Source organism: Balaenoptera musculus, chromosome 3 (genome assembly GCF_009873245.2).
Source record: "Balaenoptera musculus isolate JJ_BM4_2016_0621 chromosome 3, mBalMus1.pri.v3, whole genome shotgun sequence".
In the NCBI taxonomy this organism is placed as follows: Eukaryota; Metazoa; Chordata; class Mammalia; order Artiodactyla; family Balaenopteridae; genus Balaenoptera; species Balaenoptera musculus.
In genome coordinates this window covers 62,344,273-62,488,451 of record NC_045787.1, presented here as the reverse complement: position 1 = coordinate 62,488,451, position 144,179 = coordinate 62,344,273, and the positions used below count along the sequence as shown (strand labels likewise).

The window sequence follows — 144,179 nt, the reverse complement described above, 5'->3', positions numbered from 1 at the left end:
AAAGACTGATCTTGGATTAGTGACTCTCTCTTTGAAAGTTTCTATCATTACGGTATTCCTGGGGTTGGCTGGACATTCACTGACTTTTGAAAAATTATTGTCCTTTGATGCACACATATTAATATCGGTCTTGGGCTAGCAGCTTGCCTCTTCTCGCTAGAGCTCATTCTGCAGTATGTGCAATCAGCCAGCTGTCATGACCTTTCTTATCATGAAGGGAAATCTGGGTTTTGTAAGATCTTTGTTTTCTGTACTTCATCCTCCACTTCTTGAATTTTCTGCTTATGGAATCTTACTTACTCTCTAGCTGGTATTTCTGCTCTCTCTCTTCCTTTTCTTATTCTTCCTGAAACAGCTTCTTTGGAAGAATGCTGCCTTTCTGCCCAAGAGTTTATTAAGAATATCAGCTTTCTGATGCAAAGTTTTGTAGTCATCTTCCAGTAGAACTTTGGCTTAAATAAGTCAGCAAGATTCGTGTTCCAACATCTCTGTTTTCCAGCCCTTGCCGAGTTAGCATCTCAGCATTTAGTTTAGATTGGAAATGGCCTTTATCTTTTTCAACTATTGTTAACAAAGGCTCCTTTCGTGAGCCATCTATCATCTGTTTTTAACTTCTCAGTCTGGTCACCTGCCAGCTATTTCAGCTGCACAATACCATTACTCAAAACCTGCATTTCATTTTCTTTGTAAGCAAGAGCACTTGCTGTGTCTTTCTGGAAATTTCTGACGATGTTTGATTGTATCACTCAGCTCCTTTCAGTTTTCTGCTCCCAGTTGTAAGTGTCCAAGTCTCTTAAGTATATTCTTTTTTAACCCTTGGGAATCCAGGTTTTGTCCCTTTACTAAAATTAACTTCATTAAAGGCTCTTTTCAACTCTGAAAGTTTGCAAAAGTCCTTGTAAAAATGAGTAATATGTCCACTGAGTCCTTGCATTCTAATATTTTATCCCGGTTTTTATATTCCTGTTCTTGGGGCCTAAAATAACAAGTGGATTTACCACTGGCCTTTGATTTGTTCCTTCAAGCCCTTTGATTGCATCTTTAAGGCCATTTCCTCAAAGAGATTCTTATTTGTATCTTGGGTTCCCCCAAAAACATCTTTGTAGCTTTGATCAGTTGATAATCTGACAACTCTAAGAGTTTCTTTTTTCCCCCAAGAGGCTTTTAAATGTCTGCACAGTGTGCTGCCAGTCATTTCATATCTTTTTCTCTTCATGGACAGAAGCATTCCCCCTGGAAAATGCCAAAGTAATTACTTCTTAGTAAGACAGTTACGCTTATAGATTTCCAAGGCACTTATTGAAAATCAGGCTATGGAGACTGCAGTGGGGTACCGTGATGAGGCAGAGAAGAGAGAATGCTGAGGCCAGCAGGAGCCAAAGATAGGAGCCTTGGCCCAGAACGGGCAGTGAGTATACCAGATGAAGCAGATTCCTGGCAGAGCCAGTTGAGAAGAAAAGTCCAGGAAGAGCTGGAGCTCAGGATTGATTGGTCCCCCAGGACCTCCTGCTGTACAGCGTCTGGCTCTGACACCCAGATCTTAATTCCAGAATCAGGCAGGGCTGGCCCATCTCCAGATCTTATCCCAGCCCTGCTATAGTCAGACTCTCTCCTCAGCAGTACAGGTAGCCCAGTGGCACCTGTGTAGGAATTAGAAACAGACACTCCTTCCAGGATACTGTCCTGCTATCTGCCTCAAGATGGTTGTAATAAATGCCCAAATCCACAACGAGTATGATGTGACTGGTACCCACGAAGTCACGCCATCGCCAACCCGCACAATCAGACAGAGTGGTCTGCCCCTCCTGCACCCTGCGGTGGGACCTCCTTCTCCAGAGGCCCCTCGGGCTTCTCTAACTCCCTACGCTAGAATGATCCTAAAAATAGGTATCGCTTTCCTTCTGGGAAGGTCTCCAGTTCATTTAACCCCTCTGCTGACCTCCTTTCCTCCAGCCTCTGCCGCTATTGCTACTTGAGATAAAAGGTAAATCCCCGAGGTTATGAGTGTCCATAGAAGCCCAAAATATTTAAAGGAGATAGTTAAGCTGCCATAAGAAATTGATGGTTTAATATTAGAAAATCTATCAGTGTAATTCAACCATCCTTGAATTATTTTGGAATCATGTTCTTTTTAAATACACTATTGGACTGGATTTGCATATGGTTGTTTTTTGTTTTTTGTTTTGGCTGCACTGGGTCTTTGTTGCTGCACGCGGGCTTTCTCTAGTTGCAGGCAAGCGGGGGTTACTCTTCGTTGCGGTGCGCAGGCTTCTCATTGCGGTGGCTTCTCTTGTTGCGGAGCACGGGCTCTAGGCGTGCGGGCTTCAGTAGTTGTGGCTCACGGGCTTAGCTGCTCTGCTCAAGTGGGATTTTCCAGGACCAGGGATCGAACCCATGTCCCCTGCATTGGCAGGCGGATTCTTAACCACTGTGCCACCAGGGAAGTCCCTTGCTTATGTTTTATTTGGGACATTTCCATCTATGTTTTTAAATCACGTTTTAAGCACAAAAGAGAACTTATTAGCCTATTTAACTGAAAATTCCAGTGTTTATAAGTGAGAATGATTTTTAAATTTCTCTTTTTGTGCTGACCTTGTCAGCACCTGGTTTTGGTGTCACAATTAAACAACTGTTTTAAAATGAGTTGTGTAACTTTCCTTCTTTTCTGTTCTCTGAAATAATTTGTATAAGATGAAGATTAGCTGTCCTTTGAAGTTTTATTAAACAAACCTCTAAAAATACCAGAGTGAACTTCCACTTGGGCAGGAGTAAATGTTTTTAAAATTATATAACTGTCTTGCTGAGGTGGCCAAAAAAAAAAAAAAAAAAAATCAAAAGAGAAAGGAAAGTAGGAATTTAGAAAAAACAAGAAACCATATTCTTCCTTCAGGGCATATTCAAATCCTCATAAACTTAAATTTCAGTTTTGACAGTTGAGTCTAATGCAGGAGGATAGGTGACAAAACCCATCTCAGAGTCTAATAGAAGACTTCTCTATAAATCTGGGTCTGCAAAATGCTAAGCTCTTTGTGTAAGGGTAAAGTAGAAATAAATGCACATCACGCAGGGGGCCAGTAAGGAAGCTTGCTTATCTTGATCTTGTTGCTGAGTGGAGAGAGACAGAAATGACTTCTTCGAGAATTTAAAACCAATTTTGGTGGGGCACAAGGCTGCCTGGAGGAGAGTATATTTTCCAGTCTTCTTAGCAACATGATGTGGTCATGTGACTGTATGTTCTGGCCAATGGAATGAAGTGAAAGTGATGCTTGTGTTTCATTTAGGACTTTTCCATGTATGTTCATAAATGAGATTGATTTTTAATGTTCTTAACTTGGGCTGCCCTTGTCTGGTTTGAGAGTTCTCAGAAAGGGAGAAAGGTATTGACATAGCCAACTAGCAGTCTCTGCTGTCCTGGTACAAGAGGTGAATGAGACATGGAACGGGGTGTCACAAAAACAGAATTTTCACACGAGCAGGAAGAATGCTTCTTCTTTAAGGAAGATCCCAGCCCTGGGATTGTCGAAGTTTCAGCTACGATAGCTGCCTTGAAAAAGAATAGCTGCTGAATTAGTGATGGAATGTGAAGGGAGATGAAGTGAATTATTTTTGTCTTCATTGCAAAGTCATCTGGAGCATTTTGTGGGCTAGAAGTGGGGGGGAGTTTGGGATTGAGTTACTCAGAAAGGAGAAAAAAAAATGTGAGTGTGTTTGTCCGTGTAAGACAGAGATCCAAAACAATTTAAATATTTCTTGAATGATCTCTTTTCCTGGATGTGCTTGTCACAGCTCTTATTTCAAATAGGCCTGAATTCAACCTAAATCCTGTCTTCTGCCTTCCTCAGTTCCTCCTCTCATTTGTCTTAACCTGCGTCTGTGCCCCTCAAAGGCATTTCATATTAACTGCTAATCAGTGCCTTGCTCTTGAGCAAACCAGGCCTCCCCCGTTCACACTGGCAGAGCCCTGGGCTCAAGGCCACAGTGCTGGTCTGAGCTGGAGTGGAGCAGTTTAATGAGTTCCTTTATCTGGGAGGAACTGCTGACATAAGGACTCCATTCAAATACCAGCAAAAAGTAGAAGATAAAATATGCATAACCCCACCTTCCAACCCCACTGAATTCCACTGGTCCAGATACATGCCTTATTTTCCTATCACTAGGTTGGATCCTGTGAACACCTACATGTTTGTCAATGTTCTACGTTATTAGTCCTCAAATCTCTTTGCTAGTATTGATCTCAGAGAAGCAGCAGCAGTGAGCGGTGGCTTGAAGCAGGATCTTAGTTCCCTGCCCAGGAATTGGACCTGGGTAGCCTGGATGAAAACCAGGAATCCTAGCCACTAGGCCAGCAAGGGCTAGAGGCTAGAAGCAAATTTTTCCTGGCTCTTACCCCATTGAAAAATGCATTTCTCAAGAAGGCAAAAACGGTAAAAACAGGTACAAAGTTTATTACTAGAGACACAGCACAACAAGTGGGAGAGCACACAGAGAAACAGTTTGTTTAGTTAAGACAGAAGCAAGGCAGAGATGCACACCCAGAGAGAAAGGGTGTGGGCGTCCTCCCTAATGAGGAGTGCAGTAAAGTGGCCCTTAGGTCATTTATATAGGGCAGTTCCTCCAGGTCTTTGTTTACCTTTGGCCAATCATCTGGTTTCTTTTCCCACACCTGACCTGCCCTAGGGCCCTCCCCAACATGCGTGTGCAACTTTTTTCCAAGGTGGATTCCAGCCCAAAGGGCTTTGGGGGGCCTTGGCATCGTCTATTCTGGGGTGGTGCCTCCTCCTTTTTGACCCCCAAGGAGCCTTGCTGTGCATGTGCAGTGTCTCCCTTGCCCCAAGGATGGGAAATATGTGACCCCTTGATGCTTTACTCAAACAAGGTTTAGCCCCTCTCTGCTCCTGCCATGACTGTTACCTTCAAGTGTCCTCAGGAGACAAAGCCTGGAGGCTGGTTGTAAATATCGAACCTGGAGCCTACTTATCTCCTGTCTCAGGAAATGCAAACAGTAGGCTAGTTGTAAGTGTCAGGCCTAAGGCCCATCTTTTTCTCGACAAGAAATGTAAACAGGAGGCCAGTTATAAATGCCTAGCCTGAAGCCCATCTATCTCCAGCCTCAGAACACTGCACATAAAAGTTTTTTAAAGTATGTATTCCCTCACACATTTCTAGTTTGACAGCTAAAATTTCTCATCAAATTTCATTTAAGTACATAGGATATTATTCCTGCATGTTAAAGTTTTGACATAGATTTAACTGTTACATCATTCTTTTAAATGTATCCAATAGGCTCTAAACACTATAGTGATTTTGATATGTACCACCATTCACTTAAAAAATATACAAACAAGCTTCTCTTTAACAATGGGAAATTTTGTATCACTCCTTACCCTTGTATTTGTATTTCCAATCCACCCCCTCCCCAGAATTTTATCCTAATGTAACATGTATTTATGCTTGAAAGTTTTTTTAATCAATTCTCATAATTCTTTGCAACAAAAATGTATGTATAAGTTGAAATATTCATTTTAATTTCCTGTGACCATAAAGATCTAAGTCTTATAAGTTACAATTATTAGTGGTATAAAATTGAAATGTTATACTTATTGAAAGAGCATTAAAAAAATACTGATATAGTTTTTTTAACCTTGTAAAATAAATAACTGTGTCAGCGTGGCTCATACGAATCATGACTTCTACTTGGAGTCAATGCCCTTTTTGTCCCATACAACAGGGGTCAGGGGCATCGAGAGCATTGGTGAAGCAGCATTTCCTAAAAAAAACTGCTCCTCTGTGGTCTCAGGGGTTTTCCTCTAAGTTATTTGTTCTTTAGAGTTTGAGGCTGGCACTTTTTGTTTTGACCAGAAGGTGTCAGGCAAAGACAACTCTGGCAAGACTGTCACTTGTGAAGGGGGAGGTAGGAAAGGAGAGCTATATGAAGCTAGGCACAGTACATTTGGACATTAGGGATCTGGAAACAGACTCTTTAAATTATCTGTACCTTGTATACATCTTGAATAGTGCAACCGGGTTGAAGACCATGCCTTAGAAGAACAGTTCTCAAACTCAGGATCCTTGTGCACTCTTAAAGATTGTGGAGAACAACAAATAGCATTTGTTTATTTGGGTCATAGCTATTTACTGTATCAGTAATTAATACAGATTTTAAATATTTATGTAATTCATTTTTAAAAATAATAAATCCATTGCATGTTAGCAAAAATAACAAAACTTTTGTAAAATAACTATCTTCTACAAAACAATTACTATTTTACATTTTTAAAGACCTTTTTAATGTTTGCTTAATAGAAGACAGTTAGATCCTCATATCCGCTTCTGCTTTCAATATGTTGTGGTATACTGTCTTGGCTGAAGGATATAAAGAATATTTGAACTCAGAAAGATATATATTTGGAAAAGGGAGGACCTCCTAGTAGCCATGAAGGGGTCTCAGGGACTCCTAGGTGTCCTCAGACCACATTTTAACAACCACTGACCTAGAAAAATATATGAACTTCTGACCCAGAAGATACATATAAATCTTATGAGCATGAATTTTTATAACAGCATTGTTTTTAATAACCAAAAACTGGAAATAAGACATACCCAGTAAGAGTAGAATAGGTAAACAAATTGTAGTATATTCAAACAATTAAATATATATTAGTGAAAATGAATGAAAACAGCTAGATGTATTAAAATGGATCACAAAATCGCAATGACCAAGAGAAGTCTATAATAATACATACAGTATGATGCCATTTTTGCAAGGTTCAAAAACAGGCAAAACTAAACTAGTTGGAGATGCATACAATGGTAGTAAAACTATAAAGAGAGGCAAGGAATGTGAATATTTCCAGGGTGGAGAAAGGAAGATATTACTGAAGACAGGCACAGGGAACTTTTATAGTACAAAGTTTCATTTTTTCATTTGGATGGAGGTTACATGAGTGATGGCTTTATAATTACTCTTTAAACTGTACATATATGTTTATATACTCACTATAGCTATTTTTAATTTTACAATAAAAAATATATCGTTTGCAATAACAATACAAAACAAAAGGACTCAAGATTATGTTTAACAAAAAACTATGTGGAGAGAATGATATAATTTTAATGAAAGTTAATAAAAAGACTCAAACAAATGGAGAAATATATACTGTATCCTTGAATAGGAAGTCATTCTTGTAAAAATGTCAATTCTTTGCAATCTACAAAGTCAATGAAATTACAATAAAAATTCCAACAGGCTTTTCATGAAACTTTATAAGGTGATTCTCAAATTTACATGGAAGAGCAAAAGGCCAAGAACAGTTAAGACATTCCTGAAGAAGGGGTGGGACTTAATCTACCATACATCAATACTTATTTGGAGGGCAAAGAATTTTAGAAAGCATATACGGTGCAAGGATAGACAATTAGATGAATGGATTGTAGTGAAGAGCCCAGGAAACAGATCCATACATATATAAAAAACTTGATTCGTGACTTAGAGAATATTGCAGATGAATGGGAAAAGAACAGACTATTCAATAACAACAAATATCTGAAAAAGAAATAAAGAAAACAATTCCATTTACAATAGCATCAAAAACAAACAAAAAACAGTAATAAACTTAACCAAGGAGGTGAAAGATTTGTACACTGAGAACTATGAGTTTGATGAACGAAAATGAAGAAGACATAAATAAATGGAAAGATATCCTATGTTTATCAGAACAATTAATATTGTTAAAATGTCCATAATACCCCAAACTGTCTATAGATTCAATGCAGTCTCTTTCAAAATTCCAATGACATTTTTACAGAAATAGAACAAACAATCTTAAACTTTGTATGGAACTATATAAGACCTTGAATAACCAAAGCAATTTTGAGAAAGAACAAAGCTGGAGGCATCACACTTCCTGGTTTCAAACTGTGTGGCAAAGCTTTAGTATTCAGAACAGTATGATAGGGCTTTCCTGGTGGCGCAGTGGTTGAGAATCTGCCTGCCAATGCAGGGGACACGGGTTCGAGCCCTGGTCTGGGAAGATCCTACATGCCGTGGAGCAACTGGGCCTGTGAGCCACAATTACTGAGCCTGCACGTCTGGAGCCTGTGCTCCGCAGCAAGAGAGGCCGCGATAGTGAGAGGCCCGCGCACCGCGATGAAGAGTGGCCCCCGCTTGCCACAGCTAGAGAAAGCCCTCGCACAGAAACGAGGACCCAACACAGCCATAAATAAATAAATTTAAAAAGTAAAAAAAAAAAACAGTATGATATTGGGACTTCCCTGGTGGTGCAGAGGCTAAGAATCCATCTGCCAGTGCAGGAGACACGGGTTTGAGCACCCGTGTGCCACAACTACTGAGCCTGCACTCTAGAGCCCACAAGCCACAACTACTGAGCCCACATGCCACAACTACTGAAGCCCATGTGCCTAGAGCCCGTGCTCCACAACAAGAGAAGCCACCGCAATGAGAAGCCCACGCACTGCAAGGAAGAATAGCTCCTGCTCGCCACAACTAGGGAAAGCCCGCATGCAGCAACAAAGACCCAACACAGCCAAAAATAAATAAATTAATTAATTAATTAATTAAAAAAAAAACAGTATGGTATTGGCATAAAAACATACACAGAGACCAATAGAACAGAGTAGAGAGTCCAGAAATAACCCCATGCATTTATGGTCAACTAATACTTGACAAGGAAGCCAAGAATACTCAATAGGGAGAGAATTGTCTCTTTAATAAATGGTGCTCAGAAAACTGGATAATCACATGCAGAAGAATGAGACTGGGACCCTGTCTTACACTCAAAAATAACTTGAAATGGATTAAAGACTTAAACATCAGATCTGAAACCATAAAACTCCTAGAAGAAAAAGTAGGGGAAAATCTTGACATTTGTCCTGGCAATGATTTTTTACAAATGACACAAAAAGCACAAGCAACAAAAGCAAAAATAAATAAGTGGGACTGGGACTAAATAAAACTAAAAAGCTTCTGCACAGCAGAAGAAACAATTAACAAAATGAAAAAGCAATCTGCACAATGGGAGAAAATATTTGCAAACCATCCATCTGATAAGAGGTTAATATCCAAAATTTATAAGGGACTTATACAACTCAATAGCCAAAAAACGAAAACCAAAAACCAAAGATTTGATTTAATAATGTGCAGAGGATTTGAAATGACATTTTTCCAAAGAAGATATACAAATGGCCAGCAGGCACATAAAAATTGTTCAGCATCACTAATTATCAGAGAAATGCAAATCAAAACCACAATGAGTTATCACCTCAATCACTTCACACCTTTTAGAATGACTGTTATCAAAAAGAGAGAGACAGCAAGCATTAGTGAGAATGTAGAGAAAAGGGAACGCTTGTACATTCTTGGTGGGAATGTAAGTTGGTGCAGCCACTATGGAAAACAGTATGGAGGTTCCTCAAAAAAATTAAAAATAGAACTATCATATGATTCAACAGTCCCACTTCTGAGTGTATGCCCAAAGGAAATGAAATCAGGATGTGGAAGAGATATCTGCACTCCCACGTTCATTGCATTCATCACAATAGCCAAGATATGGGAACAATCTAAAATTGTCTATCTACAGATAAATAGATAAAGATGATACAGAATATATATACAATGGAATATTATTCAGCCATGAAAAAGAAGGAAATTCTGCCATTTGCAACAACATGGATAGACCTTGGGGGCATTATGGTAAGTGAAATGTCAGAGAAAGACAGACACCATATGATCTGGATTATATGTGGAATCTAAAAAAGCTGAATTCATAGAAACAGAGAGTAGAATGGTGGTTGCCAGGGGCTGGAGGGGTGGGAGAAATGAGGAGATATTGGTCAAAGGGTACCAACTTCCAGTTATAAAATGAATAAGTTCTGGGGACCTAATGTACAGCATGGTGACTATAGTTAACAATACTGTATTATATACTTGAAAGTTGCTTAAGAGTATGTTCCCACCCCACATACTCAAAAGGTTAATTATGTGAGGTGATGGAGGTGTAAACCAACCCTATTATGGTAATCATTTCACAATATATACATGTATCAAATCATCACATTATATACCTTAAACTTACCCAATATTATGTGTCAATTATATCTCAATAAACTTGAAAAAAAAGAAAAAAAGAAAGCATAAAGTATATAATAAAGAGCATAGGGACAATTCATTGGCCATATTGGAAGAAAATTAGATCCCTACCTGGAACCATATGAGAAAATAAGTTACAGAAGAGAGATTAAAGACTGAAAGCAATATTATAAAACTTTAAAAATATATACAAGGAGATCTTTATTCTCATACAGGAGAATATCTATAACCTCACGTAGGGAAGGATTTCTTAAAAGGACTGACAAATTCAACTATAGTAAAATAAATAATTTCTGTTAATCAAAAACATCATAAAGACTGTAGCCATACACTAGGAGAAAACACATATAACTGACAAAAGGTTAATAAAGGTAGTGGTAGTAGTATTAATATAATGATGATGACTATGATGATGATAACAATAATAGCAAATATTTATATAAAACTTATATGTCAGACGCTCTTTTAAACACTTTCCAACTTTTTCAATACTTGTCATTGTATTTTTAATTTTTACAACGTGGTGGGTGTGAAATGGCATCTCACTGTGATTTCAATTTGCGTCTTCTGATTATTAAATAATTTAAACATTTTATCTTGTGTTTATGACCATTCCTGTTTCCTCCTCAGTAAAATGCCTTTTTGGCCCAATTTTTTTTGTATTTTATATTTTAGTTATTTTTTTTAAATTTTATTTATTTTTGGCTGAGATGGGTCTTCGTTGCTGTGCGTGGGCTTTCTCTAGTTGGAGCGAGTGGAGGCTACTGTTTGTTGTGGTGCATGGGCTTCTCATTGTGGTGGCTTCTCTTGTTGCCAAGCACGGGCTCTAGGCAGGTGGACTTCAGTAGTTGTGGTGTGCAGGCTCAGTAGCTGTGGCTCGCAGGCTCTAGAGCGCAGGTTCAGTAGTTGTGGTGCACAGGCTTGGTTGCTCCACAGCATGTGGTATCTTCCTGGACCAGGGCTCGAACCTGTGTCCCCTGCATTGGGAGGCGGATTCTTAACCACTGCGCCACCAGGGAAGTCCCTTGCCCCAATTTTTAAAACGTACATTTTCCTGTCTCATTAACTTCTTAAAAGTTCTTTAAACACTCCAAACTCTATATGTCTTTAATCACTCAGCATATTACTTAGGGCAGCATAGTACAGTTGTTACACACACACACTCAAGCTAGACTGCCTGGGTTCAAATCCCAGTTTCTTCCACTTACTGCTTGCATGCCAAAGTTGGGCAAGTTGCTTAACTTCTCTCAGCTTCAATTTCTTCATCTACAAAAAAAAAAAAAAGGATATAATAATAGCATCTAACCCTACTAATTCATAAATTCTAGAGAGAACAGACTCTTCATCTGCACTGGTGGGGATAAAAGTTGGTATCACCAGGGACTTCCCTGGCAGTCCAGTAGTTAAGACTCCATGCTTCCACTGCAGGGGGGTCACGGGTTCCATCCCTGGTCGGGGAACTAAGATCCTGCAGGCTGCATGGTGTGACCAAAAAGAAAAAAAGTTGGTACAGCCACTATGGGAAGAGTTTGCCATTAGCTAATAAAATGCAAACTCCACCACCCAGCAATTCTACACTCCCTTGGACATGTTCACTAAGAGAAAGGGACAAGAATGTGCTGTCAGGGTCTGTGACTTTATCCTACAAGGATTTTGACATTCCTTGGGCTTTTGTGATGTCCCCTCTCAAATCAGTGGTTGTGACTCCTCCACCCCTGTTTTTTTTTGTTTTTTGTTTTTGTTTTTTTAATAAAGTCACACCTGAATATGACTAAAAATTCAACCATGAAATGAGAATTTGATATTGAAACTGCTTCCTCTACCCCACTCCTCCTCATCACTGGTCTTGCTCCTTGGGGACAACTAATTGAATCTCAGTCTGTTTCTGTTTTCAGATCTTTGGGTGGTTAAGTTAATTTGTTTTATGGATACTGGCAGAAAATGAGATTCTTGGGTCAGAGACAAAGGACTTTATTATTCAGAGCACAGCAAGCTGCCTGAGTATCATGTTCATACAAGTTCTCCTTGTCCCCAAGTCCCAAGGAAGGGACACTGGAGGGGTTCAGATGGGTGTGACACATAATGGGTTTACATTACAGCTGAGGAATGCTGAGCTAGAGGAATCAACCTCTTTTACAGTGAGCCTGTTCTTTGTCCTGGAAGGAAAGAGTATTTCACACCCCTAAGGTTTCTGGCTGTAAGCACAACCCTGAGAAATGGCCTAAGCAAAAAGCAATCAGGACCTTGTATTTCTGCTTGCATGGAATGTACAGGGATGCTCTGGGCTCAAGGTAGATTACCTCTCCCATCATGTACACAGCAGCATTCTTCAGAATGGCAGAAACTTGGAAATGACCTAAGTGTCCATCAACAGTAGAATGGATAAATCATTTGCAATTTATTCTTTCAAGGGAATGTTATACAGTAGTAAAAATTAATGAACTATAACTACATGCATAATGCAATTTAATTTCAAAAACAATTTTCAGGCAAAGAAACTATTCATAGAATATATACAATGAGATTTCATTTATAGAACATTCAAAACTGCATACATAGTTGGTAAAACAATACAGAAAAGGAAGTGAATAATTAAGATAAAACTGAGGATACACATTAACCTTGGAGGGGATAGGAAGGGCATACACAGGTGTTCCCTTTATTCTTTAAACTGCTACTGATTTACTTTAAGTAAATGACTGTTATATTTCACAGTTAAGCACATGTAGACAGGTGTTCCCAAAGCATAAGCTCCTGAGGACTGTTTTAGGGTGGGTGAGTTTTTAACCCCAGCTCATTATTTAGGGTAAGTCTTCTGGCACAGTAGCTCTCTGGCTTTGATCCTTGAGACCCATGAGGAATGGCATTGACTCTTGGGACACCTCACATGGCATACCAGGGCATTTGTTTTGTGTCCTAGTATGTGGTCAATCCTAGAGAATGTTCCATGTGGGGAGTACAAAATTCAGGCTCCATCCCTTTCTTGTCCACCCAACAAAACACTTGGGAATGCAACTGAGGAACAGATAATCTAGAATGACTCTAATTAATTGTTTAAAGTAAAACATTATCAAATACTGGTTTGTTAACTCTTAAATGATGAAACATTTGCCATAGACATCAGAACTGATTGTTTATGTGGTCCCCAGGTGTAAGATCAACCTCCTCTTAAAGAAGTGCCCATTCAACCTTGGGATTTGGAAAATCTGACATTCCTTGGGCCTTTGTGATGTCCCTTCTGAAACCAGTATTTGTCCCTCCTGCCTTTGTTTTATAAAGTCACGTCTGCATACGTCTAAAAATTCAACCTTAAAAGAAGAGTTTGATACTAAAAAGCAGCTTCCTCTACCCCACTCCTTCTCACTACTGGTCTTGCTCCTCAGGGACAGCTTCTTTCAAGCTATTTTTTTTTTTTTTTTTGAAATTGACAAATAGAAACTATACATATTTAAGGTGCACAGTTTGCTATTTTGATACATGTATACATTGTGAAATGATCACTACAATCCAACTCATTAACATATCCATCATCTCACATAGTTACCATCTTCTTTTTATTTTCTTTCTTTTTTTGTGGTGAGAACACTTAAGATCGACCCTCTTAGTAAATTTCTGTATACAGTACAGTGTTGCAGAACTTATCCTTCTTGCATAACTGAAACTTTGTACCCTTTGACTAACATCTCCCCAAATTCCTCTATCCCCAACCCCACCCTCCAGCCCCTGGCAATCCCCATCTACTCTCTACTCCTGTAAGTTTAACTATTTAAATTCCATATTTAAGTGAGATCATGCAGTATTTGTCTTTCTGTGCCTGGTTTATTTCACTTAGCATAATGTCCTACAGGTCCATCCATGTTGTCTCAGATGGCAGAATTTCCTTCATTTTAAGGCTGAATACTATTCTGTTGTGCATATATACACATTTTTTTAATCAATTCGTTCATCAGTGGACATTTAGGTTGTTTCCATATCTTAGCTATTGTAAATAATGCTGCAGTAAACATGAGAGTGCAGATCTCTCTTCCATATCTAGATTTCATTTCCTTTGGCTATATACCCAAAAGTAAGATTGCCAGATCATAAGGTAGTTCTATTTTTAATTTTTTGAAGAAACTCCACACTGTTTCCCATAATGGCTGTACCAGTCTACATTCTCACCACCAGTGCACAAAGTTTCCTCAGGAACAACTTCCTGAATCTCAGTGTTTCTGTTTTAGCTCTTTGGACAGTCACCTCCTTATCCAAAACTAACACCCCCATATCGGTATTTTCATGCTGCCATCTCTCTGGCTCTCTCTCTTCTGCATTCCTCTTCCATTTATAAGGAGCCTATGATTACATTGGGCCTGCCCAAATAATCCAGGATAATCTCCTCATCTCTGGGGCAGCTGATTAGCAACTTTAACTCCATCTGCAAACTTAATTCCCCTTTGCCATGTAACCTCACATATTCACAGGATCCTGGGATTGGGATGTGGACATCTTTGAGGACCCATTAGTCTGCCTACCACAACTCCCGACTCAGTAAGACAAGGATATTAATGGCTCTACCCTCCCTTTAACCCTCTCGCCTCAAACCTCCCATCCTCTGACTTCTCTCATCTACACTTAGACATCACCAAACTTTCTGTCATTTACATACTGTTCTGTACCCATAATTAAACCATTTATACAACGTTCATGAATGCATTCTAAAATCTGAAAAATCAGTACCTTACTTTCTTGTACTGTATAATTCTAGGCTCAAAGTAATTTCCCCTCAGAATTTTGAAGGTGTTGCTCCGCTGTGTTACTAACATCCAGTGTTGCAAATGAGATGTCTGGCGCTAATCTGATTTTATCTGGGGGAGTAGGGGTAGGGAGAACGCTGTTCCCAAGTATTTTATCCACAGGAGGTTGGGTGGGGGTGATGATGGGAGTAATTTACTGCTATTTAGGAATTTCTATTAATTTTCTTGCTTTTTCATGGAGTATCATCCTGGCCCTCTCTTGTCTCTAAAGGGCCTCTCCAGGATTCTTTTTGTCAAACTAGTGCCCTCCCTGGGAGCATCTCCCTGGCTTGTGGCTTGTACTGTAGGTAGCTGCTTCCCCACCCAGCCTCATGCACCACCATTTTCCTCTTCCAGCTTTCTATCTTTCAGAAACTGTCCATATCTCTCATCCACTCTTATTTGCTTTAATGTGGGGAACTCGTTCCTTTTATTCCTTTACTATCATTTTAAAGGAATAAATGTAAGATACCTATCTTACACCACTAAGATAACTCCAAATTGATTAAAGACATAAATATAAGACTTGGGACTTCCCTGGTGGTCCAGTGGGTAAGACTCTGTGCTCCCAACGCAGGGGGTCTGAGTTCGATCCCTGGTCGGGGAACTAGATCACGCATACATGCCGTAAGTAAGAGTCCACACACCACAAATAAGAAGCCCACGTGCCACAACTAAGAAGTCCACATGCCGCAACTAAAGATCCTGCATACTTCAATGAAGATCCCACGTGCCGCAACTAAGACCCAGTGCAGCCAAAATAAATAAATAAATATTAAAAAAAAAATAGTTGAATTCTTAATTAGAAATAAATAAATAAATAAATAAATAAGAGACCTGAAATCATAAAACTCCTAGAAGAAAACATAGGGAAAAAGCTCCTTGACTTTGGTCTTGGCAATGATTTCTTGGATATGACACTTAAAGCACAAACAACAAAGGCAAACAAACAAACGAACAGACAAAAAACAAATGGACCTATATTAAACTAAAAAGCTCTGCACAGCAAAATAAACTACCAACAAAATCAAAAGGCAACCTATGGACTGGAAGAAAATGTTTGCAAAACATACATCTGATAAGAGATTAGTATCCGAAATATATAAGGAACTCAAACTCAATAGTAAAAAACTAAATAATTTGATGAAAAATGGGCAATGGACCAGAATATATATGTTTCCAAAGAAGATATTTGAACGGCTAACAGGTACATGAAAAGCTCAACATCACTAATTATTAGGAAGAAATGCAAATCAAAACCACAGTGAGATATCTTGTCACACTTGTTAGAATGGCTGTTATGAAAAGGACAAGAGAACAAGTGCTGGCAAGGATGTGGAGAAAAGGGAACCCTCCTACACTGTTAGTGAGAATGTAAATTGGTACAGTCACTGTGGAAAGCGTTATGGAGGTTCCTAAAAAAAATTAAAAATAGATCTACCATATGATTCAGCAATTTTACTTCTGAGTATATATCTGAAGGAAGTGAAATCACTATCTGGAAGAGATACCAGCACCCTCATATTCATCGCAGCATTATTTATAATAGTCAAGACATGGAAAAAACCTGAGTGTCTATCAATGGATGAATGGATAAAGAAGCTGTGAGATATATAATAGAATATTATTCAGCCATAAAAAGGGAAATCCTGCCATTTGTGACAACATGGATGGAACTTGAGGGTGTTATGCTATGTGAAATAAATCTGACAGAAGACAAATTCTGTATGATCTCACTTATATATGGAATCTAATAAAACTGAATTTACAGAAAAAACAAATGTAGATATTGTGAAAGAGGGGAGATAAATTCTATTACTAAATCTGCCACTTTGAACCCCAAACCTCTTCCCTTTTTTTTTTTTTTTTTTAATATTTATTTATTTATGGCTGTGTTGGGTCTTCGTTTCTGTGCGAGGGCTTTCTCTAGTTGCGGCAAGCGGGGGCCACTCTTCATCGCGGTGCACGGGCCTCTCACTATTGTGGCCTCTCTTGTTGCGGGGCACAGGCTCCAGACACGCAGGCTCAGTAATTGTGGCTCACGGGCCCAGCTGCTCCGCGGCATGTGGGATCTTCCCAGACCAGGGCTCGAACCCATGTCCCCTGCATTGGCAGGCAGATTCTCAACCACTGCACCACCAGGGAAGCCCCTTCCCTTTTGTTTTAAAATTATTTCACCAGAACAAAAATATAAGACAAGCCTCACTGTATGAGCTGTCCTCATCCTGAGGTGCCCTGTGACTCCTTGTCCTGATTTGGACATAAGAGCGGAAATAAGGCACTAGGTTTAAGTTTGGAAATCAATGGGACATGATGAGTTTCCCTTACCCCTGCCTCCCATCACATAAGAGCTGGTAGTTCTTGGCTCAGGCACTTCCCTGAAACCCAGGGGCCCCAGTATCAACTATGGTAAAACAGAAGCCCAGGAGTTTATACCTTAACATTTTGATTCCATCTGAACTAACAGCTGTTCAAAGGCCTGTTTGCCCCCAGCACTCCCTGCGTAACTGACCCCCAAAGTTAGAGAACTCTGATTAGGTTATCAATGAAAAAATGTTGCCTGCCATCTCAGTAAACAAAGGATGTGGCAGCCATCAAAGCCATGACTTTACAGCCTCCCCAAGAGTGAGCCCTGAGGGAGCTCAGGATGGAAACAGGATGCCCGCCATCTAGCAGTCAACTGCTGCAGTCCCTCCGGACGGTGCACCCCGAGGAGACTCAGGACGAGAAAGCACAGGATACTGGCCCCAGATAGCTGAGGCGTATACCAAAGGAATGATTTCAGTGAGCCCAGACTCTTGCATCTTCCCGTACATAGAAAAGCGCTAAATGCCTTAACTTGAGATGGCTGGTTTTCTTTAACTAACAGTAATCTTCTGATGTTGTGACTACCTGGTCTTTCCTGCAAAAACGCCTATATATCCTGGCTCCTCCCTTACCTCTTCTGAGTAGTCCCTTAAAGCTATCTGAGAGGCTGTGTCCCGGGCTTAAGTCCTCAGTTTTGTCCGCCAAATAAGACATAATTTTCAACTTTTAGGCTGTGCATTTTTTTCGGGTGACAGGGTTAAGGTATTGTCTCCTCTTGGAGATTCCCATGGGGCAGGGCTTGAGGAAAGATGGTGACAACATCACCTATGGACCAGGGTCCGGGCTGATCGCCACCCTGCATCTGGTTGCCGTGGACATATAGGTAGGGTCAGCATCTGGCATTCTTAAAGACATAAAAGCCAAAAGGCTTTACATCTACTGGCATTTTTTTCCTCCCAATCACTGAACCTCACACCTATTCTTAGGGTAGAAGCTAAAACATTCTACTCTGTCTCCTACTTTTCCAAAAGTCTCTGTGTTCCAGAGGGATTTAAAAATAACAGCAGCAGGAAACCTAGTACTTCTAAAAGGGAAAATCTCCCCAAGTTATCTCAGGATAAAGGTATGAATGAAGTCATCACTATTAACCTTTCCGGGGCTAGAAGGTAAATCAGGAGACTGACTATGTACAGCACAGGCCTTTCACAAATTGGTATCTAAGGTTTTCCTTGGGTTAGATTTTAGTCGAGACTTTTCTCTGCTAAATGGACAGTCTTCTGCTTTCCTCCTTCCCTTGTCTCTACCTCTCCACCTTCAAGTCTACAATGTGGCCTTAACTCTGCATTTCTACTAATTGCCCGTATGTCCCAGCAAAATAAATAAATAAATAAAAATTGGTGCTTGTTCCCTGCCTCAGTTTATTGTGACTCAAGCCACACACCCCCATTTTGGATTTCCTACTTTGAGGGGTGGGTCAGAAATGAATGTGCCTAAGGCTCCGTTTGCTTCTTAAAAAAATGTAGTCCAATTATGGAATAGAAGCCCACTGCTTTTATATAAAGCAAAGGTATAGGAGCGTTTAATCTTGCTTTCAACCTGTTAGAATCAGCATGGGAGAAAACACAGAAAAATATTGAAAATTGTTGATTGATGATGTCAGTTCAATAAATGCATTCTTTTTTTCCCCCCTTAAAGCAGCTGTTTTTTAGAACTTTTCATTTGGGCTTCAGAGTTATTAACTTTCTTCACTTGGTGTATTTCCCTTCCTTTCGCATTAAAGAGGGAAACAAAAATGAAATGTTCTTTGAAGTTTTTCTTATAATTTTTCTCAGCCATTTAAAATTCCCCTACTGTTGAATCTAAAATGCTCTTCTGCAACTGAAATCCTATTATGAATAAAGAAGCCGGATTGTCTTTCTGTGGAACCTCAGGAAGCTTCTTTTGCTTTTCCAGTCTTCACAGAACAGCGTACACACCTTTCAAGTGAAACCCTCAATGAAAGCCTTTTATTGATTTTCATGAAACTATATGGTTTCACAGGCATTTAACTGGCCATGATTCTTTTAAAACCAATCACCTCCAAGGATCGCTTACTTCAAAGGATGCATCTTATGAAGCAAATTTAAAACAAATCAGCAGGAGTAGTCCCTTTAAATACACATTAAAAAGATAAGACAACACAAAGTGCTCTTATTTGAAGAAATGGGCTCACCTCTTGTTCTTCTGCTCAGGAAATTAATTAGAATGGATTAACCAGGAAAACTGAAAAGGATACCTGCTCTCTTTTTTGTCCCCCTCCCAGCTCCCCAAATCCCAACCTCCAACCTCAAGCTTTTCTGAATGTGCTTACTTGAAATCAGGAAATGGAAAGTTTTCTGGATTGAGTTTTAAAACCAAAGAAGTGAAAATAATTTTCCTTGGTATGCAGAAGAACAGAAATGAGTTGTTTTCAGAAATGTTCATTAAAGTTCATAATACTATTGAATAGTGATTGTAATAATTATTTGCCTGATTTACCCAAATATTTATCTCTAAGAGAAGAAATTGGAAACTTTCGAAAATCTGCTCAAAGACAACTATATAGTTTAATTAAGTTAGAGACGCAAAGCCTCTCTAAACACTCCTACTGAGTTTTCTTAGAAAGAGGTAACAAAATCTGAGTGTAAATGATACATCTCAGAGATGGGGGTGTGTGGGAAATACATACATATTATATATGAAGAACATACATATATATTCTTTCCATTGATATGAAGACTAGGCCCTTAGTCCAAGAGGACTTTAAAAAATATTAATTTGTTCCCAGAAGGGTTGAGCAATGCTGAAAAACCTGTTGAACAATGCTCTACTCTCTTCATTAACTTGGAATTTGGGTTCCCTGGGGTGTTATATAGGAGTATATTCCTTTGTATTATTTACACTCAAAGGACTTTCCAAGCAAATTAATAATGTGAAATGGATTAAAGGGAGAATCTTTAAAATACTGAGACAAAACTTTTAAAGCACCCATTTGAGTGCTGAAGAATCATTAGTTTTCCATAAGTACAAAAGAACTGAGGATGATTACAAAAGATTTCTCCGGTTTCCCAAAGCATTTACCCTGAAAATCTTGACCAGGCAACACATTGTTAGCTTATTTGTTGTCATTAGTTGAATTTGGAAAAATAAAAGCACACTTCTTTAAAAATTCCTCTAAACGGGAATTAGTGGAGTAATATTCAATTTTCTTTCTGTGTTTGGATAAAGAGATAAAAAGAAAATGATTTTGAGCAGGAGTTAAAGCAAATAGGAGGCTTAGGAACAGGAGCTGGGGGCCCCAGTGACCTCAGAAGCTTGCACCTTCGGTGGCCTAGAGGGACAGAAGCCAGGCCAGAGAGAGTTCAGGAGAGTGGAGCACCAAACTTTGTTTTCTAGAAGTTATAAGATGAAGAAAAGAGGAAAAGGTGGTCGCTGAGTTGAAATGAGGTTTTCGTTTGTTGTTTAATTTAGGAGAAATCTGACCATGTTTGGAGCTTGAGAATGATTCATTAGAAAGCAAAAGCTTAAAATGCTTGGAAGAGGGACTTCCCTGGTGGTGCAGTGGTTAAGAATCCACCGGCTAATGCAGGGAACATGGGTTCGAGCCTTGGTCCGGGAAAATCCCACATGCTGCGGAGCAACTAAGTCCGTGCGCCCCAACTACTGAGCCTGCGCTCTAGAGCCCACGAGCCACAGCTACTGAAGCCCATGCGCCTAGAGCCTATGCTCTGCAACAAGAGAAAGCCCGTGCACAACAATGAAGACCCAATGCAGCCAAAAATAAATAAATAAATTTATTTTAAAAAAAAATGCTTGGAAGAGAGAAAGTCGAGGAGACAGGAGGTAATGGAATTAAAGGTAGGATGAGGGTACAACAGAATGATTAGAGTTAAAAAGAAAGATGAATAACTTTTATTTTAAGTTAAGCAGGTCAAGGAAGGTCAATATTGGGTTAAAAGAAGGGGTTTGGAGTCCCAAGGTGCTGATGTATTCACCAAAGCAAGGGAGAAAATCAAGAAAGAGGACTCCAGAAAGCCAGATATCCAAGAAGAGAGTAGCAAGGGGAATGCCAGGATGGCAGCCGTCAGTAGCAGCCTGGAGGGATCCAGATTGCAGTAGCTTGGAGATGTCTGCCAGAAAGAAAGGACTCTTGGGGAAAATGGAATTGATAGATTATCTGACATGGTTGCTTATCTGGGAGAAAAGAATTATGACAGATCAGATGGACAAATGGAGAAAAATCAAGATTAGGTAGAAAGAAAACCATGTGAGTCAAACACAACTCCAGACACTTAATACATGCTGGGTGCTATTTAAGTGCTTTAATCTGTATACTTCTATTAATCCTCTGCATTTAAAGAGGAAGAAACTGAAGTACAGAGAGAAGTCACTTGCTTAAAATCACAGACCTAATAAGCGACAAAAGCAAAGGTCTGATCGCAGGGTCTGGCTCCAGAGTCTCTAACCCTAACCACTAGAATATACTGCCTCTCCAGGAAAGGGGGATGGGAATGAAAAATAAAAAGAGGCAAGAAAGAAATGCTATTATTATACACTATGTGGCTATGCAATGAATAATTTTTACTAGCCAGTTACATATTAATTTATGAAATTAATTACACATTATTTTATGAAAAGTGATATAATTAGATTGGCAAGATAACAGATAGACGTGCTCAGTGGGTTAAGCTTTCAGCCCACATGGAACATAAAAGATAATACACAATAAATATAGTCAACAGATCAGGAAATAACAGCATAAAAATATTATTTAAAAATATGGAGTTGGGACTTCCCTGGCAGTCCAGTGGTTAAGACTCCGTGTTTCCACTGCAGGGGGCTTGGGTTTGATCCCTGGTCAGGGAACTAAGATCCCTCATGCCGCGTGGCATGAAAAATAATAATAATAATAAAAAAATAAATAAATGTTAAAAAAATACGGAGGTAATAAGGAAAAACTGCTAAAGTAATTGAAAGTGGTTGCCTCTGGGGAAGGGACTGAAAGGAACAATGTGGAGAAGGGAGATGCTACTTCTTATTTTATGTTTTGTAATATTTGTGACATTTAAAATACATTGTACATATATTAATTTAATAGAAATAAAGGAGAATGCAATTACCATAAGGAGGGGGGCGGGGGCACTATAGCAGCCTATGGTTTTTTGCCTGGGTCCCAAATTTATAGCTATTTGTTTCTAAATGAATACTTCATTGTTTACTTGTAACTGAAATTAATTAAACTTTCACTACTACATTGAGATCCCTAGAGCTTTATAAGTGAAGATTGGAGAAATTTCTTCTTTTATATTTAAATACCAATAACAAATCACTAGGTTTTTTTTTCAAAGTTGAGAAAATTTTAGGGAATTAGAATAATTAATTTTATTGGCTTTTAAGCCATTTCTTGAACTGGAAATTAAATTTGTAAAGAAGTTTTCTAAATTCAAAGTTAAAAAAAAAGCAAATGTATGACTATGTTTTTTTCTTTAATAACATATGTATATAACTATTGTTTTCAGTTCAGTGAGTGGTGTCTTTAAGCTCAACAGTGGCTTCTTCCTAAAAAGGAAAAACCAAAAAAAAAATCTTTAAATTCAGGAGGGGAAAAAAGCAGATTATAAGCTGGTTATTTATAATATGTCATAAATATACATGTATAATTAAATCGTATAAAAGGAGCTAATTTAGTTAATTTAAGAACATTTTTGTGGGGGGAATATTTCACATGGTCTGCCAAGAGCTACAGTCTATTGAAACAGGTCTATTACTGCTTGTTCCTGAAAAATCCACATTAAAAGGGATGGACTGTAAAATTACCTTCCTGTTAGGAACAGCGTACAACTGTCTTTCTTGAAAAGGCCTGCAGAGTACTTAAAATAAAATTAAGGTGCCACTGTTTTATGTTATGTCTACTGACATTACCTCTATTCTTTTTAACTGACCACAGATGCAAAGGATACTATGGACCAGACCTTAAACAGTAAGTGCGAAGCCCTCAGAGCCAGGGGACCAGACCTTAAATAGTAAGTGCGAAGCCCTCAGAGCCAGGAAAGGAGTAAACCTTCAGACCTAGCGTAAAGAAAAAAATGTTGCCAGCCATTCCATTTCTACAGGGATCAAGCCATTAGCCACTGTCACCCACCAACAATGCGCCCTGAGGGGACTTCAGGATGGAGAAAGACAGGAAGCATTCTGCATTTTGCCTCTAGATAGTTAAGATGCGTATCTAAGGAAAAACATCCTGGCCCCTATATAGTTAAGAAGCACATCTACGGAAAAAATTTCAAGAACCCCAGATTCTTGTATCTTCCCATTCATAGAAAAGTATTAAAATAATTAACTTGAGATGTCTGTTCTTTGTGATTAGCAGTAATATTTTTATGTTTGACTACATGTTTTTTTTTTTTCCAGCAAAAAATTCACATATATCCTGGCTCTTCCTTTATCTCTTTGGAGCAATTCCCCAATTTGGAGTTATCTGAGAGGCTGTCTCCTGGGCTATGGTCCACAGTAAGTTCTCTGAATACAACTCAACTCACTTTACATTGTATGTTTTTCTTTTGGTCAACGATAGTCATATTCCTTTGAGATTTTCCAGCAGGGAGGAGGAATCAGCCTGCATAGATTATTTGTTATTGTCTTTTTAACTCGTTTGTTAATACCAGTCAGGGCTACTATTTAGTCAGTGCTTATGAGGGCCAGGCCCTGTACCACATGGTCTGTAGGGGTGAGTTTAATGCACTATCAGTCCCCGTTTTGCAGATGATCAAACTGAGGCTCAGAGGTCACCCAGCGAGTTCTTGGTGGAGTTAAAATTTACAACTTTATGGCTCCAGAAGCTCAGGCTTCTACTATGCTTTTTGGGTACCTTGGGCACAGTCTACATATCCTCCAGTTATTAAGTCATATTCTCTCTTTGCCAGGCTGATGTTAATATTGTCACAGAATCCTCCCATGTTGGCACCCATTTGGAAAAAAAGAGTTCAGGATTCAGGAGGCCTGGATCCTACTACCAGCTCTGCCTGTAACCCAGTGGTGCCTGATGAGGGATCTCGTCTTCCTGAGCTCCTCCTAAAAGGTGAGGAGACCTTGTAGTTCCAGCAGGCTCAAACTTAGGTAGATTTCACATCTTCCCCCTCCCAGAAGCTGCCTGGCTCTTCCCAGGGGAGCGGAATCTTCTGGCACACAAGTAATCTCCCAGGGCAAGAAATGGGGTCAGAGTGACCACCCCAGCCGACAGTGAACCTAACTAGACAGTCTTGGTGAGATCCTTGGCTTCTGATGAATCATAGGCTGCCACCAAGCAGGTGGCTGCACTGGTCTGATACTGCTTATGCTTTTTTTTTTCTTTTTAATACTATTATTTAAAAAATTTTGGGCATCCCTGGTGGCGCAGTGGTTGAGAGTCTGCCTGCCGATGCAGGGGACACGGGTTCGAGCCCTGGTCTGGGAAGATCCCACATGCCGCGGAGCAACTGGGCCCGTGAGCCACAGCTACTGAGCCTGCGCGTCTGGAGCCTGTGCTCCGCAACGAGAGGCCGCGACAGTGAGAGGCCCGCGCACCGCAATGAAGAGTGGCCCCCGCTTGCCGCAACTGGAAAAAGCCCTCGCACAGAAACGAAGACCCAACACAGCCATAAATAAATAAATAAATTTATTAAAAAAAAATTTTATAGTTAGAGCCAACTGTCATTACTTTCCATGGTTCTGAATAGGGCCTGCTCCATTATTTCTCTTCCTCTAAACGCTGGCAGCTGAGATTCTAGGAGCTTCTGTTACTCACCCGGGCCCTTGGACTCTTTAATCAATAGAAATTGGTAAGAGGTCAGAGGAGAATTTCAGGCAAGGCTTTATTGGGGCTGGAGCTGCAGCACCAGGGAACAAAAGCAAGGAACATGTACCCTTGCCAGCTCTCGGAGTGAAGCTGCTTGGGTCCTTAAATGGGGTAACAACAGGGATGCATGGGTGGGTTTCGCAGGAGACATACATTACATGGTCTGTCCACCTCTTTGGTGGTGCAGTGGACAGGATCATGCACAGTACCATGCTTCAGCTCCTGGCACCTCAACAACTTGTGGTTTGTTTCTGGTCTTTTTGTATCCTATTGCTCAGCTTTGCCTCAACTGTGCATGTGTGCAGTTATTTTTAGTCACATAATTTTTTTGTATCCTATTGCTCAAGGAGACGTTTGTCCAGGTGCAAGCACTCTTGCAGAGGATCCCAGTTCCCAGCCTGCCTCAATTCTAGGAGATCTTGTGCTGCTCCTAATCCAAGGATTGGTTTCCATGCAACTTTCCTCTTAGTCTCCACCTCCTAAACTGCCCTCAAAGACACTACTTTGCCAAAGGCTTAAAGTCAAGCTTTGTATCTTGCCCGAGGGGATCAGACACGTGGATTCCAGTCCCAGTATTGCTTCTTCAGCATTGCTGTTAAGCTTAGGGCAAGTTATTTAACCTGTGTGTTAAATAATAGACCTGTTGCCTCATTTCTAAAATATATACTGTAATGCTTATTTTAAGGAGTAAAAAGGCCTTGGCACAAAGTTTGTAATAACAGAAATTCCTCTTCTTGGGAAAGTGGCCGCGAGGAGAGAAGATTTGGGTGGGGAGATAAACTAGGAGCACCCTCTCTGCCTTCTGCATGTAACAAACAAATATAGGGAACCCTTTTTTAGTGGAGTCGGGCGAGAGGAAGTAGGGATGCAAACCAAGTCCCTGGGCCGGGATGCGCTCTTAACGCGGGTGGTGGGGGAGAGATTGGAAAATAGATCAATATTCAGGGAAGCACAGAAAGGGTTCTCCCAGGATCCCCCAAGTGCCATGGTAACGTCAGGGCAGGACAGCCAAGCCCAGGGATTCGAAGCTTGGGCCGAGGGAACTTTCCCAAAAGTTGAGAAATTTTCTTGGCAGATGAGGGAGATAAAGGGATTTCTGGAACAGGGATCCCGTGGATATCCCAGTTTGGCGCGAGGCGCAGCACAGACCACCACCCGGCCACCCCTATTGCGCCTGTGCAGTGCAGGACACTCAGAATCGCTAAGGGCTCCAAGGTTTATTGGAGTCAGCAACCAGGTCTTCCACCAGAGCCGGGGACTAGGGGCGCCGCGCTCTCCTGTGTTGGGGACCGAGCGCCCCCAGGCCGGCGTAGGAGCCTGGTAATACCTGGCCGGCGCGTTGGAGGACAGACTTCGCAGTCCAGCGCTGCACCGGGAAGTGATGACCACCACCCACCGCCTGACGCCAGCGGAAGCGTGAGCCCGGAGCTGGCGGGCTCGGAGGCGGCGCGCCCGGGAAGGGGCGGGCACGGGGCGGGGCTGCGGGCGGCCGCCGCGGCTGGAGCGGGCGAGTGGGGCGGGGCCTGTGGTGGCGGGGCGGGGTTTGGCGGCAGTTGTTTTTACCAAGGCCACAGTGCTTCGCGTTCAGCTGGGGCTACGCCGCGTGGAGGCGTGAGCGGGTTTGCAGAGGGACGCTCGAGGCCGGAGGGAGCCAGGAGGGCCAGAGGGAAGCTGGGAGCCGGCAAGCGCGCTGGTGGTGGTCGGCCGCCACGATGTCAGCGCAGTGCTGTGCGGGCCAGGTGAGCCGGGAGAGACAGGTCGGGAGACCGGGCCAGGAGCCGAGGCAGCGCGGGCTTCTCTGGGTGCACGTCCCAGCTCCGCCGCCGCAAGTGGGGTGGGTGACCCTGCGCCGCCTGGGTGAGTGCTCCGGGCCGGAGCGCGGCGCTCGGCCTTCGGGGAAAACCGTGTGCCGCGGCGGGCGGGCCAGAGGGACACGGGGAAGCCCTAGAGGCTACCCCGAGGTCTTCCCGTTCGGCCTTAGGAACTTCGCTTAGGGCGGGGCGGGCAGGGTTCGGGCGAAGGATCCCGACTGTTTCAGGAGGGTGTCGCCTCCTCCCCAGAACACGAGTGTGTGGTGCTGAGTTCCGTAGGCCACCTGGCTCTGCCAACCCGATGAACCCAGGAGAAGACGTGGGTTTGGGCAACCACTCCTTTTCCATGCCCTGAACGAAACTCGGGTCGTATGGCCCAGACGGGTTGCGCTTGACATCTCGCAAGGCTCTAGAGCAGTGGCTCTTTTTCTTCGAGAAAGTCTGGAAGACTGTTTTCCAAACCGCGGTGCTCAGATCTGGGCGCTGGGAAGTCTCAGCCCTGCTTCCTGAGTCTCCCGACCCAACCCTGGCTGGACCCAAACGCGGCTGACTGGGTAGAGCGCGAGCCTTCCCATCCCTCCTTTCAGCTGAACTTGCCCGAGCCTGTTTTGTAACTCTCTCCTGTTAAACTCATGAGATCTTAAAACACCTGTGTCCGCTTGGGACAGGCGTCTTCTACCGGTTAGTAGTGCATCAGGGCATAATTAGTAGTAGTTTTTAACCTTTAATGTTGATTTCACTCCTTCCTGCAGAGTTAGGAAAAAAAGAAGTAGGTAAAGCCTTCCGCACGTCGCGCTCCCTCCTTCCTAGCCGTGTTGATTATCAGCATTTCTGTACAGTTTTAATGGTGCGTTTTCTCAAATGAGTCTAACTCCGGAGGGCATACCGGGCTGTTTTTGCTTCTTAATACATTCAGCCTTGCGACAATCAGAGGCCAGCCCATAACTGATGCAGGGGTTAAGCTGTGGGTTTCTCTAACCCGCCGATTACACTGGTAGATAATCCGTCCTCTTTCCAGTGGCCGTGTGAAGTTATCACTTGGTTTTTGAGGTCTAATACTGTACTTGGCATGCATTCAAGCTGGCCTTTTCAGAGATGAGGAAATTGAGGTTTTTAACTTGAGGTGGAATGCCTTGCCCTGAGTCAGGCAAGGCGACAGGAGGACATTTAACACCTTCTCAGGGCTTTGGAGACCAACGTGGACGGGAAAAGGCTGTTTTCAGAATATTCCAAATGTCAAGAAAGCTTTGCATAATCGTTCATGGTTGTTATTTTGAGATAGTTCTAATTTGATGTGACACTTCATTATATAGTGATTACGTTACAAGTATTTCGGGGCACCTGTTCTCCAGTCCCTTGAAAGCCCCTTGAGGTTTTCTGTGGCTCCCAGCAGGTGATTTAGGGCTCTGAAAATTATTGCCAGTACTCAAGTGGGTCTTGTAAAAGAATGATTGGTATGGTTGATATTTTGGCAGGGTTTCATGACTTGTTTCTTTTTGTTTGTTTTAAAGTGAGAACTTTTTTAATTAATTAATTAATTAATTTTTTGGCTGCGTTGGGTCTTCGTTGCTGCACGCAGGCTTTCTCTAGTGGCGCGAGCGGGGCCTACTCTTCATCGAGGTGCGCGGGCTTCTCATTGAGGTGGCTTCTCTTGTTGTGGAGCGCAGGCTTCAGTAGTTGCAGCGCGCGGGCTCAGTAGTTGTGGCGCACGGGCTTAGTTGCTCCACGGCATGTGGGATCTTCCCGGACCAGGGCTCGAACCCATGTCCCCTGCATTGGCAGGCGGATTCTTAACCACTGCGCCACCAGGGAAGTCCTCATGACTTGTTTCTGAAATCCCCCTCTCAGGACTTTGGAAAGAACCAAATCCTGGGCGTTCATCACAGGAAAATTAACTTCTGCTTTCTAGGGACTGCTTGAGGCTTCACTGTGGTGGCTCTCAACACAGGGAGGGGGTGATGACACTATAATTTCGTATGAATGGGGCTGTTAAGTTTGCATTAAAAAAAAATGCAGCACTGTCAGAAGATATCTAAGTCTGTGAATCCTTTGCAAACATTTTTTGAGCACCTGTGCATTGTTTTTCCCTACATCACTTATGACATCAATGTACGGGTTTTTTGTTTTGTTTTTACCCCCGCACCAGCCAGTTTCCCAGCTCTCCGGATAGTAACTGGCTGTACAACAATTCAATTCTGACACTACCTGGAGTTAGTATCCCACAGGTTAGGGGTCCGCCCTCCTCCCCCTTCCCTCCCCCTTCCCTCCAGCTACCAATCACAAGTCTTCTGGGCCTCCCACACCGGGGTGGAAGACCGAATAAATATTTCTAATCATATCACAATATCACAGCGCCTACTGTGTGCCAACAGCTGGAGATACGGCAGTAAGCCAGGCAAACATCATCTCTGCCCTCAGTGACTGGGGTTGGGTGGCATTTCATAAGCATGTAAGCAGTGAAACAGCAAGTACTGGTACTGTCACAGGTCCTGGTGGCAGAGTGGCTTTGGGTAGGGTTGCTGGGGAAGTCTGTCTGAGAAGATGCCCTTGGAATTGAGACTGATAAAGGAGGAGAGGCACCCACATCAGGGCCTGGGTAGGGAGGCTTCCAGGGTGTTGGAGGAAAAGAAGTGGTCACCTTGGGTGCTGTGAAGACTTGACTGTCAGGGACTGGCATGGAGAGAGAGCAGTCAGAGCTGGCCACCCGGTGAATACTTTTAAGCTGCCTCCTCCTGCGTGTGAGCAGTGGTCTGGGCTTCCGCAGTGAGCCCGAATTCTTCTTGACGGAGCTTGAATCCTGGCAACCTGCTGTTGCCCTAGGCCAAGGAGGGGAGAGTGTGGTACCTTAATTTAGGGCGTCGTGGTGCTTACGGTGGGGCGTCATTGGCTTCTGGGCATATTTTAGAGGTAGAGCTGGACTTTTACATGGGTTAGAAGTGGGGTGTGGGAATGAGAGCATTGGCTCTTCCTTGAAGGGAGGAAGACACTTGGCAAGGAAAACCCATAGTTTTCTTCTCGCTCTGTCACATTTGAGATGCCTATTATAAATTAAATGGAGATGGCAAGTCATCAGTTGGATTTTTAAGTTGGGAGAAGTTTGAGGTTGGAGATAGAAATTTGGGGGACTTTAACTGATACTGTCAGAAACAATGTGTAACCCAGAAAAGAGCCTGGACTTTGGACTCAGGTCTGGATTTGAATTGGGAAATCTGGACGCGGAGGGGTGGTGTGACTGTGCACGTCACTTACCCTCAGTTAACCTCAGTTTTCCTCCGTGGTTGAATGGGTATGATAATACCTCCTAGGGTTATTATGAGTATTACATGCGATAATGTCTCTCGTACAGGGTTTGGCACAGAGTAAGGAACCCCCAAGATCTTAGTGACCATTATCCACCTCTACTTGGCCAGTCTCCGGGTCATTTTATCTTTGCATTGACCCTGATATACTTAGATTTTGCTTAGGCCGTTGGCTGATCGGTGCTAATAGAAGCAGAGGTCACAGGACAGTGGTCACTCGACACCTTCTGGGTACCCAGCACTGTGGTAAGGCCCCTGGGCACTGGGTGATTAACAAAGTGCGTCCTTGCTCTCCTGGAACTTAAGGGCTAGTTGGGGATTGGAAGTGTGGGGGAAGCTCACTGCAGAAAGTGACAGGACACCCTGTCAGAGGTGAAATGAGAAGTGTAATTGGAAGATCTAGACATCTCGTCAAGGCAATTTGAGAGTAAGGCTTGGCAGGGTTTACTCCTGGCAAGTATAAGCATTAATGATAATAGTAACAATAGCTGAAGCTTATTTCATGCCCACAAGTGTGCTGTTTTTACCTACGTTATATCACTCATTCTCCACAGCAACCCTATGGGGTCGGGGAATGTTCTAATTGGCCTCCTTTTGCAGGTGAGGCAACTGAAGTGCAGAGAGATAAATTAACTTGACTGATATTTACATGGTGGTGGAGCCAGGCCTTCAACACTGGTCCACCTGACTCGAGTTGGAGCTCCTAACTGGGAAACTGTTATTCCTTATTATTCTAAATACAGTATGAATAAATCATGAGGAACTGTTGCTCATTGTTGTTGCTTATAATGGCCCTAAGGCAGCTTTGAATGCATAGCTATGAGGCTGTCTTGGTAGATATTGGTGGTTGCCAGGAGTTACCAGTGGGTGGGGTTTAGCTTCTTCCTCATAGTCTGTCCAGGTTATAAAGACAGCAAGTCTCAGACCAAATTCTGTTGCTTGTGCAGGCATTTATTGGCAGGCAGGCACAGCACAGTTACACAGCCTGATCTGCGGCTTCACGAAGTTCCAGCTCTTTGCCCTTCTTGGTGCACTGACACGTGACTTGCATGTTCCCCTGAGGCAGATGTGACAACCTTCTAGAAGGAAGAACTTGACCAAGACTGCTGAAGCACAGGACCGCATGGATGGATCAAGCGCACGGTCCCACTCTCAGGCAGAAGACTCCTTGTCCTTGTAGCCGGTTCATATAAGGGTGGGAATGCCCACGCCAGGGTGTTTCCAGCCAGATTGTATTACTTGATCCCTGAGATTTTCCCCAACGAAAGCAAATTTCTAACATCTGTTATGTTAATTGATTGACAAAGCCACAGAATGCCACCAGGGACTGTCCACTGTCAAAGATAAATAAAGCTGGACGTTAGTTAAAGCAATGAAAACAGATTTTATTCAGTAACCACTCACTGACAGAAAGACCTGAGCTCCATCCTGATTAGCACAGATCACTGGGAGTTTTCAAGGGACGATGAGGGAATAGGGAGGAGTCAGTGGAGGCCCAAGTAGAGTTAGGGAAGTGAGACGTTACAAAGGTTTGTTTGGAGTATGGGTGATGAGGCCAGCTGGGTCTGATAGCTGGCAGGTTAGATTCTGTCCTTCCGCTGAGACTAGGAGATAGACTCTGTCCTTCCTGATGATTACATTTCAAAGGAATGGCATTTAAGTCCTTGAGAAAGACACTCCAGACTTGTAGGAAATGTGTCCTATCTGTCCCTCTTCTCAGGGACAGAGGAAGGATTCACAATTATTAGCCCTATTTAGTAAATGCTCTTAAGAAAGGGAGGATAGGGACTTCCCTAGTGGCGCAGTGGTTAAGAATCTGCCTGCCAATGCAGGGGACATGGGTTCGAGCCCTGGTCCGGGAAAATCCCACATGCCGCGGAGCAACTAAGCCCGTGCACCACAACTACTGAGCCTGTGCTCTAGAGCCCGCGAACCACAACTACTGAAGCTCGCGCACCTAGAGCCCCTGCTCCGCAACAAGAGAAGCCACTGCAATGAGAAGCCCGCACACTGCAACGAAGAGTAGCACCCACTCACCGCAACTAGAGAAGGCCCTTGCGCAGCAATGAAGACCCAACGCAGCCAAACATAAATAAATAAATTAAAAAAAAAAAAAAAAAGAAAGGGAGGTTAGGGCCTATCTTAGGTGCTGGCTAGAACAAACAGTAAATTTCTTTTTACAGCCCTGAACTTTTCCAAGCAAGAACTCAAAAAGGCAAAAGACAGCTAGGTCATCCCAGGGATGCAGCCTCAGGCTACTAGAAGCCTGTTAAAGTTTGGTCAAGTCCTTCGTGCAAGGGTTTGAGCAGAGTTGCTGTGTATCGAGAGTTCTTGCGGTTTTCACCATGTCTCATCGTTAACGCTGGTTAACAAAGCCTGGGGTCATTGGAGTTAGAAGTAACTGAAGCCCACGCAGGAGGCTTTTAGAGGCTGGCTTTTGTTAAGTGTTAGCTGGAATGGGTCTTCCTCATCAGGGCATCTGATCACCTATAGACTGTAGCTTAAAACACACAGAGACACACACACACACACACACAGACACACACACACACACAAAATCCATGAGGACCTCTTTAAAAAGTAAATTACATACCACATAAAAGTACTGACTTCCCTGAGATGTCCTTCCTTCTCTATAAAACCCAAATCTCTGCTTTTAAGGCCAAGCTCAAAAAGCATTTTCCTCAGAAATGACCTTCCCCTTGCTTTAAGAATTCTCAGAACTTGCACACAAAACCTGTCCACACCACCTAGTATGTGGTCATCTGATGCACTGGCGTTGTTTCCTGGCTACTGTGTGGGTGCATTTCCTCTCTCCTAGACAGAGCATGTACTGTGACCTAGCTGAACCCCCTGTTGTGTGCTTTTGGTTACAAAACTTTTTCCCTACAGCTCTTTGTTTATAGTGATTGGAAATGTTAGGTCCTCATTATATCACGTGTTGCTTCCACCCTTGGAAGGGATCTAGGCACAAAAGTTCATTCTTTGCATGACTGATGCTTTTTTGAACAGTTTGGGGCATTTGTGAAATACATATCACCCAGAGAGAACTATATTTTGATATTTTATAACAGTCACTCACATTTAATATATATGATTTTACTTTGTGGAGTTGGGATTATGTTGTAGGTGCTATGTTTGATTCAACTCTGCTGAATTACAGGAGTTTTTCAAGTGCACCAGCCACTCATTTGCAGCCATGTTTTCTGGGCTTATACCCAGAAAGTAGTGCAGTCCTCTACCTTCAAACATGGCAATTTTTCCAGAGGTATTAAGTAAACGTAAATATGTGAAAGTCAGTTAATAGGCTTATGTGTTAATACGAGTGTGTGTGCGCGTGTTTCAATTCCCAAAAGACTAAAAATAATGAAGAAAATCCCAGCTACACCTCCTTTAGATGCCATCGACAATAACCATTTTCAACATCATTTTTAACTTTGGTCTTTTTCTTTACAGTCACTTATGCGGATACCATCTGTCTAGATGGTGTTTGAGTCTCTGTTTTCTTGCTCTATAAAGGTGCCCTTCTCTGTGAGTCCTGTGCTTATCACTAGTATTGGCAGTTTTATTTTTCTATTCGTTTTATAAAATGCGGGCAAGTTGCAGTAAAATGGCCACATCATTGCTCTACCATACTGACAAAGGTGGTGGTGATTCGGCTGATGTTGAACTGTTGCTGATACAGAAAGAGTGGTTTGGAGATGCCTCTGTGTAGTTAGCCAAGTTCACGTTGTTGTAAAGATAAGTTTGTCACTGACCTTGAACAATGAAGAGAGTGAAGGTTGCCGTTGTAGGTGGAGAGTCAGCATGAAGGTTGCTCATTCAGATTTGTTTTCTTGGGTGGCTTTAGAGCTGACCTGGGCAGGCTGGCAAATAGCTTTGGGCTGCAGCAGGTCTTGCGTGGGATTGCTTTGCTGGGAGGCCCCATCTGTAGGGAGTAGAGGGCAGCCTCTGACTCATCTCTCTGCTAATGAGATAAAAGGTAACACCCCCTTGCCCACTGCTTGCTTCCCACCCCCGTTTTCCCTATGAATATCGCCTGTCAATTTCCCAGAGATATTGAATATCTGGGAGTGAGTTAACTGTGAGACTCAGAAGCTTACTTTTCAGTTTCCCAGGTGTTTTAATGTAAATCACCTTTAGAAAGGACAGAGCAATAACGATGGCATTGTCTACTTGTATTCAGAGCAGGACGAGCAGTGTGTGGCCTGTTCACCTATGATAATTTAACATTAAAAAGGAAGTCCTCGTGTAACATGGTATGTCTGCAGAACTAGCCATTGGACACAATTCCATTTTACCCTTTGACTAAAGTGCTTTCTGTATCTTTAATTATAATGGTAATTATAGATGAAGCTCTTGTGTTCTTTCAGTGTCCTGAGTCAAGCAGCATTGTTAGTGAATTGTCATTACATGCTGCTGTTGTTAGTTGAATTTGCGATTGCGATAGAATCTCAGAGCAAGCATCCGATGGATCAAGTTACTCATCTAGACCACCTTGATTGTCCCTAACGATCAGGTTTTTCAAGTAGTCCAAAGTGAACCTTTGCAACCCTTGTTAAAATGAATTTTAAACATTTCCAGTGGGGACATCCTCATATTTTCTAGCTTGTGTATTAATGATATTTTCGAAGATTTTAGAACATAATCTGGGAGTCAGTGTAGTGTGTGTGTAGGAAATTCAAACAATGGATTTGTTTGATTACATTAAAACATCTGTTTGAATTTTGAAGGAAATAGGACTTTACTTTTGGCTTTTCTTCTGTAGTTTGCCTTGTGAGATTAAAGTTGAGCTGATGTTTAAGGAAAGCAGCTGTTAATGGAAAAACTTAGGGTGGGTTCTTATCACAGAATAAATTTTGAAACAATTTCGGTTTGAAGTAAGGTTACAAAATATAGTGATAAGACAGCATTTTCCCCCTCATGAAAACTGTCTAGTCTAAACAAAAGTAGGAAAAACACATACACACAACCGCTTAAATCTTATTTATGCAGAGATAACTAGGAGAGATGGAAAATCAGGCTAATGTTTGTTTAAATATCGTTTTTTATAAACTAGCCAATTGCTCTTTGAAACAAAGCTCATGAGGTCTTTACGGGATTTATTTTCCAGTGTTTTGTTTCTTGCATTGTATCTCAGTAATTTACGCAGGGCTGAGTCGCCTAATGCTCTGATCCTCAGTCCAGGTTGGGCTATTTGTGTGGTGATTGATGAGGCAGATCATGGAATCAGAGAAAGTTTTGGAAGAGGCTTTAAAAGGCATACCTTTTAATTCCCCATCTGAAGCTTAGACGTCTTGTAAAAATGCCCCTCCTAAGTGTACCTCTGGTGTGTTTGAGCCTCTCCAGTGTTGGGGAACTCACTACCCTTCCCAGTTTTTAAGTTTTCTGAGCCTTGGTTTCTTTGTTCATCAAACGGGGGAAATTTGTGTCTTGCCTCCCTTATATGATTGTTGAAAGGGATGAAAACAAGACAATATTAAGACTCTTTGTTATCTGTAAGTTGGTGATGCAGGTGTGTCAGGGTTCAATGCAGAAAACTGAGACCACTCAGTTTTAAGCAGAACGATTTAATGTAGGGAATTAACTGTTGAAGAAATTAAAGAGCTAGAGGAGCAAGAGTCAGGGGCCCGCCTTTGAACTCTTGGATTTAAGGGCACACCACTCCAGCAGTAATCCAGATGTCTGAAAGCCCAGGCTGCTGCCCCCCTGCCTCTTGATACCCACACAGGTGGCGGCTTAACATGGGAACCCCAAGTCTGGCCATTGTCCTAGGACCTTGCTGGGAAGCAGACACTGCAGCAGGAGGATGGTCCCCCACCTTGTTTTCACCTTCCAAATATCGTGAGGGTTGCTAATTGTCAGGTCCCCAACAGCAAAGGAGTCTGAGAAATGTGGTTACATTTTCCAGATTCTTCAGTACTGGAAGACCCATAGAAGAGGGTGGGAATGTAGGCTGAATGAGAGAACTATCCCTGTGGAGCACAAGCTAGGAGGAACTAGTGTAATAACCCTAGTGAGTGCTGTACTTCCTGCCCATCGTGGCTTGACCAAATGACAGCCTCACAAGTAAGGCCAGAGTGTTGAGGGGGTTGACTTAAAGGGAGGAAGATGGAAATACATTATCATGTAAACTGGTTTTCCTCTCCTAGTCTCTTCGCTGCCTGCTCCTTTTTCCATACTACCAGCAGGTTGATCCTTCTACCAAAGTATAGTCCTAACCTCATCATCCCCTGCCTGATTTTTCAACACCATTGGGGTTAATGTAATGGATTTTCTAAATGCAAGTCTTTTGTAGGAATCTGTTAGTGGTCTGTATCGAGATAACTTATATTCTAAAAAACAATGTGCTTAATACGTCTCTTCAGTCATTCCTGATATTAGTAATTTGTGTTATTTTTCTTTTTTTGATGACTCTAGGAGTTTATCAATCTGATTAATCTTGTGAAAGAAACAATTTTTTTTGTTGTTAGTTATTCTCTATTTCATTGATTTCTGCTCTTTTTTAACTTACTTTGATCTTAATCTATTATTATTTATTTTAAATTATTTTATGGGTTTTTTTATAGGTAGAAACATAAACACTTATTTTAAATCTTTTCTTTCCTCTCAAGGGCATATTTAAAATCATTTTACATCCCACACATTTTGATATGCTTTGTTTTCATTATCATTCAATTCAAAATATTTTCTAATTTCCCTTGTGATTTCTTCTTTGACCTGTTGGTTATTTAGAAGTGTGTTGTTATTTTCCAAGTATTTGAGGATTTTCCAGGCATATTTTTGCTATTGATTTCTAGTTTACGCTTGTGATAAGAGAACATATTCTGTATATATTTCTTTTTGATGGCTCAGAATATGATACATTTTGATGAATGTTCCATGTGCTCTTGAAAAGAACATGTTTTCTACAGTTATTGGGTAGTTACTGCCCATCGTGGCTTGACCAAATGACAGCCTTACAAATAAGGCCAGAGTGTTGAGGGGGTTGACTTAAAGGCAGGAAGATGGAAATGCGTATTGTGTAAACTGGTTTTCCTCTCCTAGTCTCTTCACTGCCTGCTCATTTTTCCATGCTACCAGCAGGTTGGGTATAGCGTTCAAGTTGGTTGCTAGTGTTGTGCAAATCTTCTCTATCTTTACTGATAGAGGGGTCTAATTCTGTCAATTACTGGGAGAAGGGTGTTAAATTTTTCAAATATGATTGTGTTTTTGTCTCTTTCTACCAGTAGTTATGTCAGTTTTTGTTTAATATATTTTGAAGCTGTATTATGTATACACACATTTGGAATTGTTATGTCTCCTTAATGAATTGATCCTTTTATAAAATGATCCTTTTTATCTCTGGTAATGGTGTTTGTCTTCAAGTCTTTGTCTGATGGCCATACTACCCTTTTAACTTTCAGTTCATCTGTGTCTTAGATTTAAAAATGCTCTTATAAACAACATGTAGTTGGGACTTTTTGATCCCTTCTGACAGTCTCTGCCTTTTAATTGGATGTTTAGATCATTTACATTTAATGTAATTATTCATGCTTGAACTTCAGGCTATATATTGTTGGTCATTTCCATTTCTTCGTCTGTTCTTTGTTCTTTCTTACCTTTTTTTGGGAGGAGGGGTAGGATGGGCATTAATTAAATGTTTTTCAGTATTCTATCTTCTTTATTGCCTTTTTATTCCTTAAAATTTTGTGAAGATTATAGTATGTATTATAGCATCTTGAAGAAAGGATAAGAGTGGGTCAGTTTACTAGACTTTTTAGCAAATGACAAGTAACAAACAGTACTTTCTGCTTTATAAAAATAATATATAGTTATCATAGAAAATTTGGGAAATACAGAAAAGTATAAAGAAGAAAATGAATATCATTTATAATCCTAGAGAGAACAAACCCTTGTTAGTATTTTGTTTTATTTCGTTCTAGTATTAAAATAAGTTAGACTGGGAATTCTCTGGCAGTCCAGTGGTTAGGACTCCGCACTCTCACTGCTGACGGCCTGGGTTCAGTCCTTGGTCAGGGAACTAAAAATCCCCCAAGCCATGCAGAATGAATGAATGAATGAATAAATAAATAAATGAATGAATATCAGATCATGCTTTATGTACTGTTTTATATCCTAAATTACTTTCACACAACATTATGGACATTTCCACATATTGTAAGAATGAGAACATTTTAATGGCAGTATCACATTTAATTGATCATGTGGACATTTATTTCACTATTTACCCTTTATTAAATGTTTAGTATATTAAAAAAAAAACAAAAAACTTAAGTAACTCTTATGTAATCTTTTTTTAGTCCCATGCCTCTTTAGGTTAGAGCTCTGGAAATAGTCCTTCTGTAACACAACATGAATATGCATTCCTAAAAAATCACACTATGCAAAATGGAACAGCAAAAACCACAGGCCTTGTGGGGAAAATGGGGTTGGAGCACAGCATTGAAAGTTTTGTCAGTGACACACACACACACACACACACACACACACACACATAAAAAGGGAATCTGGTAAAAATGATATTACAGTTTTACAAATGTTAAATGGTTAAGAGATATGTAATACTATGAAAATTTGGCACTTGACCTTGAAAAAGACCTGAAATTTGCTTGTGGAAGCAGGTGTTGGAAAAGTTGCAGCTTGTGAGTTGTTGTGAAGTGGTGGATGGAGGGTTATCTGAAACTGGATGGAAAGTTGTAACACCAGATGTGCTTTCGAGTGACTCATAATGCAGGTGGAGCGGAGGAGTGTGTGTTTCATATGTTCTGTGTAGCTCAGTTCAGCTGGGCACAGTGTTCTGCCTTCAGTATATGTTTCTCACAGACAAAACTGCACGTCCTGTTTTGCTCATATTGTTCCCTAACATGGTAGGGGAGGAAAAAGTTTTCCTTGACCCTTTTAGGGTCTCTGGCTGGATCTGAAAATTAAACTGACAAAGATTAACAGGAGAAAAACATACACATTTATTTAACACAAGTTTTATGTGACCTGGGAGCCCTCATAAGGAAATGAAGACCCAAGAAATAGTGAAACCTACTTTTATATTAGATTGAACAAAGAGAGGCAGTTGTGGAAAAATGACTAAATTATGTGGGGAGGTGAAAGGAAGATAAAAATTATTTTAATAAGGTCTCTTTGTATAGAATTCTCTCCATCTCAACTTCTTGTCCTTGATAAGAATGTCTTCCTTCTGGTACAGGGAGGACACCTCTCATGTGGGAATGTCATCTCCTGCTTTCAGGAAGAAACATGAAGGTCAGAGTGCCCTTCTTGCACCTGCTGTTTCTCAGGTGCCTTAACTCAAAATAATCAATATGCCAAAGTGTCATATCCTGGGGTGAGATGCTCTAAACTCCTTCCATATCAGTCCTGTTGGAACAAATTTGTATTTTCAGAGCAAGTATAGCAGAACCAACTATAAAATGCATAGGTCAGAAGCCCTGGACGTGGCAAACCTCCTTCAGAAAGGCCGACCAATTCGTATGCCTGTTAGCTGCGTGAGGGAGGAGCTGGGCCCGCTGTTTCTCTTTGGACAAACTCCAAGAAAGTTGGTACTGGAAGTGGCTGGAAGGGTCTTCTGATCCTCCTACCCAATTGTGCTCAGATTTCTTGTACTATAGTAAGTGAACAACTTCAGAGATAGGAACTCTTCCTATCTTTGGAAACAGCTCTACTTCACTTTAGGGAGCTCTGGTTGAATTCCTCTTCCTGCCAGCCTCCCCAGGCTGAAATGACTTGCTGGCCCAGAACTTGGAGAGGGTTGCAGTGGTTTTGTAGAGTAGAAGGGGCAGCATCGAAGGTGGGAATGGGCTCTGGCTTCTGGGGAATAGAGGACCACAGTTGGGTTGATGCAGCTCTCCTGGTTATGAAAATCCTCACTGTCTACCCAAACCTTAAACTGAAAATTGGGACATGCTGACAGAGGGGAATTGTACCTCTGGGTATGAGAAGTTTCAGTCGGAAGCCAAATTATTGGAACTTCTAGCACTCCCAAATAGTTTTTAAGGATAATGGTCAGGCAGTTTGAAATTAGAACCATCATGGGAAGTTTTTGGTTGGCAGCAAGCCAGAGAAAGTCTCACTGCTGACCATGAGATTTCTGATGTGAGTGATGCCTGTCACTCCTTTGGTGGGTTACCATTCTCAGGTACCTTATGGACGGTGAGAATCTGGTTAGTTACACAGTCATCTTCTGAAGCTAGATGAATCCTTAAGGGAGTGGCATGTCCACCCTCTCATGTTATTGAAGAAGAGACAGGCCCGCAGGGCTCAGGCCCTCTTCTGGGTTCACACAACTAATCAGCGTGCAGCAGGGACTGCCACCCTGGCCTGCTACCCTGGCCTTTGGTGTGCCCCCGTGGCCTGTACACAGTGGACATTTGGTAAATGACAAGAGAGAGAATGGGTGAGTGTTGGGGTTTTTCTGAAGACATCTGCAGTTCAACAGAGTGCTCATGGTTGCAGATTTTAAACATAATCTTATGGTTGAAATCTCACATTGGTTTTTTTCCACTGTATTTTGCTGCAGTAAAATCAGTTTAAACCTTTTGTCCTCTCTCTTCTATTAAACTCCCAAGCAGTTGTTTGAATTTTTTTTTTCCAGGAAGTTCTGCTTCATCTGTGGATCATGAGCTTTAACAGAAAGCAGTTTTTAAGAATGTGCTTTTTTATTTCTTACCAAGCCATGTAGTTTGTGAAAGTTGCAGGTTGCTGAGTAAGGGGTATTAGGCCATTTAGAATGAGCTGGTTAACCAATGAGGCGCTCTATGCAAATTGTTATACCCAGCAGTGGCTTCTGGCTGCATGCTTTGAAAAGCATGAAGCAGTAAATTATTTCCTTATGATGGGGGGAGGAGAGGGTTGAGGGTTGTCATGGGATTGTATTTTCTTGGAAGCTAGAGGTCCAGCAGAGCTGAGTCTCTGACTTCATTTTCCTGCTGTGACATGGCAGAAAGAAAGCAGGGCACAGAGCGCTGGAAGAGGCTGATGCTTATCCCATTTCCCCTTCATTGTGAGTCTGACCTGACCGTATTCCCAGATTTTAGAGAGATGCCCCTCTTCTCCTCCACTCAGCACTGTCCTTCCATTCCCCCTTCCCGATCTTTCTAAGACTTTGAGAGTAATAAAAATGCTTGAGGTACTAAGAGAAAGTAGGGAGGGAGCTCCTGATCAAAAAAAGTATCTATTCTATAAGGCTTTTATTAGAAGAGTTAAAGAAAAAGCTATAACTAATTAAGTGAGTTGTGGCATTTGGGAGGAATGATCTTTAAGTCGTGGGTCCCCGGGGCAGTGCTGTTGGAATTTTGGGTGAAGCAGTTCTTTCTCTTGAGGGAGTCCTGAGCTGGTATTTAGTATGCTTGATAACATTAAGATTTAGTGCCTAAGCTAAGCCAGTTAGATATCAGTAGCACTTACCAATCTTTGTGAAAACTGTCTCCACCTTTATAAGCAACAACCCACAAGGCCACAGAGGGAGGATGGTGCTGCCCAGACAAGAACCACTTGGTGGTTTGGCCTTGATAATTTTTCCATGGAATTTAGAACTGCAAAATGGACTGAATCCTACTTCCAGTAGTACATACGGAGATAAAAAAGGACACAGATAAGCAAGGTAGATGATTCTACCACAGCACCACCTTGACTTATATAACATGCATTCAAAACTTGACATACAGACAGCAGGTTGTATTTTGGATGTAGTTTACTTTAAATGTTGCTCAGAAGTGTCATATTAAGATTGAGTGCTTAAGCTAAGCTAGTTAGATAAAGTTATGTGTTTGATAGGAGAAGGAAGAGCATGCTTTATGGTGAGAGAGTTCATTTAGATATTTTTCCAGTATGCATTTTGTAAGCTTTTTTGTGGATAGTCCAGAGGCAGTACAGTTGAATAATTAAGAGCCAATTCTGGTGACAAGAAGCCTGAGTCCAGAGAGACAGGAAACTGAGATTATCAGTTTGGTTGTGCAGTTGATAAGGATGTGTGGTATAATTTATTATTATCTGCATTACCCACGAGTTACATATGTAAATGTGGACTTTTCTTGACTAAAGTGTACTGAAGTGAATAGAACTAGAAAAAAAAAAAGTGTGCCACCCATAAAAGTGGTTGCCAAGATTATAGTTAAGCTGTCAAATCAGTCTTTGTCAGGGTGCTGCAGCTGGCCGTGGGTTACTAGGAAGTATTGAAAGGGTTGTTTTTGGTACAAGAAAATTGTTAGAGGAATGGGAGCTCCATTACTAAGAATCAGCCATTTCCAATGTGCAGTCTCTTAAGAAAACTCAATGTTGAAAGATCCATGAAATAATGTAAACTTTACAAAGCATTTTATAGCTGACCAATAATTTAAGAATCACGTGGAACAATTTCAGCTCCAAAGTGCTAGGAATTTGCCCTTGGGGAGACTTTATTCCTGTTTAAATTAACAGGTGTTCAAAAAAACCTCATAGTTTTATTTTTATCCTTAAAGTGAGTTGGAGCAATGCCCAAGCGTTTACTTCTCAGTTGAGCAGAAATGTCCAGCCTTTAAAAATTATTATTTAGGTTTCCTCTTTTTTCTTTTTTTGGATACTTCCTTATTTGTCTTATAAAAATGACTATATTAGGTTTTTTTTAATTAAAGAAATTCTTTATAAAATTTTAAAAGTTAGTTTTGAGATATAGTTCACATACCATATAGCTCATCCATTTATTTATTTTTAAAAATATTTATTTATTTATTTATTTATTTATTTGGCTGTGCTGGGTCTTAGTTGCGGTGTGCAGGATCTTTTAGTTGTGGGGTGCGGACTCTTAGTTGCGGCATGTGGGATCTAGTTCCCTGACAAGGGATCAAACCCGGCCCCCCTTCATTGGGAGCGCAGAGTCTTAACCACTGGACCACCAGGGAAGTCCCTAGCTCATCCATTTAAAGTGTAAAAATTAAGTGGTTTTTTAGTATATTCACAAAGTTGTACAACCATCACTACAATCTAATATTAGGACATTTTTATCACCTCTGTGACCATTAGCAGTTGTTCCCAGTTTCTTCCCAAACTTCCTCAGATCCCTGACAACTATTAATTTACTTTCTTACTCTATGGATTTGCCTATTCTGAACATTGCATGTGAATGGAATTGTACAATATGTGGCTTTTATGACTGACTTCTTTCACCTAGCGTGTTTTCAAGGTTCATCCATTTGTAGTATATGTCAGTACTTCATTCCTTTTTATGCAGAATACCACATTTATCTCATCCATTTTTCAGTTGATGGTTGTTTCGGTTGTTTCCACTTTATGGCTGTTTTAAATAAATCATTTTCCAAAGAGGCTGCTGCATCTTATATTCCTACCAGCAGTGTAAGTGGGTTCTAATTTATCCATATCCTCACCAATGCTTATTATTGTCTGTTTTTTCTTTTTTTAAAATTATATCCACCCTAGTTTGTGAAGTGGTATCTCATTTTGGTTTTGATTTACATTTTCCTAATAACTAATGATGTTGAGCATCTTTTCAGGTGCTTATTGTCCATTCATATCTTCTTTGGAGAAATGTCTGTTCAGATCCTTTGCTCATTTATAAGTTGGGTTGTTTTTTCAAAATTGAATATTAAGAGTTTTTTTTGTTTTAAACTTTGGGTTTATTTATTTATTTATTTATTTATTTATTTATTTTTGGCTGTGTTGGGTCTTCGTTTCTGTGCGAGGGCTTTCTCTAGTTGCGGCAAGCGGGGGCCACTCTTCATCGCGGTGCGCGGGCCTCTCACTGTCGCGGCTTCTCTTGTTGCGGAGCACAGGCTCCAGACGCGCAGGCTCAGTAATTGTGGCTCACGGGCCTAGTTGCTCCGCAGCATGTGGGATCTTCCCAGACCAGGGCTCGAACCCGTGTCCCCTGCATTGGCAGGCAGATTCTCAACCACTGCGCCACCAGGGAAGCCCAAGAGTTCTTTTTATATTCTAGATACCAGCTCTGTAAGATACGTAATTTGCAAATGTTTTCTCATTCTGTGAGTTATCTTTTCACTTTCTCAATGGCATCATTTGCAACATAAAATTTTTAAAATTTTGATGTAGTCCAATGTATCTATTTTTTCTTTCCTGGCTTGTGCTATATCTTGTGTCTAAAAAATGCTTTGTCCAACCCAAGGTCATGAAGATTTAGTCCTGTGTTTTCTTCTAAGAGTTTCATAGTTTTGGCTCATACGTTTAGGTCTTTGGTCCATTTTTTGAGTTAATTTTTGTGTATGGTATAAGGAATGGGTCCAGCTTTATTCTTTTGCATTTGGGTATCTATCAATAGTTCTAGCACTGTTTATTGAAAATACTGGTTTTTTTCCTCCAATGCATTAACTCGGCCCACTTGTCAGAAATTAATTGACCATAAATGTTAGTGTTTATTTCTGGGCTCTCAATTCTGTTAATTTTTAGAAATTGATCCTACGTTGGAGGAATTATCCATCTGGGATTTAGACACAGTGGGACTGTTGGTCAGTGGGCTGGAGGTTGCAGTCTGGAGACTGGTGACTAGTCAGTCTTAGATGGTTGGCTCATTTCTTCGTGTGGTCATGAGATTAAATATTTTCAGATTTCTAACTGTAGGTTTCACAGGGCTGTGGTAGATGTTGGAGGCATGAGAGATGGTTTTGTTTATACACATCACAAAGTATAAATACTGTGTCAGTGGAAACTGGAGTCGTCCCTATGTCACTGGTAAACTGTGCTTCTGAGTCATGGAGTTGTCAGGACTAAAGTACGCTTCCTTGCTGTACACAGCACTAGCCAGCTCTTTATGTAATATTTTCATTTATTAAGCAGTAACTTCATTAGAAAATGAATTTTGATTGGATTTTCCAAAACAGTTATTGTTTTTTGAAGGTGCTAATCCCTCTTTCCTTTTTTCTTTTCCACATTTAGTTCGGTGAGGCAGTTAAGAATGCTGACTTTAAATCACACCTGGGTTTGGGCGCTGTCCTCACCCTTAATGAGCTGTGACCTTGGGCAACTTATTTCCTTGAGCCCAAGTTTCTCATTGCTGCAGTGGGGATAATAACAGAAGTAAGTATCTCACAGGTTGGGAGAAACTGTCCACACGTAAGAGTCCATCCTAGCATTTGGGAGTGAGTGCTGCAGAAATGGGAGCAGTTGCCTTTGTTGTTGTTGTTTGTTTACATAGTTACAAAACACCCCCCTCCCACCCCCCAACAAAATCCTTTTGGAAAAAGTCGGCAAACAGAAATGCAAAGGGGAATAACTTTTTGGTTAGATGTGAGGTTTGGGTGGTGGGGCTGAGGATGCTGAAGCTGCACATTGCTGGAGCAGGTGGAGCTGCCAAGAGGAAGGGAGCCCGTAGGTTCCTTGTCCCCTTGTTCCTCGTGCAGTGGGAAGAGAGCTGGCAGCCGGGTAAGTCTCTCTAAGCGTCAGCTCCAGGTTTGAGTTTGAGGAAATGAGATGCTAGCTACTTTGGAGCTACTGGGTTCAGACCCCAGCCCTGTAAGCCTCTCAGTTTCTTTTTTTGAGGGCGCTAAGAATAATATTGGTAACTAACATTGTTGTTCTAAGTGCTTTACTACATTTTCTGTCCTAACAATCCTATGATGTTGGAACTACTATTATCTCTATTTTGTAGATGAGGTGATTGAGGTGCAGAGCTGATAAGTAACCTTGTATTGATGGAATGAGCATTTAATACAAGCTAATGTTGAACACTTACTACATGCCAGGCACGTGGGCTGAGCACTTTACATGGCTGACCTCATGTCCTCCTTAAAGATGTCATCATTATCGCTTTGATACGGGGGAACAAGTCTGTTTGCATTGCTCCACTGGCCAAGGGATTCCTACCTACATTAGGGAGCAAGTTTCTGTTGTTTGTTTACTTTTACTCTTGCCTAGTGTTGTCTTAAACTGTGAATGTTTAGTGTAGGTGAGTTCAAATTCTTGTTTGTTTATATTGATCACTTTTCAGTTATTTGATAACTTCAAAGGTTGGTTGAAAAACTATTTTGTTTTATGCAGTCTCTGAAGAGATAATCCCAAGAAGTTAAATTAAAAAAAGAAAAGTTTCTATGTGATATTTTGAGGGAAAGGGAGTCTTCTGAACTTACCATGAAATTTACTTTAAGCCTAAATGTAATTTTTCTTTTCTGTCTTTTGCTTATGTATCTTGTTGTTGTATAATTCGTTCGGAAGAGTTCAGAATGATCTTTTTATTTCTATTAGGAAGCGTGGGAGGTGTTCTAATGTTAGCAATGGGAAAAATGTGAATCATGGGACAGTTTAGAAATGGACATTTTGTGCAGTATCATAATGATTGAGAATGTAGGCAACCTGAGTTTTTTTTACTCAATGTAATAGTTGAAAGAAGAAGGCGAATGATAAAAGGAGATTTGGATTGTAGTTCAGATTTTAGGCTTGCTGCAAAGTGCCAAACTCAGTTTCACTCTATTTTATGCTTAGTGTCTGTTTTTAAAGCTAGAGTCCAAAATAATTGCTAGAAACTTTTAAACATCATCCCTCTCTGTAGAATATAATTTTATCCTGAGTGTATGCCGGTAACTCCTGACGGCTGCTCCATCCTAGAGATGGCACCATAAAGGTTTGGGTTTGAGTGTTAGGACCTGGCTGACTGAGTTCACATCTGAGGACCTTAGGAAAGTTGCCTCACTTCTGTCCACATCAGTTTTCTCATTTGTGAAAAAAAATGGAATTGACATTCTTTTTTCCTTTTTCTCTCTTTTCTCCTTCTTTCCTCTACTTCTTCTTTTGTCTTTATATCACTCCTTCGAAGTCAGCATAACTTATAAATTTTTTCTCTGATTCTAAAAGTGGTACGTTTTCATGCCAAAAAGTTAAGTAATACTTTCTCATTTGTGAAAAGATGGCAGAAATACCAGTGAAAAACTGGTAAATCATTATCTGCCTCACAGGATTGTGAGGATGAAATGAATCTATGTTAGGAATTTAGGGCCCTACCTGGCACCTAGAGAATACACAATACAGTTTTCTTTTATTAAAAAAATAATTATTACTACTGCTACCACAACTTATAAGAAGAATAAACACTGCCAAATGTCTTTCAGAATGATACTTGATGCTGAAGGCCTTGGCTGTATTATACTATAGCGAGCCTTTGGAATGGTGCTGAGTGAGGGCCAGTGAGGACAATGCATATCTAATGGGCCCTTCTGACTGCCTCAGGTCTTGTGTGCATTTAGGTGCTTTTGGGTCTCTCTTGATTTTATGTTTCTGTGTGGGGGCGGGTGGAGGAGGCTTCAAAACAGTGTACTCCAGGTCTCCTGGGGATGTGGTGATGTAACAACAGTTTTTGGAATCCTGATGGGCTTTGCAATCAGAGATTGAGGTTTCCTTATCTGTAAAATGGGGATTGCGATACTTAAATCATAGGGCTCTTCTGAAGATTAAATCAGGGAATTCTCTGGCGGTCCAGTGGTTAGGACTCCGTGCTTCCACTGCAGGGGGCACGGGTTCAACCCCTGGTGGGGGAGCTAAGATCCCGCATGCCTTGCGGCCAAAAAAAAAAGATTAAATCAAAGAAGGTCTTGAAAGCACCCTAGTGTAGTGCCTTGATACAGAGGAAGTGTTTAAGAAATGGTAGGTAACTATTATTTATAATGAGTACTGGGTAGAAGGATCTCCCTGGTTGCTTAAGACACTCCCAGGTTTTTTTTTTTTTTTTTTTTTTTTTAAAGACATTCCCAGCTTTAATTTTCGGTGTTTTGATGGCAGAACAGCATATAATTCTTTGGATTCTTTCTTTTTTTTTTTGAATTTTATTTCATTTTTTTTAACACCTTTATCAGAGTATAATTGCTTTACAATGGTGTGTTAGTTTCTGCTTTGTAACAAAGTGAATCAGCTATACATATACATATATCCCCATATCTCCTGCTTCTTGCGTCTCCCTCCCACCTTCCCTATCCCACCCCTCTAGGTGGTCACAAAGCACCGAGCTGATCTCCCTGTGCTATGCGGCTGCTTCCCACTAGCTATCGGTTTTACATTTGGTAGTGTATATAAGTCCATGCCACTCTCTCACTTCGTCCCAGCTTACCCGTCCCCTTCCCCGTGTCCTCAAGTCCATTCTCTACATCTGTGTCTTTATTCCTGTCCTGCCCCTAGGTTCTTGAGAACCTTTTTTTTTTTTTACATTCCATATATATATGTTAGCATACGGTATTTATTTTTCTCTTTCTGACTTCACTCTGTATGACAGTCTCTAGGTCCATCCACCTCACTACAAATAACTCAATTTCGTTTCTTTTTATGGCTGAGTAATATTCCATTGTATATATGTGCCACATGTTTATCCATTCATCTGTCGATGGACACTTAGGTTGCTTCCATGTCCTGGCTATTGTACATAGAGCTGCAATGAACATTGTGGTACATGACTCTTTTTGAATTATGGTTTCCTCAGGGTATATGCCCAGTAGTGGGATTGCTGGGTCGAATAGTAGTTCTATTTTTAGTTTTTTAAGGAACCTCCATACTGTTCTCCATAGTGGCTGTATCAATTTACATTCCCACCAACAGTGCAAGAGGGTTCCCTTTTCTCCACACCCTCTCCAGCATTTATTGTTTGTAGATTTTTTGATGATGGCCATTCTGACTGGTGTGAGGTGATACCTCATTTAGTTTTGATTTGCATTTCTCTAATGATTGGTGATGTTGAGCATCCTTTCATGTGTTTGTTGGCAATCTGTATATCTTCTTTGGAGAAATGTCTGTTTACGTGTTCTGCCCACTTTTGGATTGGGTTATTTGTTTTTTTGATATTGAGCTGCATGAGCTGCTTATGGTATTTCTTCCCTTCTGATATTCTTTGATTTTGCCAAGGTTGTCTTGTTTTTTTAATGTACCCCAAGAGAATGAATTTTTCTTTTCTTTTTTTTGTTTTCTGGCCGTACTGCGCAGCATGCGGGATTTTAGTTCCGTGACCAGGGATTGAACCCGTGCCCCCTGCAGTGGAAGCGCGGAGGCCTAACCACTGGACTGCCAGGGAATTCCTAGAATGAATTTTATAAATAAAATAGACAGTTAGATAGCAAGTCATAGCGTATGTGGAAGGTAGCAAATTAAATGGGCTTTGTACTTTTTTCCGGGTCAGAAGACTTCTACTCTTTTATTCTTCACTGATTAAAATTTTGTATAATTTTCTTTTAATTAAAAGAACTTGTTATGAAATTCATCCTAATGTTGAAAACCTGGAAAAATCAGGACAAGGTAAAGAACACAAAGATGATTTAAAAATCACAGCTCTGGTTAATATTTTAGTGTGTTTACTCTGTCTTTTCCCAGGGATGTGTCCATGAGCATTTTCCCATATTAAATTATTTAACGACATCTTTTTCAGCGACCGCATACTTGTCTGTCGCAATTCCCTTATCTTGTCATATTGAAGCAGTGTTTGATCCCCCTGGAAACGTGCGTTCCCTATTTGCCATCCCTGAAGAGTCCTCCTGAGCGGAGAGCTCGGGAACTTGCTGAGAGGGGTGTGAAATGTCTTCCTTAAACACACACCCGCACCTGCCATTGGCTTGTTCCAGACCCGTGGAAGAGGAGGCCCTGCCGCTGCCGAAGGAAAGCCCTCACCCTAGTTCCCTGAGCTTGGGTACAGCATTGAAGGAGCCACAGATCACCTGGGAGCATATTATTGAATAAGTGCAGGTTCCAGTTCTGAGTAGTAGTTGGGGGCTGGGACCCGACGGGCTCCCAGCGATGCCCACGCTGCTGGCCCGGGAGCCACACTTGGCACCTCGAGCTCGGGCACCTCAGAATTTGCCGAGCGCTCTCCGCTCTTGCTGTGAAGCAGTCTGTGGCTTAGTCTACTCTGGGCCGGTCTGTTTGGGGGCCTTCCCGCACTTCCTCTGTCCATCCCCTCATCCAGGCTCTTGTCCACAGTCCTGTGCTCTCACCACATCCCCACCAGATGCGCTCCTGTCACTCCAGCAGCTCTTGGCTTCCTGGGCCTCCCCCTCCTGCCACCACCAAGTCAGGGGCCAGGAAGGTTTCTTCGTGACTTCGACTTCATTGCTGCCCCCATCCCCCCAGGTTCCTGTGTGGGCGCTCAGGCCTCGTGCTGGCTGATTCCCTCCCTCTCCCTGGAGGGTCCCGCTTCGGAAGCACCCTCCGTCAGTCCTGCCCTGGCCCCAACCTGGCATTTGCCCCACTTGGGCCCCTTGACCCTTGGATTTCCCTGGGGGAAGGAAGGAAGGGCGAGACAGACCAGACTCCTGCAGGGAACCCTCTACTCTGTCTACCCCCTATCCACTCCACCCAGCTGGCTTGAGAAACACCAGGTGTGACTGAACAAATCACAGTAATTCAGGTCCATTTCCTGAACCGCCTACCCCTTGGGCCTATTTACCTTGCAGCCCAATAACAGTTCATTGAGTATGTGCGTCAGCCTAGCTTTTTGATCCGTGGCATTTGATTTTGAAGCCGGGGTACTGTTCTTCCACAGTGTAGGGCCAGTAGAAGGGCTCTATCTTTGTAGTTTTAAGTGGCAGAGGGAACACCACTCCCAACTTGGGAAGTGACTTCTTTCATTAAAAAGAATGCCCCTGGGAGAACCTCCCTTAGACTCCCCTCTGCCCTCCTTGCTGGCACAGCCAGTGCTCTGATGGATTAAAAATATGAAGGTGAAGGTTGGGGCGGGGGGGACTACATAAGAATATTTTCATTTCTGTTGATATTTTGATAGAAAAAAATATGATTCATGGGCTCCTTCATGTGTGGCCTCGGTTCCTTTTGCAGAGGTATTTTAAGAACATTAACAGGAAGCTTCTCAGGATGGGGGCGCGGTCGCAGGGGGGAGTTGCACATGTGTGAGAGTTCTCTGCCAGCCGGTGCCATGAAAGCTGCCTGTCGCTGAATAAAAGCAACCTCACAAACCCTGTCACCTAGGGTTTGGTGCCAGCTGGCCTTGTCATGAGGCCCAGGTTCAGAAGAGGGTAGGCGGGTTGCCGATAAGATCCACTGGGCCCCTGCGCAGCTCTTCAAACAAAAAAGGCAGTTAACTGTGGATATTTGCCTGGGGGAAGGGTACACACCTATTCATTCCTTCCTCTTCAAGCTACAAGTATGAGGAGGAGGTAAACTTCGGGGTTGGAAGGAGAGGGGGGCTGGGAAGAAGGCTTCCTGAATCTTTGTGGGACCGAGGAACGGCAATCTCAACTGTGAGGTGTTTTCTCAGCTGCAGGAAAACAGTGCAGCTGTTACTCCAGCTCTGAGAAAAGGCTGTGAGACCAGGCCCTTTCATGTGGCCAGCAGGCTTTCATGTGGAGAGACGGGTGAGGGCGACCCTGTAGGAGGGTCCCCGTGAGAACCAGGAGCTACTGCGGCCCTTTCTCTCTCCCTTCCCTGCCCCTGAGGGCTGGTGCCCTACAGGTACGGGGTTTTCCAAACCAGAGGCCTTTGTCTGACATTTCTCTTTCCAGTTCTTCTATTCATTTATGTGAAAACAGGTTTAAAACGTCACCTTCTATCGGGCGTTTTGGGAATCCTAAAGAATAGGGTTATATGCAATCCTGACTGCTGGAAAATCTAGGGCAGGAGGCGTGTGAGAGTCTGTCCTTGCACAGAACCACTGCAGCTAGTCTCACCTTCAGAGATAGCCAGCTTGTCACTTGTCAGGGGTCAGAGGTGTCTGGAGCCGTGGCCTCTTCCTACGGCGGGGAGGGAGAGTGACCAGCAGTTGACCCTGCGGTTGTGTGAGGGATGCGGGGAGGGACTCGCCTGCTTCTCAGACGTAGGGAGGGAGGCACCTCAGGGGCTTGGCCACTTAGCAGCCGTAGCCCGTAGCTTCCAGAGAGCTCAGATCTGTGGCTGACTCATCGTGAGCCATAAAATGCCATCACTTTAACTGTGTTGTGATGGAAACCTTTCAAACTGTACTAGACACTTAGACACTTACTGCCTTCTTGCTAGAGTCGACAGAGCGTTGTTTAAACTACTTATGGTGCCATGTTTTAGTGGGTTTGCGTGTCTGTGAGTTGATTGCGCTATGGATGCAGAAGTGTGGGACCCACAGGCTGAGTTTTTAGCTCGTCCTGCCTCCAGACTGCTGAATTGTCTCAAATGGTGTGTTTTTTGCTGGTCCACTGATGCCCATCCCTAGATTTGTCCTTCAGTCAAATAACCTAACCTTTCTGGGCCTCCGATTTCATATCAGGAAAATGAGGGGACTGGACTGGATCAGAGGTTTTCAACCTAGGTGCTGCGACATGTCCCAGTTTGGGTGGAATTTGGGGGATGCCAAGTTTGATATAAATCGACTAGAATGTAAGCTTCATGAGGGCAGCGACTGTACTACTAGCTCCTAGAACAGTGCCTGGTCACTAGTAAGCATTTGATAAATATGTGTTGTATGTATATGTAAGAACATTTGTAGTGTTTTAGTGCATCTATATGTTTTATACATTGGAGTTGCACATGGGATTTCACTTGGTAGGGAAAGGAGTGCACTGCTAACCCCTTGAAACTGCTGGCCCACCTGAGCTCTGAGGTCATGCCACTGGAACTGTCTGTAAAATGAGCCCATTTCTGTTCTCCTTCCCACAGCACACTTGGATCTAGTTGGCTCTGTGGCCTCCATCACCAGGCTTGGCAGCGTTGGGGGACTGGGCTGGCGTAAAGCACCTCTTAGAAAGGGCTTGGCAGATTTCTTCATTGTGGCATAATCTCCACGACACAATCAGTCAAATTTTGGGCTTTGTGTTTCATTAACTGCTTGTTGATAAGCTATTATGAAGTGGAACAAGCAGGATTTTCCCCCCTCTCTCATTTTGATGAGAAGCCTTAAAACTGACTTTTAAACATGGTTTAAACCTAATGAGCACTTTTCTTCCCATCATCCTACACTTTTCCATTTTGAATTTCAAGGTTTTGTTTTCCTACACCATTTTTTTTCTGGAACTTGCTTAACTCATCTTACTCAGAACTGTTCTGCTGCAGGTATTTGTGGCTTCAGTGGGTGCAAATGAATGTTCTGATTGTCTTGCTTGTTCCTCAGTGGAAATAAATTGGGCACGTGGGAAGTGCTTCCACACACATGACGACTTTCCCCCAAGTTGCTAGGATGCTTTCCTGGGTTTAGATCGCAGAAGTTTTATTTCTGAAAGTATTTTCCTTCAAGAGATGCATTTATCTTTCACATTAGGGCAGAAAAATGAAAGCGTTGTTTTAAGTGAGGTAGTAATGATTTGATCCCATCCCCCTCCCATCTTTACCTCTTTCCATATCTACCTGATGTACTAAGGAGGGGGGCCTCTCTGGGGAGGAGGGACATGAGTATTGATGATGTAGATGATGAGTACAGGTGGCTTTCTTGAGAAGGTGGGTGGGTACCCTGTATTAGGCTCTGTGCTGAGAGCTTTTCCTGAACTGACTCATTTAATCCTCACAACAACCCTGTGAAGTAGGTAATTTTATTCCCATTTAACAATGAGATAATTGAAACCTGGAGAGGTAGAGAATTGGCCCAAGCTTCCCTGGAGGCGCAGCGGTTGAGAGTCTGCCTGCCAATGCAGGGGACACGGGTTCGAGCCCTGGTCTGGGAAGATCCCACATGCCGCGGAGCAACTAGGCCCGTGTGCCACAACTACTGAGCCTGCGCGTCTGGAGCCTGTGCTCCCCAGCAAGAGAGGCCGCGACAGTGAGAGGCCCGCGCACCGCGATGAAGAGTGGCCCCCGCTCGCCGCAACTAGAGGAAGCCCTCGCACAGAAACGAAGACCCAACACAGCCAAAAATAAATAAAATAAATAATAAAAAATTAATTAATTAATTAAAAAAAAAAAAAGAATTGGCTCAAGGACGCTTAACCAGGCTGCACTGGAGCTTGGGTGTGAGCCCAGACAGCCTGGTTCCATCGAGAAGGGGGGGGGGGCATTTGTCTGAGACATTTCTGATCGGCTCCACTTGTGAGGGAGAGGAGGGGGGGCTGCTACTGGTGTGTAGTGGGGAGAGGCCAAGGAAGCTGCTAAACATGCCACGGTGCACGGGACAGCATCCCCCCAAGAATTATGGGGCTCCCAAGGGTGCTGAGTTTGACAAACTTTGCTCTAAATGATCTGTCTCCCCCGAGTGTTTGTTTTCTGTTGAACTGCCAGAAAGCGGAGTTAGTTTACCTTTTAACCTTAAACCTTATAGATCCTCTCCACCAACTTACTAAAGTGTATCGAGTGTGGTATTTTTTAGAAGATGCATAAGCGGAGGGTGGTGTGAGGGAATGACTCAAAGAATCCAACTGCTGTCTGAGAACAGAGAACTCGATCAGCATTCTTTTGGTGCTGTAAGTAACCCTAACCTCGTGAGAAAGAGGCTCCCAACAAGGGGAACGGTTGTGTCCAGATTCGTTGTAACCCAAAAGCCAGTGCTGGCTTGGTGGGTGTTGATGACCTGTCCTTTGCCCGTTTCAGATTCGGTCCCAGTGGCTGTGGGTACTCAGTGCTCATGAAGGAAGGACACTGACCCTTGACAATGCTTTTCATGGAAATGCTGCTGAAACCAGCACGTTCTAGAATGTGGAAACATGTGTGAGAAACCTCCTGTCCCAAACTCCCTTCCGACAATCCTCCAGAATCGTGTCGCGACAGTTATGGAAAAGATTGTGAAAACCTTGGAGCTTTAAGGGCTTCTCTGAACTCAAAAGAGAAAAACTTAAGAACCTGAAATGAAGGAAACACAAGAGCCAATTTCTGGGCCAGGCAAACACACAGTTTCTTGTTTAACTTGCACTCTTAGGTAGCCATTTAATTTTTTTCCTATTTCATTTTCATTTGCTTCAAATTCTACCAAGTAGAGGTTTATTTATAGCAATTAAACTCTAAAAAACATAATAAGGGTTAAAGAATTTTTAAATTGAGGTAAAAACAAAATTCACCGTCTTAACCATACTTAAAAATACAGCACAGTGGAATTTCCTAGTTTTATGCCTCAGTCACAGTGATAGTTCCCTCTGGCTGTTTTCTAGCAATCGCATAGCAGAGGTAGATGTCATTTACTCACTGGCTGATTCGTTTAGCAAATACTCGAGTGCTTACCACCTGTAAGGTAGAAGAGAAATGTTTTGTTTTCTCCCAAAAGAGAAACTTGAAGTGTTTTTTTTTTTTCTAATTACAAGATATGTGCTGGTTACAAAGAGTTCAGAAAATACAGAAAAGTGTAGTCACTCATAATCCTACAATTCTGTTATCTACCATTGACACACTGGTATATCCTTTTATTTTTATTTTTATTTATTTATGGCTGTGTTGGGTCTTCGTTTCTGTGCGAGGGCTTTCTCTTGTTGTGGCGAGCGGGGGCCACTCTTCATCGCGGTGCGCGGGCCTCTCACTATCGCGGCCTCTCTTGTTGCGGAGCACAGGCTCCAGACGTGCAGGCTCAGTAATTGCAGCTCACGGGCCCAGTTGCTCTGTGGCATGTGGGATCTTCCCAGACCAGGGCACGAACCCGTGTCCCCTGCATTGGCAGGCAGATTCTCAACCACTGCGCCACCAGGGAAGCCCTGGTATATCCTTTTAGATTGTTTTTTGTTGTTGTTATTGCAGATCTATGTCTTGCTATAATTTTACCCCAAATGCTATCATGCTCTATACTGTTGTGTTATTAACTGTTTTCAGTTAATGCAGTGTGGACATCTTTCCATGGCGGTAACTTTTCCTGTGTAGTCATTTCAGTGGGTGCCTTGGATTCATCAATATGAATGCACCATTATGTCAGTGATCAGTACTCCTTCCAGTACAGAAAGGAGCATCCAGTTTCCTTTCTTCTAAACAACTCGTTATGTCAGCACAAGTTTGTGTGCCTGACACACAGTGAGGACAAACAAACCAAAACATCGGAGTTTGGAGCAGAGAAAGGTTTGTTGCAAGGAGACGGGTGGCTCGTGCCCCCTCCAAAACCCCGAAGTCCCCGAACGGTTTCAGCAAAGCATTTTTTTTTTTTTTTTCAGAGAAACTTTTTTTTTTTTTTTTTTTTATAGCTACTTTATTTATTTATTTATTTATTTTTGGCTGTGTTGGGTCTTCGGTTCGTGCGAGGGCTTTCTCCAGTTACGGCAAGTGGGGGCCACTCTTCATCGCGGTGCGGGGACCGCTCTTCATCGCAGTGCGCGGGCCTTTCACTATCGCGGCCTCTCTTGTTGCGGAGCACAGGCTCCAGACGCGCAGGCTCAGTAGTTGTGGCTCACGGGCCCAGCTGCTCCGTGGCATGTGGGATCCTCCCAGACCAGGGCTCGAACCCGTGTCCCCTGCATTAGCAGGCAGACTCCCAACCACTGCGCCACCAGGGAAGCCCAGCAAAGCATTTTTAAGGCCAGGTGAGGGAGGGGGGCGGTCACAGGGTATGTGGTCAGCTTGTGCACAGTTCTCTGATTGGCTGATGGTGAGGTAACAGGGCAGTGTCACAGGGGTTAACACTACCAGTCCTTAGGCACCAGTAGGTCTGGGGGCTATGTGCTCATGGTCATCAGGTAGTTAACGTCTTTCATTTGGTGGAGATTTTCACATCTGCAAAGCAACTCAGGAATGTGCATTAGATACTGTTATCTAGGTACTTCAGAGAGGAGCTAAAGCAGAGGGTTTGGGGGAATGCCCCATAGAGTCATTTCACGGGTAGAAACAAGGTCTGTTGTTTATTGCTGCATTCCCAGGAATTAACATTGCACAAGTAGGTATGTAGTATAATAACCATTAGTTGAGTGAATGAATGGCCTGGTTATTTCCATAGGATTAGGGGTAGGGCTTTTAAAGTGGGGTAGGACTTGGGGGTGAGGGGGGGGGGGAGCTTGGTAATGGGAGTGGTTGAGCTGCTCTGGCAGGGCTCTAATAGAGGTCATCCAGATCCAGTGAAGCCAGAGGTTGCCAGGAGAGAGGAGGGGGCACACAGAGGGAGATGCCTTCTTCAGATATCTGTTGAATGCTGACTGTACCCCTGAGGGCAGGAGAGAAAAACTGCTTCCTCACTTGCTGTTTCCTTCCCACACAGCCAGTTTCCCTTCTGTAGGAAACCAGGGTTTCAGGCCGGTGTTGTCTGTCCAGTGCACCCTCTGTATATACCAGCAGTGAATAGAGCAGAGTGGCAAAGAGCCTACAGATTCAAATCCTGGCTCTGCCACTCACCAGCTCTGTCAGGTGGGGTTGATATAACAGCTAATGATAAAAAAAGTTGTAGTACCTTGCAAAGAGCAAGGGATTAATAAGTGTTAGCTATGGTTAGCTAATATTATTATGGCTTAAGTAAGCTTTACTAGGTTGCCCTATATTCTTTTGTGTGGGAGAAATCCACTGTAAGCTCCAAACAAACCAACTTACTAACACATGTATAATATGTGTTGAGGTTTCTAAAACACAATCCTTTTGCGAATTAACGACTACCTGCCACCTATATTTCTTGTGCAGTAAAATATGCCTTTATTGAGCAGAGGAACTGCGTGTTCTTATTCTCCTAGCTTTCAAGTCGCATTATTCTCTCGTATAGCTACCGGTAAAGGGCAGCACGTGGCGCCACGGTGGCAAGAGTTGCTATTTACCACTCCCTCTGCCTCCTGACTGTAGCGGAGAAAAAGGTCTGTATAAGCTCAGTGGAAAGCTGTTTCTGAGCATCTAGTGAGGAGAATGAGCTGCAAAATATTGGTTATGTAGTCCAGAATTTAAATAAATACTGCTATCAAAGTAGAGTCAGTTGTTCCTTACCTCTCTGCTGACCGCTGGTGATTCATAGATAATCCTAAAACCTCAAAGGAGAAGGAAGGAAAGTGGGCTGTGACATGGCATGAGTAGTATTGTGTGTTACCGAAAGATGTGGAAATGGATATTAAAAGATAGAGAGCACCGTTCACTTTAATAAAATGTTCTGAACCTGGTTTTATGTCTTGTGTGTTTTTCTTGTTTCCTTGGTATTAAACACCCCCCCCCCCACCCCAGCTCGCACAGGAACACCTGGGTTCTGCTTCCAGCAGCTTCAACAACTTCAGTTTTTTAGGAACTTCCTTACTGCTGCCCCGCCTCCTCACCATTTATTAAGGGACAATATTGTAATTATTGTAGTTAACAGACAATTTCTTAGGTCTTTCCTCAGTTCTGCTAGGGCTCCTGCATTTCCAAGTCAGGAAAAGGGACTGAATGAAGGTCCGTGTCAGATTTGAAGCAATCTTTCCTGTTGCAGTTTGAACTTAGTTTTGACGTGCTAAAGCCAACTAGGCTGTCCAGAGCTCTCGAGGAATAAGTCTGAATGAATGAATGTTTTCCACTTTGCTGAGGGATTTACACTCCCCCAAACTAAAGCATTGGAACTGAAAAAAATGTGATCCGTGTTTGGGGTGATTCTTGTGACAGAAATGTCCTACACAACTTGTTTGCCTTCCTAAGTGGAATGAAGGGAACCCGAGTTAATGGGGTGCCTGAGCCATTATGATGAATGTGAGTTATCTCACTGCCGCGGGAGCTGAACATCACAGAATGTAGCCCAGGAAGCAGTGGAGTGATGCTCATAGAACCCGTGCCTGCTTGAAGAGCTTTTGACTGCTCCACTTTTTAATTCTTCTCTTTCTGATGGATTTTTCTCTCTTTTTTCTTGCTTTGGGTTTAACCCAGTGTGCTTGCCTCTTGCAGGTCATTTTTCAACGTCTAAGAATTTGTGGATGGTAGGGATCAATCAGATCACCTCTTACAGGGATGACCAGACTGTAGCGTGGGTGCCACCATTCACATGGTGCCCACTGGTCCTTGCATTCTCCCCGTGGATTGAGACATTCAGCCTTAGAACCTGCCTCAAGACGGCCACTGCCAATGAGTTGAGCGTCAGATGAAACCTGTTTACCTGCCATCTGTCATCTGCCTAGGCTCCTTCAACGTGCAAGTGAGGAAAACCAAGACCCAGAGCTGCCCAGAGTTAGAATCCAGGCCTTCTGGTTCTCAGACCTGTACTCTTCCCTCCAGTGGGCTTAAGCAAGACTGTTGGAACTGTGGAAAAAAAGACCTGAGGGGGGAAGAGGGGAACTCTCACAAGATACACGGGCATGTGTTTGTGCTGATTCTATTGACATCTCTTTGGCTTTCTTCCCGATTCTTTGCTATTTCCAGTTGGTGGTGTTGTCAGCAGGGAATTCTAGGTAATAAAGGAATTGTGCTTTTAGTTTAACAAAAGAACCCGGAAGTTACTACCAGCCCTAGCTCATGTTTCGCTTCTGTGATCACTTCCTCACGTGCCTGGCATCAGTCCTTAGAAGAACTGTCAGCCCAAGGCCAGTGGGGAGGACAAGGAGAGAGACTGTGTATTTATTTACTGTGGTTGTGGTGGTGGTGTGTGTGTGTGTGTGTGTTTGTGTGCGCGCACGTGCACCTTAGATAGGAGGAGAAAACTAACACTAAGGGGGAGGCCCAGCTCCCGGTAGCAGCAAGAGGCTGGTTAGTCCTTTCATTTGGACTCTGCCCCGGCAAAGACAAAGCACCTTCTATTTAGAAAAGCCTTTGCTATCCACGCTGTTGCTATTTTGAAGGAAGTTAGATAGAGGGTGTGAACGGCTCTTTGAAATTTTTCTTTTTCAGTATATTTGGGGGAGGGGAAGTTTCTTGAGAAAGAAAGAAATCACACAAGTCAATACCACATTGCAAATACTTCTATATGGTTATCTTGAAACTTAGTTACTTTTCTTAAATAGTCTGTTTTCTTTTTCTAATCAGAAAAAGAGAGCAGAACAGTGAGACATGGCTGTCTTAGTTTCCTCCCCACATCTAGGCGCACTCATCTAGGCCCAGGTGATCGATGTTAGCGGTCTTGTGTCCACACACATATTCCCCACGTACAGATATGCATACGTATAAAATATCCAGGCATACTGGCTGTCTTAGTTTGCTGGAGCTGTCATAACCCAAGTACCACAGACCAGGTAGTGTAGACAACAGAAATTTAATTTCTCACAGATCTGGGAGCTAGAAGTCCGAGATTAAGGAGGCTTCTCTCCTTAACTTGTAGATGGCTGTCTTCTCCCTGTGTCTTCACATGGTCTTCTTTCTGTGTGTCTCTGTGTCCTAATCTCTTCTTCGTACAAGGACACCAGTCATATTGGATTAGGGTCCACCCCAGTGACCTTATTGAATCTTAACTACCTCTTTAAAGGGCCCTCTGTCTAAATAAAGTCATGTTTGGAGATACAGGGGGTTAGGACTTCCAACATATGACTGGAGGGGCTGGGGCAGGGACACAGTTCAGCCCATAACACTGACTTATTCTTTTAAACTATGTCCTATTGTATGGATAGTCCATAATTCATTTATTCCGCCCCTGTGTAGCTGGAGAATAAGACCTTCTTTTATGCTTTTTTTTTTTTTTAAATGTTATTTATCTTTGGCTACGTTGAGTCTTCATTGCTGTGAGCAGGCTTTCTCTAGTTGCGGCAAGCAGGGGCTACTCTTCGTTGCGGTGCGCAGGCTTCTCTTTGCGGTGGCTTCTTTTGTGGAGCATGGGCTCTAGGCGTGCAGGCTTCAGTAGTTGTGGCACATGGGCTCAGTAGTTGGGGCTCGTGGGCTCTAGAGCGCAGGCTCAGTAGTTGTGGTGCACAGGCTTAGTTGCTCCGCGGCATGTGAGATCTTCCCAGACCAGGGCTCGAACCCGTGTGCCCTGCATTGGCAGGCGGATTCTTAACCACTGCGCCACCAGGGAAGTCCCCGTTTTTATGCTTTTAATGAACAACCTTATACCTAAATCTCTGTGCCCTTGTGTAAGTATATCTGCAGGATGAACTTCTAGAAGAATTGCAAGCATCGTCCTCCCAAAAGATTGTCTTGGGTCCCTCTTGAATGTATACTAATTTCTTGTGGAAAAAGATTGTGTGCAGTATCTACAAATTAAAGCCCTTAATAATGAACTCTTTGTGATACAATGTGGGTGTGAGAAATTCAGAGTGCAGCACATGACTTGTGTCCTTGGCCCTGTGGAGTGGGATTGCCAGCCCTTTTGTTTGAGGAGTGTTGCTGTTATGACTTTATCATATATTATTCATTCAACATTTATTGAGCCGTTGATGGGCACTGTTTTGTTCATATGTTGTTGTTTGTTTTTTGATAGACTTTATTTTTAAGGGATATTTTAGGTTCACAGCAAAATTGAGAGAAAGGTACAGAGATTTCCCGTATACCCTCTGCCCCTGCACACGCACAGCTTTCCGCATTATTCACGTCCCTCGCCAGAGTGGTACATTTGTTACAACCATCCATGGACACATCATTATTATTTAAAGTCCATAGTTTACATTAGGGTTCACTCTTGGTGTTGTACATGCTACCTTTGTTTTTTATACCTTGACTTGTTCAGTAAAATGTTTAGGTCCTCTGGAGTTGGGGGTAACAAGACAGAGGCGCTTCTCTCCAAGCTTGTGACAGCCCCAGAAGTTAGGTTGGCCAGGAGTTGCTTTCTCCAGTTTTGAGGGTGAAGAGTAGGGGAATGACATGCTCACAGTAATAAAGCTGTAAGTGGCAAGTAATAAAAGGTAAACCCATTTTATTCTAAGTTATGCTCTTCCGGAAAGAAGTAGTAAGTCAGCAGAGCTGTGAGATTTTCCTCACTGCTAACATAACATTGCTTGTGTGGATGCTGTTTTGAATTTCCACTTCCATATCAGCGTTTAGCTTAAGATAATGCACTTGTACTATGGTATTGGTGATTGGCATAGTTTGCTTTCATAAATAACTTTTAGGCTAGTAGAGAAGTGCTCTTTGATTCTAATATTAGGCATGTGTGTATGCATGTACACTTGTCTGTATATATGTATACACACATATAAATATCATGGCACTATATGTAGGGTGAAAGTGAAAAATAAGGAGAGTTTACAAAATTAGATCCATACGATGACACATGGCTTTAACGACAGGGTAGGATTAAACCAATGTGATTTTCTCTTCACGTTTTCCATGATCACATTCCTCTGTCACTATTTGTCTTTAAATGACCAATTAGGCTGACATTATGTCTGTATGTGTTCATTTTTCCCCTCTGTGGAGATAGTAAGTGTAAATGTTGATTCTGCTATGGGTAGGTTCTCTCATGGGATGTATCAACTGCTTCTAAATATTTCTTTTTCCAGATAGGATAAATATTTGATCACATTTGAAATACAGTAAAACTGGTTATCTAAGACCGTAGAGCTTAAAGAGTTAGCAACCGATGAATGAGGCAGTTTGGAAAGAATTTGGCAGGCAGAGGAGGAGGGAGGCGGGTCTGGGCCAGAAGCCAGCTAAGCCAGTGGGAGCGGAGAAGAGGGAGCGGGGGAGGGAGAGAAAAGAAAAACTGGGGCATATGAGTGGAAAGGGATCAATAAAATCAGGGACAGGGAATGTGGATGAGTGAACTGTAAAGGAAGGTGGCCTATAAGAACACCACACAGGCAGCAGTGTTAGGATCCCACTTGTGTGATCTGTTAGCTCAGCCCGATAGAATAGCTTGTCTTGCCAAGCAGTAGCCCAGCCTTCTGAGGCAAGAAGAGTCTTGAGAAAAATGGCTTAGAAAACTGAATGTAAGATGGAGAGAGTACATTAAGAAATTTTAAGTAATGAAATAGTACAGAATGACAAAGGGCTCCAACAATGGTGGTTCCATGAAGTAGATGAAATATCTCGGGAAATGCATATGTTTCCAAGATCCGTCCTAACGTCATTACGATTATAACCTGTTGTGGTCTTACACCTGTGATCTCTTCTTACTGTAAGTGATGTTTATAGTGTAGCCTTCTAATTGATGCTTGTTTTGCAGCCATGCAAAGCTCTGAACTTCCTGCTAAATCATTATCAAGAGATTGCATTGGTATGTTTTATATATAGTGTTAATACACGTAGGTTTGGTTGTTATTCGTGGTTTATGGTAGTCTCTTTTGTATTATTCCCTATTTGCTAAACGGATATCCCTCCCTAACACCAGGTGTGTCTGATTAGGTTGTCAGAGAGACCACCGAGTACACTACGTGCTGTTAGCACCCTCACTTTAAAACATGAGGAGTCTGAATCTTGAAAATGCTCCTAGCTGGTAGGTGGCAGAGCCAGGCCCCAAACCCAGGCTTACTAAAGATCTAGTTTCCTTTTAGGGCAGTGAAAATACTCTGATACATAATGTTGCATATATGTCATTATACATTTATCTAAACCTGTTCAATATACGACACCGAGAGTGAACCCAAAATGTACCGTTCTGGTGACTGATATTGATAATGGGGGAGGCTATACATGTGTAGGAGTAGGGGGCATATGGAAAATCTCTGTGCCTTCCCCTCAGTTTTATTGTAAACCTAAAACTACTCTAAAAAAACAAACTCTTTAAGAAGAAAAAAAAAAAATTAACACCAGACCCAAACCTGAAAACTTAATCCCCTATTTCATTTAATATTCTCAAATAAAATTATGTCCGGTTGCATTGACCAGTAAAGCCCAATCCTGCCCCACTCATTAGCCTAAAGCCTACCCTTAGGGGCGTGAAGCTGTGGTCAACAACACACGTGTAAGAGGCACCTGTGCCTTTTGTACTTCAAGTTCCCCCCCCACCCCCACCCCATGCAGTTCATTCTTTGGCTCATGGATTTTGACAGGTCCCTTTCTTGGGCCCAACTTCTTGGTATTCCATCCTTCCCACTTCACTTAGTCCATTTTCTAGTCCTTGGCTTCTTCTCTTGCTCTTCCCTGATGGCTTTTTGTCTAAGTGCTCACAGTGCTTCAGGTGAAGTGTGCCTTTTCTGTTTAAGTATTGGGCATCTCCCAAGCCATCATGTTCATTAAAGACAATGTCAGACCAATTCTGGCGAAAACTTTGTTCACGCACTCAGCTGTTCACACGTGTCCTATGGGCAGGACGCCTTGGAAGAATGGTAGCTCACCTGCGGAGGTCTGGGGTAAGCAGGTTCGTGAAGGAGAGGCTCCGAGAGGATGTTCTGTGTTCCTTTCCTAGTTGGCCTGCTGCTGTGGGAATGCTGGCTGCTCCTACTGCTGCGGCTGCTGCCCCAAGATCCGCCAGTCCCGGAGCACCCGCTTCATGTACGCGCTCTACTTCATCCTGGTCATCGTCGTCTGCTGCATCATGATGTCCAACACCGTGGCCAACGAGATGAGGGAGCATGTAAGTCACCCCTTCAACTCTTCCTACTCCTGATGAACGGTTGATGAGGGTGTGTGGGAAACATTCCGTTTAGAGGATGGGGCCCACCCACCCCAGGGTGATTTAGGGTTATACCCGCTCTCCCTAAACTTCCCTGAAGCCTCTTCAGCGCTTCCAAGTGGGCGAACCCTTCACCATCTCTATCTGTAGCAGAAGGACCGATGCCATCTGATGCTTTTGGTGGAGAAGATTGTGTGTGTTGTCTTGGCCTCATTTGGGGTTTTTATTTTGTTTGTTTTTTTTCCTTTTTGGCCATGCCGTATGGCATGCGGGATCTTGGTTCCCTGATCTTGGTTCCCTAACCAGGAATCAAACCCACACCCACTGCAGTGGAAGCATGGAGTCTTAGCCACTGGACCGCCAGGGAAGTCCCATCTTAGCCTTGTTGATGGCCGTTCCTGATTAGATGTGTAGTCTTTTCTTGTAGACTTTTGTTCTCTTCCCTTGTCCTAAGGCTGTCTGCCAGTGTCTCTAGTAGCAGCTGTTATATATAAACACTTAATGTGGCCAGTATGGTTAAGCCTACATAATCCCACAGATAATGAGGAGTGGGCTACTGGACAAGTTTTACTTTCCTGGACATGTCACTCGTGGGGTGGGTGTCTCCAGGGGTGAGGGATGGATTTGCTTCCAGCCATTTCCTGGGCAGTGTCTACAAAGGTATCCCTGGTACGTGATGCTGATAGAGACACATATAGGGCCTTTTTCTGGAATTTCCTCATAGTAGGCCTGATTATGGGGGGAGGTGTTGGGGGTTCTGAGGGAGCCCAATAAATAACACCATCCTTCCCCTCTGAGGTTTTGAACAAATTGACAAAAAAGACTACAATGTCAGCGGGTAGATGCCAAACATCACCTTTATCCCCCCGGAAGTTGATGTAAGATATTGTGACTTGTATCTGCAAGGAAGTGGTCTTCCTACTACTGAACCCCAAAATGAGTCAGACTTAACCCATCTGGGGACCCCACCTGAGCCAGGGAGCACTTCCTCTGCAGGGGCACAGTTTGCTGGGAAGAGCTGCAGGCGTGTTCTCTGGGGGCAGCTCTCCTCGGAGGGAAAGCGGGAGAAGAAAGGCTAGCCAGCCAGACCCCATTTGCCCCACAGCCTTAGTGCTGAGCACTGCATCTTCCTGGGGCCAGCAGGGTGAGGAGGGGGCGAGGTCAGGGCAGTGCCCTACTGGAAGCATGGAGATGGCATCACCAGGAGCAACTCCTGAGGAAGTGTTTGCTCTCCCCAACCTTCTGCTGAAACTACAGACTATGTTAAATGCACTCAAGGGCTTCAGAACAACCATGTTTTTAGAAGCACTTGTTATATTCTTATCCGTTAGTTAAAGTAGTCTCTTTGAAGCTTTCTGTTGGGTAATGCTTTTATAACTGTGGTGGTATGATCTGGAATATACTGGAACTAATGTGAAAACTTGTGAAATTTAGATTCTCCTCTGATTGCTTTAAACAGTGGATCTCTGCTCAGCAAGGCCCTGCAGTGGGAGCCATGGGGCATTCAAACTTGAGAGAAAAGGAGCTTCTAACCCAGAGACAGGTATAAAGTCTTCTGAGGCTTAAAACCAGGTAGAAGTTGTGTCTTATGGGAGGATGCATGAAGTGCTGTGGAAGTTTGGAGGCAGGGAGACCAAGGGCTAAGGCTGCCTTGTTCGTCTACACCAGGTCCTACTCCATCTCAGTGGTGTTTTCCACTCTTCTCTTCTTCTTAACTTGGTTTAATCTTAAATGCTTGTGATAAGAAGTTTGAGAGGAGGAATACTTGAAAGGGTAGATTTTAACTCTTATTCTGAAGGTCTGTTTAATCTCCCACTTCTTACATTAGCTCTTCAGGTAACTTAATGTTCTCTTTTTAAATGAACAAGCATTGGCTTAAGGACCCAGTGTGGGGCTTCCCTGGTGGCGCAGTGGCTAAGAATCCGCCTGCCAGTGCAGGGGACACAGGTTTGAGCCCTGGTGTGGGAAGATCCCACATGCCACGGAGCAACTAAGCCCGTGCACCACAACTACTGAGCCTGCGCTCTAGAGCCCGCGAGCCACAACTACTGAGCCCGCATGCCACAACTACTGAAGCCTGCGTGTCTAGAGCCCGTGCTCCGCAACAAGAGAAGCCATGACAATGAGAAGCCCGCACACAGCAACGAAGAGTAGCCCCCGCTCACCGCAACTAGAGAAAGCCTGCTCACAGCAACGAAGACCCAACATAGCCATAAATAAAGAAGGAAGGAAGGAAGGATGGAGGGAGGGAAGGAGGGAGGGAGAGAGGAAGGAAGGAAGGAAGGAAGGAAAAATTAAAAAAAAAAAAAAAAAGGCCCCAGTGTGTCTCTGTGATAGGAACTGCCAGTGTGTCCATGGTGCTCTTAAGAAGCTTTCAGTCTCCGTAGCATTAGCCTTTGGATCCCGGAAACACAATCTGAAACTACAAATGTATAGTACCTCTTAGAGATGAACCCATCAGAAACATTGTTACTGGAGGTAAAGATAATTTGGGAACCACAGGACCTATTCTAGGATATGACTTTCATAATAATAATTTTAACATTTGATTACCATCCAAGTAACCTGCTTCATGGAACAGTCCCTAACAACTCCAGTCAGTATCTGACTGTTCATAGAACATTTAAGAAACAGAAGATTTAAAAAAAAGAAAAGAAAGAAGGGAAACAGAAGGTGTTGACTGGTGTTTCTAGGGAAGGCTTCGTGGAAGAAGTGACTTGTGTGATAATGATGAATATTTCAGTTGCTAATATCTGTTGGGTGATACCATGTACCAGGTTTTATTCTAAGCATTTTACGTTATCATCTCAGTTCATGACCACTGTACTCACCTGTGCAGTATTATCCCTGCTCTACAGATGAGGAAACTGAGGTACTGAGTCATTTAAGTACCTTGCCCAAGGTCTCCAGCTCTAAGTGGTGGAGTTGGGATTTGAATCCAGGCTGACTGAGTTCTTAGTGACTAGGCTCTGTAGGTAGAATAAGGACAAGGCATGTGTAGAAGGAGAGGAAGGAGACATGGGCAGCTAGAATGACTTGCAGGAATTTCAGTGCTGAGGTGAGGCATTTGGCCGTGGTCTCATGGCAAGTGGGAAGCCATTATAGATTCTTGAGTAGGAGGCTGTTGTCATAGAAACAGGCAGAGATACTTAGGGCGGTGAGCCCAGCAGTGGTGTGTGTGCAGTGTGACTTGGGGTCAGAGCAGAGGGAAGGAGGAAGGGAGGGAGAGAGGGAAGGAGCAACCCTGAGGCCTCACAGAGGCTCTTGTAAATGTTTCTATGCCTGTCCCCTGAAGGTACTTATTTGAAGATGGTTTGGCTGGGCTTCCTGCATAGGGAATGAGGCCTCTGTTGGCGAAACCAACACTTTCCCATGTCTAAGGCCTCACAGGGGGCCAGCCAGCTGGTCACCAAGTCAGCTTGTTTCTGGGCCTATAGAATAGAGGCTGGCCTCACCCTCAGGCGGTGCTTGAGGGCGGCGCTGAAAGGTCCCTTGGGGGATGCACACTGGGCTTCTGCTGCAGTCCTCCCTCCTCGTTGGCCTGGGGAGATGGTTGAGGGTGTGACAGGAAGAGGGCAAGCACATATCCTTGCAACAGCCCAGATGGGAGAGCGGAATTGCCTCCTACCGGGCACCCTTGCCTTCCTGCGCGGTGGCCAGGGCTCCGTCCGGAGCCACGTGGCCTTTGGTGTGCGGATTTTGAACACAGGGCAGCGCCTTTTCAGTTGTTTTCAGTTTTTGCCTTGGCTTCCCAATGCGGCCTGTGTTGTAGTTTGAGCGAGAGGGAACTGCAGAGAGCTGCTGGGCCAGACTTCGTCCCGCCTCTTCTCTCTCGGGAAACTCCTCTTTCCCGTGAGAACTTTGGCTCTGCTGTGCTGGTTGAATGGGACGCGATTTCTGTCTTCTCCTGGAGCATTTTTCCCATCTCAAAACATACCAGCCATTTTATTGCAGGTCATTCTTGTCACTGACCATGTAATTCACGCAGGAACAGTCTCGAGATATTTGATGCTTGTGGGGATTAAAAATGCATTTTAGAATTAGAACAGCAACCACAGAATGGGCGAGAGATTTAGGCCTCCTGACCAGCACCGCTAAATCAAGGTGTAACTTCTGTGTGGAGACCAGCGATGACACTTTGAGTTTGGGCGTCCTAGGGAGCTGTGCGGGCATTCGGGGAGGGAGGAGAAAGGAAGGCTCTTCTCGTTTCCTGTGGGATAGGAGCCCCTAAGACTAAGCCTGCATTGGAAAAGGGGGGACAGGGCATCTATGTGGCCCTCAGGGCTTCTTCCCTGCGAGCTGTGTGCCAGCCCGAGGGAAGAAGAGCCCTAAAGGTTCCTGAGCAGAAGAATCCATTTTCTCCATCCCGCGTTCGCCTTGGTGCCCAGGCTGCTCTGAGTCATCGACATGGGTGGTAGGTAGCACCTGGATCTTTGCGTTTTTTTTTTTTTTTTCTTCCAGAACCAAAACATATCTTCCACATCGCGGAAGACGTGTTTGTGTTGTTGTTTTAGTGTGTTTCTTTGCTTGAATTTTAAATCTTGAAGAATCATTCCTTGTATTCAGAGGAGAAGCTACTATGATCTTTGTTTTTGATAGCAATCTTTTTTTGTTCCTTCAGTTGTTTTACAAGGTGTTAACGTTTTGTTTGTACTCTTACTGAATCTCTTTTGGAGACATGGTTTGCTTTATACATTATTTTCTGCTGGTGGGTTTGGGTCAGTTTTCCCCTGAGTGAGTAAGAATGTGGAAATTGAACCATTCCTATGATTGGATGAAAAGAGCTTTTCCATTCTTTTCAGCACAGGATGATAATGTTGCAGGGTAGAGTGGGCTTCAAAGGAGGGTTGGACGAGATCTGACAGGACCCAGAGGTGAGGGGGGCTGAGGGCTGCAGTCTCCTCAGTGTCTTAAAAGCAGCTTCTGAAGTCCATTCTCTCCCTGGACTTAATGAAAACCAGCTCTTGGTGGTAGAACCCCTGATGCCCCAGCGTCCCCCACTAGGCAGTGCCACACCCAGAGACTTCAGGTGCGCCTGGAAATCTCCTAGCTCAGGCATTGTTAAGTTGGCTTACAGGCTCTTGTTTGGCCAGCAGATTTTTCTTTTTTTAATGTGCATTTGGCTGCCTGCGGAAGGGGCTGGCACGCTGTAGCTCGCCACAGGCCCCATCACTGGATGTTTACTTACATCAGGTCCCATACATTTACCCTTACTTCTTGCCCCCCAAGAATAGCATTTGGATTTGAAACTCCTGAAATAGCTTAAACTCTTTGAGTTCACGAGTTTCTGAAAAGGCTGTAAATGTCGGAACGGACACCAGGCGTCTTACCCACCCCTGACGGTGAGCAGTAGGGAGGTTGCTGAGTGTGCTCGGGTGGTCTCTGCAGATGTTCACGCACAGCCCCAGGCTGGGGCTCGAGAAGCCTGTCTCTGCCGTCACTCCTCTACCCTTGGTACGCTGGAATCTGGCATTTTTTTATCCAAGTAACTATTTAGAAATTGTTCTGGTCACTTTGGTCCACTGGACTCAATGGACCACTCAGTTTCAGGACTAAGTGGAGGTGGGACGCTGATTGGATCTAAATCTGCCCCTCCTTCAGTTACATTCCCAAGTTACAGTCATCACCTCCCCCCACCCCTTTAAAAAAATCTTAAGTAGGTATTCTACCTGCGATTTCTACAGTTATCATGAAGTCCAACATTTGCCAGGGAAGGGGAACAGGGATGGATGTTGAGGCTGCCAACTGTGGATTTAGGCCCCTGGAACAGAGGTAGCAGGATGGGCTTAAAGGACTTTTCTCTATTTATTCAGAAAACCCAGTCTCTCTCAACACATTCCCTAGAGGTGATATATAAATTAGCTTTGGTCTGTATTTCTCAGTCATTTTCACTGTTCATTAGAAGGAGAAGGGGGCTTCCCTGGTGGCGCAGTGGTTGAGAATCCGCCTGCCAATGCAGGGGACACGGGTTCGAGCCCTGGTCTGGGAAGATCCCACATGCCGCGGAGCAACTAGGCCCGTGAGCCACAACTACTGAGCCTGCGCGTCTGGAGCCTGTGCTCCGCAACAAGAGAGGCCGCGATAGTGAGAGGCCCGCGCACCGCGATGAAGAGTGGCCCCCGCTTGCCGCAACTAGAGAAAGCCCTCGCACAGAAACGAAGACCCAACATAGCAATCAATCAATCAATAAAAATCTTAAAAAAAAAAAAAAAAGAAGGAGAAGGAGATGTGGTAATGGGAAATTCATGTATATTAGCTGTATTAACATAAGATTATGTGGAAGTAGATGGATGAAAATGAAATAAAGGAGGACTGTTTATAGCCAGGCTCATTCCGAGGCCATATCCACATCTGGTTATCCATCCCCGCCGAGTGTAGTGGTCATTTCCTGGCCTGCGCCCTTCTCCTTTGCCTGCTTTCCCTCGGCCGTGCTTTCATTTCCGGCTTTGGTTATTCCTAATGTTTATCTGCTGGTTGAGGCACACTTTTCTCAGGACAGTGCTGGGGACAGATCCATTCTCCCCCTTTTTTCTAGGTCCAGTGCTGACCACATACTTTCCCCACGCAGGTCATAAAAGGGTTGGGTTTCTGCTCTGCATTCAGGCAGTCCTGATTCGACCCCACCAGGCTCCTTGATGTCCTGTTCCAGTTGTCTTATTTAGACTTGGATTGTCCCCGTGTCCCTAGCTTCACACATTCACTTCCCCTCAGACTTCTTTCTACAGATGACTAATCCCATGGGTGACCCCATGAGGATGCTGTTTGTACTTGTATGTCTCCCAGATGATACTCCATTTTCAAATTCTGGAGTTCCCACAGTGTAGCAACTATAGATGAACACAGAAGCTACTTTCCTTAGAGACGACTTAGATTTCAAAATGCTCTCCTGAGTACACCCTGTGGTCAGTTCACAGTGACGTTTAACCATACTTCGGTGGTTCCTAGAGTTGACAGAGCTTTGATCCAGCACATTAGAGATGCTGAAATTTGGTAATGAGCTACTCTACTTTTTTTAACCTACAGTATTAGGAATATGAAAACATTAGAATAAGTATTGGTTTTGGGAAAGCCCTCCCATTCCCATTCCCGTGCCAGTCACGGGGTAAAAAAAAAAAAAATACATGAAACAAAGTTACTAGTTAAAGGATCTAGTTAAACAGATAAGAAATGGAAAAAAGGATGCAGCTCCTATTCATAAGTGTTCTGCCCAGTGAAGAGACAGCAGATACTATGCGATGTTAAGTGTCATGCACAGAAGATATTGCTCTCTTTTTAGAGTATAATTTGGATAAAACATTATTTTGAAGTGGAAGAATCTTAAGTTATAATCCTAACCAACCCCCTCATTTGGCAGATGAGAGGATGTGGCGCAGGGCAGTGAGGTGGCTTGTCCAAGGCCATGACACCAGGTAGAGCTGGGACGAGGACCCAGGACTGCTGGTCCCCAGCCAGGGGTGCCCCTCCGGCCTGTACGACTGGGTTTGGCTGTTGCTCAGATGTTCACAGAAGTAGCAGAAGAAGCCTTAGCAAACTTATCCTTCCTCTTGATTCCTGATCTTTCTTCTGCACTTGGTGGTGAGGGAGAAGTATTTCCTCTGGAAATAGTACCACCTCGGGCCCTCAGTGGCTTTCTTAGCTTATCTTCCCCACTTGCCTCCTTCCCTTTGTAAAGCCAGAAGCTGGGCTCTAGGGATGATGGCTAGTGTGAAATACAAAATAGGGGCAACCACAAATCCAGTATTTATTTATTCGTTGGCGTTGCATGTGAAATAGAACCTGCCTTCAAGTTGTGTTTGGTGTGACCATCTTTTCAAAGTAAACAAACAGCAGCAACGAAAAATATTCCAGTTTGATCCCAAACACCATGTAGGTTGTCGCAGCATAGAATGACAGGTATTCATGCTGAAGCTGCAAAGTCTGGCTCTTGTTTTGATCTTGGTCTTTACTGGTTGAATGTTAAGAGAACTGTGTACCTGAGACCCAGCATCAGGTGTTGCTATCATGCATTGAAGTTCTAGGGAGTAGAGCTCTCCATTCTCAGCTGACATTTTATGCTTTTGTGTTAGAACAAGTGCTGAATTAGCGCCAAAGAAAAAATTGCTGACCCAGTTATTTGAGTCTGGAGTATTTTTTTTTTAATCCAGCTGAGATAGAATGCTTTTCAAAAGTCCTCGCTCTGAACAGCAGCTGAGTTCTTTGTACTGTTGTACCTTATATGTGTCCAGTGTATCAGCGAGTGTGTTTCTGAGGTTAAAGGTGGGCCTGGGCCATTGAACTTCAAGTTCTTTGTAGAACACGGAGGGAAAATTCTCACCGTGGTCTGATCAGAGCTTCCCTGGGGTGCGCTGGCAGTGAGGTTCCACCTCTTAAATCTTGTGGGTCCCCTCCTCTCTAAGTTGGGGTGACTCTGGGGACACATGTTTCCAAACAGTTTTATCTTAGGTCTCAAGTTCATCCAGGCGTAACACCACCTGGAGAAAACAGTCCCCGCAGCCCTCCCATCCCTCGCTTCTCTCATGGCTCAGGCCCCAACCTCCTGCGCTCAGTGAATGCGGGGAGAGTGATGGTGGGAAATAGTTTGGTTCTACAGGCAGTGATTTGAACTAATGTAAACCCTGCTGTGAGAGCCTTTTTGAGTCTGAACCAGAGACAAAGAGGTTTGATCCTAGTCCAGTAATACTGAGCTTGCCAGGAGCCAGAAGACAAGAAACAATAGTTATCGTCCTCGGTCTGGAGGATCCGTTACCCAGAAGCTTTGGGGGAGCGTCGGATGTTAACAGGATCTCTGTTTCAGGATCCATCCAACTGTAGGAGGGGTACAGTGATAAGATGTGAGAACTGAAGTTTTCCTGACCCTTTTTTCTGTGACCATCAAAAGCACCTGTTAAGCAACTGTCCATAGACGGGACCGCGAAGCCCTCTGCAGATAAATGGGACAGACAACAGCTTATGGTTGGAAACAGCTCTGTTATAAAAATGGGGCCAGAGGGAACAAATAGCACAATACACACCAGTAGCCTCAGATTGCTGGGAGCAGGAAATATAAATATTGTGAATAGTTGAGTCTTGATACTTGATAACAGAGTTTAAAAGGGTGATCGTGTTACTTGGTTAAGCTGTAATCCGAGTTCATGTTTTAAAATATCTTTTAAGTCACGTAATTGATTCCTTCCTCCCTTCCTCCCTCTCTCCTTTCTTTCCTGCCTATGTAAGTGCTAAGCACTGTGGCAGGTGCAGGGGATGTGGGTGTGAGTAACATACAGTTGTCCTTAGAGAACTGGGCCTCAGGTGGAAAGTGTATAAAGAAGGTGCCCCAGCGTTAGGCTGCATAGTTAAAAATAATCTGAATTCCGTTAGCAACTGTTGGAGATGGTGGTGTCAGCTTAGCTGTCCCTTCTGTTGACCTTTGGGGTGACGTTAGAACTCAGGAGTGCTTTTTCCCCGTCCTCATGGGAGACTGGGAGCCGAGGTGAGGAAGGAGGTTTGTACAAGGGACTGGAATGTGTTGCCCTCTAAAGCAGGGTTGAGCTTAATCACAAGGGGGGTTGGGTATTTGGGGGGGTGTGTGGTTTTAAAATTTCAGTGAGGCCGTTTATACAGTCTTAAAATTAAGTCTAAAATTATCTCTCTACATGCCGGCTTTCATCAGTGTGGGTTTTATTTTTGGTTCCACAAGCCATGTTTGTATAACAGATGTGAGGTTTTTTTCTACTATGAGGGCTTCTGACCCACAGAAAAAAAAGCATTGAACTCACAGACATGTCCTCCACCACCTCCTCCACAAAGCTTTTTTTTTTTTTGCAGGCAGATAATTTAAAATCCTTAAGCTGCAGCTCTGAAAATGACGTATGGGAGGTGTACGATTTAATTCTCTTAAAGCACAAGTTCCGCCAGTCGCGTCTCTGCTGCTCCTTTGACTTATGATCTGTAGAGTAAGTCATTGCCAGTTGTCATTTGCCTTTGAGATGCTAATTCATGCTTCAGCGGCAGTTCAGCGCTCCTCTGCTCTACTTCCTAGTCCTGGGCTGGGCGAACTTTTCCTGTAAAGAGCCAGCTAGTACACGTTTCAGCTGTGAGGGCCTTGTGGTCTTTAGCAACTACTCAACTCTGCAGCCGAAACAAAATGCCAGCAAATGAGCGTGGCTGTGTTCTCTATTTACATGAACAGGAGCTACCACACGCTGTCCTTTGCTTCGCTGGCCTGTGGTAGACCTCAGTGGCCCTGTGCATGTCATATGCAGTTATTCTCCCCTCCTCCCTGAAGGGGAAACTTGAATGGCCTAAACTTTGTGCTGAGGGTACCGGAGCTCCTGATTAAGTTGCAAATAAATACTGGGCTGTGTGAGCTCATATGTACTGGGTTGACTAGGCAAGAACAATGTAGGGATAAATTCAGTGTGACACGTTCAACAGTATGATGTCTTACTCTTCCTGGCCTTTTGAAATACATGGTAAATCATTCAAAGGTTAAAAAAAAAAAAAAAAAAAATCAGCCCTTCTTTTTAGGTAGCCAAACCAAGCATTTTGGTGATTGGGAAGAAGTGGGGATGGAGAAAATGAGTGTGTGGGTACCCCAGTTCTTTGCTCCTTGGGGCCCCCAATTCCTGGTCCAGTGTAAAATGGGAAGGATGCTGGGCCAGAAACTGAAATGTCTGCCTGGCCAGGTTCTCAGAACTAGGATTGGGGAACAAGTGACTAGGGGCTCTCAGAATCTTGAGGGTATAGGTTTGGTAGGATTCAGTCTTTTGGAGGATATTAGGTTCTTGTGTCCCACCTAAGGCAAAATCATGGATAGTTGAAATTAAACCATGAAAATGCCTGAAATATCCATAAAGCAGAGCGCACATGGCTTTGTGTGTACAGCATGTATTTCGCTAGAAAGTTAGCTCCTTGTTAGCATGGATTTTTTAACCTGTTTTATTCACTGCTTGAATCTCCATAACCTAGAACAGTACCTGTACACAGTAGATATGAATGAGTCAGGCAATGAGCAAACCCTGTGCTGTGACGCTTAGGTATAGTTATATAATATATCGTGTGGGATGAAGAATACACACGTAAACTCTAATTTCACTGGGCTTTTAATAATGATTTACAGAAAACAGCCATGAACGTAGTTGGATTTGCATATGATATGTCACCACTCTATTCCAGGTTCACAAGTTCAAGAGGGAGTTAGCTGATTTGGTGCTCACTTAGGCCGTAAGCACATCTTCCCACCGATGAGTGGTCTGGCTAGAAAGCTCTGCCTGTTTAGGCATTTAGTTCTCTTAATAGAAACTTCAGCATCTCTGTGTTCAGGAGAGAACTGTCAGTGGGCCTTGCTCCTCTCAGGGGGGCACAGGGTTCTCTATCAGACCCTGCATTCTGTGGGAGGGAGTGTGGGCCAATAACCGTATTTGCCATCTAAAACAAAGTCCAGACCTCCATAGCTGCAGTTTTGTCTCTGGGGTTAGGTGTGGATTTGTTTTCTGGACTCAGAGGGCCCCCTGCTTCCACCCCTTTTCTCTTGATTATGGGGGGCAGTGCTTACTGAGATGCTGACCGTAGGGGGGGAGCAGCAGAGACTTTCCTGGCTCCGAGATGGGTGTGTGGGGGGCTCTGTGGGCATCTCTGTTCCTCTCTCCTGCTCTCCCTGTTCCCCCCAGCCCTAGAGTTTTCAGAAACCCTCCCTGGGGAGAGTTTGGCAGTGTCTGTTAAAATTTAACCAATTTTATGACTCAATATTCATCTTCTGGATGTCAGTCCTCCTAAATGCTCTACATGTGCAGAGAGAGATATGCACAATATGGGAACTATCCATTGTACATTGTTTATAAGAGTGAAAACTCAGAAACAACGTAAATGTCTGCCACTAGCGTCACAGAAACTAAATTACGATTGGTCTGGGTTGTGGATTTCTGTATAGTAGTTAAAAAGGATGCAAATAGATTTATGTGTTGAACACGCAACAATGTGTGAGACGTAATGAGAGGGGAATAACACAGCAAAGGGCCTAAAAGGATACACATGAAAGTGTGACAGTGGTTCCCTCTGGGAAGCAGTCAGGTTAGGGCTGGAGTGATGATGGGCAAGGGGATTCAGTTACCTGTATCTGTTATAATTTACATTTTCTTTGGCAACAAGAATATAATTATGTATTGCTTGTATAATTGTAAGTAAATATATTTTAGAATGATGCTTGGACTCTTATGTTTGCAGTTAGATTTCTTGAAAGCAGGGGTGAAAGGGCTGCTGGGTTCACCCCCTGCCCGCTACCCAGCCCCCCTGACCGTCTCCTCTGCTCAGCCTTCAGCCATCAGTCTGGCTTCTGCCCCCATCTGCTCTAGAGAATATTCTGATCACTGCCCCGGATGACTCTTTGTTGGCAAATCCAATCTGCGTCGTCATCGCATTGGTGGTATTTGACACACTCTGCTTCTTGAAAGCCTCCCTCAACTTCTCTCTGGTTCTGTACCTTTTCAGTTTCTTCCTTGGTTATTTTCCCCTTCTTCCCAGTCCCCAAATGTTTGCATTCCCCAGCATTCTGGGCTGTTCCCACCTCTGTCTCCCTCCCCCTCCTCTACCCGCATTCCTCTCCAGGTGAGTTTATTTACTCCACTGAGTGCCTCCTTTGCCATCTCTGCCCTTCTCTCTAGTCCTGCTGTCTTTCTGGAGCACTGCACCCTTGCTTAGCCATCTGCCCACATTTCCCCTGGATACTGGCCGCCTGTCGTTAGGTGAATGACTGCCCCCCCATCCGGAAACCGCTCTTCTGTGACTCCTATCCGCTGCTGGGCCGCCATCCAACCAACTGCCAAGCGAGGAACTGGGAATCTTAGTTCTGGGTTCCTCTGCCTTTCTTCCTAGGCCCCGTCAAGTCAGCACACGGGACCTGTCTATTCCATGGCCCCAATCCCCACTGCCATTGCCTAATTGAAGATTTATATGAGTTTTTGCTGGGATTAACTCTTATCTCTCCTTCAAGATTAGTAACTGGCATGATTCTTGTTTGTACATGCTGCCTTCACGTTACCTTAATTCCCTGAGCAGATTGACGTTAGCTGTCCCTGCTTCCCTTCTGAGGAAGAGCCCTTCGTGCCATCATTATTAGTCAGTTCTCTGCAAGTTATCTTGTTTGGATTGCAGGCTTATTATTTAAAGTTTGGTTGGAGTTGTTTTCTAACTGTCTAATCGGATTTGGGGTGGTTTGATCCTGACGAAATGCTCATGGTGGAGGAGGAGCTGTGAGCACCAGTGCCGTCTCTGTCTTGCATGCTTCTGAGATTCTGGGGAGTTACTATTTGCGGACGTTAAGTTCCTGATGGCAGAGGTGGCGGGGTCAAATAAAACCAGGCTCGGTGAAATTTTAGTTCCCCTTATGGCTTTTAATAATGACACATGTAGACTTTTCTCCTAAAAATGTCTAGAAACCCGAACAAACGAGATGTGAGATTGTTACTGTTTTTTTTTTGTTTTTGTTTTTTAAATTAATTAAGTAATTTATTTTTGGCTGCGTTGGGTCTTCGTTGCTGCGCATGGGCTTTCTCTAGTTGTGGCGAGCAGGGGCTACTCTTTGTTGCAGTGCGTGGGCTTCTCATTGCGGTGGCTTCTCTTGTTGCGGAGCACAGGCTCTAGGCGCGCAGGCTTCAGTAGTTGTGGCTCACAGGCTCTAGAGCGCAGGCTCAGTAGTTGTGGCGCACAGGCTTAGCTGCTCTGCGGCATGTGGGATCTTCCCGGACCAGGGCTCGAACCCGTGTCCCCTGCATTGGCAGGCGGATTCTCAACCACTGCGCCACCAGGGGAGACCATTACTGTTTTTAAAAATAGCCACAAAAAGGGCCTCAAAGGTAATAATTTACAGAGAAATGAGCCTTGGTTGCTAGAGGCCGTGGAGGGGAGGATGGAAGCTGATCTTGGTGTTCCCTGTTTCACAGCTGCTGTCCGTGGGTGGGTAACAGACAGGCATCACTCTCATGGACACTGGAATTTTTCCACAGACAAAAAGAAATTGTCTTAGAAAGTTTGAAAATAAGTGGAATATCAAAAAGGGGAGAGGGTCTCGATTCTGAAATTCATTTCAAGTAAGAGATACTAAACAGAACCTACAGATATGGTTCTTCTAGGTTTTATGGTATCACTCCTGCTCAGCTGCCCAAAGCTTTCTCTGCAGCTTGGTTTCCTTCAATGCCCTAAAAATTCGATGTAATGAAATGTAAGACTCATTCCCTTTGCTAATATGCCATTTTCTCATCTCTCCCAAATAATACTTTAATATTATAGGAACACGCCGCTCCTTTTCCTCTTCATTTCTGTAAGAAACACTCCCAAATTCTATACTTTATTGCTAAGTTTGCAGCATGTGGGCCCCTGGCCAACTAGACCTGTAAGCCTTCCTATAGCTCTTCTGTTGTTTGTTTATATTTATTTACCTGAGATTGAAATTGTTTTGGAGGCATAGCTAGCATCTCTTCTATACAGATGAGTTACGGGGATTTTCTAGCTTCCATCTCTTTGAGCGTAATACTTGTGTTGATGTTTCAAAATGTCTTCCCTGATTTGGGAGTTCAGACATATTTTCTTTTGGGTGGCAACTAGGTCTCTGAAAGATAGGTAGTGAGCACTGTTTTTTAGAATTCAGTTGTTATACAGGCATACCTTGTTTTGTTTTGTTGTCCTTTGCTTTATTGCACTTCGCAAATACTGCGTTCTTTTACAAATTGAAGGTTTGTGGGAATGCTGCATCTAGCAAGTCTGTTGGTGCCATTTTCTCAACAGCATTGTTCACTTCATGTCTCTGTGTCACACTTTGGTAATTCTCATGATATTTCAAACTTTTTCATTATTATTATATTTGTTATGGTATCAGTGATCTTTGATGTTACTGCCATGACTCACTGAAGGCTCAGATGATGGTTAGTGTACTTTAGCAATAAAATATTTTTTAATTAAGGTCTATACACTGCTTTTTTAAAAAAAAAACACACATAGTGCTATTGCACACTAAATAGACTGCAATGTAGTGTAAACATAATTTTTATATGCACTCGGAAACCAAAAGATTTGTGTGACTTGCTTTATTGAGACATTTGCTTTATTGCAGTGGTCTGGAACTGAACCCGCAATATCTCTGATGTATGCCTATATATATGTGCCAGGGAAGGATTCACCTTATTGAAAGTTACCCGGTATGGTTGTCTGTTGGTATCTGTGGGGGATTGGTTCCAGGACGCTATCAGATACTAAAATCCACCAATGCTCAAGTACCTTATATAAAATGACATTGCATATTACTTAGGCACATCCTCTTATATTCTTTAAATCATCGCTAGATTATTTATAATATCTAACACTATGTAGATAGTTATTGGTACATGACAAATTCAAGTTTCACTTTTTGGAACTTCCTGGAAAATAAAAAAAATTAAAAAAATATTTTCCATTTGTGGTTAGTTGAATCCACAGATGCAGAACTGGCAGATATGGGGGTCCAACTGTAACTTTCAATATGAATCCTTTGTAAAGGGAATAGAGCATCTACTGAGTTCTAAGATGTTCATGTCCCCCCATGTTTAAATCAGAATGCATCAACCACTTAGGGGTTCATGTAATGTGCCTAACTCCCTCCCCGAGAAGTTCTTTTTATAAAATAGTACCTTAGAGTTAAGGAAGTTTACTTAATGGCTACTATGGATTAGGAGCTGTGATGAGCACTTTTTACAACGATTCACTGATTTAGTTCTCAGGGTTGGAAGTCCATGTGAGCTTTTTATTCTTCCTGATAATTTGTGGCTTTGAGTTTGGTTGCCTGAGGGGTGGGGGGAAACCCTTGCCCTTGGGTCTGTACAGAACCAACACAGATGCAGTGTCCTTGGTTGCCCAGAACCAGACATAAGAGGTAACACCCTTAGCAGGCCTGTCCCCGCTACCCCACAGTGTGGAATCTGTGTGTGTAATGTATGTTTTCTTTTTCTAAAACTGGGATGGAGCTTGGAACAGCAAATATTTAATCAGGGCAGATTCCCCTCGCTAAATCCTGCCAGCTTGTTCAACTCGGAGGTTCTTTGCCTAAAAATATTCACCACGTACTGAAGGCTACGTGACTAAGTCACCCACAGAGCATAAAGCAGGTCTTAGTATTTGGAGCAGGGGGTTGTTTGCCTACTGATATTTTGGATGAAGTATGCAGTGCCACATACTCAGCCTTTGATGAGCCTAAGGGCCTCTGGCGGTAAACAAGGGTTTTAGGGGAGGGGGGATTTATGCGGGATGGTAGGGTAGACGTTCAGGCCTGCTGGCAGTAGCGTTCTTCTTGAACTGATCTGAGAAGGAGAAGAGAGAAGTGGGTGTGGGGTAGGGAGGTGGAGAAGAGTCTAATCGGGAAAGATGGGCTGGTGTAGACGAAAGGGATGCTGCCATGCGCGTGTTACAGTGGAAGTGAGGGCGGCGGTGTGCAGCAGGGATTAGCTTTGCTGAGAGAGTGGGACACGGAAGGGAGGGAAGAGAAGAGTTCCATGAATATTACAGAGCAGTAAATCCCATATGAACAAAACGGAGTAAGTGAGGTGGCATGGCGCCTCCTTTTACAGATTTAATGCAGTGTTACCTCCTTATTATCGGTACCACTCATACGGGTGCAGCTTTTGTTTCCTGCTAGAGGCTCTGAAACGTTCACTTGTGTGGCGTCCCCCATTACTTCAGTATATGAGGATCTTAACCATGTGAGTTTGCTCACTCACTGTGAAACACTGCTAAAAGTTCAAGGTCCTTCAGAAGGCCCTTCCTGACTTCTCATTACCTGTGTGAGGGCACTTCCTTTATCCTGTATCCTTATCGCTATACTGAAGCAATTTCCAGACCAGCCGTTCTCACTGGGATGCTCCAGGGCGCTTCCAACCCTATATGTTAAAAGCAAACTCCCGATCTGTTCTTTTCAGTTCCACTGTTTGTCCTCTGCCAACCCTACTCCCCCACCACCCCAAACAGCTTTAAAAAAGCAGAAGAGAACCCTCCCCCCAATCCTTCACTTTCTCGCCGTCCCTACAGTCCTGCCAACTATGACTTCTAGCCACAGAATTTCTGTTTTCTCTGCTAGTAGTTTACCTTCTTCGATTGTTATCTGGACTGTTAATCCAGTGGCCCTCTAATTTATCCTCCTGCCTCAAACCTGTCCCTTTCGCATATGTTCTCCACTTTGCAGCCAAAGGCGTTCCAGCTTAAATAGTTGTTTCCCTTACAGGGTGGGAGCCAGACTCCTTAGCATGGCATACGCCTGGCCCTTCCCACCAAGACCCTGCCTTCTTTTGAGCTTCATCTCTTGCCAAGGAATGCTTTTTTAGCATAAATATGTCCCATGCAATATTTAGTCTAAGTATGTCCCAAGTGTTGTTATATTAAAAAATTAGTTATTATTTATCCAAAATTTAAATTTAACTAGACATTCTGTATTTTATTAGGCTTAGTATTTTACCCGGCTTGGTCAAAAATACAGTACTGTCTCCCTTTATGCATTTATATCTTGCTCTGATCAAAAAGAAATTGGAGTTGCAGGAACTTGCTGACTGCAAAATATTTGGCATTTCTTTATGAAATCTTTTTTTTTTGGCTGCGCCACGTAGCATGCAGGATCTTAGTTCCCCGACAGGGATCAGACCCGTGTCCCCTGCAGTGGAAGTGCAGAGCCTGACCACTGGACCGCCAGGGAAGTCTCATGAAATCTTTTATAGCTATTCATGGAAATGGAGCTATCCTAATAGGGTCTCAGTATTAATGCTTTTTTGCCCGAGACACTAATTTTGAAAAACATGCTTTGTTTGGAAAAGCATGTTTGAGATTCAGGTGTAGTAATGATTGCAGCTCTTTTCTGAGGGAGGGAACCCTCGTGGAGGAAGATGAACTGCAATTAAATGTAGTCTTCCTTCTGTTTATGGAAATCTTAATAACCTCCACTGTTGTTGTTTCTTTAGGATATTTTCTGGAGAAGAAACTAAATTATCATGCTTCAGTTTTACCTCTAGTTTTATGTCATTTTTTTCCTGGATTTTTTTTGTTTTGTTTTTTTGGCTTGTGAGTAAAGGCTGTAATGTGATTTTCAACTTATTTTCTGTTCTAAAGAGTGTTCAGCTTTGATGTTGGTAAGAAGCAAGTTTTTTTTTTAAACACTGACTAAATCTTTATTTTCTGACATTAATAGAAACGTGCTGCTTGTTCTCATAATGTAAGATTTTAATTATTCTGAAAATGTAAGTGGGTTTTACATTAAAACCTTCTAATTGTACTAGAATAAACCATTATCAATATTTATCAGAAGATTAAGGTCCATAATTAAGAGCTCCAGTGGATCAAGAAAAAAATCCAATTAACTGCCAATTCACAGAGAATAATACAAATGGCCATAAATTTAAGAAAAGATGTGAACCTTACTAGTGATGAGGAAGACAGGACATTAAAACAAGATAGTGGTTTTTAACCTTTAAATTTGGTGCTCAGGTTGGGAATGTGAGCAGTTGCAAATATTACTGGTAGGATGTAAATGCAGCCCTTAAAAGTGTGATTTGACTTTATCTCTTGAAATTTTAAAATGTAGATACTACTTGACCCACCGATTTCATTTCCAGGTCAGGAGCTTATCCTATATAAATAATGGCATATGTGCAATTATTCTCTATATTTATGCATTTGAAGAAAAATATACCCGTGGGACTTCCCTGGTGGTCCAGTGGGTAAGCCTCCGAGCTCCCAATGCAGGAGGCCTGGGTTCGATCCCTGGTTGGGGAACGAGATCCCACAGGCCGCAACTAAGAAATCTGCAGGCCGCAACGATAGATTCCGCATGCCGCAACTAAGACCGGCATAGCAAAAATGAATGAATGAATGAATAAAGAAAAATATACCTGTGTATTATAAGTATCATTTTTTAAAACTCTGATGCTGGATTTCAGAATTCATTAGGAGTAAGTGGAGGTGGAGTGGTATGTTATGAGCACTATATTTTTAAGAAAGATTCAGAGAAAGAAAGAGGTCTTTGGAAGAGAGACTTTCTTCTCAGTCTTAATTTCTCTCTGCACATGGTGTATTTCACACTGGATTTTGACTTGTAGGCTGAAAGAACACTCCATGGCAGCCCTTCTTTTCCTAGTTTTAACAAATGACTTTTTCTCTTTTTCTTCAGATCCCTTTTTTCGAGGATATCTGTAAAGGCATTAAAGCTGGCGACACCTGTGAGAAGCTGGTGGGGTATTCTGCGGTATATAGAGTCTGTTTTGGAATGGCCTGTTTCTTCTTTATATTCTGCCTCCTGACCTTGAAAATCAACAACAGTAAAAGTTGTAGAGCCTATATTCACAATGGGTGAGTCTTTTTGGGGACCCTTTCACCGTTCCTTATATTCAGAGCAACATTCCAGGACCTCTTCCACTCTTCAGACCCTCTGACTGCTTTCCTCTGGTTGAAATTGTTGACACTGATTTTAGGGAAGGTGGAACTGATACTTACCACCACACAGTGGCCTAAGAACTGGAATCCTATTTGTAACACCTGGTACCATAATGAGAAATGCATTGGAGATAAAAGTTTATTTCTTGTACCAAGAGCTTCCCCCAGGTCACTTCCACCCCTGCAACAAAATGGTTTTGCACAATCAGAGGCCACACCGAAGTCTGTCTAATTATGGGAAAAGGCAGTCTCCAGTCACTTAATTACTTCCCCTCCATTTGGAGAGAACAGAATCGTGAATTGACACGCTTACCTCTAAGAGGTCTTTTGTCCTTCCTTGAATATCATTTAAATACATTTCCTTTTTTTTTTTTTTTCTTCCCCTCCAGCTTTTGGTTCTTTAAACTTCTGCTGTTGGGGGCCATGTGCTCAGGAGCTTTCTTCATTCCAGATCAGGAGACCTTTCTAAATGGTACAAATGGGGTATTGGGGGTATCTATTTATTGTGTTTTTATTCACTTTGTAAAACTGTTCGAAAGCGTAGTCCAGGGTGCCTTTGATATTGTAGGTTACTAACTTTCTTGTAGCTTAAAAAAAAAAAAATCCTGCCTCAGCTGCCCACACTTCACCCACCCTCTGTACTTCCTCCCCCCTCCCACTCCCCGCCACTTCTCCCTCCCTGGGAGGGGTGAGAGGACCTTTAGTTACTCTACCGGTTGAAGAATTGAAATTAAGGTTATTAGCCTGAAGGGAAAATGAAGCACTTAAAACTTGTTTGAAAACTAGTTTAGCATGTCAGCGTGACCCAGGGAGACCTTGTTCTTTCTGAGCAGTGCACACAAACTTAGGGCTTCTTAGCAGCTTTAAATCTGCTGTAGCTATAATGGGGTAAGAAAGGCATCCTCCAGACTATCTCTAAACTTGCCTTATGTGAAACTGTATAACACTGAATTATATTCCTTATTGATAGAACCTACCAAAATTATTTAATATAAAGCATTTAATCATAGCTGAAACAAGGGGCCCTTCTTCATATGAGGTAGGGAGGGGAAAAAAAGCCTGAGTTTTAGAGGTTCAGAACACTGTTCAGACCCAAATGGATTCACTTTCCTTATTAAGATAGTAAAAATATTCACATTGTGAATAAGGAACAGCCATAGTCCCTCAAATAGCCACATATCAGGCTCCAGATAGTTTCTTAGGGTCATACCGGTTTTATGTACTCCTTAAGGAAGTTGTATCCAAGTTGTCTTTTTACCTAAAATACTGGAAACTAGTTTTCTATTCTCCACAGAGGTCCTTGTATATATTAGGATAATATACTTAGAATGGGACGGGACCTAGCTGTCCATCCTCTAGCACAGCTCAGTCGTATTGTAGACAACCCAGAGATGTGATGCGCTTATCCAAGGTTTGGGCTTCTCTGTGGCCGAGCCAGAAGTAGAACCTGAGTCCGTGGCCCCCCATTTGAACCTCATTTCCTCACTGGACATTGGTGGGTCTCTATCCGGTAAAATTTGAATCCTTGGTTTTTCTGGCATTGTGTGATTTTACTTTTAAATTGAGGGTCATTGTTGATTTTATGAATTACCGCATCTGTTAGGATATCTGGCATTTATTTATAGCATGGAGGTGAAGCTTGGATGCTGTGGTGCCGGATTGCCTGTGTTCACATCCCAGCCCCACCCTTTACTGGCTATGGGACCTTGTCAACTTACGTGTAGACTCTCAGTTTTTCTCATCTGTAAAGTGGGTGTAATAGTAGTACCCACCTTGTAGGGTTGTGTGGGAATTAAATGTGTTACTGGTACAGGGAGCCTGCAGTAAAAACTAACTGTAGTCATTACTCTCTTTTGAGTTAAACACTTGGGACAGTCACCTCATCTCCTTTCGGACGGTCTTCTTTTGCAGCCTGGCGCTATGTGGGAGCCGTCGGAGGCTTCCTGTTCATAGGCATCCAGCTCCTCTTACTTGTGGAGTTTGCACATAAATGGAACAAGAACTGGTATGTGCCTTTATGGAGAGCTTCCGCGTGAACTCACTCTCTGACTCAGAGAAAGTGCCCAGTGTTGACAGAGGCTCTACCCCGAGTTGTATTGCCAGGGATTAGCAGCCTGCTTACACCAAAAACAATTTTGGCTTGTTCTCTCCCTTCCTTCCTGCTCTTTGGACCTCTTCATTTACTCCTCTCCCATACTGTTTTTCTCGCCTTTCTACTTTTCCTTTTTCCACTTCATTTCTTTTCACTCTTTGGCTCTCTTTTGCCTGCACCCTCTCATTTGGGCTCTAAGACTTAGCCACACTCAGCCCCACTGCTGGCACCTCGCAGCCCCTGCTCCATGCTTGCGTTAGTGGCTGAAAATTTGGGTAGGCTTTATCTTAGGCGCCCATCCTTAGGAGATTAAAAAGAAAAAAGTACTTTGGAGCTGGAGGTTCATTTTCTGCAAAGAATATTCAATGAAATAGTGCTTTTCTTTTTAAAAAAAATTTTGTTCCTTCTCAACTGCCTAAGAGGGGAAGGACCCCTTCATAAGGAAGATCTGTTGTTCTACCTTAGAAAGCCTCCCCGACTTTAAAAAAAAATACAGACCCTTTTTAAGTGCCTTGAAAATAGAATTCACATCCTAGAATACATGGGAAATGCCAAACTATTAATGACTCGTTTTATTTCTTGCTGAGCCACATTGAGGAAATGACAGCTAGACAAGGGTCCAGCTCCTTCAGTGCTAAGGCCAGGTTGACTCTCTTTGTGACCTCTGGGCAAAGCACTGAAGTGCTCTGTCTTACTTTACTTATAAAATATGAATGAAAATAACTGCCTGCTATATCTAGTAAGGCTTTTGTAGTTTTGTAGATTTTGTAGGCATCACGTTATTTTGTACTGTTTGGGTGGGGGATCTGAAAGTTCTATATGAATGTGAATTTTATTTTTTATTTTGGATAAAACAAAATATACTGTCCAAATTCTCTCAAAACGCTTTTCATCCTGATTATATTCCTCAGCTTGGTGGTAGTAGTAGTTGTTTTGTTTTGGTTTTGTTTTTTTGAAAATCGAATCATGAGATGCCTGAGTGAAAAGATAGTGTTAACCATTTTATTATTTGGTAAATATTGGAGTAAGCACCCAAATGCCAATTTAAAAATGTTTACAGCACATTGAATAGTCATACAGGTAGCACTACAGGCGTGTTTTGGTATTTTTTCAAATCTTTTTTTTTTGGGGTGGGGGCCACGCTGCACGGCATGTGGGAATCTTAGCTCCCTGACCCGGGATTGAACCCGCGCCCCCTGCATTGGAAGTGCAGAGTCTTAACCACTGGACTGCCGTGGAACTCCCCTCAAATCTTAATCTCTATGATAATACAGATTTCTAGGTCTGAGTACATATATAAGTTTAATATTGCATGCTGTCCTGCATTTTGGGTCATCTCTGAAACCTAGTATGTTTGGGGCTTCTACTAGATCTTGTTTCGAGGCAGCAAAGTTTTCCTAAAGATAAGTCAAATGGTTGACTATAGTTTTATGTGACTCTGTTCTCAGTTATGCAGAAGAAATATGCACAGTAAGTTGGAAATGCATTTTAATTGATTAAATACCATTCTTTCCATTGATGATGATTCTTTTTTTGGGGGGGGGGTGGCGGGGGGTGCTGCACCATGTGGCTTGTGGGATTTTAGTTCCCAGACCAGGGATCAAACCCAGGCCCTCGGCAGTAAAAACATGGAATCCTAACCACTGGACTACCAAGGAATTCCCTGGTGATTCTTAAGTACTTTCATTCTGAATTTTTTATTTGACAAAATGAATGCATCACCCTAAGTTTTTTCTAAAATTTTTACAAATAAACTTCGAGTAAGGAACTTCATGGTAAAATATTAATATCTTTGATACTGAGTGCCTGGTTTGCCCATTAAATAGTATGTTCTCTTGAGAATACTTGTGCTTTTTTACTCTGACTTTAATGTTTTGATTGATTCTGAAGCCATTTTCTGGGACTAATTATCGATGCCAGGTTTTAACAGGCGTTTTGGAAGAGTTTGATTGCTTTAAAAACTTTCCAGAAACCACCCAATAGGAACGGCTTAAGAGCTTTGCAACGATTGATGTTGCTGTTGACCTGGCTTTGAGGCCAGTGTCCCAACAAAATCTCTTTTGTCTACGTACGCACAGCTGGTTGGTCGGGCCTAAAATTAGGATTAAGCTAGGAAACGTACAAGTATTGTTATTTTTATGTAAATTCATCTAATTTAGTTTTTTTTTGGTGTGTTTCTTAACAGAGATTCTTGCTTACAAGGTTAGTCTAGAAAATATAATACCTGTATCACTCTTCATGGAACAACCAAAATTTTTCTTCCCTTTTCCTTTCTTTTTTTTTTTTCTCTCCTTTTGTAAAGATCTTGAGAAGGAGAATACCCGAAAAGCAGTAGGATAGAAAGGCCATGGGCCTGGACACAAATGCTGCAGATTTTAGTGCCCCTGGCTCTCTGGCTATTTTACTTGAGGCATATGACTTGGCCTCTCTGACCTCAGTTTTTTTTTACCTGAAAAATGTTGTGGTTGGGTGATGTTTAATGTGTTTTGTTCTTTTGTTAAAAGGTAAGCTGGGGCATATTAAAATTTTTTTAAGAGTTTGTCCGAGCAAAATTTGATTCAAATTGGGCACCCTCCAATCTGGCAGATAGAAAGGAGCTCCGAGGAGCTGTACTAAATAAAAGACATTTATAGGCAGCAGAGAGCAGGGACAAGGAAGTAATATTAGGCAAAAAAGCAGGTTGGTTATTGTGAGGTAACTTTCCTTCAGGGGATGGCAGGCGTCTGCCAGTTAGGTGACCTAACTAGTGCTGATCAGGGGATTCCGGATTGACTGGTTTAAGATTCCGTTTCTGGGAGAGCTGAAACTCTAAGCTGTGTTGGTTTGGTGATGTGGAGCTTAGCATAAGCGACTCCTTTCTAAGCCTGTTGTCTTGTTTTTGACACTTTCTAGGTCAATTTTTATAACTCGAAGCATCAGTTCTATATCAAAACTGAAATAACAGGGACTTTCCTGGTGGTGCAGTGGTTAAGAATCTGCCTGCCAATGTAGGGGACTTGGGTTCGAGTCTTGGTCTGGGAAGATTCCCACATACCGCAGAGCAACTAAGCCCATGTGCCACAACTACTGAGCCTGCACTCTAGAGCCCGTGAGCCACAACTACTGAGCCTGTGTGCCACAACTACTGAAGCCCGCGCACCTAGAGCCCACGATCCGCAACAAGAGAAGCCACTGCAGTGAGAAGCCCGCGCACCTCAACGAAAACCCAACGCCTCCAATAAATAGATAAATAAATAAATAAATTTATTAAAAAAAAAACTGAAATAACAAAAAGTAAACAGTATATTTAGGTGTTTCTTTTTTGGGGGGAGTTGCATTTTTTTTTAAATTAATTAATTTTTATTTTTTTGGCTGCATTGGGTCTTCCTCTAGTTGCAGCGAGCGGGGGCTACTCTTCATTGCGGTGCGCAGGCCTCTCATTGCGGTGGCTTCTCTTGTTGTGGAGCATGGGCTCTAGGCACACGGGCTTCAGTAGTTGTGGCTCGCGGGCTCTAGAGCGCAGGCTCAGTAGTTGTGGTGTGCGGGCTTAGTTGCTCCGCGGCACGTGGAATCTTCCCGGACCAGGGCTTGAACCCATATCCCCTACATTGGCAGGCGGATTCTTAACCACTGCGCCACCAGGGAAGCCCTATTTAGGTATTTCTAATGAAGACCCATTTTCTAGATTTTATTTATTTATTTATTAGATTTTCTAGATTTTAAATTAATGTTGTTGTTGGGTTTTGTTTACTCCTAACCCTCACCCGAAGCCTGAGCCCAGCCATCTTTCCTAACCTGATAACCTGCTTGCTTCTGTGTCCATACACTCCTCCCCACTGCCCGGTCTTTTTCTAATCTCCATCCAAGTGCTTCTTATTGAGCACTGATTCAAAATTTTTGGAGTATTAACTGTGTGCCGGGCACCAAGAGTATAAAGGTAAATAAGTCACAGCACTTATTTGGGGTGTCTATAGCAGATGTCATTGGGAGGACCAACTGAGTCTGGAGCAGCAGGAATCACAGCCACTCTGCCACCATTGCTGCACCCAGTTATTCTCTAACAGTTGGCAGTCCTTGCACCAGTATTCATTAAGCACCTATTATTTGCCGGGCACTCGACAGTAGGAGAGCAGCAGTGAATGCAACCGTGTCCTGCTCTGTGGAGCGTACATTCTCCTGGGGAGAGGGGGGATAGATAATCAACTTATAATCAAGCAAATACGACTAGGTTCAATGACGAAAAGTGCTCTGGAGAAAAAGAAGGCAGGGTATGGGAGTTGGGGCGAGCAGAGCAGGGAAAGGCTTTCATGACGAGGTGTGAGGGAGACGAGGGAAGTTGGGGAGAGCCTAAGGCAGGATTGTGCTGGCTTCTTTAAGGGGCACAGGGACATCCACTGTGGCTGGACCCCAGTGGTGAGGGAAGGGTGCAAGAGATGAAATCAGAGACGGCCCTGGGCTGGCTCATGAAGGGCTTCTGGGACCATCATGGAAGGGCACTAGAGAGATGGAGTCTAATGCACATTTTAAGTTGAGAAAAGATGAGAGGGGGTTACAGGTGCAAGTAAGGAGACTAGTGGGAGATGATCCAGGTGAGGGACGAGGTGGCTTGGAGCCACATGGTAGCAGCAGTCAGATTCTGATATAGTCTGAAGTTGGAACCAGTGGAATTTGCTGCTGGGGATGGCATGGTGGTGGGGAGAGGACAGGAGCAGGGAGAGAAAAAGACAGCGGTCAAGAGCAACTGCAGTTCTTTAATCTCCCCCCACCCCCACCCCTAATGAGAAGAATGGAATTGCCGTGTTCTGAGGTTGGGAAGATCATAGAAGAGCACATTTGGGGATGGAGGTTTGAATATTGGGAAGTTAATCTGGACCTGCTGAATTTGACATGCAGATTAGACCTCCAATTGGAGACATTAACAGTTGGATAATAGGAGCCTGGAGTTGAGCGGAGAGGTTAGGGTTGAAGATTTAACCTTGGGAATCTAAGCATAAATTAACTGTTAAGAAAGTCCTTCTTATACTAATAACGTAGCCCAAAAGACTAGTGAGGAAACAGCTGGACGCCACCTACACACTGGTCAGCAGTGTTCACCTTTTTCTACATAATCCATTTTCTCTCCATGTCATCGATTACCATTTGGCTCCTTCCTTTCTCTAGTTTCATTTTCTCTTCATTTGCTTTGTGTGCCTTCTCTGTGAGAATAACTCTGTGGTCATCGGAGCACCTGGCTCAGTTTCAGGAATATGATGGTCATTGTCATTTTGGCCTTTCCTCCCTGTTTTCTTTGTCTCCGGCTGCAGTAACTTCATAATTGGAACATTTTAGCTGGGTTGCTTGAACACTTTCCAGCTTTGTGAAGACATTAAGTATGCTGCTTTCTCTGTGAAGGTTTGTGAGAGTGTGGTTACAAAGGACAATTGAATCCTGAGGCAGACGACAGTGATTCAGTCCACCCCCCTGTTGTTGTTCTGTCCTCTTCATTTAGCAACAATAAGCACTCTTTTCTTTGTTCTGAACAGTTTCTGTAGATTGTGAAATCACTACTTATTTCTCCCATCCCTTTATTAATGTTTATATAAACCAGAGAGCACATTAACCTCCTCTTTTAGATTCTTTATTGTAAATCCCATTAAAATTTTTACTCTTTTGCCGGCTGATTTTATTCTCCCCCCACCCCGCCCCTTTTTTTTTTTTTTTTTTGGCCGTGCTGCGTGGCTTGCGGGATCTTAGTTCCCCAACCAGGAATTGAACCTGGGCCCCTGGCTGTGAGAGCACTGAGTCCTAACCATTGGACCACCAGGGAATTCCTGTCTTCACTTTTTCTAATGTCAAACTTCTCCTTAATCATACCTGGCATTGTTTGGGAGAAGCAGTACTAGTAGAGATTCTCCTTTTCAGTGCAGGGACAGAAGAGCTGAGGTCAGCCAGTCTTTCTCCGGGTGAAGTTCATTTGCTTCTCTCTCCCTGAAGAGAAGATGAGCATCAGCAGGAGCTGCTGGCAGCGCTTGGCGTAAGAGACTGGCACCTCCAGGCTCTGTGTTTATGGGGAAAGCTCAAACTCCAGCAAAGAGCCACTTTTTAATACTGCCAAAACCTGTCCCAGGGTAATTGACATCCAGAATGGGGAAGCTAGAATAAAGTCTGTGGTATATTCATTTTACTTGGTGAATACACTTGAGTCAAAGATGGAATGTTTTCAGTGTTTAGAAAAAATTCTATGCTTGAGCCAAGAAGTTTTTACATATTTACCTGTACCTTCGAGCTTCTAGTCGGTAAAATGATAGGCCTTCTGGATAACTCATTACTATGGCCTGGGGCCTGATAGCATTAGTTAATAATGCCTGAGGGATGGTAGATGCTGTCGGAGAATCAACTGACCTGTCTTCTCTCCCCTTCCTCTTCTCCACTTCCTGGAGAAACAGGACCGCAGGCACAGCTAGCAACAAGCTGTGGTACGCCTCTCTGTCCCTGGTGACTCTCATCATGTACTCCATCGCCACGGGAGGCTTGATTTTGATGGCAGTGTTTTATACACAGAAAGATGGTTGCGTGGAAAATAAAATTCTTCTGGGGATAAACGGAGGCCTGTGTCTGCTTATTTCAGCGGTAGCCATCTCACCCTGTGTCCAAAATCGTAAGCACAGTTTTTTTCCATTCTTCCTTATTCATATTATAAATGTCTTTGAGCAACACCCCTCACTTTTTGGAAATTATGGTCATTCCTTAATTTACCACGGGTGGGTCAGCAATAGGAAAGGTGGGACCCCAGTGTCCCCTTCATGCCCCACACTGGGGCGAATGTGATAGTCACGCATGCCTTGTGTCCAAGATTTGAGTGTAATGAAGCCAATAAATAAGGAGATAGATGTTGCCATTACATAATGTACTACAAGGAGCCTTTCAATGGAAAACACCTTGAGTGGATATTTAGCTCTTCCCTGTGATCTCTGTGTAAAACTTGAATGAGTGAGAAGGCTACGGAAGGAGCTGTTTTGCGGCTCATCTTTCACTTAAGACCCCTGTGGACCACAAATTGAGGACAGCGTGGTCCCAGAGTCAGGAAGCAGGAAATCCAATCCTGGCTCTGCTGGCAGCCAGCTCCGGGAGCTAACCTTTCTCATATCCCGGTCCTTCCTCTGCAAAGCCAACAGAAACCTGTGAGCCTCATCTTGCTCATGCTTGTTTCAAAGCCAAAAGGAAGAGATGATCGAAGTTCATTATTGAAATTGAGACTGTTATTACTCCTCCAGTTCCTTTAATTGATCAATTAAGAATTTCCTAAAGCATTAATATTCAGATTAAAATATTCTTTGGGTTAAATCCTACTTTTTGAAATAGTTATAATATTTTGAAATATTTGGTTTAATGCCATTAATTGTTAAGGTGAGTCTTATTCCCATGCCAAAGAGCAACATTATAAAAGGGCCTATTTTTTACCTTTATTGGTCATTATAATTTAATAATTATAACTCTGGGAATAAATTTAATCAGAGGGAAGACTGGGTAAAACTAAATCCTTTTATGTCTACAGGTGGTTGAAAATTTCACCAAAAAAAGGATGAATCCCTTTTATCACATCTTGGTTACTCTCAACCATCCAAACAGTTTAATTTAAATATTGTAACATTGAAGCCCTTTTCCCAGTGAATGCTCAGTCCCATAGCCTTCTTCTTTGGTTTGGACCAGCTCTGGTATTCCCAAAGGTTTTTTGTCCATTGACAGATACGAGCTTTTTCCCACTGTCATGGACTATGTGTGTCTGATGGCCTTGTCGAATCTGGAATCCAGGCCCACCCTATAAAATCCATCATTTACCCCACTAAGCTATGTGATGTCACAAATAACGACGGTAAATTTTCTTTGGAGATTTTGTGATTTAAGAACTAATGTTATGAACCTCAGGGAGACCAGGCAATATGTTTCAGTACAGCTGTAGTTATTATCAAAATAGGGTGTTGGGAGAGAACTCGGCAGAACTTGTCGTCTCTAAAACAGCAGTTAGGTTCAGTGTATCACTCCCCGCCCTGCCCCCTCCCCAAATGTTTTGGTGTCGTCTGAGAAACACATTACGTACCTCTTCTTACCTTGAAGGGTGGGGCTCCAAGTTGGAGGGATATCATTTGGGAGAGACCTGTTTTTTTAAGGCACATATGCTTTCTCATCATTGATTTAAAACGCTGTCTCTTCTCATTCTCCAGGACAGCCGCACTCTGGGTTACTGCAGTCGGGTCTCATCAGCTGCTACGTCACGTATCTCACGTTCTCAGCTCTGTCCAGCAAACCTGTAGAAGTAGGTAAGCCGGCTTGTTAGGGAGCCTGTGCTTGCAGGATGAATAGTGTCATTTGTGGAGTGAGCACTGTGTCTCTGTGAGCTATCGTATCAGTATCAGGGATACGACACATCAAAATAGATGATCTAGACTTCTTCATTAAATGACGTCCTCAACATGGGATATGAACATGAAACTTCCTTCTCCTGAGTCTTCCTGCTCTTCAGGAAAGACATGAACTAAGGAGGGCTGTTGAGTTTGCTTTGAGGCCTAATCTGCATTTTCCTGCTCAGAAATACTCAAATGTTCAAGAAATAATCAAAATTTTCAAGAAAAATTTTTTTGCTCTCTTTATTTTTTTATTATTATTTTTAGATGGTTATTAATTGTTTTTAGGTGATCATTTCTCTGACTGTAACGGAGAGAGTAGAAAGAGCGTGGGAGTGGTTCTGCCGCTTAAGTAACTTGTATAAAGTCACTTACTTTTCTCTCCCTAGATATCTCGCCTTTAAAATAAGATTTTTTTTTTTTTTTTTTTTTTTGTTGCATCTGGTCTTTGTTGCTACATGCGGGCTTTCTGTAGTTGCAGGAGCGGAGGCTACTCTTCATTGTGATGCGCGGGCTTCTCATTGCAGTGGCTTCTCTTGTTGCAGAGCAGGGGCTCTAGGCGCACGGGCTTCAGTAGTTGTGGCTCGTGGGCTCTAGAGCGCAGGCTCAGTAGTTGTGGCGCACGGGCTTAGTTGCTCCATGGCATGTGGGATCCTCCCGGACCAGGGCTTGATCCTGTGTCCCCTGCATTAGCAGGCGGATTCTTAACCACTGCGCCACCAGGGAAGCCCCTAAAATAAGAATTTTAATTATTATTTTAAGAAGATAATTAAATAAAATTCTTCTTTTATAGGGTGGTTTTTAAGAATTCAGTGAGTATGTGTGTGTGTGTAAGTATAAGTACAGTTCCTGGCATGTAGTAGGTGCTATATAAAGGGTACCTATTATTCTTGTAGAGTAGTTGCAATGAATATTTGAGAACTATAAAAGCACTATTATATTATAAGCTTTCCCAGTAAAGGACCAAATTTTCTTGTGTTGATTTCCAAACTTATTATATTTCATCATCTTTATCACTTTTGTGATATATAAATGTGTATATAAATGTATACTCATATACACGTGAGTATGTTTGGGTACATTTTATCTTATATACATCAGGTTAAATACATGTACTCTCTTTTCTCTAGAATAGAAAATTGAAGTTGTTTTCCTTTTTTAAATTTAGAAAGCAAATGCAAAGATAATTTGAAACTTTTAGCCTATACATGTGCTACATATGGGTCTTGCCTTTATAGCTATTTATAGTACAATGCGAATATAATTGTATGTCATATTAAGTATAGTCTATCCTGGATATAATTTTTTAAAAAAAAAAGCTCTATCGTGACTCTAAGTTTATTTAAGTCTAGTCTATTTAAGACTTTTATGAGTGTTTTGACTATTTATGTATTAATCTCTGTTTTTAACTTAACGGGGTTTTTGGTTACAACATTTTTCTTTTTAATGGCAGGTATCACTTAAATACAGAAAAAAACTTTTATTTTTAATTTCGGGTGGTACTACTTAAATAGCAAAGTTCATATTTTGGTCAGTTTTGTAAAGAAAATTTTCATTGGCCTAAGAATAAAGATTCCTTAAACCACAGCACACACAGTTAAGTTTACAGTTTCAAGTGGGAGCACCAGTAATAATTTTAGTCCAACTTTAAACTCTCAGAATGTGCATGTTTGTAAAATGGTTTCTAGCCTGTTATTTTATGTTTATGTTCCTTATTTTTGGGCAGAGTTGGCAAACAGACCCAGCTTGGGTGTTCAAAATTGAAGACTCTGTGATAGATAAAAAGTAAACGACTAGTGATGGTAATATGATACAATTCTTTGTTATGTAGCCTCTCACAATTTTTTAAAGCTCTAGACCACTTGAGGAGGTTCCCAGCTTACAGCCTTAAGATGTCATGACTGTCCTGTTACCGACAGTAAAATGACTTCTCATCTGGGTGGAGGCTGTCGGCCAGATAGCAGTTCCTGCAGGTTCCTGTTTGATGTAATAGTCTCGACGCTCCTCCAGGGAGGACAGACATGGAGGATGCTCTCGGTTAGCTGCATGCTACCTGCCGCCCAATCAACTGAAAAACGACCGAAGTTTACTTTTTACTATTGTTTCAATAGTACTGAAAAATAACACGACTCTTAGAAAGTCCTGGGACTGAAGATCCCTTTAGCACTAAGCTGGAACCCGAGGGTCTTGCTCCGAGAGGCTTCCTAGGTGGCAGAGGGCGCTTCACAGTAGTAACAATCTAGTCTGAGTCGAGTGGGACGGTAGAGGAGAAGCTTCCAGTGCTGAGTGTTCACTGTTCTGCGCTGCATGCATTTTCCCAAAGTGAATGCATTCCTGAGTTAACAGCGGGCTTTTCTAATTTGGCTGTGATTCCTTTCCCTTTTCTTCACAAGTTCTAGATCAACATGGGAAGAACGTCACCATCTGTGTGCCTGACTTTGGTCAGGACCTGTACAGAGACAAAAACTTGGTTGCTGGACTGGGTACCACTCTCTTGTGTGCGTGCATCTTGTATTCCTGGTAAGTTTCAGGAGTTACCTGAGGCCATCTTTGCAGACTTTAAAGTATAAGAGGAGAATTTAAATACGTTTTAGCAGTGTGAGGCAGCCAAACAAATACCATCTGAGGAAGAGGGAAAATGTAGCCCGAAGTAAAAAGGTTGGTATTACAGCATGAACTCTAGGTGTTTGGACTTTATTTGCCTAACTTGTATTTCTATGCGGTAAATAAAATATATGGTACGTTGCAATCCTTTAGCAGACGGTTGAGTATTACTTGCTAAAGCATTTTTGGAGGGTAAGGGAGCACAAAGTAAGGAAGAGGTGGTATGTGCCAGAATGTTTTGGCAACTTTCTACTCCAGCGGAAATACCGTTTGTTCTCTTGTTGATGGAAAGAGTACAGAGCACTCCATACACAGTCGTTTTGTGCTTGGTCCAGGAAAGACAGGAAGCATCCCTTTTCTTTTATGCTAAAACCCACATTGCTGTTAAGGAGGCAAAGTCATTCCTCCAAAAGTATGTGTGATACATAAACAGGCTGTGTTGCAGATGCTTGGGGTGAGGTTTATTCCACCTTCAAAATCTGTAGAAGATACGAGAAGGAGAAAAGTAAAGGGTAGGAATGATAAGTTTCTTACTTCAGGTACATATTTCACTGATGAGCAAGCTTCCCTTTGACAGTAACCCTTTCATGTTTAGGTTTTACTCCTGTGTTTTACATTTCATTTGTTATATTTCTTCTTCTTTATTTTTATTTAAAAATATTTATTTATGTACGTATGTATGTATGTTGTGCCGGGTCTTAGTTGCGGCACACGGGATCTTCGTTGCGGCACGCGGGCTCTTAGTTGTGGCATGCATGCAGGATCTAGTTCCCCAACCAGGGATCGAACCTGGGCCCCCTGCATTGAGAGCATGGAGTCTTACCCACCGGACCACCAGGGAAGTCCCTCGTTTGTTATATTTCAGTGTCTAAAAATTTCAGCTAGTCACAGGCACATGGTAATCTTCCTCTGGCCGAAACTGTACCATCCTGGTGGTGATAGCTTGTATAAATAGAATGTCTCTCTGAGCATGTTGGCTTTTTCTCGTAGAGCTTCTAACACCCCCTAATGCCATAGAGAGGGACCAACAGACATAGACATAGACGACAGACGTAGACAAGAGAACTGAGTTTTATAAAGCACGTGTTCACAGTCATGCATCAAGCTTGCAAACGCGTGCAAGCTCTCAGCCTGTCTGGGATGTGGTGACAGCCTCGCCATGCTGCAGCAGAAGGGACTGTGGTGACCGGTTTCTGGCCTTGCACCGTTATTAATTCCATACTTGTTCACTGATTCGGGCCCTCATCAATGAATGTTTTCAGGAAACATAAAGGCCGCCCACATTTTAATCCTGATTCTCAGCCCTTCCTTTCTTAAGATTCTCCTTCCTGATTCTGTTATTGTTGGGCTTTGGGGAGAAGTGTCAGCAACGTGGCTAATTTTACGATTTGTCACTCACGTTTTTTTCTGTATTGGTATGTAAAAAAATATTGGTAAATCCAGTGAGGAGAAAGTAGGTTACTAAACTATAAGTGTAGAATATTCCATTTTAGAAATAAAATATAGTTGTATTTACACATGTAGAAAAACTCCTGGAAGGAGATAAACCAAGCTTGTAAGAGTGGTGGTATTAGGGATAACTTTTTTTTCTAAAAAAAAAATTTTTTTTTTTTTTACAATGAGCTAGTGTTTCTTTTGTTTGTACTATCAGGATAAAAAAGCTGTAAAGATATTTGTTAGAATAAAATCATATGTTTTTTGAGTTGCTGAATGCCAAATCCTGCATGATAAAAAATGTTTGTGCCCTGAGATAAAAATAGGGCATAGATTTGCTATAAGCCCATCAATGGAAAAGATGGCAAAAATGCTATTTAATGTGCTGATAGAACTGCCACCAGTGGTGTTGGTTTGTGGTGTGGAATTTCCACCCTGTTAGATTTTCACTGCCACCCTTGAGTGAGAGATGATGAATAAAACATTGCTCCTTTTGGAATTTAGAGGCACTTTAGTGGAGGTTGGTAAGGTCTAATCTGATATTCCCAAAAGATAACAACTTTCAAAGGTGACAGCTGCTACTTAACATCTGTCTAAATGCCAGTAACAAGCGTTTTTGAATGCTGGTAACCAAACTGCAAAACCGTAGCGCGCAAAGGAACGAGGAGACAGAAACAGCAGCCACACCGAGTGCAGGTGAGGAGTAGACAGGCGGCTCCAGGGTACGGGTGGAACACACGGCACGAACACACCGCCTGGTGAAGGCAGGCGATTCCTCAGGGGTCAGTGAGGTGCTGCGCAGGGCGGGGTGAGGGTGTCTGAGGGACTGATGTTTGCTCTGATTACCCACCACAGCTCCAGGAGGAATGGGCTTTGAGAACTTGATACTAAGCATCTAGGAGCTCAAGGGGTACTGAGTTCAGCCTAGGAGGGCCTTAAACGGGGAGGCGTGAGAGGCGGCACAATTAGGAGTGTTTCAAATCTTGACTTTCCTAGACTCAGAGGATTGAGAGATTGGAAGATATGACAGAAGGAGGCTGCCCTGCCTGGGCGAAAACTGTCATTTGAAGATGATTGCAGGAATATCTAGAATTCTCCATAGAATCTGTAGGAAGCCAGAAGATCGGGTGGTGTGTGCATTGAAGGGAGAAGAAATCACCTATTTTCAATGGAAGTCCAGGGTTGCTTGGCATTGGGGTTCACTTTTTTTGGTAAGATCTTAGAGACTCACTGTGCTATGTTCTCACCCAACTGGAGTCTCCTCACCCCCGACACACTCTCTCTCTCTCTCTCAAACACTTCTTTAGGAGGCTCTCATGATGACCTCCAGTCTCAGTTTCTGGCTCTCTGTCCCAAGTCCTGCTTCTGGGCACTCACTGTCAGGATGTTTTACTCTTGGCTGTCTTAGCTTGGAAGAAGGGCTCAGCCAAAACCCACTCCCCAGCTTTCCAACTGAGGCTGCCCTTTCTCCCAAAGCCTCTTCTACTGTACCCAGGCATTATGCTGTAAAGAAATGTCACAGCCCGGACCCCGTCAGGAGTCCCCCGATGGCTCTTTCTATGAGCGGATGCCCCTGTACCCCCTTAGGCCTGGATCCTTGCTGTCATAGGCCCTGGCCTCCCCCAGCTATTCCTGAAGTCCCTCCTTGGTCTCTAGATATTGATTGAAATTTTTATTCTGTTGGCTTCAAGTTCACAAACTGTCAGATGAGACGGGATCATGGAGTCGATCAAGTTCAATTCCCTCTTGGGAATTCTCTGGCGGTCCAGTGGTGTAGGACTCTGTCCTTTCATTGCCGAGGGCCCGGGTTTCATCCTGGTCGGGAAGCTAAGATCCCACAAGCTGTGCACGCATCCCCCCCCCCCCAAAAAAAAGAAAAGTTCAATTCCCTCGTTGTACACATAAGGAAAATTGAGATGTGGACACTGCTCCTATATTTCTCCCCCAGTTCAGGAAGCCTTTCCTTACATCTCCTTTGCTGGCGTATTGGGAGAGACAGGTTCATCGTCATTTTTTCCCCCCCTGGGAAGACTTGGAGTAAGGTCCTTCACTTAGGTGGAACAATCAGCTGGATGACTTGCATAATTGCATTATTAAGAGGGATTTGTGCTGTAAAATGTTCCCCGGCTATTTCAGTTTTAGCTATGCTTAAGTGAAAAAAAATAACTATTTTTTCAGCTGTCTTAGGAATTTGAATACAAAATTGGAAAAACTGACTCTTTAATAAAGGTCAAACAACTTGCTAGTTCCAAATGGGACATTTCACAGCACTATAGCAGACCATATGGAAATAGGTGCAAGATTGGTAAGATGGCACTGGAGAGATTGGTTTAAATGGAGAAAAGTTGGCAAGTCAAGGAGGGTTATCTCTTCTTTTGGTGAGTTCTGGACCTACTGCTTTTATTTAAGAAGGGGGGGAGTACTTTTTGGGAATCCTGTTACTCCCTAACCTGCCAGCTAGAAATCTTCATGTCTCTGCATCAGGAACATGTTGAAGACCCCTTTCCACCAACTCTGGTTTCCACTGGGAACATAATTGAACTTGATTATACCAAGTCTGAGAACAGTCACGGGATCTCTCAAGGGCCCTGTAAGTTTGTCGGGGGCAGAATCTGCGGTCTCCGATAGGAAAGTCTGGACATGTTGTCTAGAGACTTTCTGTGACCTAGTGGAGTTTGGCCAGTTCCAGAACCACTGAAGCAGATGTGGAGGGGCACCTGCATTGCAGATCATTCTTACAATATGGAAGAGATTCTGGGCATGACAGAGGTTGGGAGGGGTTGGGGGTAGCAGGGAGGCGTTTTTCTTTTTTGGTTGTCACAACAACTGCAAGATGCCACTGGCTTTTGGTGAGTGAGGGCTCGAGATAGTAAACAAATAAGGTGATTAGACCTTCTCTGTCCACTGAAGCATTGTCCCAACCAAATGCTGTCAGGCTCCTCCCACCCCCACAGGAAGTACTGGGTTAAAGTCACTCAGGCCTTAGCCCTGGAAGGGAAGAGGTTATGGATAATCCGGGAATTGTTGTCTTGTGCCGACCAGATGGGTCTTAGTAATAGCCAGAGTGCAGACAATAAGAATTTCCTAGGCTTCTAAAGAGTTTGTAAAAACAGTATTGTCTCAGTAATTTTAAGAAGAGTGTTCTGTGGGTAAAGGCCATGACTGAATAAAGACCTTATTTTACAGTAACATCTACTTGTAGAAGTCACATGTCACTAATGATGAACTGATTATAGGTATTTTTAGAAGAACAAAAGCTTCCCCTTTTAAAGGGCTCTCTGATGATGGAAGCAAAGTGGCAGAGGTGCCAGGATCAAAAGCTTTGCTTTTCTGAAACCATTTTATTCCCAAGAATTTATGAAATGGAATACTTATTTGAACTTTTTTAAAGACTAAATACCATCTTTCAGATGAAAATTCCAGATATTGATCTCTTCCTAAAGCTAAGTTACATTTTCCTCCATGGAAACGATATACTGTGTTAAATCCTAATTCATATGCACAAAATGGAGCACGCCGTTGAGTGCAGGAGCAAGGTGTGTGTGTTTCTTGGGTGCACAGCCATTGGGAATTGTTTCTGTCATTCCTCAGACCAGGCTCAAAGTCAGGACGTGGGAGTGGAGTGGGCCTCCATTAACATCCATCTGTTCAAAGCGGAAGTGAAAGTGATGCTATTGGACTTGAGGGGACCACAGAAGAAGCAATGCTCTTGGATCCCAGGGGACCTTTTTATGAGGAAAGCTTGTTATTGTTTACTTGCATCTCATTGATCTCTTCTCTCCTTGGGAAAGAGGAAGAGAATGAGGAGAGAAGGCAGTGTTGCCTCTTGCAGTTTATTTGGTTGAAATGAGTCTAATTCCTGCCTCTCCACTAGCCCCACCGCCCCCAGGGTAGTGCATTTGCTGCAGGAGGGCAGGGATTGTCGTGTGTTTCACTGAGTGCCCAGTGCTTAGAACAGGGCCTGGCACATGGCACACCTTCGGTAAATATTTGCTAAATCAATCTGTAAAGATTATTCATATATATTGAATATTTTTCTATTTGCTTAAAATGGTCCTTTTATCCCCCCCCAGGAAAAATAAGTACCTTTTTTTTTTTTTTTTTTACCCCTGTAAGCCAGATTTTATAACATTTTACCTCTCTAGGCATGGGGAGAGTGGCAGGAAGAATTTTTTTAAATCACACTGATAACTACTCCGTGCTGAATTTCCAAACAGAAAACCTTGTTCTGCCAAAGGCTGATTATCACAGAAAATAGTGATGACCTTTGCTTTTCATGCCTGTGCGTTTTGTTGCCATTTCTGGCTTCTTTTCATTGCTTTTGATCCCTTCTAAGTGAGACTAGTCAAAGGGAGGGGAAAGATAAAAGTGAAATCTGAAAATTATTTTGGCATTTGAGGGAGGAGAAGCAGAAACCAATAGTGAAAACCAGGATAATAGGACCAAAAAATGACTTTTATTTTTTTTAACCTATAAAATTCCCTTTGCATAAAATGATCTCATGCAACATGGGAAAAAAACAGCCATCGAACAGGTCAGGCAATTTTGGAATAAAGTGGGATGTTAAAATAGACGACGTTTATTTAAGCAGAACTGTAGGTTAGAGTGAGCCTCTCACTGGAGCCTCGGCCAGGGGGCTCTGCCCTCCTTCGATGTGGATGTAACACGTTAATAGGCTTTGCTGACCTTTTTGTTTATCTCTTAGTTTGACGTCGACAACCAGATCAAGTTCCGATGCTCTGCAGGGGCGGTACGCAGCTCCTGAACTGGAAGTAAGTTCATTTCCTTTTCTTGCCCTGCTTCATCTCAGAAGGCCCATTTTTCAGAAGGCTTTTTCTGTGTTTATTTGCATCTTTAGTGGTCTGCATTCCATGATCCCATTTTTCTCCTCAGGAAGGAATACAATTTTCGTACAGGAAAAGAAATGTCCTGAATATACTACAGGATTAAAATAAATCCTTGATTTTCCTCCAACAAATTTGGCCTCTGGTGTGGCATTCGGCCGCCCCACTCCCACCAGAGGCCTGGGTAGCTCGTTGGGCTGCTCTTTGCTCGTCTCCTCTGTTGTAACAGGATGTGTGCGGGTTGTCTTAACTTCTAGCCCATTCCCCTCGTCTTTACCTGTCTGCGCTCTCCGTACACGGCACGGCCACGAGGTCATACGGTAGCTGCGGGAAGGAGCAGGGGAGGGACGCGCCTGTGCTCTGTGCCGCCCTGCTGGGCACTATCTGTACGTGAGCTTGTTAACTGCAGCAGCTCCAGCAGATGGGCATCTCATGGGGCGAAGAATGGTGAACAGTCGGCGTCCGAAGAACCAGGCTGGTCGGCGGGTGCCTGTCGGTCAGCAGAATGTCATTTTCTTTCTTGTGCAAAAGTCTTTTTTCTGGGGCCCTCAGTGGAACATCCACCAAGGTCACAAAAGGTCTAATCAGGTGGAGGCAGCCAGGCAGAGACTCAGCCCTGACCCCAAGAATGGAACGAACAGGAGGTTCCCATGATGGCTAAGACTAGCTGTGTTCTGAGTGCTACATCTGTGACTTCATTTAATCCTCAGAGAAACCCAAGGAGGGTTTTATCTCCATTTCACAGAAGGGGGAAAAACAGAAAAGTTAAGTCCTTGAAACTTTTGATCTGCCAGCGTGTAAACCGTGCCCTCTGGTTCCGGAGTCTGTACTGTGTTCTAACCACCACTGCCGGAGATTCAGCTGCTCTCCACGGGCCCTGTTGCTGATGCTGCCTGGCGTCCGAGCCCTGGCTGCGTGGAGGAAGGGCCCTGGTGTCTGTCCAGATATGGGCACTTGGTTCTGCAGTGGGTCTCTGGGGATGGTCCTCCCTGCACCTGATCTGGAGATAGTGGACCATTATGAGGGGTTGTCAGTCTGCCAGTATCATTCAACAGCTCTTTCTGTCACTTGAAGAAGGAGAAAGCTGTGCTGAGTTTGAATGGGTTACTGCCTGTTCTCCCAGAAGAGAATGGCCTCTAGAAGGCAAGTGGTCATTCACACCACTGACTGGGTCACCCCCTGCTGAGGTTGGACCGCTCTGGCTTCAATATCCCCATTGTGTACAGAGTTAAAGTGCAAAGAACAGCAAGTCTCCGAATTAGATTTAAGAGAGGATGTTTTTCTTCTCATTCCAAGGAAAGAGCCCCAGCGTTTCCCTCTGAACTGGAGAGCACACAGGATGGAAGTTGGTTTGCTAACTCCTTGCCTCACATTTCACGGATATACCTTTGAAAGAGAGAGTTACTCATTTCTTGTTGTAACTTAAGCTTCAAAAGCTTAAGCATACCATGTCTTGGCCCCATTGAATGAATTAGTGAATCTTAGACTGTATCACTTGATCCAAGATTCTGTCAAGGCCAATCCCTCTATGACAAGTTTCCTTGATGCACGAAGGAAAAAGGGCTTGGCTTTGAGACGTATAAATGGGACGAAGGCTCAAGCTCCCATGTCCTTGACCCTGGCTCTCTGTTCTTCGTCGTGAAACTGTTAGCCAGAAGGTGCTGAGGACCCAGCACTTCCCAGACTGTCTTGGCATGTGTAGCATTTCTTATTCTCTTTACCAGCGTACTTCTGGAATCATGTAGTAATTTTTCGTAACCTGATTTTTTTTAAAATTGTTTATTGTTTTGAGTAGGTCAGAAACATGGCATGACATTTGGAAGGAACCAAGGACTGTTAAAGGAAAGCATCCCATCCATTGCTGTCCCCAGCACCCCTGCCCCCATGAGGCAGCCAGCTCAGAGCCTGATTTTAATAGGAAATGTGGGTAGGCCTCCTGGCCCCAGATCCATTAGTTTTACCCTTTCTGAGTCTGTCAGCCCCACCATCTCCTAGATACCACGTGCTGCCTATTGGGGTTCACTGCGTTCCTCTCCCAGCTCTGTCACTAACCTAGTTTTGTGACTTCAGGCCAGTTATTCAGCCTGCCTGACCCCAGTTTCCTCACGTGTAAACAGGATAATGATCCCAGCCCCAGGCGCTGAAGAGGATTTCATCAAGTAGCAAGTAGAGCAAAGCACCGGGAGTGAGCTCCATGAGTGTGGCGACCTTGTCTCATTCACTTTGTGTTCCAGGTTGAGTTTTCCAGAAGCAGCCACCAAGGCAGAGCATGATGTGCAGGATGTTTATTAGGGATCAAAACATGTGGAAGGACGGGAGGGGGCAGCATGGGGCAGAGGGTGAAGTCGAAGGGCACTGCAGGCTGGACAGAGCCACTGCTCACCCCCCGGGCACTCGGAGCAGATACCCGACCCATCAGAGCTGTCCCCCAGGGGTCAGTGGCTGCGCCTTTACAGCCCTGCCGTGAGCGGGCATTCTGTATGGGTTGCCCAGGGTAGGCTCCCTCGAGGGTGGGGCAACCCACAGCTGGGGCAAAGCCTGGAGCTGCCTTCTAGAGCCTCGCAGTAGCTGAGCAAGCACTAAGGGAGCACCTTGGAAGGGGATCTGCGTGGCTCACCTCCATGTCCTTATTTCCTGTCAGTAGCCCCCAGAGCGTCTTGGAAGAACAAACAGGTAGTCAGAACCTTTCGAAGGAATGAAGCGTGCAGTTCAGGGCTTGGGATATAGTTCAGATGGAGAAAGTTTGGCACATAGGTGGCCTTTAGTTCTTAACCAATGTGGAGATAGAAAAGCAGAAAGCAAGCTGCCTGACTTTGTTGGTTTTGCCCTCGCAGGTAGCCCGGTGTTGTTTTTGCTTCGGCTCTGGTGGAGAGGGTAAGTAGACAGCTTTCCTTCTGTGCTCCGTGTGGCCCTGCAGACCTGCAGCTCTAGTCTGTAAGCATTTGGGATTCAGGCGCAAATAACTTGAGTGGTAAGAGGAAATTTTTATTCCAGAGCTGGTTTTTTCTTATGCGTTACACTTTACACATTCTTCCCAAAGGGTTGCTGGGATTTGTTTGTGTTGATATTCTGGCAGGCGAAGAACAGTCTATATTTTGGGTCATATTTATATAAGTTACATTACCCAGTGAGATTTCAAGGAGCAGGAGGTGCATTTTTTAAAGGAATGATAACTTGGAAAATTTTTTTCGTTCAGCTTACTTTTCTTCTTGAATTAGAGCATCCCAGGGGCTTGAGAACTCTTGCTCTGCTCTCTCATTTTCTTCTGAGCTTATAATACGTTTTGTGTGTTTAGGGGCTCTCTTCTGTTGAAATAAATGTGACCGACATTAGGTAACTCATCCTGTTTTAGAAGGTTCTGGGGTGAGGTGGGCATTTGGGGCTTATGGCATAGATGAAATTGCCTGAGGGTACAAATGATTTTTGACAGCTTTTCTACTCAACAGCCCCTGGGATGGAAATTAGCAAGTGTGGCTTTGCGAAAATGGTAAACATAAGTGTGTTCACTCACTGGGCTTGTGCTCGCTTTGTGGTTCACAGACACAGAAGAGCAGCAGAATGTGAAAGAGGGCCCGAGGGTCATTTATGATGAGAAGAGAAGCACTGTCTACAGCTATGCCTATTTCCACTTCGTATTCTTCTTGGCTTCCCTGTATGTGATGATGACCGTCACCAACTGGTTCAAGTGAGTGGCCCCATTGTCTTAGATGTTTTAGAAGTTGTTAAAAAAAAAAGTCTTTTAAAAACGTCCTATTTTTTATGGCCCGAAGATCGGATCTCTTGGAGTCAACTAACTTCTTCTCCAAGTGCTGCTGTACTCATCTTCACAGAAACAGTCCGTGTTCCTGACAGTCTGTCAGCATGCTTTTTAAAAAAATATTTATTTATTCATTTGGCTGCGCCAGGTCTCAGTTGCGGGATCTTTCAGTTGCGGCATGTGGGATCTTGTTCCCTGACCAGGGATCAAACCCAGGCCCCCTGCATTGGGAGCGTGGAGTCTGAACCACTGGACCACCAGGGAAGTCCCTCTGTTGGAGTGCTTCTAAGCCTGGCAATTGGTGATACTTACTGCAGCTTTAAGAAAATGGGAGGTTAATGGCACGTGGGCAGTCTTGAGAGCACAGTAATAGTAAGGAGGAAGAACATGGAACTGTGCCTTTAAGAAAGAGAAGATACTCTTTTTTTTCTACTTTGTACTTTGTCTTTTTTTTTTTTTTTTTTTTTACACTTTCATTACAAAAGTTTGAAACATCTTGTTAAAAAAAACTAACATATGGACTTCCCTGGTGGTCCAGTAGTTAAGACTCCCGGCTTCCACAGCAGGGGGCGCGGGTTAGCCAGCATGGCACGGCCAAAAAAAAAAAAAAAAAAAATTAAGGTGGAAGTGTGAAAAGTAACAATGGACCCCCCCCCACCCCCCCACTGCATAACCACTGCTAACTATATGGTATGTATCCTTTCGTTCCTTTTCTGTGCATTTATGAGCCTATATAATTTTTAAACCATAAATGTGATTACACATATTTTCCCCTTTGAGGGTTGTTTTTTAACTTACGTGATGGACAATACATGATGGGCCCGACTTTCCCTGTCACTACATGGAGATTCTTTTTGATTCCTTTTGGAGATTTCTTTGACCGATCCAAAGTTTCTGTTGCATCATAATTTGTTGTGCCTGAGGATATACCTAAGATAGACATTAGAATAACTTCGGATAGACATTAAGACTCACTGTACAACAAACATGTGCGTGGCTCCTTCATGCCACACTGCTGTGGGTGGCAGGGACTGTATTCTAACAGGGGAGATGGACGGTGATCCACAGCAAATACAGCGTGTCAGACAGTGATGACTACTGGGGAGAAAAGTGAAGAAGAGGAAGGAGGAGTACCAGTGGGGTCGGGGATGCTGGGGGCAGCGGTTTCAAATAGAGTGATGGGGAAGGCTTCCCTGAGGAGATTCTTCCCCAACATCCTGAGGGAGAAGAGGGTGTTAGAGCCTCTAATGCTTCCCAGTGATACCTGGAGAATTCCTGGAAAATTTTGGCTTTGGAAGTTTAAGAAAGGATAGAGGCAGAAAATAACATGTCAAGGATGTGGAGAAACTGGAACCCCCTCTCACTCCTGGTAGGTAAAATGGTGCAGCCACTTTGGAAAATAGTTCCTCAAAAATGTTGAACACAGAGTTATTATATGATGCAGCAATTCCACTCCTAATTATATAACCAAGAGAAAAAAAAGCCACGTATGTCCACGTAAAAACTTGTACACGAATGTTCATAATAGCATCATTCATAATAGCCGAAAAGTGGAAACAACCAAATGTCCATCAGCTGACAAATGGATAAACAAAAGGTGCTATATCCACACAATGGAATATTCCTCAGCAACAGAAAGGAATAAAGTACTGTTAGATACTACAACGTAGATACACCCTGAAAACAGTATGCTGAGTGAAAAAAGCCAGTCACAAGAGGCCACATGATTCCATGCATGGTGACATGTCCAGAATAGGCAAAGCCATACAGACAGAAAGTGGATAAATGTGTGGCAGGGGCTGGGAGGAGGAGGGAAATGAGAGGGCAGCTGAAGGGTGCAGGGTTTCTTTCTGGGGGGGTGGAATGTTCTAAGATTGATTGTGGTGATGGTTACACAAGTCTATGAATGTAACAAAAATCGTGTACTTTAAGTCGGTGTGAATTACACCTGAATTGAGTCACTAGGGAAAAAAGAAAGGCTGGAGGTGGTGGAAGCAGGGAGAGACAGACTTGGTGGAAGAGACCTTCTCACCACCTGTTCTCTCCCTGCCCTGATCACAACTGGGTCTCTTGTTTCCGCAGCTATGAAAGTGCCAACATTGAAACCTTCTTCAGCGGGAGCTGGTCCATCTTCTGGGTCAAGATGGCTTCCTGCTGGATATGTGTGCTGTTATACCTGGGTACGCTGGTCGCTCCCCTCTGTCGACCCTCTCCGCACTTCTCCGTGTGAGGATGTGAGCGATCTCCTTGGTTCTGCAGGCTGGAAGTGACGTCCTTTGAACAAATGTACCAGGAGTCTGAGCAGTGACTGGTACTTTGTGACAAGCTGACATTCCCCTGGCTGGCTTGAGTGGGTCTAAAAAAAAACTTACAGGGGGGAAAAAAAAATCACCTGCTTAGCTTTTTTAATTCTGAAATTCGAAAAGAAGCTACCAGTTTGTCCCCCCAGAATTGAAATTTTCACCCAAGTTGATCCTGAGTGATATATTTTGTATGTGTCTTACCCCTAAAAACTGGGATAGTAGTTAGGCTAGTATTTTCCTTCTGCATGTTTTTACCAAAACAGAGTTTGGGGCATGACATTTTATCACAGGGAGAAAAGCTTACCTTGTGTGGCCTATTATTCCTATCCTTGAAATAGAAAGACATGACAGAATCTGGAGCCCTGAGCTCCTGACAGAACGCAGACCCCTCTCCCACACCTTGGCCTGCGGGACCCCTGCTCGTGGTTCCCTGGTATTTATTGGCTACAAGAGGAAGCATCTGCTTTTAACTCCACCCTTGTGCTGTTTCCTCCCAGCCCCCAAACTTTCCCCTTTGAAGTTGTGATGCTGGGAATCACAGACTTCCCTCTGTCCTTGCCCTTCCCAGAGCTCCCCTCATCCTTTCTGGGTTCAACATCTTTGTTATAATGTGAAAAAGCACAATTTGCCATCACCACCCATGTGATCCCCCACCAGATTATCACTACCTGATCTGAGTTACTGCAATAATATGACTCTTACTCGTGGCGTTATTCACATGATTAGAGAACAATATTTGTGTTGTTTTCTTTGCTATGGTTCTTTCTTGTTTGTGGATTGATAGTCATGATACTTTAGGACCTTACCTGGGAAGTTGCTTCTTGACTGAAGCCTGCTGCACCCCTCTTTCCAGTACTAAAGTCAGCCAGTTTCTCTTCCACTTGAGGCCTTTGAAATTGTAAAAGCAAAAGGGCTTTTGTTTTCCAGCTCTGTAATGTGACCACACCGTTAATGTCCATTATGATTTTGGGGGTGGATTTGCTGAGGTGGGGATCACAGGCAACACCTCAAACAGGGCTGACCAGGTAAGGCCTCCAGTTATACAAGTTGTAGAAGTGACCAAATGTACTTAGAAGAAAAGGTGGGTGGGGAGGTATTTAACTAAGCCATAAGCAAAAGCCGCAGAAATTTCCAAAATACATACTTTTTAGGTGATACTGAAGAAAGCTTTGACTCTAGGCAGCTGCCCAAGAAGACGTCCATTTTCAGTGCTGATGCTGTCAGCCAGGGGAGAGTTTACGCAGTGGAAAGTCCATCAGAGACCCTGATGGAGGACGGTGGGCACCCTCCTCTTAGTATTTCATGCAGGATGGAAAGAATCCTCTCAGCACCCGGGCAGAGAGGGTCTGAGGATGAAGAGATTTGGCCTGTACTTTCTGTGCCCTGCTGTATGCATTGGGTCCCACCTAAGCTGGCCTCCAGTGTGCCAAATGCTGGCCTGGGAAATTAGTCCAGTTCTTCATTTCCACTCACCGCTTTGCCCTCCTTTCAAGAAAATTGGGGGGCGGGGGTCAAACAATGGATGAATTCCTCCAGGAACTTATTTACAGTGTTGGAGGTTCGCTCACTGTGTGTGTGTGAGAGCCTTGTTTCGTAAACTTTATCAAGTTTTTTTCAGACCAGGAGCTCTTTGGGCTCGGTGGTCCAGAGATCTTCTGTAGGCACAAAGTGAATGGCCGCCATGTGTAGCCCGAGGTTAAGCCAGTGGGAGCGTGAGCTCTGTGGGCCGGACAGGTGGAGGGAGTGGGGTTGTGTGTGTCGCAGCGTCCTGGCAGAGGCCACCGCAGCGGCTGGTGCAGTGACACGGGCTCTGGGTAAGCCGGGGTGCCATCAGTGACAGGTTTCGTTGTGTCTTCTCCCTGCTGGGGTCTAGTGGGGTCTGGCATCCAGCCGTGTGACTTTAGAACTGGCCCTTCTGGCAGGTCAAGGTCAAGCTGACCAGGCCCTGTGTTCCTTAGCGGGCCTTCGTTGGGCCCTTCCTGTGCAGAAGGAAGCTCTGGGAGACACAGAGGAAAGGACATTGCCAGTGGCCAGGCCCTCGGAGTTTCCTTCCTTAGCCGCCCAAATTCTCCTACAGCCAACCCCCATTTTCCAGCTGCTTAAGACTTGGTTGGTGCCTAATAATGTTCCTTTCTGAAGGTGGGTCTGACACAAGAAGGAGAGTTACAGTCACTGATTTTTATTCTCAACTGAAAATTTAAGCAAGTTTATCTGAATGATCAAGAGATGTAGGTGTTCTGTGAGGACAGAGGGCATATAAATAAGAAGTTGACTTTAATGATTATTAATTGTAATAAACAATACTCAGGTGATAAGTCAACATTCATGGGTTTAAAAAACCTGCATTTTTGTGCTGTTGTGTTTTAAGAAACTGGAAACATTGTGCCAATTGCTCCGAGTTGCTCTTAAGGATGATGTCCATTTGATAAATTCACTGATAATCTTTTTAAAATAATAGACTTCTGCTTCCTACAACTTTTTATACATGATTTAAACAGTGCATTCCCAGAAGCTGCTGGTCAGACTCCTTTAGTGATGAAAGCCGAAGATATTTTAAAACTGTGTGTGCTTCCTCTGTGCTGTTCATCCGATGTGGAAATTTTTTCCCCTCCCATTTTCACGAGCACAGACACTCAAGTAGGGGAAGGGATTCTTCTGGAGTGTTGCAGTGTATGTCTAGATGTGTCACCTCACTGAAGACCGGAGACTTTTTTGTCAAAGGCTTTTGGAAACCCTACTTTGTCCTTACTGGGTTGAATTTTTTAATACTGGTTAGTTGGTTTTGTTTTTGTTCTCACAGTTTCTTGGGAAATGGCTTGAAAGAATTGTTGCAGAGGTCTTCGGAGCTCCTTTGTAGAGTAGATGGGCCATGTGCGTGTGGACTGATGGAGGGTGGGGTTACTGGGGATTTGGGGTTCTGGTGCCCATCAGAATGGCCAACAGAGGGGCTCCCACACCCCATTGTTTATTTCCAGTTGCTCAGCGGTGCCTTCATTATGGATGACCTCTGCAGTGCTAATCCCCCCAAAATTGTCACCTTCTGCCTTTTTAAGATTATGTGCTTATTTAATTTTGGCCAGAAGTTTACTACCATTGGTGCTTCCTGTTACCCTGCAAAAGGGAATTCCAGAGCCTGTGTGCATTTAAGCTGCCTAGGCCTTTTTCTCCTTTGACTGCCTTTCTAAAGAGCATCTCATCTTGGTACGTATTCCTGTCCTACCCCTCTTGGAAGTGAAAGGCGGTTTTAGTTATAACTAAGAAGGTTGTGACCTTGGGCCAAGACCCCACGTGTCCAGAGATCACGCTGGGCCCTCCTTAATCAGGTACAGTGCCAATGCCCCTGGATTCATGGCATTCTCTATAGGGTATTCTCCTTAATTTACTAAATTCCTTTGGCCTCGTTCTTAACTGTGTTTCCTGCCATCTTTAATATATTTGTAAAGCCTCAGACATTTTAATCCAGTTTTGCATTTTAGGCAGAAATGCGTTCTCTAATGTTGGAGCTGCTTCGCAGGACACAGATCTTTTGAATTGATGCTAGCCATTCTAAAGACCTCTCACTCTTTTTTTTTTTTCCCCCCCCCCCCTTCCTCAGTAAATCATTTGCAGAGGCGTTCATTTTGAAAGGAGGAAATATTTGGCTTTTACCAAAGAGGTGTTCTTTTTTTAAAAGCAAAATCCTTTCAGCAAAAACTTACTTGGGGAAGGGTGGATTAAGAATGCATTTGTCCACATCCACTTCTACAGGTGTTTAATCATATTTATGTGAGTAAAATGTTGGAAGAATTCTTTTTTTTTTTTTAGAAGAATTCTTTAAGGTAATCCTTTGTGGTGAAGGATCCTGGGAAATTCTGTCAGGTAAAGAAAGCTTGTAGCAGATGGGTAATATATGTCTTGAGAGCTATTTATAAGAAATTTAAGGATTGTTTTGTTTTCCTTTATTAAAGATTTAAGGTTTTTTACTTTGCAAAAAAAAAACTACAAAAGTTTTATAGTCATAACTTTGTTACTTTTTTTTAACTTTTCTGAAATAATTAGATGTAGCCAAATTATGTGGTTATGTTTTGCTATGTTAGAATTTGAAAATGTAATATGTGTGGTAAATCTACTGTTTGAAATTTATAATGCTCTCAGATATGGTTGGAGTTTTGGTAACTTTTAAAATAGTTATTTTTTTTTCCTTTAAGTCACAAAGGCAACTATGGATTTATGTTTGTTCTTTTGGATGCTAATTTTTCTATGAAGCAGCCGAAGTTGACCAGTCTTTTCCTAGGTAGAAAACTCAAAACTTGTTAACTTTAATAAAATTGAAAACTGTTGTTTTTTCTCCCTTCTGTTGAATACATTTGTAATTAAAGTCTTCCAGGTACTGTTTTCCAAAGATGTCTTCAGGTGTTAATTTGCTCTCTCTTAAGCTTCATAGAGTCTGTTCTAGTTCTAGAGAATGAAAATACAAACAGGAAAACCCAAGCTTTTTGCCTTCTTTCTCTCTGAAAGCCCCTGCAGCCTGCTTCCTTTTTCTTATTTTTATGATAACGACATCTGTCTTAAACATGAGAATTAGAGTAAGTCTTTAAACAAGGTAGTGTGAGTTCTCCAACATGGTTCTTCTTTTTCAAGATTTGGCTATTCTAGGTCTTTTGCGTTTCCCTCTGAAGTTTAGAAGTAACTTGCCAGTTCCCTCGATTGGGATGGCATTGAGTCATTAGATCAATTTAGGAAGAATTGACATGATAACAACATTAAGTCTTCTGATGTATGATTGTATCTTTCATTTACATAGGCCTTTTAACATTTCTTTAGCAGTATTGAATGATACTTTTGTTTTTATTAAAATATCTTTGTATGGGATTTAATCTTGATACTTGTAATCCTCATTTGTATGTGAGGTTAGTATCCTGATTTTTTTTAATAGTATGTGTCACATAATATAAAATTTACCATCTTAACTGTTGTTTAGTGTGCAGTCAGCAGTGTTAAATACATGTCGACTGAAAAAAAAAAAAAGCACAACGTGAGAGTTGTGAGTTATGTTTTATTTGGAGCAAAATGGGGACTATAGCCCAAGAGACAGCATTTCAGATAGCTCTGAGGAACTGTTCCGAAGAGGTAGCGGGGAAGGTCAGTATATTAGGAGCAGACATCACCATGAAAGATTTTAGTGCTTTTCTAGATATGAGGAGGTGCAAGAATTGGGCTCAAAATCTTCTCCTGCAAATATCTAACTATCTGAAGGCCTGTTCTGCCAGTTTTTCCCGGAGCACAGAGTACCTCATTCCTGATCTCCACCCTGAACTCCTTTCAGGGGGTGTTGAAGGTCAGCGGTCCCAGCAGCTTGTGATTTAATCCTTGTAGAGGCTGGTGGCAGGTGCCAACCTTGAGTTGGCATACATCTACGTTGTCGTGCGGCCAATCTCCAGGATCCTTTTCCTCTGGCAAAGGTCTGACTCTCTACCCATCGAACAGCAACTCTCCGTTCCCCTCCCGCCAGCCCCTGGCAGCCACCACCCACCATCCTACTTTCTACCTCTGTGAATTTGCCATTCCCCACCCTCCACCACTTCTTCCCACATAAATGCTGACATTGCTCAGGTCTTCCGGCTTTTGTGCTTTGAGGTTCACCACTTTTTGTTGTAAATGTTGTCCATGGGGTTTTTGGTTGTGTTATCCTCTCGCACTGTCTTTGTGTAGGAACTCAGGAAGATCCAAAAACTATGCTTCTATCGTTTCTTCTATTCACTCTTGAATTGAACCTGCCGCAGTAAAGCTTTGACACACACGTTTTTCAGAAAGTGCTTTTCAAAGTCATTGGTAACCTTCATGTTGCTGAATCCATTGTCCTCATCTTACTTGACCTACCAGCACTTGGCAGTATTAACTGTCAGCTAAATTACAAACCTTGTTCAGACTTTACTGGTTTTTACATACACTCATCCCCACCTTTTGAGAGGGATTGTCTTTTGTAGTTATCCTGTCCCTGTTCACATTGCCCTTAAGATCATGGGAGGCAAATAACTTGTCTTTTGGGACTTACCTGGTGGCGCGGTGGTTAAGAATCCGCCTGCCAATGCAGGGGACACAGGTTCAATCCCTTGGCCAGGAAGATCCCACGTGCCGTGGAGCAACTAAGCCCGTGCACCACAACTACTGAGCCTGTGTTCTAGAGCCCGTGAGCCACAACTACTGAGCCCGTGTGCCACAACTGCTGAAGCCTGAGCACCTAGAGCCCGTGCTCCGTAACAAGAGAAGCCACTGCAATGAGAAGCCCACGCACCACAACAAAGAGCAGCCCCTGCTCACCTCAACTAGAGAAAGCCCGCGCGCAGCAACGGAGACCCAACGCAGCCAATAAATAAATTAATTAATTAATTAAAAAACTTGTCTTTTCCAGTCTCTGCACCCACAGAACGACATCCAAGGAACCACCCCTGGAAGTATCATCCACAACAGGACCTGACTTAGTTCTTAGCTCCACCTTCTGGGTCATCCTTCTTTTTCCTTAAAAAAAGGCCTGATTTGTAGCTGAATAGTTGGCTCAGCCTGCTTCCTGCCCGCAAGTGGTTGGGAGCCCAGTGGCTTCAGTTTGAACCGTCTCTGTCCCTGTCCCTATTGGTACAAGCTGGTGGTGCTTTTGTTAGTTCAATTCTCTTAAAAACATTGTGTGACTCTTACTGGGATTCACTACGTTAGATAAAACCATCCCCACCAATCTTTTCCAGATACACTCCCCTCTACTTTGGGCTACAGGTCAGAGTGCTGTGTGACAATACCCTTATTCTTACAGAAGCCCTTTTATCTAGCTGAGATTAGGAGACACACTAGCCAGGAGGATTTGAGACGCACTTCCTTAAATCTCTGAGGTCATAATAAGAGGCTTTCTCTTGACCTTGAGGCCACACTTTACTTGTGGCATCTTAGAAATGATGAGTAGTTAAAAAAAATAGTGTTGTTGAAAAAATATTTCATTGAATGTGTTTCAGTGTGTTGTTAAATGAAAAGTAATTTAGAAAACCATATATACAGTGTGATCCAAATCCTGCCTGTGTGAACTCTTAAAGAAAAAATTATTCTGATACTTGTTAAAACAGTAAGACTTGGGAATTCCCTGACAGTCCAGTTGTTAGGACTCGGTGCTTTCACTGCGAGAGCCTGGGTTCAATCCCTGGTCGGGGAACTAAGATCCCGCATGCCCCATGGTGCGGCCAAAAAAAAAAAAAAAATAACAACAACATGCTAAGACTTTATTCAAGTCCATTCATTAGGAGTTTTGCAATAGGGCAGAGAGATCAGGCTCAACTCAATACAAGGACAGTGGGGATTGATAGCCAACAAGCAGAGGGAAGGGATCCAGTAGATGGAAAATTACAAGAGGAGACCTCGGGGGGGAGAGATTCTTGCTAAAGGTAGGCCAAGTGTAAGCAGATAGGGTAGGGGGCCCCCAGAGAAAGAACCAGACATAACTTTATAAACATAAGAAGCCATTTTAGGCCTAAGCCATTTTGTGATCTAAGCCTGGCCACAGTGCTTGCCCTTGCAGAGGGATAGGTCTCAGTAGTCAGTGATATTAAGGGAAAAAAAGAAGGTAAAAACAGTTACTGCCAGGACAAGGAGATAACCTAACTTTATCAGAGACAATATATCAGTTGTAAAGACTACCAGTTCTGTTTCAGAGGTAAAGATTACCCTGAAGCACGTTCTTGAGTTGTTTTGCAGAATTCAAACCCCCTGGAGTCCTCAACCATCAGATTAACTGGAACCTAAGGGATGATGATGTTGACATTTTCTGACCCTCATGACTTCTATCAGCTAGGGCCTGGACTCTGTCAACCTTTGTCCCAAGTCTATGCTGAGTTCTCCTCTGCTCACACCCCTTAATGAATATGCATATACCACACAAACCCCCTTCATGAATATGCATGGACCCTTAGCTTAAAGCTTCCCCAAGTTTGCTATTCAGGGAGACACTGCTTTGAGAAAGACCCCCGGTGTTCTCCTTACTGGCTGCAAGTAATAATAAATCCTTCCTTCTCTCAATCTTTGGCTTGGTTGTGTCTTTTGGCTCAACACCCATGAAGAGGCGAACCCAGTTTTTGGGTAACACAAGGACTTATACATCAAAGGTAGAGGGGATGAAGAACTTGGTCAGATATCAAGGGTGGGGAGTTTTGCTAAGACTAGGCTGTGCCACCTGGCAAGGACAGGCTGGATGTGGAAGACTAAGGTTGAGGTCTAGTCAAGAAGGAGCTCAGAGGAGCCTGACTAACATTTGGTCAAGGAGAGGGACTTGGTTAGAACACACATGCATGCTTGTGCGCTCAGAGAAAATGCACCCCAAGTGTTCACGTTGTTTTGTCTTCATAGCAGCACCCCCGCCCTGTGTTTCCCTCTCCACATTTTGGGAACTGTTCTCATGGCTGTAGCAGGAGCAGCTATTTTCTTTCCACATAATTGTCATAGCTACAGTTAATTGATTCAGGAATGGACTTCCCATTTAAGTTCGGCAATCAGCCTCTCTGGAAATTTGGACTTGAAACAAGGAGTTGGGAAACTGAAAAGTTGTTGCTAGTGATTAGTTTAGGACACAGGGAGAAAGCCAATTTGCAGGAAGATCTAGGATTAAAATGGATGTGCAGAGGCGTAGTTGTGAAAGAGAGAAGGGGTGGGGCAGAGAGGGAGAGAGAATGGACTTCCGGATTTCTTAGGGTGTACTTAATGTCCCCCACTTGAATTCTGTTCTGGAACCCCAGCTTGAAATAATAATGATAGCTCTTATTCACTGAGCACTTGATGTATGCCTGGTACAATTCTCACAATGATCCTGTGGAAGTTACTGTTCTAATTCTCATTTTACACGTGAAGGAAAAAGGTGAACTTTTCTTAAAATCCTTACTAAATGCAACTGTTTTTACAGAGGTTGCCAAATCTCACCTCTCCCCACCCATCTTTCCCATCTCCTTTTCTCTTTACCATTCTCCACCTCCCAAGGTTTTCCTTTGTAGATCAGTTTTTCCTTTTAGTATATAGAGTTTTCTCTTGGTTTTTCTATTTGCATAAGGATTATATCAGTAAGGACTTGCATTTGAGTAGCAGAGTGAACCTCAGTGCCTTAAACACCTGGGATTTTGGTTCAGCATCTCAAGGATGTCAGGCCAAAGACTACTGTGAATTTCTGGCTTTTCTTTTGTGGACTCCAGGGACTGCTTTGCAGATCCATCCTAGCTACATTACAGACAGAAAACCAAGGAAGGGTGCAGGGCTCCCTGAAGAGAAGCACATTGCACATTTCAGGGCAGGAAATATAAAGGTCTGGAATATCTTGTTATTACCAGAAAACAAGAATAATTTTAAAGATGCTCTGGTGACAAGCTAAGTTATGTCTAGCAATGACGATTATCTAGAAGTAAATTTTGTAATCTTTATAGTATGTTATGCGTTTTTCTGCCTTTTAAGGTGAGAAAGTGAGTGAAGAGACTCAGATGAATTAGACTTACAATATTAATAAAAATTCAAAAGAAGATACAGGTAATTAAGTTTAAAGCCAATGTTTAAGTTATTATAATTTATTAAGTTTATAAGGTTAAACTTTTTAGGTTTCATGTGTTTTAAATGTTTAGAGAGTTTTGTCTGTACTAACGTGAATCTTTATTGGGTTTTTGAAGGGCTTGAGAAAATCAAATGTATTAAAATTAGATTGTACTTTGAAATTTCTAAGACTTAATTTTTAAAACGTGATAAACATTTGGGTGTATATATCACATTTATAAGCCAAGGAGACATTAATCAAAAACAAAATTGACTAGTAATATTAACACAAAATAAATCAATTTGTAAATAAAATGACATGAGTTTAAAGACTTAAAATTATTTTAAAAATACATATAATTTAAGTATATAAAATGTAAGTTGAAACTCTTTCAATGCATAAAAGCTGTCTTCAGACATAAGAAAAATTTAGTTGATACTTTGGGTGTGTCAGTCAGTATAGGCTAAGATATGCTGTGGTAACAAGCAAGTCTAAAATTCTCAGTGGTTTACAATGAGTGAAGTTCAGTTCTCACTCACATTACATTTCAATTGTGGGCTGTCTGCAGCTCTGCTCCAAGTTCTCTTCACTCTGAGAGCCAGGCTGATACAGCAGCCCCTATTTGGGATATTGCTGATGAAGGTGGCTGAACTTGCCACTCCAAAATATGCTACTTTGGAAGAAGGTTTCTTCTGAGCTGAAGGCAATTGAGAAGATACAAGAAAACTTTTTTGCCCTCCCCCATTTGCCTAAGAGCAGAACATAAATTTAGAAAAGCATCCCTACTCCCCTCTCTACCAGGAAGGACAAACATTAATACCTGGAGGCAACTTTGGACCCTTATCAATGGAGAAGACGTTGACTTAAATCTGCATAATAAAACTTACTCTAGTTTACCATGCTTTTCCTGGTCACTTCCTCATACTTGGCTTCTCCCATACTTTTCCCTTGTCTTTAGCTAAAGATGGTATTTAAGCCTGAGTTCTAAGCTACTTCTGAGAACTACTAATTTTTCCGGTACATCTCCCATGTATACATGAGGTATAGAATGAAGGGTAGCAAAACATGCCACCACAAAATATGCCACTTTGGCATACTGATTGTTTTGAGCTATAGCAAGTAGGGAGAAGCTTTCTCTGAATGCCCCTTACCTGCCTACAGAGAGATCCTCCAAAAGGAACTCAGTAGTCATAGAGCCCTTCCCTGGGAATTTCATCAACCAGAGGAGACTAGAAGTTGACACCACACCCAGACAGACTTCAACATAAACTCCCATCTGTTCTTCTAAAGGTCCATTCATCTTTCCTAAAAATCATTACTCTCCCCTAGAAGGCCTACATCCTCTTTCTTCTTTCCCTATTAAGACGGTATTTAAGTGAATTCTAAGCCACTTTGGGGAGCCATTTTTCCCTTGGGTATCTCTCATGTATACATGAGGTATGCATGTTAATAAATGTCTTTGTTTGTCTTTTGTTAACTGTTTTATTACAGAGGTCTCAGCTAAGAGCTTAGAAGAGTAAAGGGAAAATTATTTTTCCTCCCCTACACTGGTCTCATGGAAGAAGGAGAGAACGTGGCAGAATCACATGGTAACTCCCAAAGCTTCTTCCTAGAGGTGGTACACATCACTTCTGTTATCACTGCATTGATCAAAGCAAGTCCTATGGCTACTCTTGAGGTCCACAGGGTGGGGATATATAATCTTCCCACAAGGAGGGGTGCCTCAAGTCATAGCTGATGCAATGAGGCAGGGAAGTATTACCTTCCCCCAGGGTGGGGCAGCTGATATTTTGAACAATAATACAACCTACTATAATGGGGAATAAGGAGATTTTTAAAAATTCTTATAATTTACTTTTTTCCCCTGTCATACATGATGTCAATGTCTTAACTTACAGAAGTGATTGCTTCTGGGTATTGGAATTAGGGTGATTTTAATTTTCTTCTTTGAAAATTTCCATAATGAATATATAGTTATTTTGAAACCAAATTAAAAATTTTAAGTTTTAATTAAAATTTTCATAGCCAGATTAAAATTTATAAATTTTATTTGGACAAAAAAGGCAGTGGATAACTAGTTTTTAATATAGGAAGGGTGATGTATGTAAAACAGTGTTTTAATATCTCACAACATAGAAGGAAAAAATGTATGTTGGAGAGCTTGTGTTTTAGGTATCTCTCTATCCAACCTGTCAGCTTAGAAAGAGTGTGGCTATAAAATGGAATGTGTTTGTTAAATATATACCTCAGTAACTGATGAATGTTGGTTAGTTGGGTGGGGAGAGCATAGTCTCATGATGGCTTAGAGGCATTTTGTATTATAAGATACATTCTTTTGTGGTTATCTGGCTGATGTCATGAAATTCTCACTTTTGCCACCAGGGAAGATGATATTTCTCTTTGGCAGGAAACTTACACTTAGTACAGCTTGGATCTCTTTGCATATTATCACAGCAAAGATTTTGTGCTTAATTGACTCTTCATTTGCTTCTGATTTTTACAGTCAGTACTGATCTTACTGATGAACTAGCTTTTTGTAATCCAAATTGGATTTCTGCCTAATTGGTTGTTTCTGTCCCAAATCTACTTGGTGGTTGAGATGAAATCAGATTTTCAGTTCTCCCCTCTACCCCACCACTTTGGTTTTTCAGTATATTTAAATGAATTTTCATAATTATAATCCTAAAGTGTTCTTCTCTTCCTTTTTGTCTCTTGGAGACAAGAAAGCTCACAAGACCACATTGACAGGTGACTGACTCATAAGCTCCTCCTTGCTCAGATAGAATCTCTGAACTGAACAAACTTTAGATTAGGTTGCAGGAAGGCTCATGATTCAGCCTGTGATCCTGCCAAATAAATGGTGATAGAATCAATCTCTCTCAACCTTTCTTCCATTATTTCAAGTAATAACTTTATATATATATCTTCCCCCAACCACCTCATCCACTGCATGGCCTTTTCTTGATCCATGTGGTAACATCTCTTGAATCAGTTTGCCTTCTGTCTTAGTTCACCTTAGAACCCCAAGGTTACTGCATAATTTGCCCAACTGGCTCTCTCCATTTTCAGATATACCCAATCCTTTACCAGCCCTGGTGACCTTTCAGGAATGTAAATCTAGTAATCTAGGTCACTCCTGTGTAAGGGGCCCATTGCCTTCATCATATATTTATGGCATTCAAGTCCCTTTGAAACAGGAGGGAAGGAGGCAGGGCACAACCTTTGAAAGAATGACATAGCCTGAGGACATTACATAAACTGATTAGAACCAAATGGGTCCAAGATGGCAGACAAGTCGACTTTTTCCACTAGACCTTGAGCCTCAGCATACGCTCACATCAGCAAGCTAAATGACACACCCACAGGTGCCATGACAGTTCCAAGGCCAACCATAAGGATCCAAAAGTGGGCCGTGGCCCAATTCCTGGAAATCCCCGCCCCTTCCTGAAATAGCTGGAATACTCCTCCCACTCATTAGCCTATGAAATAACCCACTCCTATAAAAACTGACATCTCCATACCCTGGTGCCTTTCTCAACTTCTGAGATGGCCCATACTCTGTCTGTGGAGTGTGTTTCTCTCTAAATAAATCCACTTCTTACCTATCACTTTGTCTCTCACTGAATTCTTTCTGCAATGAGACATCAAGAACCTGAGCTTCATTAAGTCCTGAAACCAGGTGTGCAGTATCAGTTGGAAGACTGTGGGTTTTGGCCAGGTTTGAGTCCCGGCATGTGGCTTCAAGTCCCAATCTGGGTTTTGGCTGGGTTCGAGTTCCGGCACGTGGCTTCAAATCCCAATCTGAGGGTCACGGTTTCACCTTTAGACCTGGTCTCTGACCCCTCCTCTAGTCTACCTCCCAGTGCTCTCACCCTAATACTCCTCGTGTCAACCTTACTATACTACTTTCGGTGTCCCTAAATGCCCTTCCTTGACAGTGAAACTTGCTTCTGCCTGGAACATTCATCCTTCTTTTATTTCTGCCAACCTCCCTAATTTTCAAGATTCCTTTCAGATGTCATATTCTTTAAGGAAGAATTTCTTGAAAGAGCTCCCTCCTCAGCCCCACCCGGCTCAGATTTGGGTTATAGTTTGAGCATAATACTCTTCACCGTATTTTAATTTTCCATTTATGTGGTGGTATCCTCCTCTCCATGAGTGCAGAGATGATGGGTTTTTTCACCATTGTACACCTAGCACCTAGCATAATGCTGGGATGTGCACTTGCTGTTTGTTAAATGGATGGATGAATCTCTTCCCAAGGAAAATCAGTGACTAGACCATGTGAGTTAGCGATACTGGGAGGCACAGAATCTAGCACCACATAACTACTCTCTCCCTGTGCCATCAGGAATGGAGTGAATCCCTATTGGGTTGTCTGCCCCTGTACATTTTCTCTGGGAACTGTCCCCATCCCCTCTTCCCCTCAAACAGTTACAGGGATGGGCTCCTTATTGCCGCGGTCATAAACAAGACCGCCCACAGCCACTGACCACCTGGGTTCGGGGTTGGGGACTATTCTAGGATGAATTATTTTATCCTAGAATATAGAATTATAATAGTTGGTGAACTATTCTAAGATGGCACTAGACCCAGTGGCCTAGTCTGTGTCCCTTACCCTGGAGCTTGCAATTAGGACAGAGACAGAGAAAAGAGAAGAGAAAAGAGGGGAGGGGAGGGGAGTTCTCTCTGCAGATAACTCCCCCTTGGCTGGACAAGCACCATTAAACACAGGCCCTGTTCATGGTCACGTTTTCTGCCCTGTGGGCCAGAAAAGCAAAGATTTCTGTTTGCAACAAGATAAGGTAGAGAAAACTTTCTGAGATAAGATGCAAGATAGAGAGCTCTGGTGGCTTTTCCAGACTATGGTTCTAGGATCTTCTTGTGGCCCAGATGCTCTCTTGACCCTGAGTTTCCAGGAAACACTCCTGTAGCCTACTATGAAATTTTCCTTTTATTATTGGAATTAGTGTGAATAACATAACATTACTAAAAACAATCAATATGTCACTTTATGTCTCAAAGCTCTAAATCTGCTTGAAAAATAAGTACATAAATGAAGACTACCTAAAAGAGAACAAGCAAAGGCTCTCCAGATCTTGCTGTATAGCAGGGGAGTGAGCCACCGTCACCAGTGCTTGGCAGGCTCAAAAAGACAAAGGAGTGGGAAAGCTTTATAGTGGAGAAAAGAGAAGACTTCAGTTATACTCTTATTGGAAGCTGCTGCCATGAGGAAACTGTTTGCAGGCTAACGGGCTAACTAGATGCAGGCATCCTGTGTGATTGGTGAAGGTGCCTATTTAGCTTTCTCTGGTTAGTCCTAAATTGGAAATGGGGGCAAAAATTAGGGAAGCTATCAGTTATTAATCAAGTCCTGGCCATTTTGAGTCATTTGCTACAAGGGTTGTTGTTTGGATTCCTGGTCTGGTTGCTGCATGTTGTGTGTCAGAGTTCTTTTGTTTGTTTGTTTTTTGTTTTTTTGGGTTTTTTTGGCCACACCACACGGTTTGTGGGATCTTAGTTCACTGACCAGGGATCGAACCCAGGGCCCCTGCAGTGAGAATGCCGAGTCCTAACCACAGGACTGCCAGGGAATTCCCCAGAGTTCTATTTTTATATATAATCTGGCCATTGTCCGTTTGTATATTCAGTATCTCATGATGATACTTGTATGTATTGAACTCCTTTACTTCAAAAAAAACTTCTTAAATTCATCTTGGTCAAGGGCATAATATGTGCGGGAACACTTTCTGCTTTTGGAGGGTGTTTTAGGATAAGAGACATGGAAATAAGATATATGCATCAGGCCAGGAGGGTTCCAGGAAATGTGATCAGAATAAGCCACCTTCCCCGTTCATGACACCCAGAGCTGGTAGAGCACAGTGGTAAAGGCTGGATCCTCCACATTCATCAGGCTTGGAGATCTGCTGGGAGATTGCAGGTCAGCACAGTAGGCTTTGGAATCACTTTGCCCAACTTTGTTTTCTTTGACAGCAGTGCTGCTTCTAAGATTTGGATTTGGGGGCTGGTGAAGTGGGAGTGGATCATCTGCTCATAAAGCTGCAACTAATACCCAGACTGTGCCATGTTCCCACCAGATTCCAAGTGCCGTAGGGCCATGGGGCTCCCTAACATACAATGGAGACACAGAACTGAACACATGTAAAGCTAAAAGGATGCCTGGATATCACCTAACCTACTTTCTACCACCACCCCACAGAATTCTTAAAAACATAGGTGAGGAAACAGATTTAGAAAACGTATTGGTTTTCTGTGGCAGCTGTAACAAATTATCACAAGTTTAGTGGTTTGAGACAACACAAATGAATTCGTTCACAGTTCTGGAGGTCAGAAGTCTGGGTGGGCTTGGCTAAGTTCTTTTCTCAGGGTATCACAAGGCCAGAAAGCAAGCGTTGGCTAGACGGGGCTCTTATCTGCAGCCTCCGGGAAGAATCTGCTTCCAAGCTCTTTCAAGTCATTGGCAGAATCCAGTTCTTTGTGGCTGTAGGTCTGAGGTCTCTGTTTCCTTGCTGCCTGCCAGCTAGGGGCCACCCTCAGCTCCTTCTCAAATGGTGCTCTGTCTCCAAAGCAGCAAGGGCATATGGAGCCTTCTCAAACTCCAATCTCTCTGACTTCTGTATCTGTCCTTTAAAGGACCCATGTGACTGGATCAGGCCCACCCAGATAATCTCCTTATTTTGAGGTCAGTTGACTTGGAACTTTAATTATATCTGAAGAATTCCTTCACAGAAGTCTCTAGATTAGTGTTTAATTGAATGAATAACCGGGGGACAGGAATCTCGGAGAGGCTGTCTTTAGAATTTGCCTACCACATGTTTTATACTATGAAGAAATTCCGACTGGAGATAAACTCTTGAACCAGTTCTGGGTAACGTGTAATTATTATTTGAAGGCAGAGAAAGAAGGTGAACATCTTCTGACCACCTATACATTAGTTGTAAAAAATAGATTCCCAAAGTATAGGGACTTAGTTCTCATTTGCAAAAAAAAAAAAAAGGTCCAAGGCAGGTATTCTGGTTGGTGGGTAGCTTTCCTCTACCCAGTGATTCAGAGACCCAGGCTCCTTCCATATTGTAGCTCCTCACTTCCCTAGGGCCGTCACCTACATCCAGTTGGTGCAAGATGAAAGAACATGAAGGAGATGCATCTGTTCCTCAAGCCTTTGTCTAGTGGAAGTACACATCACTTAACAGTCATTCCCTTGGTGACAGCTGGTCACATGGCCATGTCTAGCTGTCAGGGTGCTTAGAGATATAGTCTAGCTGTATATTAATGAAGAAGAAATGGATTGGTGAACAGTAGCAGTCTCTGCTTCAACCTACTGTGTACTGGAACCTTACATAATTTTCATTTAATTAACACCAGAGCCCTGAAAGGCATATTGGTCTGCTTTACAGAACTGGGAGCTGAGAGCCAGAGAAATAATTTTCCCAGGGTCCCACAGCTGTTTTGTGAACCACCTCAGTTAGGATCTCAATCCTATTTGACTCCCAAACTCTTACTCTTTCCAGTTTGACATATAATAGTTCTTCGGTAGAGTGTTTGAAGATCAAGCCTATGTTTAGGGATGTGTTGGTTGGATTATAATTTGATTATCATGGCTGGTTTTCTCCAAATGAATCAGAATTACCTAAGTGGTTTATTTGAAATGTTTAGTTCCTAGCCCCACTCCACTAAAGTTTTATTCAGCCAGTGTGGGGGTCGGGGAGGGGGTAGGGATCTGCATTAAGTAAGCACCCTGGGTTATTCTGATGTGTTGAAATGAACATGAGTAGGTGAATTCCCAGTTCTGGTCTGGAAAAGTGCTCCTTGCTAGGAATTGGGGTTCTGATCTGTTTATGAAATTCTGGGGCTTCTCCAGAGTAGCTTCCCCTGCCCCACTCCAAGGAATCATGTCACTGGGGAGGGATTTTTTTTCAATGGTAACAACAGGGCTGAGTGAGGCCAGTTGCATGCCTGCCAAATGGTCCTATTCTCTGCCTAAAGCCCACCCATCTGGGCCCCTGCAATGCTCAGGTTGGGGTCACTGTTGGACTCCTCTAACAGCCTCCTTCAGATGTAGAGAACATGAACCCAACTTCCTATCATCTGTAGAATCTCATGTCATTGGTGATGTTGGTTGCCTGGGTTGCTTGTTCAGCCAATTTCTCACCCTGTCTTCACTGAGGATGGACTGCTTGCAGACGTGTGCTAGAAGGACCCGTGAAGGAAGCAAAGCAAGATGCTGCCCGCTCTTGTAAGCTTTTAGTCTGGTAAAGTAAACCTACCATTAATGAGAGGGAGTACCATTTACAGAGGGAGTTTACATATTAGCTTATTTAATTCTCACAAAAAACACTGAGGAGTCGGCATTGTTTCCAAAAACTGAAGGTCAAAGATGTCAAGTAATTTAATCAGGGTGACTCAACTAGCTAGTGGTTGTGGATCTGGTATTTGAATCCAGGTCAGTTTGATTCTAAAGCTCATGTTCTTAGTTTCTCTGAGCAGTGGGCTGAAAGAATATGTCCATATACTAATCACCCAGAACCTGTGAATGTGACCTTTGCAGAAGTAATGAAGGTACAGATCTTGAGTGAGGAGGTCATCCTGAACTATCCAGGTGGGTAACATGTGTCCTTATAAGAGACACACAGAGGAGAAAACAGACACAGAAGAGGAGATGTGACGTCTAGGCAGAGATTGGAGTGATACAGCTACAAGCCAAGGAATGCTGATAGTCACCAGAAGCTGGAAGATGAAAGGAATGGATTGTCCCCGAGAGTATGGAGGGCCCTGACAACACCTTGATTTCAGATTTCTGTCCTCCAGAACTGCAAGAAAATAAATTTCTGTGTTCTAAGCCACCAGTCTGTGGCTGTTTTGTTTTTGTTTTTGTTTTTAACAGCAGTCACAGGAAACTAATACACCCTATTTGTTTTAAGCAAAATTCTCAGGGAGCATATAATTCAAGGATGAATTATGTTGTGTGCTGACCGATTGAGAAAAACCCTGAAAATCAGAGACAGAGATCACTGAAATTGGGGGTCAGTTAGCCCTATGTAATTATCTGTTAGTACCTGCCTATCTCTTTCTCTGTGTTGGACTTACATCATCATCACCATCATCACCTTCATCATTTCTGATATTGTTGACTACTTAATATGTGCTAGGTACCAGACTAAGTGCTTTACTTGCATTACCTCAGTTAAAACTCCCATCAGTTCTATGAGGTAAGTACTAGTATTATCCTATTTTGCAGATGAGGAAACTGAGGCTCAGAAAGGTGATTTCCCACCTGTGGTTGTACAGTGAATACGTGCCAGTGGGAGGCCTGGAACTCAGGTCTGTCTTGCTCCTGAGTCTTGGCTTAAGCAGTTCCCTACATCGTCTTCCCTTTTAGTAAATTCTTAACATGCTTAGTCATTGTAGTTAAGGGCTCCACCATTTTGGGTGGCCAGAGCCAGAGGGGTGGACGGAGCAATGGGCCCCATGAGCCTGAGTCCTCTAGTGTATGGCATGCCCCTCCAGGCCACAGCAGGCGCGCCTCCGCAGATGTTTGTTAATGAGCGAGATGTAACAGGACGGGGTGCCAGCTGATCTCTGGCTGCTACAGGGCCATTGGAGAAGTGCATGGCATCCCCTTGGAGGTGAGCCACCGGTTTCTGCATTCAGTTACGGAGCTGCTGCACACAGGGGTGGGGAGAAAGCAGGTGAGCGCTGCCTCTCACTGCCTGGAGGGAGGTATAGCATGCAAACCCCAGTGAAGGAAATAGGGAATATGGACTGAAGTTTCCTCTGGGTTGGTGGTGATCTGGACTGACTGGGCCTGTCCCACCCTCTGTTCAGGAGAGGAGAGGGACACGAGGCTGGATTTTCATTTCTATTCCTTTCCCAGAAGCTCTCAATATTATGGACTTAAGACCCAGGTAAAATATCCTCAGTGCAAGGGGGAATGGAAAATTCCTGGGCCTGATTCTGACAGGAAAGCCTGGTTTTAGAATTTGAAAAGGTGATTGAATACAGTTTGCTTTTCTCCAAGTAGGGAAGAGACAGGACGGAGTGCTGTGCTGGAGGGGCCAAAGGTAAGGGGCCTGATTTTGCATTTTGCTGCAGCCAAGAAATGGCTTTCTGCTCTGCCCTACACTCCTCCCCCATCTGCCCCCGCCTTCCCCAGCATGGGTTTCCATGAGGCCAGACTGTTGATTTCTTCTACATTTGTGTGGAATTGACATCTTCTATCCTTCCAATGTTGAATTAACTTTGTGAATAATCTGTTAAGCATCCCAATCAAAAAGACTTCCCTCCTTTCTAGAATTTTCCCCATTTGTCAGTGGAGGTAGGAATCCCACTGAAGGTTTGTTAAAGAGCCATAGAAGAGTTCTAGATGGCCCTGCTTGCAGACGGTAAGTGCACGTCTACATTTTTTGTAATACTCTTACCTAGCCTTCAGAGATTCAAGTGGGATTGAAATTATATTTACCAAATTTCAGCATATTGACACCTTAAAAGAAGTAAGTGTAAGACAGCAAAAATGTATAGACTTTTATGCGGTAAACATAAACTCAGGAAAGTTTCGTTTATTCAACAAAATGTTGTTGCGTACCTATTGTTTGTCAAGTTCTAGGAATGTGGAAAAGAACAAGTCTGCCTTCAACTTGCTCAAGGTCTATTTGGGGAAACTATTATGCAGCTATTGAAAATCATTCTGTCTGGTGAGATTACTTAATGGTTTCTCCAAAGTGGAGAAAAGGTATTAAAAGAATGACAGTAAAAAAAGGTAAGGAAGCTAGAAAGTAGCTGGATTTACTGCATGATATGCAATAGCCAATATTATTTTGAACTAAATTCCAAGAGAACAGTGTGATCTCTGTTCTCTTGGAATTTAGTTCTCTGACCTCTGTATACCTAATGTGTACAGGTCTATCTATGAAAATACTGTGGAATAAGCCCAGGAAGGATGGATAGTGTTCCAGCCCTTCTGTAAGTAAAAACAATCAGAACACAGGCTTTAAATTGTCAAAGTGTGATGGGAAGCTTTTATCGAGTAATAATCAATAGAAAGTTAAGAATCTGTCTCAGTGATTTATTCAGTGCCACTTCTTGCCATCATTTTGAAATTGATAAACTGGGCATAGTTCAGAAAGTAAACCTGATGACTTTATGGGGGTTGGAGCCACATTCATGCTCTGGGTGGGATCACCTCTGCAGGAGAACATTACATTTTTTCTTGAAGGCAAAATGCTTATAGGTTTTTTGCCTCTTTACTTTGTATTTACTTTTAAAGTTGCACTTGTTCACCTACCAGTGTTTACGAAATCCTGTATTTGGGATGCTTTTTCTATAATAAAATGTTAATCATTTGAAAAAAAATGCTTTCAAAGAATTTGGGGAGCCCAATGTGTAACTGCATGCCGATGACATTTAAGCACATAAAGAACTGAAAGGACATTTTTCAAAATGTTAAAATGGATTATTTTAGAATTGTAGAATTGCAGGCTTATTCCTTCTTTCTATTTACAATGTTTTCTAAATTTTCTAAAGTGAGTTGCTGCATGATTTTGATAATTAGAGGGGAAAAGATGTCATTAAAAAAATGATTGCACCTGATTAGCTGCAGCCCATGCTCTCTGTTGCCAGCTGATCCTCTGCCTTTGGCAAGAGATGAATTTCATGAGCCTGGAAGCCCTGCCAGGAATAGTGCAATTACCCAGAACGAATCCACCCTGGGGTCTGGCCAGCCCCCACTGGAGGGAGGGAAGGTGCAGAGAAGCCCATCTGGAGAGGGACTGCGTTGTTTCTCAGGGACACCGCAAAACTGAGCTGTGCCCGCCTATTGATTCCCAAGTTCCTAACTTAAAGATGAATTGCTGGTGCTGGACTGCCAGCTGGCTAAACGGCTGCTTTGACTTGGGGGCTATGTGCCCACGTGGAAGCGCGAGGAAAAGCGGCTGGGCAGAAGCCTGTGTGGATTTGCATCCCCCTCGGAGCTGCGGGGGAGAGCATCACGTTTCCCTCCTAACAGTGGTCAAGCTTCTTGACTGGGAGTGCTGGCCTCTGCCAGAATGCCTTGGAGACTATAATTCCCTCCTGCTGTATTGTCTAGCGCTATTCCACTCTGACCAGTGACATCTGCATCACCAGGGGGAACGGCAGAAGCTCAGGGCCTTGGGGCAGATGTGCTGAATCAGACTCTGCATTCTAACAAATCTGCAGGTGACTCAAGAGCACAGCTGCCTTTGCCTAGCTCTGCCAGAGTCACCTCTCAGGTGGCTGAATCTCAGGCAGGCTGCAGGGGACGAGGGGCGGGGTAGGAAGAGGACACCCCGAGGAGCGGGAGCCGGTGGGAAGCCTCGCCTTCGATCGGGCGGCCTCCGAGCAGGAGCGGTTCCAGAGGCCAGGCCAGGGCAGCTGGCGAGAGCCCCGATGAGCGTCTTACTTCTGCTATTTAGGGCAAAGGAGGCCGGGCAGGAGCCCATTCCAGGGCAACCTTCTCCAGGAATGTGGGGGGCTTAGTGGATAATCTCTCCCTGTCTCTCGCAGGGTCTCTGGAGCCTGGTAGGAAGCAGAGGCATTATTTTCATTTTCCAGATGGTTTGGGGGTGGTTGGGAGGAGGCAGGCTGGGATGCTGCCAGCTACTGAGGAAGCCCAGAGCTCTCTCCTCGGCCTAACAGTGCCAGCTGGCTCTCGGGCCAGATATGAAGGCTGTGTCCAGACACACCATCGCTCCAGATCTCCAGAGAGTTGCCACTTGGGCTGCTGGATTCTCTCAGGGGCTGCTCAGAGCTACAGACTCCTGGGCCACTTTCATTTTTTGAGGACGGGTGGTGGTAGTTTCCAATACATTAAAAATGCTGGGAAAAAAACAAGTTAAATGTTATACTATTTTTAAAATATATTTACACTTAAAAAATTAATGCTTAAGACTTCCCTGGTGGCGCAGTGGATAAGAATCCACCTGCCAATGCAGGGGACACGTGTTCGAGCCCTGGTCCGGGAAGATCCCACATGCCACGGAGCAACTAAGCCCGTGTGCCACAACTACTGAGTCTGCGCTCTAGAGCCCGCGAGCCACAACTACTGAGCCCACGTGCCACAACTACTGAAGCCCGCACGCCTAGAGCCTGTGCTCCACAACAAGAGAAGCCACCGCAATGAGAAGCCCCCGCTCGCCGCAACTAGAGAAAGCCTGCACGCAGCAATGAAGACCCAACGCAGCCAAAAATAAAAATGAATAAATTAAAAAAAAAAGTACACTGGAAATAACATTTAAAAAAAATTAATGTTTAAAAACACAGACAATGTGAATATAGATTTAACACTGTATTAGTTTGCAAGGGCTGCCAGAACAAAGTACCACAAAGTTAGTGGCTTAAACAGCGGAAATTGTCTCACAGTTTTGGAAGCTGGAAGTCTGAGATCAAGGTGTCTGTCTACAGGGTTGCCTTCTCTGAGGCCTCTCTGTTTGGCTTGTAGATTAGCCGTCTGCCCCCCATGTTGTTATGTGGTCTTCTCTCTGTGTGTTTGTGTGCAGTCGTCCGTTTCTTAAAAGGACACCAGTCATATTGGATTAGGGCCCACCCTGATGGCCTCATTTTAACTTAACTTCTTTAAAGACCCTATTTCTAAATACAGTTACATTCTGAAGTCCTGGGTGTTAGGAATTTTTGGAGAATACAACTCAGCTTGTAACAAACATTTGGAAATAACATCGAAAGGCTAAAATAAAGCCCTTTCATGAATGTAAGACCCAGGCCCAGTGGCCCTCCTTCCTCCACCCTGTCTGTGTCCTGGACCCATAAACCACCCAAGTGGGCAGCAGGAGGTGTCTGATTTTTCCTGTGTTTGTATGCGGGGGTGGAACCAGGGAGAAAGGTTCTTCCCTCCTCCTTGGCCTACTCTGGCTGCTTGCTGCCCTCTAAACCAATCTCAGCTATGGTCCTCATGTGGATCCCAGAAGATTTCCCCTTTGGTGGGAAAATCTAAGGCTTGGCTTCAGCCGTTGTGCACAGCTGGGGCCAGGATTCTGTTGCCCCCAGACTCGGGACCTGCGTTAAGAAAGCCTGCCCAACATGGTGTCCTCTGGTCCTGATGTTCCTACAGGATTTCAGTTCCAAATCCTGAAAGTACTTCCCTGGGGAATTGTTCAGTAATCATAAAATTCTCACCCGTGCTGGGGGACCTGATCCTTCAAATGGGCAAATTTTTTGAGTCTTTTAAGTCCTCCCTGAAGCCACCTATTATGGGTTGAATTGTGTCCCCTAAAAAAGACATATTGGTGTCCTAACCTCAAGTACATCAGAATGTGACCCTATTAGAGATAGGATCTTTACAGAGTTTATCAAGTTAAAATGAAGTTATAAGGGTGGGCCCTAATCCAATATGACTCATGTCCTTATAAAAAGGGGGAATTTGGACACAGATGTGCATAGAGGGAAGATGATGTGAAGAGACAGAGGTAGAAGATGGCCATTGACAAGCCAAGGAGAGAGGCTTGGAATAGATCCTTTTCTCAAAGCCCTCGGAAGGATCCTTGATTTCTAAACCCCATTCTCCAGAACTGGGAGACATCAAACGTCTGTTGTTTAAGGCAGCCAGTTGACAGTACTTTGTTACAGGAACCCTAGCAAATGGATTCACCACCTGTGGTAACTCCTACCCCCTACCTCTTCTCTCTCCTTATTTGCTCAGCTCACTTTCCATTACACACAGACTTGACTTGTCCAAGGCCTTGTTCCATCCCCCAATGGTGTCCAGCCTAATTTACTTATGTGACAGTCTTGGTTCTCTTCAGTAATCATAAGCTTCCTGAGGGCAAAGACCAGGATTATGTTCCTTTTAAAAATTCCACTGGCCCTTGCCCAGTGCTGGTCAGAAGATCAATAAAACCACGTTGATCTGAAGAACTTTCCTCCCTTCCTGTTCACTTCTGCCCGTAGACTTTCTGGCATGGTTAGGGTGAGAGGCTGAGCCTAATGTGGTCCTTCCAGGTGGGCCTGGGCACAGCACTGCATTCATCGAGGCTGCAGGTTCTTGCGACTTCATCTCTCTGCCCTTCCAGTCTGATCCTGAGAACAAGCCCTCTTGGTTGTGGAGCGTGTTGCCATGACCTTGAAAGGATATCCAAGAAGCCCTTGGCCCTGGAGAAGGCCTCTATGGGTGCTGAGTGGGGTGGGGGAGAGCGGTGGCCTGGTTGGTTTGCAGGGCCTTTTGCTGCCCCCTCCTGGAAACCATCTCTAGGTCCTGGGGCCTGAGCTGTCACAGAAGCCCAGTTCTGCTCCAGGGTCCATGGGCACCCTGGGTCTCCTGCAGGCCCTTCTAGGAGTGTGTCTGGATTGAACTATGATGATGACATCCTCGGAGTCTGGAGTGCCAGCCTCTGCCCCGTCCTGAGGGGCAGCCCTTGCAGCTGTGCATTGTGTTGGCGGGAGCCGAGTGGGACAGCCAGAGCCTCAGGAGTCCGGGGTGGGAGGCAGGGAGACACTCAGGGGACCAAAGAGGATGAGGAGCCCCTAAAGGAAGCAGTGGTGGCATTTCTGAGGCAGAGACGGGCTGAGAGTTGTAATCCCGGTGGAGGGAGTCTGCTCTGAGGATCTTGGTTGGTTTTGATTTAACCTAGGCCGAACCCCCTGGCCGTGTGGTCAAAAACAAGTCAAAGAGCTTTGGGGGCCCAGAGCAGGGAGTGCTTACACTTACCTGAAGGGAAGGAGAGGCCGCATAGAGAGGTGACCTCTGAATTAGGCTCCGAAGAGTGAACAAAAAAGACTCCAAGAAGGTGCAGGCCTCAAAGCTGCCCACAGCCCCTGCTGGCCCGGCACTTGAAGGCACAGCCTGGGGCCGGGGAGACGCTGGCTCCAGCTCAGTCCCCCAGGATGGACTCCTGTGATGGGCCGCATGCCGAGGGCATTTTAAAGAGCAGGCCAGGTCAGGAGAGTGGCAGGAAAACATGTTTGAAATATTAACTCAAGTATTTCCCTGCTTTGCCGTCCTCTCCCTCCCTTCGCCTCCTACCCCGGCAGCTTGAACTTTAAAGCAGCCATCTTCCAACCCCTTGGCCCCAGGTGAGGAATGTAACAGAGAGGAAAGCAGGACCGGACCTCCGGTTCTAAAAGCCTAAAGCCGCTGCTGAATGGACAGGACTCTGGATGTAGCCAAAGCATTTGGGATTTGGGGGGTTTGGTGAGAGGATGATTTCACTTAAACAGGAGAAAAGATTCCTCTGGGATGGGGGAAGGGAGGAAGAAGGAAAGCCATGACAGTACAGAAATGGGGGTTCCTATGGTGGGAGGGATGTCCTATGTCCTGTGAACTAGAAAGAGCCCTGGGAGACCCCAAAAAGGAAGTGGCTTGTGCAGTGTGTTCAGGCAGAAGTGACACCTTGGCCCCCAGAGCTTCCCATCCCAGTGTGGTTCAGAGCAGAGCAAGTTCCTTCCTGAGATGGCCATGAGAGTAGCAGCGAAGCATCAGTCTTAAGAGGACCATGACCTTGAAAGGAGGTCTTGTGTTCCAGGGGCTGTGGGCTGAGGGGGCAGGTGATGTCTCAGGGGGCATGCAGGGTGGCCGCACTGCATCCCTTCCCGGGTGCCCTCACAGGGTTTGTGTGGTGGGTGGAATTGCAAAGATCCCTTTGCCTTCCCTGAGCCATTCTCCCATCCCCTGGTTAGTCAATCAAGCATCAATTTAGTACAGCTGGGAAGGGACTCTGGCAGGTGGAATTAAGGTAACTAATCAGCTGACCTAAAATAGGGCCATCAGCCTGGATTAGCCAGGTGGGCCCAATGGAATCAAGCAGGAGAGGAAGTCAGAGTCCGTCAGAGAGGTGCAGAGGACGCCAAGTCAGAGACAGATCTTCCAAGGGTGGGCAGCGTTTGCTGCCTCTTTGCTGGTGCTGAGGGGCCCATGTGCAAGGCCCAGAGAGAGACTTTTAGGAACCAGGGGTACCCTGGTGGACAGCCAGCAAGGGGATGGGGATCTCAGTCCCTTGACTACAAAGGACTGAGCTGGGCCAAAACCCTGGATGCCCTCGGAAGTGATTCTTCCCTAAGATCTCCAATAGAAGCCTCGCTTTGGCCAGCACCTGATTTTAGCCCTGGGAAACCCGTGTTGGACTTCTGACCTACAGAAACTGTGAGTTAATATATATTTGTGTTGTTTTAAGCTGCTAAGTTTGCGATAATTTGTTCCAGCAGCAATAGGAAATGTTTGGATGGTGAGCCTGCAATTGTGCAGGCCACAAAGTGACAATATGTGACAGCATCCAGACACACGGACAACCAGAAGACATTGAAGACCCCATCCCTCAAAGCTTAGGGGGACTTTGACAAGATCTTAGGTTCAGGCAGGGGGTAAATTCCAAACTGAGATTATGTTTTTGCCACATTGGTGGGCTGGGGATCAAAACAAATTAAATTCGGTAATAGAAAATGTGTGTGTATTCTGCACACCTGGACTTGTGGCCTGAGATTGGGAGCCACTTCAAGAACTTTTATAGAGAGCTCACGTTTGATGGAGTTAGAGTGAATGTTTCCTACGTGCCGAGAGCTTCTCTGTCCAGGTCAGCATTTTAAAGAAAAGGAACAAGGAAGAGTCAGGCAAAAAAGAGGCGAGTGCTCCAAGGTGGGTCTCCACCTGACCCACAGCCTGTGCCCATGGAAGCTTCCATGGGCTCAGACAAGGACGTCAGTGTGCTCTTTGCGTAGCTGCTCTCATGCTGGTGAAGCACTGGGGCCTTGTCTGTTGCTGCTTGGGAGGAGGTGTCAGCTGCCTGGGGGCTCTCAAAACTGCCCGAGCTTCTTTCTGCTTTGTCTGCCTTCCCAGCAGGGAAAGAACAGGAGTTCCTGTTCCACAGCCTGAGCAAACCCGCAGGCAGGCAGGCAGAGCCCCTGAGTGAGACCTGAGATGAGAAGGAGGGGTGAGACTGGGGGTTACCAGAGGCGGGGGTGGGAGTGTAGTGAAAGGTGTGAGGGACGTCAAAAGGTACAAACTTCCAGTTAGGAAATAACTAAGTCATGGGGATGTAACGTACAACATGGTGACTATAGTTCTTTTTTTTCTTCCGGATTTATTGATATAATTGACATACAGCACTGTATAAGTTTAAGGTGTGCAGCACAATGATCTGACTTACATACGTCATGAAGTGATCATCACAATAAGCTTAATGAAACATCCATCATCTCATATAGATAGAACATAAAAGAAGTAGAAAACATTTTTTTTCTTGTGATTAAAAACTCTTAGGATTTACTCTTTACCAGCTTTCATATATAACATACAGCAGTGTTAATTGTCTTTATAATGTTGTACATGACAGCCCTAGTACTTATTTACCTTATAAGGGGAAGTTTGTACCTTTTGACTGCTTTCATCCAATTCTCCTTCCCTGAACCCTCTGCACCCCCCTGCCCCACACCCCGACCCCGCACTGCCTCTGGTAAACACAAATCTGTTCTTTTTCCTATGAGTTCATTTGTGTGTTTGTTTTTGAAGTATAATTGACCTACAACACTGTTAGTTCCTGTTATACAGCATAGTGATTTGATATTTCTAGTGGTATCAAAGTGATCACCATGATAAGTTTAGTTACTCTCTGTTATCGTACAAAGATATTACCTAATTATTGACTACATTCCCCACAATGTACATTTCATGCCTGTGACTCATTTATTTTGAAACTGGAAGTTCATACCTTTTAATTTCCTCACCTGTTTCTTTTCTACCCTGCCCCCCTCTGGCAACCACCTGTTTGGTCCCTGTATCTATAACTCTGTTTCTGTTTTGTTACATTTGTTTGTTTGTTTGTTTTTAGATTCCACATATAAGTGAAATCATATAATATTTGTCTTTCTCTGTTTGAGTTATTTCACTTAGCATAATATTCTCTAGGTCCATCCATGTTGTCACAAATGGCAAGATTTCAATTTTTCTTTTTAATGCTGAGCAATATTCCATTGTGTATATATATATATATATATCTCATATCTTCTTTATTCATTCATCTATCAGTGGGCCCTTAGGTTGCTTCCATATCTTGGCTATTGTACATAATGCTGCATTGAACATAGGGATGCATATATCTTTTCTAGTTAGTGTTTTTGTTTTCCTCAGATAAATACCCAGGAGTGGAATTGCCGGACCATATTGTGGTCCTATTTTTAATTTTTTGAGGAATCTCCATACTGTTTTCCACAGTGGCTGCACCAATTTACATTTTCAACAACAGTGCATGAGGTTCCCTTTTCTCCACATTTTTGCAACACTTGTTATTTGTTGTCTTTTTAATAATAGCCATTCTGAGAGGTGTGAGGTGATATCTCATTGTGATTTTGATTTGCATTTCCCTGATGATTAGTGATGTTGAGCATCTTTTCATGTACCCATTGGCCATCTGTATGTCTTTGGAAAATGTCTATTCAGATCCTTTGCCCATTTTTAAATTGGGTTGTTTGGTGTTTTTGCTGTTGAGTTGTATGAGTACTTTGTATATTTTGGATATTAACCCCTTATTGTATATATCACTTGTAAATATCTTCTCCCATTCAGTAGGTGGCTTTTTCACTTTGTTGATAGTTTCATTCACTGGGCAAAAGCTTGTTAGTTTGATGTAGTCTCATTTGTTTATTTTTGCTTTTGTTTCCTTTGCCTGAGGAGACATATCTGAAAAAATATTACTAAGACTGATGTCAAAGAACACACTGCCTGTGTTTTCTTCTAGAAGTTTTATGGTTTCACATCTTACATTTAAGTCTTTAATTCATTTTCAATTTATTTTTGTGCATGGTGTGAGAGAGTAGTCCAGTTTGATTCTTTTGCATGTAGCTGTCCAGTTTTCCCAACATAATTTATTGAAGAGGCTGTCTTTTCCCCATTTTATGTTCTTGTCTCCTTTGCTGTTGATTAATTGCCCTTATAAGTATGAGCTCATTTCTGGGCTCTATATTCTGTTGATTCATTGATCTACATGTCTGTTTTTTGCTAATACTGTTTTGATCACTGTTGCTTTGTAGTGTAGTCTTAAATCAGGGCACGTGATATCTCCAGCTCTGTTCTTCTTTCTCAAAATTGTTTTGGCTATTTTGGGTCTTTTATGTTTCCCTATAAATTTTAGAATTATTTGCTCTAGTTCTGTGAAAAATGCCATGGATATTTTGATAGGGATTGCACTGAATCTGTAGATTGCCTTGAGTAGTATGCTCATTTTAACAATATTAATTATTGCAATCCATCAGCATGGTATATCCTTCCATCTGTTTGTGTGGTCTTTAATTTCTTTCAGCAGTACCTTACAGTTTTCTGAGTACAGGTCTTTTACCTCCTTAGTTAGATTTATTCCAAGGTATTTTGTTCTTTTTGACGTAAATGGGATTGTTTTCTTAATTCCTCTTTCTGATAGTTTGATGTTAGTGTATACAAATGAAAACAGATTTCTGTATATTAATTTTGTATCTGTATTCTGTATATTAATTTTGCAAGTTTACTGACTTCATTGATGAGTTCTAGCAGTTTTTTGCTGGCATTTTTAGGATTTTATATGTATAGTATCATGCCATCTGCAAACAGTGACAGTTTTACTTCTTCCTTTCCAATTTGGATGCCTTTATTTCTTCTCGTCTGATTGCTGTGGCTAGGACTTTCAATACTAAGAATGGTATTGGAATGTTGAATAAAAGTGGTGAGAGTGGGCATCCTTGTCTTGTTCCTGATCTTACAGGAAATACTTTCAGCTTTTCACTGTTGAGTATGATCTTAGCTGTGGGCTTACCATATTTGGCCTTTATTATGTTGAGGTATATTCCTTTTGTACCTACTTTGTTGAGAGTTTTAATCATAAATGGATGTTGAATTTTGTCAAAAGCTTTTTCTGCATCTATTGAGATGACTATATGATTTTTATTCTTTAGTTTTTTAATGTGGTGTATCACATTGACTGATTTGTGGATATCAAAACCCTGGGATAAATCCCACTTGATCATGGTGTATGATCCTTTTAATATATGGTTGAATTTGTTTGCTAATATTTTGTTGAGGATTTTTGCATCTGTTTATCAGGGATGTTAGCCTGTGATTTTCTTTGTGATATATTTTTTGTCTGGTTTTGGTATCAGGGTGATGCTGGCCTTGTAGAATGAATTCAGAAGCATTCCTTCATCTGCAATATTTTGGAATAGTTTGAGAAGGATAGGTGTTGACTCTTCTCTACATGTTTGGTGGAATTCATCTATGAAGCCATCTGGTCCTGGACTTTTGTTTGTTGGGAGTTTTTGTTGTTGTTGTTGTTAATAAAAGCCAGCATTTATTGAGCTTTGCTTCATGCCAGGCATCGTTCTAAGCATGATCCATGTGTTAATTCATGTAATCCTCAAAATGATCCCATGAGGTGGACACAGAGAAGTTGTGCCCAGATTACATAGCAGAGCTCACATTCAGACCCAGCCTGTCTGGTTCCTAAAACTTCATTCTTAACCATGATGCTTAAGGGTATCAGGTGAGTAGCCCAGGAGAGACTGGGGACCGGGAAAGCCTGCCACAGTAAGTGGTGGTGGGTAGGGCTTTCCTCTTCCTGAGGTGCAGCTGTGTGGGCCTGGGCAGGCCCCTCGGGGTGCCTCTGAAGCCTGGAGAGGCACACTGGCCACCTTCCTCCTGGGAGGCCTGGGTGAGGCCCCCAGGCCACGTCTGCAGAGCCAAGAGCCCTCCCCACCCCTAAATACAAAGCACAATGATGACAGTAGTCGTCGTCATTCATGATGATCATTCTTTTAAAATACACATAGGAGCCTCTGGGAGGCTGATGGGACTTTTTGTTGTTGTTGTGTGTTTGTTTGTTTGGGTTTTTTTTATTTTTTTTATTCAAACAGAAAGTCACAAAAATTATAATCATCCTCATCAGTTCCCTCAGTCCCATGTAATTAATTTTTTTTCATCTTGATCTTTTGTTAGCACTTTTATGAATTCATCAGTTTTCCATTAGAGTTCTGAAAATGCTTATTCATTCAGTTCAGCAGTATAGTCAGTTAGCAGAAACCTGTACTTGTCAGAGTCTTTTCCATGAATTCCTTGAAGATGAAATCCTTTTATAGGAACATTTTTGCAAAAGCATCAGAGTACACCCAGAACTGTTTGGAAATGACAAAAGACTTAAAAATGACCACGGTTAAAGGTTTGATGAAAGTTCATAATAATGCAATTGACAAGGAAATTTAGTTATTTCTGAGATATACATTTTAAAGTAATAACTAGAATTATGACTTATAACATTATACCAGAACATATAAGAGTTTTAGAAGTTTCATGTAATGTCTGAAACATTTATATTAACATATTTCCATACAAATAACCCAAAGAAAGTTTAGTATTAGTTGTTTTTTTGTTGTTGTTTGTTTTTTTTTTTATACTGGAGGTTCTTATTAGTCATCAATTTTATACACATCAGTGTATACATGTCAATCCCAATTGCCCAATTCAGCACACCACCATCCCCACCCCACCGCAGTTTTCCCCTCTTGGTGTCCATATGTTTGTTCTCTACATCTGTGTCTCAACTTCTGCCCTGCAAACCGGTTCATCTGTACCATTTTTCTAGGTTCCACATACATGCGTTAATATACGATATTTGTTTTTCTCTTTCTGACTTACTTCATTCTGTATGACAGTCTCTAGATCCATCCACGTCTCAACAAATGACTCAATTTCGTTCCTTTTTATGGCTGAGTAATATTCCATTGTATATATGTACCACATCTTTATCCATTCGTCTGTTGATGGGCATTTAGGTTGCTTCCATGACCTGGCTATTGTAAATAGTGCTGCAATGAACATCGGGGTGCATGTGTCTTTTTGAATTATGCTTTTCTCTGGGTATATGCCCAGTATTGGGATTGCTGGATCATATGGTAATTCTATTTTTAGATTTTTAAGGAACCTCCATACTGTTCTCCATAGTGGCTGTATCAATTTACATTCCTACCAACAGTACAAGAGGGTTCCCTTTTCTCCACACCCTTTCCAGCATTTGTTGTTTGTAGATTTTCTGATGATGCTCATTCTAACTGGTGTGAGGTGATACCTCATTGTAGTTTTGATTTGCATTTCTCTAATAATTAGTGATGTTGAGCAGCTTTTCATGTGCTTCTTGGCCATCTGTATGTCTTCTTTGGAGAAATGTCTATTTAGGTCTTCTGCCCATTTTTGGATTGGGTTGTTTGTTTCTTTAATAATGAGCTGAATGAGCTGTTTATATATTTTGGAGATTAATCCTATGTCTGTTGATTCGTTTGTAAATATTTTCTCCCATTCTGAGGGTTGTCTTTTAGTCTTGTTTATGGTTTCCTTTGCTGTGCAAAAGCTTTGACGTTTCATTAGGTCCCATTTGTTTATTTTTGTTTTTATTTCCATTACTCTAGGAGGTGGATCAAAAAAATCTTGCTGTGATCTGTGTCAAAGAGTGTTCTTCTTTTGTTTTCCTCTAAGAGTTTTATAGTGTCCGGTCTTACATTTAGGTCTCGAATCCATTTTGAGTTTATTTTTGTGTATGGTGTTAGGGAGTGTTCTAATTTCATACTTTTACATGTAGTTGTCCAGTTTTCCCAGCACCACTTATTGAAGAGACTGCCTTTTCTCCATTGTATATCTTTGCTTCCTTTGTCACAGATTAGTTGACCATACGTACATGAGTTTATCTCTGGGCTTTCTATCTTGTTCCATTGATCTATGTTTCTGTTTTTGTGCCAGTACCATATTGTCTTGATTACTGTAGCTTTGTAGTATAGTCTGAAGTCAGGGAGTTTGATTCCTCCAGCTCCGTTTTTCTCCCTCAAAACTGCTCTGGCTATTCGGGGTCTTTTGTGTCTCCATACAAATTTTAAGATGATTTGTTCTAGTTCTGTAAAAAATGCCATTGGTAATTTGACAGGGATTGCATTGAATCTGTAGATTGCTTTGGGTAGTAGAGTCATTTTCACAATATTGATTCTTCCAATCCAAGAACATGGTTTATCTCTCCATCTGTTGGTATCATCTTTAATTTCTTTCATCAGTGTCTTATAGTTTTCTGCATACAGGTTTTTTGTTTCCCTAGGTAGGTTTATTCCTAGGTATTTTATTCTTTTTGTTGCAATGGTAAATGGGAGTGTTTCCATAATTTCTCTTTCAGATTTTTCATCATTAGTGTATAGGAATGCAAGAGATTTCTGTGCATTAATTTTGTATCCTGCAACTTTACCAAATTCATTGATTAGCTCTAGTAGTTTTCTGGTGGCATTTTTAGGATTCTCTATGTATAGTATCATGTCATCTGCAGACAGTGACAGTTTTACTTCTTCTTTTCCAAAATGTATTCCTTTTATTTCCTTTTCTTCTCTGATTGCCATGGCTAGGACTTCCAAAACTATGTTGAATAATAGTGGTGAGAGTGGACATCCTTGTCTCGTTCCTGATCTTAGAGGAGATATTTTCAGTTTTTCACCATTGAGAATGATGTTGGCTGTGTGTTCGTCGTATATAGCCTTTATTATGTTGAGGTAGGTTCCCTCTATGCCCACTTTCTGGAGAGTTTTGATCATAAATGGGTGTTGCATTTTGTCAAAAGCATTTTCTGCATGTAGTGAGATGATCATATGGTTTTTATTCTTCAATTTGTTAATATGGTGTATCACATTGATTGATTTGCATATCTTGAAGAATCCTTGCATCCCTGGGATAAATCCCACTTGATCATGGTGTATGATCCTTTTAATGTGTTGTTGGATTCTGTTTGCTAGTATTTTGTTGAGGATTTTTGCATCTATATTCATCAGTGATATTGTTCTGTAATTTTCTTTTTTTGTAGTATCTTTGTCTGGTTTTGGTATCAGGGTGATGGTGGCCTCATAGAATGAGTTTGGGAGTGTTCCTTCCTCTGCAATTTTTTGGAAGAGTTTGAGAAGGATGGATGTTAGCTCTCCTTAAATGTTTGATAGAATTCACCTGTGAAGCCATCTGGTCCTGGACTTTTTTTTTTTTTTAATTTTTATTTATTTATTTGTTTATTTATTTATTTTTGGCTGTGTTGGGTCTTCGTTTCTGTGCGAGGGCTTTCTCTAGTTGTGGCGAGTGGGGGCCACTCTTCATCGCGGTGCGCGGGCCTCTCACTCTCACGGCCTCTCTTGTTGCGGAGCACAGGCTCCAGACGCGCAGGCTCAGTAGTCGTGGTTCACGGGCCTAGTTGCTCTGTGGCATATGGGATCTTCCCAGACCTGGGCTCAAACCCGTGTCCCCTGCATTGGCAGGCAGATTCTCAACCACTGTGCCACCAGGGAAGCCCTGGACTTTTCTTTATTGGAAGATTTTTAATCACAGTTTCAATTTCATTACTTGTGATTGGTCTGTTCATATTTTCTGTTTCTTGCTGGTTCAGTCTTGGAAGGTTATACCTTTCTAAGAATTTGTCCATTTCTTCCAGGTTGTCCATTTTATTGGCATACTGTTGCTTGTAGTAGTCCCTTAGGATGCTTTGTATTTCTGCGGTGTCTGTTGTAACTTCTCCTTTTTCATTTCTAATTTTACTGATTTGAGTCCTCTACCTCTTTTT

The 144,179-nt window shown here is 43.0% G+C and overlaps 1 protein-coding gene across 2 annotated transcripts; it reads left to right on the top strand.

The window, feature by feature from the left end:
• The first annotated feature begins 26,510 nt into the window (after positions 1-26,510).
• On the top strand, positions 26,511-113,413 carry SERINC5 (serine incorporator 5). Of its 2 annotated transcripts, XM_036846325.1 has the most exons (13): positions 26,569-26,775; positions 45,042-45,182; positions 64,081-64,248; positions 83,438-83,616; positions 84,090-84,172; positions 85,612-85,705; positions 92,197-92,408; positions 93,973-94,068; positions 96,546-96,672; positions 102,896-102,962; positions 105,869-105,908; positions 106,575-106,719; positions 108,874-113,413. In XM_036846325.1, exons 3-13 carry the CDS (start codon positions 64,165-64,167, stop codon positions 109,019-109,021), a joined length of 1,275 nt encoding a protein of 424 aa, XP_036702220.1. In that variant the 5' UTR covers positions 26,569-26,775; positions 45,042-45,182; positions 64,081-64,164; the 3' UTR covers positions 109,022-113,413. The 2 variants fall into 2 exon arrangements, with proteins under 2 accessions (XP_036702221.1, XP_036702220.1); XM_036846326.1 differs by lacking the exon at positions 45,042-45,182 and having other exon boundaries at positions 26,511-26,775.
• The last annotated feature ends 30,766 nt before the right edge of the window (positions 113,414-144,179 follow it).

What these genes read in the sequence shown, in the direction of transcription:
- SERINC5 (XM_036846326.1), top strand. Translation starts at nt 26,749, where the DNA reads ATGTCAGCGCAGTGCTGTGCGGGCCAG. An exon ending in AGAGCCTATATTCACAATGG is followed by an intron (nt 83,617 to 84,089) that starts GTGAGTCTTTTT and finishes CTTCCCCTCCAG; the next exon opens with CTTTTGGTTCTTTAAACTTC. An exon ending in ACGCAGCTCCTGAACTGGAA is followed by an intron (nt 102,963 to 105,868) that starts GTAAGTTCATTT and finishes TTGCCCTCGCAG; the next exon opens with GTAGCCCGGTGTTGTTTTTG.